Source organism: Engystomops pustulosus, chromosome 9, assembly GCF_040894005.1.
Source record: "Engystomops pustulosus chromosome 9, aEngPut4.maternal, whole genome shotgun sequence".
In the NCBI taxonomy this organism is placed as follows: Eukaryota; Metazoa; Chordata; class Amphibia; order Anura; family Leptodactylidae; genus Engystomops; species Engystomops pustulosus.
The window spans coordinates 32,612,867-32,757,045 of record NC_092419.1 but is presented as its reverse complement, the minus strand read 5'-3'; the positions used below and the strand labels follow the sequence as shown (position 1 = coordinate 32,757,045).

Below are 144,179 nucleotides of genomic sequence, written 5' to 3'. Positions count from 1 at the left end.
GGGTAGCATCAAACTTGGCAAGAAGATCGGGTGGCCATGGGCCCACTATGAGTCTGTGGCCTCAGGTAGCTACCCAAGCTGCCCATTTTCTAATCTGCTACTGGGATTGATTTGGATATAGAGGATATCCAGGAGACAGGTTTTGTTATCAATAAATCATAGTTGGGTCTTGGGGCAGATTATGTATTCAGGTCCTGCAGCTTTAAGTTTACACCTGTAAGTACTACAGTATAAACTCAATGGAAAATAAGACTCAATGCATCCAAAGTACGTTCCTCTTACAGCTCATGCTTAGTTACTTTAGGAAGCATTCTGATATTATTGTGGATCAAACTTTTTATATCATGTAATCAGGATGGATTTATGTGGGAATTTGCATTTGTTAATCTAAATGCTTTCTAATCTGAGACAAGAGAAAATGTAATTAATATATTACATATAATTTATGGAGCTCTCTACAGAATAAATTCACCTTAATCTCTGCCTCCTAGGAGATCTTATTTTGATTTTATTTTGTTAGTCTTTATTCACACCATGTAAAAAGAACCATTAGTAAAAGAACCAGGATTGAAGACACCGTAGCAGCTGTTATGGTGCTGATTTCCACATTTATCTTCTCTCTCTTTGTTGTGGCTAGCTTTTGCCTGTTTCTTTTCCGTCTTCTTCTTTAGTAATTTATCAACCTAACTTTTTCCTTGTGTTAAATTAGGTATTTTTTCCAGATCTCTCTTTGGGACATTTGTTACAAATGTCGCAAAAATGTCTCAAGTCATTTCTTTCCATTTTCTAAGTTTTCCTTAAGTATGGTTGGGTCTGGAGTTTTTTGCGCCAAAAAAACTAAATCTGGAAAATAAATCTGAGCTCTTATTGGTTGCGATGGGCAACTAGAACAGTTCTGCTCTAAGCGACTTATGATAAATCTCCCCAACTGTGTGTATTAACCCTGTACTGTGACATTACTGTGTGTATTATCCCTGTACTGTGACATTACTGTGTGTATTATCCCTGTACTGTGACATCACTGTGTGTATTATCCCTGTACTGTGACATCACTGTGTGTATTTCCCTGTACTGTGACATCACTGTGTGTATTATCCCTGTACTGTGACATCACTATGTGTATTATCCCTGCACTATGACATTGCTGTGTGTATTATCCCTGTACTGTGACATCACTGTGTGTATTATCCCTGTGCTGTGACATAACTGTGTGTATTAAACCTGTACTGTCACATCACTGTGTGTATTATCCCTGTACTGTAACATCACTGTGTATATTATCCCTGTACTGTGACATCACTGTGTGTATTATCCCTATACTGTGATATTACTGTGTGTATTATCCCTGTACTGTGATGTCACTGTGTGTATTATCCCTGTACTGTGACATCACTGTGTGTATTATCCCCGTACTGTGATATTACTGTGTGTAGTATCTCTGTACTGTGATATCACTGTGTGTATTATCCCTGTACTGTCACATCACTGTGTGTATTATCCCTGTACTGTGACATCACTGTGTTTATTATCCCTGTACTGTCACATCACTGTGTGTATTATCCCTGTACTGTCACATCACTGTGTATTATCCCTGTACTGTGACACCACTGTGTGTATTATCCCTGTACTGTGACACCACTGTGTGTATGATTCCTGTACTGTGACATCACTGTGTGTATTATCCCTGTATTGTGACATCAATGTGTGTATTATCCCTGTACTGTGACACCACTTTGTGTATTATCCCTGTACTGTGACACCACTGTGTGTATGATTCCTGTACTGTGACATCACTGTGTGTATTATCCCTGTACTGTGACACCACTTTGTGTATTATCCCTGTACTGTGACATCACTGTGTGTATTATCCCTGTACTGTGACATCACTGTGTGTATTATCCCTGTACTATGACATCACTGTGTGTATTATCCCTGTACTGTGACATCACTGTGTGTATTATCCCTGTACTATGACATCACTGTGTGTATTATCCCTGTACTATGACATCACTGTGTGTATTATCCCTGTACTGTGACATTACTGTGTGTAGTATCTCTGTACTGTGATATCACTGTGTGTAGTATCCCTGTACTGTGACATCACTGTGTGTATTATCCCTGTACTGTGACATTGCTGTGTGTATTATCCCTGTACTGTGACATCACTGTGTGTATTATCCCTGTGCTGTGACATAACTGTGTGTATTAAACCTGTACTGTCACATCACTGTGTGTATTATCCCTGTACTGTAACATCACTGTGTATATTATCCCTGTACTGTGACATCACTGTGTGTATTATCCCTATACTGTGATATTACTGTGTGTATTATCCCTGTACTGTGATGTCACTGTGTGTATTATCCCTGTACTGTGACATCACTGTGTGTATTATCCCTGTGCTGTGACATAACTGTGTGTATTAAACCTGTACTGTCACATCACTGTGTGTATTATCCCTGTACTGTAACATCACTGTGTATATTATCCCTGTACTGTGACATCACTGTGTGTATTATCCCTATACTGTGATATTACTGTGTGTATTATCCCTGTACTGTGATGTCACTGTGTGTATTATCCCTGTACTGTGACATCACTGTGTGTATTATCCCCGTACTGTGATATTACTGTGTGTAGTATCTCTGTACTGTGATATCACTGTGTGTATTATCCCTGTACTGTCACATCACTGTGTGTATTATCCCTGTACTGTGACATCACTGTGTTTATTATCCCTGTACTGTCACATCACTGTGTGTATTATCCCTGTACTGTCACATCACTGTGTATTATCCCTGTACTGTGACACCACTGTGTGTATTATCCCTGTACTGTGACACCACTGTGTGTATGATTCCTGTACTGTGACATCACTGTGTGTATTATCCCTGTATTGTGACATCAATGTGTGTATTATCCCTGTACTGTGACACCACTTTGTGTATTATCCCTGTACTGTGACACCACTGTGTGTATGATTCCTGTACTGTGACATCACTGTGTGTATTATCCCTGTACTGTGACACCACTTTGTGTATTATCCCTGTACTGTGACATCACTGTGTGTATTATCCCTGTACTGTGACATCACTGTGTGTATTATCCCTGTACTATGACATCACTGTGTGTATTATCCCTGTACTGTGACATCACTGTGTGTATTATCCCTGTACTATGACATCACTGTGTGTATTATCCCTGTACTATGACATCACTGTGTGTATTATCCCTGTACTGTGACATTACTGTGTGTAGTATCTCTGTACTGTGATATCACTGTGTGTAGTATCCCTGTACTGTGACATCACTGTGTGTATTATCCCTGTACTGTGACATCACTGTGTGTATTATCCCTGTACTGTGACATCACTGTGTGTATTATCCCTGTACTGTGATATCACTGTGTGTATTATCCCTGTACTGTGACATCACTGTGTGTATTATCTCTGTACTGTGACATCACTGTGTGTATTATCCCTGTACTGTGACATCACTGTGTGCATTATCTCTGTACTGCGACATCACTGTGTATTATCCCTGTACTGTGACATCACTGTGTATTATCCCTGTACTGTGACATCACTGTGTGTATTATCCCTGTACTGTGACATCACTGTGTGTATTATCCCTGTACTGTGACATCACTGTGTGCATTATCTCTGTACTGCGACATCACTGTGTATTATCCCTGTACTGTCACATCACTGTGTGTATTATCCCTGTACTGCAACATCACTGTGTGTATTATCCCTGTACTACGACATCACTGTGTGTATTATCCCTGTACTGTGACATCACTGTGTGTAATATCCCTTTACTATGACATCACTGTGTGTATTATCCCTGTACTGTGACATCACTGTGTGTATTATCTCTGTACTGTGACATCACTGTGTGTATTATCCCTGTACTTCGTAATGTACCATTAATGTATTGTGCAATAGATAGTCCACAATTTTTTTTTATAATCTTCCAGCGAAATGTGTTTGTAGGTATTAGTTCATCCCCTTTATTTGGACGTCCTTTCTTATAGAGCCTTGTGGGGGGTCAGAGTCTGCTCCTATAACATGTCCCTTCTTGCCTTTCAGCAATACTTATTCATTGAGGAATACAATTACCATATTTTACGGACTATAAGGACAATGAATGCCTGCTAACACGTCTAGGTTCATATATAAGGCGCACCGGATTATAAGGCGCACCTGATTATAAGGATGAATGACCAGCAGGTGGCAGAGTTCAAGGCAGCTGTCTGTAAGTACAGTTCATATATAAGGCGCACTGGACTATAAGTCCGAAGGAGACAGTATTTAATTAACCTTATGTGGCACTGCCAATGTACTTGCATACAACCTGACAATTACCATAGGAAACTCAACGTTTAATAATATGCTAGAATGGTAATTTAATTTAAAACTATTCATGAGTTAAAACTAAACGGAGAATCATAGTGTGCACTGATACCAACACTATTGTCTCAAACAGCGGCCACCAAAGCTCGCGTGCTGCCTAAAGCTTCCTATTAGTATAATCCCAATCCCCATGCTGGGATAATTACTGTACACAGTATACAGCTATGATCACTGCACACACTGATACCTATATACTGCAGCGTTACTATACAGACGCTATGCAGTGGTATACAGCTAACTCTGTTATATAGGATGAGGGGTGCTGTAGAAAGTCTAAATAAATGCCATGTACTTAGATAGTCTTACCATGGAATCACATATCAACATTATTACTTATACTATAATTCACTATGTCCAGAACTTTATTATAGAGCCAAGATGTTATTGCACATCATGCAGATTTGGGAGCTCAGCCATGAGCTCTTGACTGCTACCATCATGCTAACAAACTGTCCAGGACCAATATGGCATTAACCTTGGCCAATACGTTAGGTACATATTGGTCCTGAACTTTAGTCCCCGGCTGCAATGGTCACCTTTAAGGTGCCTCCAACGAAGTCCTATTGTTAATCCTTTGTTCCTATGTCAACCCCAAATTTTTAAAATCTAATTGTCACAGGGACCAGACAATAATTTGGCTCGAGTGACTAAATATATCTTTTTTAATTTACACACAACTTCAACTTAAAGGGGTATTTCCATCTGGGCACTCACATTCAGTTTCATTAATATTCCATAGGTAAACATTTCTTCAATTGGATGTTATTAAAAAATGTGTTCCTGTGTGAAGATAATTTCTCATAAATGTAGTCATATGGTCCCTTAGAAACAAAACTGTGTCCTTGGATACGACCACCTCTGCTGGAGTGATTGCACAAAGAAACAAAACGTTTTTTTTATGAAATGTCCGAGGAGTTACTGCAAGTCCCACAGCCGTCCTGTGGTAATGACAGCTGAATCCAGCAAGTCAGGCAGGACTCAATAGCGCATGTCTTGCCACCGCTGCCAAAATGTGAGGTGGTCGTATCTGAGGACGCTATCTCATTTCTAAGGTACAACATGACTACATTTATGAGAAATTATCTTCACACATTTTTTTTAATAACATCCAATTGATGAAATGTTTACATATGACAAATGATATTTAATTAAATGTGAATGCTTAGATGGGAAAACTCCTTTAAGAGCAAACCTACAGAACCAGAATCCTGTACATACCCTGTGGACTGGATCTAATGATAACCTCTGATAGGTATAATATTAGTTGTTTCATTTGGAGAATTCAGGAATGAGGTGAAGCAACAACGTACATGTAGAAGACCATGCCCCTAATGTTCTCATGAAAGCTAGCGCTGCCATCAGCATGGACAATTAGCTGAAGGTCACAATAACACATAAGCCTCAGGGATTAGGCAATAGTGGATATAAATAGGAATATAACGTAAATGATAGCCCATTGATTTCCATTGACCTGTGTTCTTCACAAAATGCTGCTCAGTCAGAAAAAATAATTGAAAATTGTTTGAGGTTGGACACATCCAAGATCGGCCCGGGAATAATAACCATACGTAATGTCTAACTTATACCTACAGTCCGGATAATACTGGAATACCAGCCATTGTAACGCCACACCGTGTTGATATAATATGCTATTTCGCGCCCACTAACAATGACCTTTCTTTCTCCTGTAATTCTGAATATTTCATAATCTGCCGTACAACATATTCAAGTCATCCAGGTTATAGAAGTAGTAGAGCAAGCAGAAAATATTTATTATGGCTCAGGATTATATTATCTATAATATATATTGCCTTGAATCATTAAACCCTGAAGTTTGAACCTAAAAAAAGGGAAATACCTGCATGAGGTTTTGTATGTTTTCCCCAGTTTGGAGAAACATCTGTCCATGGAATAAATGGATGGCTTAAAGGAAGGAGTGAACAGGTGCTGAGTGTGAGCTCAGCGGGGGACATGTAACGTAGTTGACCTCCGGTGAAGCTCTCTGGATGCTTTAGTATAGTCCCAGGCTGCAATGATCAGCTGTAAGGTGTCTGTAATGAAGCTTTATTGATAATCCTTGGTCCAATTACAGCAAAAAATTTTGAAACTCCAATTGTCACTGGGGCAAAATAATTTTTTTGTCTGGATCTACAATTATAAAATATACAGTTTCGAGTTACATACAAATTCAACTTAAGAATAAACCTTCAGAACCTATCTTGTATGTAACCCAGGGACTGCATGTATATATACACACACCATATTTTTCAGTCTATAAGGCACACCAGATTATAAGGCGCACCATCAATAAATGCCTGCTAAAACATCTAGGTTCATATATAAGGCGCACCAGATTATAAGGATGAATGACCAGCAGGTGGCAGACCTGTCCACAGTTCAAGGCAGCTGTTGTCGGTTCATATATAAGGCGCACTGGACTATAAGGCGCACCTTCGATTTCTGAGAAAATCTAAGGATTTTTTGTATATATATATACAGAAATATGTAAATAGATAGACAGATAAATTGATAGACAGATGATAGATCAAACTTATGCAGGTCAGACCAGATGTACATTGCCGAATTTTCAGCAATAAGATAATTCTATTTTTCTTTATAAATAAAAATAAAATAAAATCCCCCCCCCCATGCCTTGTACTTGACTGAATGCAAATACAAGAGACTTATTTTGTCTGGATATTTAAGAAATTCAAGAGTGCGGTGCTATTTATCTAAGGATTATGTGACAGCTTCGGCTTTTATATTTACTTTATGAGCTTGAGATAAATATCTTCACTTTGCCATTAACCAAGTGCAAAACCTTCACGCTCCATGCTTCAAAAACTCCCCAATGTACCAGTAATAAATACTTCATATTAGAAAAGTGATAGTCATCTCCAAGCAAAACAGGCAGAATAAGCTCTAAGTGCCTGAAAATACTATGCTGCCGGATGAGTCACTTATCAGTAACAGCGAGTTTAATATTCACGTAAAGTTCAAAGTGACTTGTTGCTACAGTTACCCTCTAAGAAGCGGAACGTTCTCCAAAGATAATTATGGACCTTATGAGATTTGAGATGTTGTGTTGTATAGTACATACTGTGTGGATATAGATGGTTACATTGATGGGGGTTGGGATGCACTATGTTTAGTTCTGATATTTTACGGAACAAATAGACTGAGAACCGAAAATCACTTTTACACTATATATATAAGGATAGATGTTCCCAGCGCCATAAAAAGATTGTAACGACAGAAGGGACTAAACAACATCCAAAATCATTCTTCACCAAACCTAAATTCAGAAGACACATTGGAGCTCATTTATTAAGGGTCCGAATATTTCCGTTTTGCAGCAAATTGCCCCGGGATTTTGGCGCATGCGATCGGATTTTGGCGCATCGGAGCCGGCTTGCATGCGACAGAAATGGGGGGGGCAGGCCGACAGACAACCCATAGGATTCGGACAAACCACAGAATTTAAAAAAGGATTTGTGTCGCAAAATCAAGCACTCACATACATCGGGAAGAAGAAGGTGAACTCCGACGGCACAGCAGCGGAACATGCAGGAACTCGGATGCACGTTCTTCGTGAATCGCGACGGACCCGAATCCTCGTTGGACAAAGCACCGCGGGATCACGACGGGATTGGGTAAGTAAATCTGCCCCATTATAAGATAAATGTTGGGTGACCACATGTCAAGAATTGCAGCATTGAAGACAACCTTCTACACAGGACCTTGCGTGTTGCTGGTTATGGTCCAGCACTTGGCGGTTTTTCAGTGCCATCCATACTTGGTTCTTGGCTTGTTACCTGTATTTGTCTCCTCTCTGTGATTTGGCTTTGTCTTTGCATTTCTTTCCCCTCCTCTAGAACTCGATTTGTGGTTGCAGAGATAGTATAATTGTTGCACATATCGGTGGACAGTTACTTACACGTCCACTGGAATTCACTGAAAATGCAATGTCTGACGATCATGCACTCTGCTGCGATTCACTAATATTGTGCTCCCGATATCCTGCATGTGTCACTTCCCCGCTAAGGTCCAACGGAGTTCACCTTCTTCTTCCTGGTGCATGTAAGTGCTTGGGCTTCCGACACAATTTCAAAGTTAAATCCCGCACCCAGTCCAAATCAGTCGTATTGTCAGACAACACGTCCCCCGTTTTGTGTGGCATGGAAGCCAAGGCAGGTGCCTTCCAAAAACGATCACGTGTGCCAAAATCCCAGAGCAGACACCTGTTAAATACCTCTGGAAGCTGTGCTGTCCCCGAAAAAGGCGAACAGTCCAGCAAAAGTGAGCAGCGTGACTCTTAGTAAATAAGCCCCATAGTCTGGTAAATTGACCCATAATGGTAATCTAGGTTCTTGGCAGCCAAGACCAATAACTATTTGGTAGATCTTTAGTAACCTCCTCATGTTCAGAGTCTGCTCTTATAACATGCCCCTTCCTACCTCTCTGCAATACAATTTATAAGGGGTAATAGTGTAAACCAGGGGCTTAACAAAGGCCTCACCGCACATATCAATGTTGGGTTATTCTGCTGGGGCTTTGTCCTTTTGATTTTCTGAAGACTTTGACAATCACTTACCAAGAATCCTATGAAGTGTTTGCTTATATTGTAATTCCACTTCACAACAGCTTTATTAACCTTGTATAACAATAACCAATGTTGCCCTTTAACCACCTTTAAGAAGCTGATAAGGAAATTTACCATGAACCAGGGACACTTACTCTTAGCTCCAGGCACTGTGACTGTGGTAATCTTCTTATATTTGTTATCCATTGCCTCCTTCCTTCTAAAATCAACTTTTATAATTATGCTACTGAGCCTTAAGGGCTCCGGGGGTGTGACTAGAGCTTCACAGACCTTAAGACTGTCTCATCCTCCCCCCTGTTCCCTCAGCACCCCCCCCCCTACACCAGCCTCGTGTAATCTTGTACAGTGATATGGGGGAAGTGCTCCTGCACATTGTAACAGCCTGTGATGTTACAGTCCAGTGGGGCTCTTGTGATGCCTCCTTCTCACTCATTAGCATAATTATAGAAGTTGATTTTAGCTGGAAGGAGGGCATGGATAACAAAAATAACAATATTACCACAGTCACGTTGCCTGAATCTATAAGTAAGTGCCCCTGGTTTATCATTCTTGATTTTGATTGTAGATTTCCTTTAAGTCCTTAAGTAAAACCCCATCCCCAGCATTTACATTATGAGCCTCCTCAGGTAGGGTATAAAATATAATTTTTACCATTTCCTCTTTTTTGTTAAAGCTAACCCTTTAACCTAAACAAAAATCTTCCCCAAAGTAATATGCAAATTAAGAGTCACTTTCAGAGTGGGCTTTATAGCAGCTAAAATCATGGTTCTGGTGTCATTTTAAAGATGAGAATCTAATCTACAGACAGTTAAGACATAGTTGGAAATGCGGTCAGCAGATAAAGATCCGATTCATAATAATGTTAATAATATATCTTTATTGATATAGCACCATCATATTCCACAGCGCTTAACAGATCATGAAGGACATATACAAATAAAATAGGATATTACAGACCAATAACAATGTCATATGAAACAACAGGAATGAGAGCCCTGCTCATAAGAGTTAACAGTATATAGAATATTTCTCTACCTATATATTTGGTTATATAGAACACAAACCACAATATAGAATTTATAAAAATTAGATTATCATATTAATAATGACACCAGAACTCTTGATTGTGGCTTCAATCACATAGAGCAGTGATGGCGAACCTTTTAGCAGCCGAGTGCCCAAACTGCAACCCAAACCCCCCCTATTTATTGCGAGGTGCCAAACAAAAATGAAAGCAGTAACTTACTGCTCCCTGTTCAACGACTTTCAATCAAATTGGCCTCCTGAGAACAGCAACACAATAGAAAGATGGAAAATTTTTATCATTTTAGCTTCTTTCCAGTGTCCCTCTGTACAGAGAAAATCTTGGGGCCAGCAGGAGGTCCTCCAAAGATAATTCGGCGCTGTCTACTCATTCTGCCTCTTCCTACAGTCCCAAGTAGCGAAGTAAGTATCAAAATATGACTGAAAGCAGCATCTTTTAAGTTGTTTGGAACTGCAGGAAGATTCTTTGAGTCCTGTCTGGTGTGCTGGGGCGATGGCCCGGGTGCCCACAGAAAGGGCTCTGAGTGCCGCCTCTGGCACCTGTGCCATAGGTTCGCCACCACTGACATAGGGCCTTTGAGATCAGGGGAGCAGACAGTAGTAAGTATTAAGGTTCTTCAAGACTGGTTGGTAAAAGCGAGATGCTTGTCTGTATTCTTTTAACTGTATCAGCATCCTTGGGATGCCAATGCAATTTATAGCCATGGCAAATCAAAGGAGCAATGGACTACCTAACTAGGACTACGGTATGTATATCTACCCATTTACATTGCCTACATTGAAATGTCAACTTTAAGAAAAAATTTTGAGATGTAGTGTGGCGTGAACATAGCTGAATTTAAAGGGTTACATTGTTATGGTTCCTTTTCAGTTGTATAAACACGTGTAAAATCTGGACTTTGTCTCCTCCCTTAAAGTAAAATTGTGCACATTGGGACAGATTTACTTAGCCGGTCCGGTGCATTGTCCGACGAGGATTCGGGTCTGCCGCGATTCACTAAGCTCGTGCTCCCGAGTTCCTGCATCCGTCGCTTCTGCACCGAGGTCCGCCGGAGTTCACCTGCTTTTTCCCGGTGCTTGTAAGTGCGTGTCTTGCGACACATTTCTAAATGTTAAATCCGGCGCGTTGTCCAAATCCGTTGGGTTGTCTGACAGCCCAAAATCCCGGGGCAATTCAGTGCAAAACGGAAATCGTTGGGAAACCCGACGAAAATGCATCCGACGGGCCCTTAGTTAATGAGCCCCATTATTCCTGATCTCAGACTTTATAGTGCAATGAAAACAACCATAGACTTTAGCAAAGACCTTTTGTTCTCACCGGTGGGAAGCAGCCGAGAGGAACAGAATGTAAAAGATGAAGAGTAAAATAGATTCTCTACACGTCACTATCCCTTAGGAGGACGGGAGGATAGCTAAGGTAATTGTACATAACTTGATATAATTCAAATAAAATATAAACTATTTTAACCGTTGCAATACCAAGGGTCATTGGTGAACACCCTGGTCATTTTTTGCAGTTTTGTTTCCCACCTTTTGAGCAGCTAAAATATATGCTAAAATATAGCATACCATAAAATAAACGGAAACCGATCAAAACACTTGTTGTATGTATATTGTTTTTTTAAACCTGATGAAGGCATTAGTCCAATGCCGAAACGCGTTGTTTTTATACACCTTTTATATGAGTTTTGTAACAAAAAAATAAAGAACGTTTTGACTTTGGGAAGATGCGCTTCTAGAGTGGGCTGTCCTTGCTTGCTGCACATTTGATTGTACCATAAAATATACACTTTTTTGTAATGTGTGCCAATAAAGTATGCAGAAAAAAAGGGGGGAAAACCCAAAATAGGTTAAAAGTATGTACAGTGGGTCCAACAGTTCCCCAGTTTCAGCTATAGATGCAGGGAGTGCATGTTCTCTGCAAACTGTCAGCTCTGCAGCTCCCTCCTCCTCCTTCTTTTTCGTGATGCCCTTAGCTGACAGGCAGGAGGGGGTCACATTTCAAACAGTTAAGTACAGTGGCAACTACAAACACAGTTCTGGTGTCACTTTAAAGAGGAGAATCTCCCTTATGTCTTTCTAGGTGCTATAGAGATATCAACAGTTAAAGTTATAGTCGGGAATGACAACTGTATATGAAAATAATTCTCCAGACTGTAACTTTAACAGTGGATGTCTCCGATTCTGTGACATATCAAAACACAATCCTTGTACAATATTAAAGTGGTAATTATCCTTTTTTTAAAACAGGACCTATATTTCTTGGTGCTGCAGTGGAGGATATCCATTCCATTATGCAAATATGATGTCCATATACTTGTATGATGAAAAGGTTAATATTCTGGATATGTGGGGCAGAAGTGGATAAAAATGGATCTATTATACAATATTCTTGCGTTATAAGGGTAAAGTTGTTTAGCAATGATACAAATCTAATGTTTTTTTCCAGGGTTCCTGTGCAGATTACACCTAATCATTGTGGGACTCAGCAGGGGGGCCACCTTGGATCAACTTAATTTATACTCTAACAAAATGTGATGGTCTACAGTGCACATCCCTTTAATAAGGCCTCTATGACTGTTTCCTATATTGGTATCACTGTAGTGTGACATAGATAAGCGCAGAGAACCCCCGGATATGGTGTATGGTGGTGTTATGTTTAGCTTTTATGAGTATAATTCCTTCTGTAATTTGAGTAGTCGATCCTATAATTAATTATTAGGACATCGGTTTGACTGGGGTCAGCATCCTTCCCAAGACCTCCAGTGTAGGATCTCACATTACGTCAATCTCCATTTTAATTAAGGATCAGATTAGGTCTTTTTGGACAGCCATGCCATGTAAATAGTGCGCGCTTAACAGCAGCACATGCCATGGCTTTTTTTAGTTGGCGAAGTGTCGACTACATTTTTGAGCCTATGCCAGAATACACAGGAGAAGAAGAAGCTGGATGAGCGCCAGGAGCCTCCGTTCCAGTTTAGAAGTGACACCATGCTTCGTATAATTGGAAGTTTTTCTATTTGACGTTATGGGTTTCTAATAAGATGGGACTTAAATTAGAGCTTCATAGATGGAGAGGGCATCTCCATGGCCATAAAAAGAACAGTCTTTGGCCCATGTTTACCTATAGCCATTTCTATAAGCGGCTATTTATGGTTGGTTCTAAAAACTTTACATATAGACATTCCCTTTCCTGCTCTGATTAAAGTGTTCTCATATTTTCCTTGTTGGAAAGTTCTTAGTAACAAACAGAGTGGGAGATTACTGTAGTGTAGGGGAAGGTATTCAGGGGAGTACCTAGGCATTTTGTTTGTATGAAGACATTATACAACATATCTTTGTGTGAAGACAGCCAATGGTTCTACATTGTGCTGTGCTTCCATCCAATAGTGTTGCATTTCCGGGGTCAAACCACCCTATAGTATTGCCCGCTTGTGTACTTACACGCCCTATGCAAAGTGCCTCATGATTTCCTATATAAGGAAGCTCCTGCTAAAAATAAACTAGAAGTGAGTTCAACCACGACTGTGGGGCTCATTTACAAAGGGTCCGAAAGCCACACTTTCGTCTGGTTTCCCGAATATTTCCGATTTGCGCCGAATTGCCCTGGGATTGTGTCGCACGAGATCGGATTGTGTCGGCGCCGGTTTTCACGCAATGGAAATGGGGGGCGTGGCCGCCAGACAACCCGACGGATTCAGAAAAAACGCAGAATTTAAAAAAGAATTTGTGTCGCAAGATCAGCACTTACATGTACTGGGACGAAGAAGGTGAACTCTGGCGGATCTCGGCGCAGCAGTGACACCTGCTGTATATCGGGCGCACGGACCTTAGTGAATGCCGGCAGACCCGAATCAGTGTCGGACAACGCGCTGCGGGATCGTGACTGGACCGGGTAAGTAAATGTGCCCCTGTGTCTCGTCTTACTGAATACTGGCTTCTCCCAGGGCTATTTAATTTGGAAATCACCTTACAACTGTGATGGAGACTGTTAAAGGGAACCTACCATCACATATCTAACTATAAAGGTAGATCTGGTGGTAGGTACATTAATAGGACGTGAGGATAGTCCTTTTAAGGGCTAATCCTCCCGTCCCCACAATATTTTGCTAACTTTTATTTGGCAAATATGTAAATTTTCTAAAGCGGCTTCTGGGGTGTAGAGTAGCCGGAGCTGAGGCTATAGGAGCGGCTACTCCACGCCCAGTAGCATCTTTGTTCCTCCTACGAAAAATCTCGTCGCTGCCTCCCTCGTCCGAGAATCCTGTTGTCTGCGCATGCTCAGTGGCTGCGGCTTTGGAGCAGTGACCGCGCAGCCACAAGCCTGTTGTTCTGTGCATGCGCAGACGGCAGGTTTCTTGATCGAGGGCGAGCAGCCACGAGGAGCTGCACACCGAAGATTTTTGGTAGGAGGAACAAAGAGGCTACTGGGGCGTGGAGTAGCCGCGCCTATAGCTTCAGCTCCGGCTACTCCATGCCCCAGTAGCTTCTTGGTTCCTCCTACCAAAAATGTACATATTTGCCAAATAAAAGTTAGCAGATTGTGGGGACGTGAGGATAACCCTTAAAAGGGCTACCCTCATGTCCTATAGATGTAGCTACCACCCAATCTACCTTTATAGGTAGATATGTGGTAGGTTTCCTTTAAAGCCACGTGTATCCAAAGACTCTTACAGTCATCTTTAACACCACCCTTGAAAGTGGTGGCAAAGTCTCCGTAAAGAGTAATCTTTCTTCCTGACCCTTGTCAAAAGTCTCTCACTCAGCTAAACCAGTTACCTATGCTGTACTGAAGAGATACAATCGCATAGAAACAGCGCTGTCTACAGTTGGGAGTCTGTTCCTACTGGAATATACAGTACTGTTTGACTTAAACCTCACATCATGTCATTAGGCTTCCTGAAAGTCATACTTGATGGTAGAGGTGCTGTCTTACAAGGTAGCAAAAGAGGCGTGGTTTTTATTTGCATATTTCCCTGAATCTCCTAGTGGAGCATTAATGGATATACCATAGGTCTCTACACGACCGCCAAAGCACTATTACTCCCTGCCGTATTATACACAAAGCACATTTACATGCTTGTGTGTGCCCTAAAACACAGTCCGTTCTTCCTTTATCTTCTAATGACCTAGTTTTAAAGAACAGGATCTTTTAAAATTATGCAAATGCTCTCCAGGGGCTCCTTACTAAGTCACAGAAGCCCCTTCTGGCTCCACTTGATTTGAGGGGTGGGAGGAGGAGGGCAGTAAAGCTGTATTGAGGTATGCATAATTAGCAGAAGAGGGAGCCCTTGAGGCTCATTTGCATAGTTTTAAAAGACGATTTTCTAACAAACTAGGCCTTTGGAAGATAATGGAAGAACGCATTCTGTTTCAGGGGACACACTCCAATGTGTAAATGTGCTTGGTGTAAAATACAGCATCCATCTGCGTCACCCATCTAAGGCTTTATTCACAGTAACGTGTGTCTGCCATACCTCCTGGGAGAGGAGGAGGGGGGTGAGCGCTGCTTCAGTACGGCGCCTGGGGGACGTATATACGCTGTTCATATGTCAGCCGTATATAGGCCCCCGATTCGGCAGTGTGAATGTAGCCTTAGACACAATTAAATCTTCGGGTTAATTCAACAACCCGTGAAAGACAGAATCCAGCAGTTGACTGTACAATTTGCTTAGCTCTTAGTTTCTTTGTGGTTGCTCAGAGAATTGTGTGAAATGCACTACACTTATGTAAGATTTACACCCTCGAAAAGTCCACCCTCAGAGCCTTTAACTCTTACTTCACTGCACCCTCAGAATGTTATATTTACGTTGGAATTCTGGAAGGAGATAAGAAAGTCTTGTGGACACTCCCCAAATGAAAAGTACTTGACATACCACACAACTAAATAAACAAGTCAAATGTTCATATGACATAAGAGGAGATTTACAGTATTGTATAAACCATCACACAAATGCTAACTTGGCTGGAAGCTGACATATGAAATCAACCCATAATGGTATTACACACATTTCAAACAGCTATATCTTCTGTACTGTGGCATCTAGTACACAGTTCTGGTGCAATTTTAAAGAGGAGAGCACCTGCCTTAAAATCACACAAGGATTGTACTTTTAGATGCCACATACACTGTAGATATCTATAGTTGACTTTACAATAGAGAGTGTGAGCTATAAAGGAAAATTGTTCTCCTGAATGGAATTTTTAAAAGTGCATATCTCCGGGAGGTCTCAAAAGACTACAGTAATGGAAGCTCACTGAGGTGACAGGTTACTCGGAAGCCTTATGCAGGGGAGGAAGCAGTGAGTCACAGCAGTAGGGCTTCTCCCACCAGCACTGGGAGAACAGCAAATTACAGATACACTTTAGAAAACCTTTCTGAAGGGAACCTGTTATCAGGCAGTCAGTAGCCTCTGCCATGCTGATTTAAAAAATTCCTTTGTTGGCATTCTGACTAGAGTCAATTCTTTGAAAAAGTATATTCACATAACCTGGCTCCCTGCCAGCAGTGTCAAGTGAGTCCCAGGGGTGGTGGGTAGGGGCTGCTCCAATGGCTTGATTATCCATCTCCTTGTTGTATCCTTTCCTCTTCCACGTTCATACCCCTCCCTCCGGCTCTCTCCTGTTCAATCCCCTCCCCCTTTCTTATGTCATCTTACCATTGCACGATAGAGCTGGAGAAAGGGTTATAAGTGTGGAGGAAGAGAGGATGCAGTGAGAGATGGGAACTCAAACTGTCAGAGCTGCCCCTCATCCTAGGGACTCACTTTACGCTGCTGGCAGGGATCCAGGTAATATGAATTAACTTTTTATAAGAATTGACTCTAATCAGAATACCGACAAATCAGGATGGATGAGACTACTGGAATCTGTCATCAGGTAAAAATGACCTTCCTGGGGACATTTTCCTTTTAAATGTACACAGAAGATGTAACTTTCTACCATTTCCTTTGTCCAAAACATGCACCTGACCCTTAAATGTAGTTGGCTTTTACTTTGCAAGCCGCTTTTCATCATCATATCATTGATACATCATACATTATACGTTATACACAGGAAACTGTGACATTCCAACTTGAATGAAGAAGCGATCTTTCCCGTGTCAGCTATTTAGCACAGAGGAAAGAGGAAGTTGGGAGAGATATGTTTGTTCTCCTGATCATAACCCAATCTTGTGATGTGCCCTCTATAACAGTTTACAATGGGTCAAAAGTTAGAACAGTCTTATTAATAGTTTGGGGAAGAAGTGCCCATGTTTCCTCGATGAGAATGTGAAACATGTACCTTGCGCAGAGGATATACAAGTATCTCACACATACCGGTTATTTTTAACTTTGTGAAAGTTTGACCCACCAATTGCCACTATTTGATATGGACCGGTGTTGATGCCAGCTTTTTAAAAATTCTCCCTGATGCTGTCCAAGCAGCTTAAAGGAAGATAAGGATTTGGAAGTATGTTCCTATCGTGACACTATATTAGGGATTTTTTTTAGTATGTCGATGTGCTTGGTTTACAATCCTGATCTGGTGATAGATTTCTTTTAAAGGTAATCTACCTGTAGCTACACTGATTCAGAAACTTCCTGTTGAATCCCTGAACTGAGTGTTTTTGTTGAAAAAGCAATTATAAAATTATGATAATGCTGCTCTGTTGCTCTTCTGGCTGGCTCGGGGCTTCTCCTCTAACCCTAATTATGCACTGCTCCAGAGAATGGCGTAATCACTGTTTTGTCCCTGACAGGCAGAAGCAATCAATCTCTGCACCATCCCAGCTGCTGTGTATGAGTCATCCAGCTCATGTTGATAAGTCCTGTCTGGTCAGTTCAGGAAGCTCTGTGTTTGTTTATGAACAGAAGTCTGATGCAACCCAGCTTTCCCAAGTTCCTTAATTTTATTATTGTTTTTTGAGCAACAGATCAGGGATTAAATAAGATATGTTTCTGCATCAGTGTTGCTACAGCATTCTTAGGGTACGCTCACAATTCATGAAAACAAATGGTTGATTTCCTTTAAGTACATTAGCGCAAAAGTACATAAGGCTGGTAACGTAAGTTCCCTACCACATCCACAAGGAAAGGTTAAAAAGGAGTACAAATGGCGGATGAACCAATTCTATAACAAAACTTTTAATCCAGTCAAATACAATAAAATGTATGGAAATTGTGTATTCAGTAAAAAAACCAACAAATGCATCACTAAAAACACACCAACAACTAGTCGCCAATAGTGCACACCATAAACATCATAGACCCGAACCAAATTATGTCACTGTTCACATAGAGGAAATCACCTACCTGGCCACATGAACAGTCCTTGGGGACCAGTTGGCTAAGTATTATACTGTCCTCTGGACAGGCTTTACTTGTGGGTGAGGGAAAAGTCAAAAAAGTGACAGGAGGGAGACTGGAACCTATCTCTGCTGTTGGCCCACTGACCCTGAAGTGAACATCAAAGGGGGGAGAAGGGGGAAAAATAGGACCACTAGCATGTAGTGTCCTATAGTCATTAAGACATACTGAGGAAGTCAAGGTCAAATCCCCACAGAATAAAGACAAGTGCAAAAGTATATGAAATAGTGCAACAGGTAAGAATCCCTAAATCAGATATATGCAGTAGTTGTCTAGGTCAAGGTGCCTACATGCCATGTTTCGACCCATATATATGGGCTCATCAGGGGAGAAATAAGACCATTAGGCCTCTTCCACACTAGCGTTGCGTTTCACGTCAGGGTGCAATGCGTGAAAAACTGACGTTTTTGCTGCGTTTTTGTTTCATTTTTGTTCGCTTTTTTTGCGTTTTCGTTGCGTTTTTCACACGCGTTTTTTTAAGTCAATGGGACTTTTTCAAAGGGACCATGGTTCGGGAATAAAATGTTTTATTTAATTGAAAAAGAATGTCTTCTGATAAGATAGCAGATGTATGCAAACATCTACAATCTATTCTTCACTGTTCCGCGCGCGTATATTATCTCCCGACAAGTTAGCAGATGTGAAGAACAGTGAAGAATAGAATAAAAACAGTGAACACAGTGAACACAGAATCATTTAAGGGAAAAACACAGTGAAGAATAGATTACAGATGTTTGGCACATCTGCTTACTTGTCGGGAGATACGCGCGGAGCGCTGCGAACAAAATAGCATGTGAAGAACAATATATATGTGTGAAGAAGACATTGCAGATGTATGGAAACATCTGCAATTTGTTCTTTACACACATATATATTGTTCTTCACATGCTATTTTGTGCGCAGCGCTCCGCGCGTATCTCCCGACAAGTAAGCAGATGTGCCGAACATCTGTAATCTATTCTGCACTGTGTTCTGCACTGTGTTTTTCACTTAAATGATCTTGTGGTCACTGTGTTCACTGTGTTCACTGTTTTTATTCTATTCTTCACTGTTCTTCATTGTGTTTTTTTAATTATTTGATCGTTCGCGAGCAGGGGAAATACTGTTATTCTGGTCACCTAGCAACCCTTACGTTTAAAACGCATTGCACTCGCATTGCACTTGCAATGTTTGCGAGTGCAATGCGTTTTTGATACGTCCCCATAGACTTGAATGGGGCGTGAAAAATGCGCGTGAATCGCAAAAATAGAGCATGCTGCGATTTTGACGCGCGTGCAAACGAACGCAAGCACGCGCGTGCAAAACAACGCAAATGATGAAAGACCCATTGAATACAATGGGACAGAGTGCAATGCAAGTTCTGCGCGTCAAATGCACGCGCAGAACTCGCGCGTGAAAAACGCCAGTGTAGAAGGGGCCTAAATGTCCTGCATCGGGAATTATGATGATAATTGCCTGCAGAAGCAGGAGTATGCACCAAGGGATGGTCCATATTAAATTCAAGGTTGTGACCAATAGATTAAAGACCAGAATCCATCCCAAATATGGCGCACGGCAATGTTAAACGCCAGGGCAGTATAATGATACCACAATGCTGGCACCGGGCTGAGACTGCCCAGTGTCTGCGTGTCAGTGGAGCATCTCAGGAAGCGTGTGTGCTTTTAAATATATTTTGTGAGATTGATGGCTTTGACCACCTGTTCTACAATTGTTCAAGCTTGTTCTTTTTGAAAATGTGTTAAATAGCAATAAACATGCAGCTTATAAAAAAGAGGTCTGGAAATGGGTGAACAAACACACAAGCGCTCATTTACTAAGGGTCGCGGATTGCACTTTCATTGGACTATCCGTCTTTCTCGGGGATTGCACAGCTTTGAAGGGTATTTAACAGGTATTGGCGTTGGGATTGTGTCGCACCCGATCGGTTTTTGCTGCAGCTGCTCTGGATTCCATGCAACACAAATCTGGAGCCGTGCCGTACAACTGATTCGGACAGAGCGCGGGATTTAACTTTCAAATTGAGTTGCAATCCAATGCACCACGAAGAAGAAGGTGAACTCTGTCGGACCTGAGCGGAGAAGCGACACATGCAGGATATCGGGCGCATGATATTAGTGAAGTGCAGCACTGTGCATTTTTGTCAGACAATGCACTTTCAAACTCCGACAGATGGGTAAGTAAGTGTGCCCCACAAAGTCACTCATCTTTGTAGAGACACCGGAAACATCATTGCTCAGGCACCTTAGATCCATTAGACATCATAGATACAGGGTCGGTCTGGCCCGCCGGGGGGGGGGCGGTGAATCCCCCGGTGGGCCCCAACTCCTGTCACTATGGCATGGGCCTTTAATGGAGGCTGCTCCTCTACTACTAACAATAGTACTTGCATCATTCAGATGCAAGTACTATTGCTTACAGCGCCGCGCAGGACGTCCTGTGCGGCGCTGCTGTGACACAAGAAGCCCTTGCTAGCGCTTCGTGTGTCACTACCACAGAAGCATCCTGGAGGAGGAGGTGCAGGAGCGCCACATTCAAACCAGTGGCTGCTCTCCCTGGAGGTACAGGCCCTGGCAGAGCTGACAGGAGAAGCCCCGCCCACAAGCCCGGGCCTGCTGCACAGAGGAGACAGCTCCATCCACTGCCTGATGTATCCCCTGCCTGACCTGCACCTGCTGCTGGATATCAGGTAAGTGTAATGTGTATATGTGTGTGTCTTCCCTGTGTATGTTTGTTTTGTCATATATATATCATACCTCCCAACATTTGTGAAAGGGAAAGAGGGACAATCCCCCTAAGCCACACCCCCAATCACTCCCTGGCCACGCCCCAAATTTTAGCCATATTATAATAATAAAAATCATCTTAATAAAAAAAAAAGTTATCCTCATTGGGATTTGAACCCAGAACCTGCAGTGTCCATGTACAATAATGACACAGTGCCCCAACCAACTGAGCTATAATCTCAGCAATTAACAAGGTGTAGAATTTTGGTAACTAAGAACTATGACTACTGTTACACTGTGACACAAATTTACTGCCTTGGTATATAGGGAGGGATCTTCTCAGAGGTTATTATTGTAATTATTGAGACTATTATTATTTTTATTATAAATTTTATTATTTTTATTATTATTGAGATGGTTATTATTATTTTTACTATTATTAATAATCATCTCCATAATAATAAAAAGAATAAAATTTATAATAATAGTCTCAATAATTACAATAATAATCTCTGAGAAGATCCCTCTCTATATATCAGTGCATTAGTCTGTGTCACAGTGTAAATGGCAGATAACACTTCTTAGTTACCAGAAATCCTCAGCTCTGTATCACTGGGCTTATAGCTCAGTTAGTTAAGCTTCTGTCTGCAGAGCACAGGGTCCCAGGTTTGAATCTCTGCCTGGCCAAAACTTTATGTAATTTAATTAAATAAAGAGCTTGTGTCTGGGGAAGCCCTGGAGACCATATATGGACAGATAAGGATCTGACCTGATGACGTGGTCCCTGCTCTCTCTGCTAAGCCGACACTTCTCTGAAAAGGATTCCCTCCCGATGTCTGCTCTGGGGAACCCTTGGAGATGCAGTGACCATATATGGACAGATAAGGATCTGACCTGATGACGTGGTCCCTGCTCTCTCCACTAAGCTGACACTTCTCTGAAAAGGATTCCCTCCCGATGTCTGCTCTGGGGAACCCTAGGAGATGCAGTGACCATATATGGACAGATGGTGATCTGACCTGATGACGTGGTCCCTGCTCTCTCCGCTAAGCCGACACTTCTCTGAAAAGGATTCCCTGCCCGATGTCTGCTCTGGGGAAGCCTAGGAGATGCAGTGACCATATATGGATAGAGATCTGAAGCTGATGACGTGGTCCCTGCTCTCCGCTAAGCCCGACACTTCTCTGAAAAGGATTCCCTCCCGATGTCTGTAGAAGCCATTCTGTACTGTGAGTTCAGGCTTTCAAAGTATTTACTATGGGGACACAGCAGCGGGACCTGGGGGGAAAATCTGTGACAATCTCATAGCTGCCCGTGATGCGGGGCAGAGGTAAGAAAAACGGGAAAGTCCTGTCAAAATCGGGACGGTTGGGAGCTATGATATATATATATATATATATATATATATACAACATGTCATGTGCTTGTATATAGACTGATAACATGTAATAGCTGTATATATAGGTGTAATGTGTTCTATATGTGTGTATATAATGGTATAACATGTATTAGGTGTGTATATGTATCTGTTTTGTACTACATGGCGGTACTTTATGAATTTTATACTACATGGTGGTACTCTGTATGTATTTATATAACATGGCGGTACGCTGTATGCATTTTGAATTGCTTTATTTTCACACCAAACCAATATGATGGATCTGGTCCTGACGCTCCCTTATATATTACATATATGGGGGGGGGGTCTCTCTATGGCTCGCCTCGGGCAACATAAAGGCTTAAATTCTTCACCCCTGCATGGGAGGCCCCTGCCAATGGCTGCAATAGTACTAGATGCGGCTGGAAGCGGCTGCTTGAGTACTATCACTGAGTGTGCGCACCGCACTCAAACATTAGATGCCGGAGGGAATGGCAGCATGTATGGGGCGGGGCCTTAATAAAATAAGGAGGGGATATAGCAGTTTGCATGGGGGGCATTAATAAAATATGGAGGGGGGGTGGCAGTGTGCACGGGGAGCCTTAATAAAATATGGAGGGGGGGGGGTGGCAGTGTGCACGGGGAGGAGCCTTAATAAAATATGGAGGGGGGGGCGGCAGGACACCAGGGGTAACTCTTATACTATCCCTAACCACAGCATAGCCACCAACAGAAAGACCAGGAAACCAGGGGTAACTCTTATACTATCCCTAACCACAGCATAGCCACCAACAGAAAGCCCAGGAAACCAGGGGTAACTCTTATACTATCCCTAACCACAGCATAGCCACCAACAGAAAGCCCAGGAAACCAGGGGTAACTCTTATACTATGCCTAGCATTAATGCCCTGAGGTGAAGTAACCCCTGCAGCCCCTGTACACAAACCAAGAGCCGAGCTCTAGCAGAGAGGGAGGGAAAAAGGGATTAGCTTATCCTCTGCTTCACTGCCCCCCCTAGTGCTTACAAATTCCCACATCCCATAATATTTATATGTAGTAGTAGGTGGGCCCCCAAAATCAATTTCACTGGTGGGCCCCAGGCTCCCCAGTTCGACCCTGCATAGATACGTATATTTTCCTATATAATGATACATTATACATCATTAAGCTTTATCTAAGCTATCTATCTACTTATGGACAACCTAGGTATTGTCTTGGCCATGATCTGACTGTTATCATTACATCCCACAGCTGCCCTGTAATGCCAGCAGATAGTGGATCCCCAGTCCCAAAGCAATATTAGCACAGCAACAATCAATATATATGATGTTCTGTGTAAAACTCTGCTACGGTGACACAAACTAACCTCTTTATTTTCTGACTTTACCATTAAATTTCTGTTAAAACTTCTGCTGTCAGAAACCGATTTTATTTTAGTAAAGAGAAGGGCACAATGTATTAAATCATGGAGCATTCGGCTGATGTTACAATGCCATCCTATTATCTTACTGGAGCTCATCTGCTCTCTTTTCAGATTTCTTATCGTCTGCAGAGAACAAAATATTTCTATTTGCCTCTTTAGCAGTATATGTCAATCCACCGAAAATAGAACAGAACATTTAAGGTGAACCTGCTGCCTCCAGGTACCATTAACTCAGGAAGATGCTGAGCACATTGATATAATGGTGTATAGAGGACTATGCAGGCGAACTATGTTCTTGTTGAATAAAATATCTTCCACGCTCCTGGCTTCTCAAGCCAAGGCTGACATTATCTGCCCTAACCTCGGCTTCTTCTCCCCTCTGGGAGGCACACTTTGGAGTCTCTTTTCCATTGCATGGTACCGAGTAACATTTATCCAGTTTTACTAATGTATCTTAAAGTCTTCCGGAACCGTGTCTAGTGCAACGCCATAGAAGTGAGTGGAGCAGCAGTGACATATTCACAACGGGTCTCCATTCTTAGGTTACATTCACACAAACATGAGAAAACGGCCGTATATACGGGTACCATATATCCCCATTCTTTTCAATGGGCAGTGCGGCCTTCCATCGAATGGCTGTATTTTTTACTGTATCGTCTTTGAGCCGTATAAAAATATAGAGCATGTCCTATTTTCTCATGTATTTACGTTCGTTCACCCCAAGTCAATGAGAATTTGTGAAATATGTCCTGCATACAGTTGTGTACAGTTTGCTTACGTAAATACGTGTAGTACCCAGAACCAGTGGGAGGGGCATTCTGTCAGGCAGCCAATAGTCAGCCATCCATCATCCACCATATTTTATATGGATACAGTATGGATACGGTGCCATACGTGTATATACGGATGAAAAACGTCATGTATATACGGACTAATATGGATTCATACAACACGGAAATACAGGACTGGAGAAATCAAATGTAGAGAGATTTTCATAATTGATAGGGGGCCGAGTGGTTAGACCCCCAGCGATCTTCCGGGTGATTACGGGATAAGTTACATCTTTGGGACAACCTCTTTTACCACTTTGATGGCTGATAATTGATCCACAGAGATTGTGAGGGATTGGTTCCCACTTTTTAAACTGAGTCGGTATCCCTGGATATTCATTAGGCAGCTGTTATATCTCTACAATAATCCGAAATCTAACCCACTAAAATATAGAAACATGTAGGGCAGCAAAATAATAGATATACAAAGCTCTTCAGTTATCTTCTATTCAAGTATCGGAGTGATTCTAGAATGGTTACAATTTTTCCTCTTATGTCTAACATTCTCAAGCAGTAGCATTAGTTTGGACACCCAATATGCTAATTAGACTCTTCATTGTCAGATGGGCGGTGCCAAGATTTCCATTCCAACCCAAGACTGCCCACTTGACAGTATGGAAAGGATAGATGCATCTATTATTAACAATTTTATTATTTTAGGATTTTCAGCAATGCTATAGGTTTCCAACTAGGGCATAATATACAGCTCTGCTCTACTTGCAGCAATATCTGCTTAAGCTTCGGTCAACAGGTCCGTTAGATTTACAGCACTATTTTCTTTCTGCGCATTGTATATAGATTTCTAGAAACATTTATATTGGAATCTTGCACTTTAGAAAACTTGTTTCCCCAGGAGACCCATACGGCAGCAGTTATTATAAATCACAATATACCGTCTAACAGCCTTTACTAGGATGCGGTTTTTATATTTTACAGAAAAGAGATGGAAAGGAAAGTTTATTGGAGATTTTAGGTCTAATGTCACGGGTGCTCCGGTGACCCATGTCCAGGGTTGCAGGTGCACCCGTGCCCCTCTCCGGTTGCCCAGATTGGTTGTCCCCCGCAGCTGGCTGTCTCACCTGGCCACATTCCAGCTATGGCTCCGGTGGCATGGCGCGCCCATCCCCATCTCCTAGGGCGCACACGCACTGGCTTCCGGAGATTTAAAGGACCAGCATGCCGCTAATGGGCGCTGGCCCTCTGGTATCCATTAAATAGCCAGCCTCTTTCCACATTCCCCGCCGGATCTTTGTGCCTCATGTCTGAGAGAAAGCTTTGTCCCTATGCCTTGTGATTGCTGATTTCCCATTGTGGCCCGGTTCCAGTCCTGACTTCACTCCTGTGCTGCCTGACCTGACCTTCCGCTACGTCCCCCCGGCACCCCACCTTGACTTCAGTGTTCAACTCTCCTCCTCCTTGACTTTCAACAACCAACAGCTAACTTCAAAGTTGATTTTCTAGATGATGCCACCGCAGTGGACCTTGAAAGAAACAATAACTAGAAGGTCTTACGCTGCTTGACAATATTTTGAATTTGGTTTATTAGGCTAAATGCTCATGACATTTTCCCTTTAAAATCTGAATTTAGATGTAGAAAGTTGAGTTGACCTCCATCAGCTTTTCGAGATATAATGATTATTATGAACAGCACTTGGTGCAGTGCCAGACCCTCTATTTTATGAAATGGGAATGAGCTGTAATGAGAGCTGCTATCTTAATCACACATGGCCATTTGTCAGATCACCTCATACTTAGACGTAGCATTTAATATGCAGACGGTAGAGGACCCTTTCCAATGTAAAAGTGTGACTCCTCCATAAACTGTGTCTGCTCTGTAGACTGTGGCATATGCTCTGGGCAAACTGTGTTCTGAGTTTACGGGAAATGTCTTATACGTCAGATAAATCCCAGAGACACAGCTTAGTGTGAGAGGCTGCATTACATATTTCACGCAGAGCCTTGTACAGATGTGCGCCATTAATCAAGTGTTTTAAGGCTTGTTCTGTACAAGTAAATAACAAATCCTTTTTTTTTACGGTGGAAAGTGACTAAATTACTGTTAAAAATTGTCAAGTCAACAGAGACACAGAGACCACACAACACTGACTGCAATATGGATAAGGGTTACTGCGAAACATTCAAGCACAAAAAGGTTAAGATTCTTTACATACCTTCTTAAAGGGACATTCTATTTTATTTATATTAAAGGATATCTACTGCATGAATGCAGTGCTTCTAAACAGCCAGGGTCCGTTCTTCATTTTGCTTATAATAGCTTAGATTTTGAGAAAAATATATCTTTTAATGTTATGCTAATGAACCTCAGGGGCTCCTTCTGGCTTAGTTGTCTGCTAATTATTCACACCTTGTTATTGGCTATATTTTAGGAGGCACCCCCATCATGTACGTGTGCTTGGGTGGAAGAACTGCACCCATGTAGTAGATTTCCTTTAAATACTGTAACAGTACACAGACATGGGACGAGAGTCTCTTTGGAAAGAGTCCGGAAGGAGGAGTCTATGGACCAGTGGACCCTCTGGACAACCGCGAGATGGTACTAGCCGACACCTGGGACCGGAGTCTAAGAGGCACCTAGTCTACACCAGAGCGAGCTGCAAAGCGGGATGGTCTTGCCCGCGGTGGCAGCCAAGGAAGCAGGGGGTGTAGGACACAGTCCGAGCCTGGGATGACAGCAGGAGTATGGCTCGGGAGGATGGGCTGGAACTCACTGCAGGGAAGCAGGTAGCTGGCACATGACCCAGGCAGACAGGAACGGACAGGTCCACAGAGGAGAGCTGGTGGCTTGGAGAAGTCTGGGAACACTGGGAACATGGGAGCCACCAGGAGCTTCTGGAAATGCTGGAGACACACAGGAAACACTAAGGAGTCTGGAAACGCTGGAGGACAGGAGCTTCTGGAAATGCTGGAGACACACAGGAAACATGGAGGCATCTGGAAATGCTGGAAACAGGAATGTGTCTGGGAAAGTTAATGGGCTTTCTCTTCCTTAGAAGCAGCTTTAGGAAGCTAGGTCTGGAAACCCTGGAAGATCCTATGAGAAGATCCAGCTAGGCAGGAAAGGGGGTGCCGGACTAGAAGGGTGAGACGGATTAGCCAGTGCCAATCAGGAGGACACTGGCCCTTTAAGGCTAGGAGAGCCGGCGCACGCGCGCCTTAGAGATCTGGGACGCGCGCGGCCTAGTTGGGAAGCAGGAGTGTTGGAGAGGTGAGTCCGGGCCAGGGGGGTTGCTGCACCACAAGGAAGGGCACGGGTGTACCTGCGATCCATACCGAGGATTGTTGGTGCGGCTGTGACAAAGACTTATTTATAGGTGACCAATATTGATTTTCAGTAAAATGAAAGGAAGCATACTAATCGCTGGTTGATAATGGTGCCAGAGCCTTTTACAAATAGATGATTAGTGGGGGTTCGGAGTGATTGATGCCCATCCGAGATCGATGACCTATCTTATGGATAGGTCATCAATATCAAAAAGGTGAGAAACGCCTTGTGTCCAGTGTTCATAAAACAGAATGCCACTGCCCCTTCGCCAGGAGTAAAATATGCCCCGTTGTCTGGGCCCATTTGCACTCTCTAGACCTTGATATGGATCCATTTTTTTTTTTTTTTTTTTACACAATGAGTACAGATGCTCAATCAATAGGTCAGGCCAATCCTTGGATGAAATGCTGAAGTTTTCATTTTAGTAGGACCCCTACTGAAAGTAGCGTTACCTTCAGTGGAATAAGCCACGCGTGGTCTCCTTTGAAGTTGGAAGCTGCTCTTTAACCTCTTCATTTTCCCTTATCCTTTTATGTCATAACAGGACTATGATCTTTCAGTTTGTTTTGCTACAATGTGAACATCTTCAGAGCAAGGGAATAGAAACTTCCACAATGTAAAGGTCAGCTTTCTTTTTTTTAATCAGTGCTAAATGATAGTTTGGAACAAATATAGTTGTGAGACATAACATTTCTTACATAGAAGAAATTCTGACCTCAACAACAAATATGAGATTTTGTGATAAGAGAGGATAGGAACTCCGGGGACCGGGTAAGTAAATGTGCCCCTTTATCTTTTTAAAATTGTGTTCCAACAAAAGTCAGCTGTAAAAAAAAAAATCACTATAAAAAATAAAATACTTTGCGCCCACACCCCCAGGTACTTACTGCTCAGAAATCTCATTGCTTCATTTCCATCACTGCCCGATTCCTGAATGCTTCCACTTTCTGGTCCAGCAGGGATGTACCAAAACAGGTCAATCAGTGTTTGGCTTCAGTGATCACAAGACCCAATTCTGGGAAGTTTCTACCGGACCAGAAAGTGCAAAAGGGAAAGGAGATTAAAGGGCATCTACCACCAGGATGAAGGACTGTATGCAAATAAGCCTGAGGGGCTCCATGCTTTATTATCACCTATGGAGCCCCTCAGGCTCATTTGCATACAGTTCTTCATCCTGGTGGTAGATGTCCTTTTTTTCTTTTATGATTTATACATCTCGCTGAACCATTTTATTTTTCTGAAACATCCCCTCTAGGGGGTCATGGACAAGCATAGTACATACAAAAAAATAACAAAAGAAGCACAGTGTAACAGTGGTAGAATCTAGTGACAGTGATATCGACCAATGTAGCTAAAGGAAGGCCTCTTACTGATAAACTACAAAATACCAAATAAATAAAAACAAGAGGAAAGGACAAGGCTTCAATGCAACAACATAAAAGGGAAAATCTTTATTTAGTAAACAACAATGGGAATGCATAAAATAGACTGAGAAGCATCTCAGAAAAGATACAAAAAAGCACGCCAGGTAATATGTCCTAAAATACATAAACAAATGTAAAATGTACAATATAAGGGACCCAAACATGTAATGAACAGTAATGAACGACAATGGGTGTAAAGTAATAATGAGGTAGAGCCCTTGACAAAGACCTGCTGCGATTGAAACGCGCGTCGGGGTGCACGCCAGGTAATATCATGTCCTCCTCTTGGTCATACTAGCTTCCACTCATTTTGCACTATTTGTATGTGTTTATCCATGTTTATCATTTGGTGTCTGTGACCTCTGTTATTATTACAGTATACCTGCTAGCTATATAAGGGCTCTACCTCATTATTACTTTACACCCATTGTCGTTCATTACTGTTCATTACATGTTTGGGTCCCTTATATTGTACATTTTACATTTGTTCATGTATTTTAGGACATATTACCTGGCGTGCTTTTTTGTATCTTTTCTGAGATGCTTCTCAGTCTATTTTATGCATTCCCATTGTTGTTTACTAAATAAAGATTTTCCCTTTTATGTTGTTGCATTGAAGCCTTGTCCTTTCCTCTTGTTTTTATTTATTTGGTATTTTGAAGCATAGTACATGTCTAGTGTGTACTGTTGCAGACCCAATATAGCTATATACAGGCAGTCCCCGGGTTACGTACAAGATAGGTTCTGGAGTTTTGTTCTTAAGTTGAATTTGTATGTAATTTGGAACTGTATATTTTATTATTGTAACCCCAGACAAAAATTTTTTGGTCTCTGAGACAATTGGATTATAAAAAAGTTGGATTCTCATAAGAACCAGGATTAACAATAAAGCTTCTTTGTAGACACCTGTGATACCTGTCATAGCTGTTTATTGTAGCCTAAGGCTAAAGTACAGTAATTTACCAACATCCAGAGGTCTGTTTGTAACTTGGGGTCGTAAGTAAATCAGGTGTTCTTAAGTAGGGGACCGCCTGTATTAAAAAAATAGCCATAGCCTCTGGGAAAAAGGTTGCTCCTGGTGCCACTCAGTCGAGTGGAAAGCTTCTGTCCGATGGAATACTACAGCAAAGGGAAGGAGTTCATTTGAGAGTGCTAAGAGCACAGCAGTGTGAGGACCAGACCTTAGTGCATTGGGAAAAGTTGCCTTTTTAACAGTCCTGCTGCTACACAAACAGTTCTCCCAGGCGCATATCTAGCACTGTGTTACCCTTTGTCAGGTCACCTTTAAGCCCTATGGGTGAAAATGCCTTTTACGTGTGCTTTATCTACAAATGGACATGTTGTAAATTGTTTTTGGTCCATAAACTAAAAGACAAATAATTACCCAAGACATGTTCTTCCTTTATGGCTTCTACCCATCAAGAATCTAATATATACAATTACATATACCATGACATATGGTATATGCACAGGATAAATACATTGTACCTGACACTTGTGCTTGTGGCGGTACGTGCTGCACTGCATGCTGGGAAACTGTCTCCGCTAAAATCAAATCCTGAGTGTAGTGATTTGTAACTGATCATGATACATCGCAGAAAGCAATGATAGCAATCTACCACGGTGGGGTGTCATAATTAGCTTACCGGGCGTTGCTGCTGGCAAAGGATACAAGTAATTAAGACCTCATTCTGCTGTGTATACGTCTCATTTGTCATCATTTGCATATATTTTCCGTTTTTACATACAGCTCTGTATGGATCCTTTGTATTGTACAGTATAAAAATAAAGTGTATATTAACAGTAATGAAGGAAATTACTATGTAAAAATTACAACGTCTCTCTTATACACAGTGAGGGAGCATCAGCACCCCTGCACAACTGTAAGGCTAAATTAACGTCTTCTTTTATTCCCTCTGTTTTAAAGATTGGGAGGATTCCCAATGTATCCTTAAAACGGGCTACAAATTATCCCACTGTATGCTCCTGCAGTGGGATACGTTATCTGGTTCAGCCCCTCCCACTGAAAACGGGAGGAGGGAACATCGGCAGCCCTCAAAGACTTGCTGCTTCCTACGCTCTGTCACCCGCTTGAAGTAACTGTCCTTATATAAACAGTTACATCCCAAAGGAAACACCCACAGTGCATGCTCAGCAGAAGCCGGGGGTGGATGCCATACAGTAGTGTCTGTCCCACATAGGCTCAAATGGCCTCCGCTGAATATATATTTTTAACAGGATGGAAAGCTTTCCTGGAGTACAAGCTAAATAGGGGCCATGTATTATCATATCTGCGCCTAAAAAATGCCGGGATCTTAATTTTTTTGGGCGCAGAAATGTTGTGGATCATTTATAATGAGTTTGTGCCAGAAAGAACGGATGTTTCCTACTATCACGACTTCTCCGGGTTTTTTTGGGGCACAATCTGACGTGGCCTAACTTTTCCACATTGTCCGTCACATTTATGTTTATTTTTAGGCGCAATTTTTGGCGCACAATAGACCAGGAAAAAAATGGTCAGAGAGCAAAATTAAGGCGCAGTCCATGTACGATTTTAGCGCACATCTCATTGATGTCGGCATTTTTATGGCACAAGACTGATTATTACGTCTACCCATTATTTAGTTACAGCTGTGCGCCACTTTAATACATCGGCCTGTGCTTTCCGGAAACTGATCTCCGATGCCGACAGTCGTGCTTGCGCCAGAATTAGTAAATCCCCCCCAATGTGTCCAAATGACGTGATGTGAATGTAACATGAAAGTATTGCAAGTTGTAAAGTAAGTGTTCACACTTACATGTGAAAACAGCCGTGTGCAGCACGGACATTGCAGTACAGGCTGAATACATCCCCATGCATTTCAATGGGCAATAAGTCCATTCATTTTTTAAAAAGATGGAGCTTGTCTTGCTGTATCTTCCTCCTTACCCCCCCCCCCCCCACCATGTCATACCGCTCAACTTTAAGGGGCCACACTAATAACTAGAACCCTAGATGCGGCAGACGTATAAAAGTGGAGACCCCCAGAGTAGACCTTTAACACCAAAGACCCCTGGAGCAGACCTATAACACTGGAGACCTTCACAGCAGATGTATAATAGTGGATACCCCAAAGCAGACACTAGTACTGGGGACCCCCAGAGCAGACATAAAATAGTGGAGACCCCAAGAGAAGACCGATAATATTCAAGAACCCCAGAGCAGACATATAACAATGGAGACCTCCAGGGCAGATAATAAATAGTGGAGAACCCCTTGAGCACCCAAAAAAAATAAAACAAACACTCACCTTCTCCTTCCTCAGGATCCTGACACTGGTTCTATGTTAGAACCAGGTCAGTGCAGCACCTGGAGCAGGAAAGAAGCTGAGAGGTGAGTACAGAACAGCTGATATATCCTTCCCACTCAGGTCCCCTCTTTCTCCAGCGCACTACTAGCATCCAAAGCTGATCTAAACGATGAGATTCTTATCTTTAATAAGACACCAAAAGCGTCTCTCTAGGTGCTATAGAAACGTAGATAGGGGCCTCTCCAGTATTGCTCCCTGTCCAGCCTATATAAATGACTCATCTCATGTAACATATGACTCTTCTCTGTTCATGTGCATGTGACTTTGGATGTGCTAGAAGTAGTTGAGCAACACTTCATTGTGGATTTAATGTTGGAGCAGGAGGATGTGGTGATAGATGCTCTTTAAGTCTAACATTTCTGTCCTAAAATTGTTGTCTTTATTCCGAGCCGCCCTTCTACTGGAGTTTGCACCACTTTCTGTCACATCTGGGATGTTATCTGGACTTTTCAGAAGTGGAGAAGACTAATGGTAAGTTCCAGCGTGCATTGTCCACTACTTGCTATACAGGGCAGGCAGGTTGCAGATGTGATGTAATAATTGGCTGCTTTCTGAGGGCGTCATGAGAAATCCACAAACTACTAAACAAAGAATGTGACTGTGATACATTCCTTTCCTAATGATTAATTAATGAAGCTAATTTCTACGTGTTACATAGTGCACCAGGCTCTTCCCAACACCGATCATCACAGATAATGACATATAAATCATCCATGTTTGTCAGCGACCAGATACCTGCAAGACAAGAACTGTCACCCGGCTGATAACAGGAATGAGGAAGAGGAAGATGTGGAACATTCATACTGTCACCTTGTAAATCCAGGACAGGTATAGAGATTATTACCAGCCATGTCTGAATATAATTCATGGGCTGTTCCCATCATAGACACTTATCACATATCCATAGGAAGTGCCACACACGTCTGAATGGTGAGGACCTATAACTAGGGGTCCTTCCACCTTGTTCTGCCTGGTGAAGAAGAGTCCAAAAGGAAATACCCAGTATGTGGCATATGAAGCATTGTGCCCGCTATGGAGAGAGGGGCATTTGTAGAGTTACACAGTAGATGCCATGAGGGCATTGTAGTTATTATGAGGGCACAGAGCCAATGCCAGCAGGTGCCATGGTGTATAGGTAGATATGGGGCTGCTAGGGATTACCTGTAAACTCCACTCATAAATGAAAGCCTTGGGAAATGTCCTCAGCTGAATAACTGCATGGGAGAGGGAATATTGAAAGGTTTTTTTGGGGGAGTTCTGTATTACCTCAGTGGGCCTCTTCCATGTTCTACTTTACTGAAGTCCAATAGTGAATTCTGAGTCTACTAGGAAGACCCAAACCACCCACCAAATTTAATACTAATAAGCACCTCCACCCATGAAATCCTAATACATTTGTTCCTGCTCTCCATACACATGTACACAAGTGCCATTTCAGGACCAATGAAGGTCCATCAAAGGTCCTTGAACCACAGATTGAAAGCAGGCAGAAGGGACAGATCCTCCATTCCCCAAGAATATTAATTCTAGTACCATATGTAGGAAGTGACTCCAGACTTGTAGGACCTATAATATTCATACAGCCCAGGGCCCATGGCAGTCTTAGGCCCCATGCACACCGACAGACTGAAAACGCATGCTTAAAAAGGGACCAACAACGGCCACGCGTGGCATCACCCTTAGTCATTCAGATCGGAAAAATTGTAGAACAGAGTTCTGAAAGCCTTGATATATGTGGCGGAAAACATTTTTTGGCGCAAATTACAAATTAGGCACAAATTACACCAGGAGTGAGCTCAGGAATGCCCCCTAATTTGTTTCGCACAATTTCTTAAATACCTGTACAAGCAGTCTGCTCTGAAAAGAACAGGCAAAGTCTGACAGAAAACTGGTGCAAGGACCTTAGTATTCGGGCCATGGCGCTCATTCAAAAACACATGCGTTTGGGCCTATCCCCTCCCACTTACATTTTCGATGCGTTTATAACGCATTGTGTGAACGTACCCTAAAACCTTCAATAAATGGCACAGGGCCTTTCAGATGCAAATTATTCGCATCTATCTACTCGTGTAGACAGATTGATACATCTCCCCCAACATGTGATCAGGGGTGGAGCCGGGTGTCAGCGCGGACGAGGCATCCGGGTGTCAGCGCGGACGAGGCATCCGGGTGTCAGCGCGGACGAGGCATCCGGGTGTCAGCGCGGACGAGGCATCCGGGTGTCAGCGCGGACGAGGCATCCGGGTGTCAGCGCGGACGGGGCATCCGGGTGTCAGCGCGGACGGGGCATCCGGGTGTCAGCGCGGACGGGGCATCCGGGTGTCAGCGCGGACGGGGCATCCGGGTGTCAGCGCGGACGGGGCATCCGGGTGTCAGCGCGGACGGGGCATCCGGGTGTCAGCGCGGACGAGGCATCCGGGTGTCAGTAGGGATGAGGTATCGGATGAGGCACCGGGGTGTCAGTAGGGATGAGGTACCGGGGTGTCAGTAGGGATGAGGCATTGGGGTGTCAGTGCGGATGAGGCACCGGGTGTCAGTGCGGATGAGGCATTTTGGTGTCAGTGCGGATGAGGTACCGGGGTGTCAGTGCGGATGAGGTACCGGGGTGTCAGTGCGGATGAGGTACCCGGGTGTCAGTAGGGATGAGGTACCGGGGTGTCAGTAAGGATGAGGCACCGGGTGTCAGCGCACATGTGACGCGCACATTCCCCTCATGCCGCCAGCAGTCCGCGGCTGCTAATTTTAGCTCCTTCCTTCATACTTCCTTTGCAGCATCAGCTGCTTCCAGCTTCAGCTCAAGCCAGTCAGCCAATCAACAAGCGAGCGTGTCTCGTAGCCCCGCCCCTTCTCCCTCTCTCCACCAATCACCTCTCTGCTCCCGGGCCCTGCTGGAGCATAAGCTCAGAGCCCGGCCCCGCCCCCTCCCGCTGTCCCCGGACACTGAACCTGTTCGTTATTGTTGTTATTGCTGGAGCGGGGTGCGGTGACGTCACCGGGTAAGGCCTGTGAGCTCGGCGGCGCGCAGACACCAGTGCGGGAGCGCGCAGCAGCGTCCCGCCCCGGCCGGACAGTTTCTACAGTGACGGCTCAATAAGTTTTCTGGGGCAGAGCGCACGGAGCCGCGACCGGGAGGAGGCGGGCAGCTGTCCGGTACGAAGTTTCCCATGGGTCGGTGAGGGAAGGGGGAGGCTTCTGGGCCTCGGGTCTGACTGTTGTGTTTCTCCTGACAGAGGCATCGTGCTGACGGAAGCCATGGACTACCCTGTGCCCCGGGGGGAGCTGCTGCCGGACAGGTGAGGAGCCGGGGGACTACAACTCCCAGCATGCTCCACCACTGCCTGCCTGTGCTGGGGAGCAGGACTGCTGAGGTCTTCATGTGCTTTGTCTCCATCCCGCCTGAGGACTTGTCATTGTACACTGCTAGGATGTAGTGTGATGTCATCATCTGGGGACAGCGTGATGTCAGACTATAGCAGTATGATGTGAGGTCATAGTCTGTGTAGCATTTGTGTTATGAGTGTCACTATATTGTGTCAGTCTTTGTTAGTGATGACACTGTGATTTCATCAGATATTGGAGTGTGACCTGTTTTGCTGTGATGTCATTGTCTGTAGGAGGGCAGGAGCCCAAGTGACATGACTGTTGGTGGGTAAGTGGGATCCTGCATGATCTGTAAGAGAGTAGGGACCTCTGAGAGGATGTTGTCTGTAGTAGAGCGGGAGAGAAGGACTGCTGGGTGGACGGCGCTCCTTGTCTTTTGGGGGAGCGAGACCCCTTGTTGGATGGCGCCCTGGTCTATTGGGGGGGAGCGAGACCCCTCAGTGGACGGCGCCCCGGTCTATTTGGGGGGGGGAGCGAGACTCCTGGGTGGACGGCGCCCCCCTCTATTGGGGGGAGCGTGACCCCTGGGTGGAAGGCACCCCCCCCCCCTCTATTGGGGGGAGCGTGACCCCTGGGTGGAAGGCACCCCCCCCCTCTATTGGGGGGAGCGTGACCCCTGGGTGGAAGGCACCCCCCCCTCTATTGGGGGGAGCGTGACCCCTGGGTGGACGGTGCCCCGCTCTGTGATAAGATGATCCTTTATTAGTCCCACAGCGCGGAAATTCACAGCGTTACAGCAGAAGAGAGAGAACAGAGGGCTGTACAAACCATGTCAGAATAATATTAGGGATAAATAAACAAAAAGAAAAAAGGGATAAAAAGACAAGAAATGATCGGCAATTTGATATTCGGCGTGTGAATGGGACCTGCAGGGACTGGTTAGGTGCGGAGCATAGGTTACTTCTGTTTGGGCTTTGATTGTTGAACAGCCTAAATGCAGCGGGGAGGAATGACCCCTTTCATGCTTGGGGGTGAAGCAGTCGGTCACTTTAAGTACTCCCTGCACTCCGAATGCCCCCAGCCTCCTCAGCAGGTGTAGCCGGCTCTGACCCTTCCTGTGAAGTGCTTTTGTCCTCTGCCCGCTCCAGTTTATTGTTGAGGAGGACACCCAAGTACTTATAGGACTTCACTGCCTCAATGTCTGTCCCCTTGATAACCACTGGTTAAGATGGACTGTGCTTACGGAAGTCCACCACCATCTCCTTGGTCTTCCCAGCATTAATCCTAAGGTGGTCTTGCTGGCACCAGTCCACAAATTTCCGGATCAGTTCTTTGTACTCTGTCGTTCTCACCTGTAATGAGGCCTACTATTGCAGAGTCATCAGAGAACTTCTGGAGGTAGCAGCTTGTTGCATTGTACCTGAAGTCTGCTGTGTACATTGTGAAGAGGAAGGGAGCCAGAACTGTACCTTGAGGTGCACCAGTACTACTCATCAGTGTCCGACACAGTCCCAGGCTCTCATACTGAGGTCGGTTTGTGAGGTCTAGGATCCAACTATAGAGATGGTGGTCCACTGCAGCCAGATCCAGTCTGTCCCTTAATAGCCCTGGCTGTATGGTATTGGGGAACCCAGTGAGATTTTACAGTGTATAGAGAGTAACTCAAGTAGGTGCTGTCCATTTTGATGACTGATGGCCTGGTCCATCGGTGCCTTGTGATCTGTTACTTTTAATGGCGGTGGAGAGGAACTGATTGTTGTGAGAGTCTTTATTTTACTTCCTAGTTTGAAGCCATTTAGATCATGCAAGTCTGGACTACTTTATTTGGTGATATTTTAAGGCTTTGGTCTGCAGGGCTTTTTTGCATTGAGCTGCATTTAGATTTCATACTTTGTGTCTGTGGGGTTTGTGGTTATACTGACTGTAGACACAACAATGTAAATCCTTGTTCATACTTGTACGTGACTTTGGATATGTATTGAATCTTTTTACGTACCGTGATGTGATCAGTATCTTTCTGTAGTCCATTTCCTCCCAGAAGCAAATAACCCGGGTTTCGATGTAAAATGCAAAGTGCGAAACTTCCTGTGTAAATTACTGCAGAGCGTGTAATAACATTTGTGCAGAATATCGGAAATGATAATGGCTTTGTCTGCTGTCTTAAGGCGCATCTAACTTGTTGAATTACTGTCTCTGCTGTTCTTGCCAAGGTATGAAGTATACCAGACATCTTTATATATGTTGAAGTGGACATTTTAGGCCTCATGCACACGACCGTAATGGGGGGGCCGTGTGCTGGCTGCACTATTTGTGGCAAGATCTCCATAGAGGTCTATGACACCCGGTCACAGTGCTCAGTGCATCTGATCTCCCCACACTGTGATCTGGCCACTCTGCTTTCTATGGAGAGGGGAGGTGTGAAGAGCACTCGCCCACCTCCTCCCTCCTCCTCTTGATTGTAGGCTACATCTGTGTTATGGCCCAGGTGAGCACTTTGCTAAAGAAGAGCGGACCCAATGTTTGGGCATCAGCCCACACAACCAGCCGATCTGGATTGCCGGATTTGCTGTTTGGCTGCCAAACTTTCAATATGTCTGGTTTGTGTGGGTGGAGCGCAAACATTGGGTCTGCTTATCTGTTCCCATGGCCGTGTACAAGTAGCCTAACTCTTAGGCCAGAGCCACACTATCCTGGTTGGTTTGTTGATCACGGGCTGGAATTCATAGACCAACCACAGTGCCAAAAATGCATCTTTGTGGATCATAGTGACATCACTATGATGTCCCCTCTGTCTGATACTCAGTCAGTGATTCACTGATGAGTGTCGCCTTGATAGCCCAGCAAGGCCTTAAACTTGTAGGACACTGTATCTGACCACTGACTGCAGGTCCTGCTCAGCTGCCCTATAAGTTACATTGAAGTCATTGCTGCACCTTGATTTCCATGAGACTTCCACTGTCAGCTTTTTGGGCGTTAGATATAGGAAATCCCCTTCTGTATAGGGCAGGGCAGTGAGATTTGTGGAATTCTGTTCTGCTGATTGCTAGGGGTCTGAGCAGTCACACCCCCTGTGATCAGACAATTCACAGGACCTTTAAATAGGACCATTCTTCTCTCCTGATGTCTGTTGTAGCGAATCCACTTTGTCCTATAACTCCGTGTTGTATCATTCTTGTAGATCCTTGAAATTTATAAATGGGCAATTGTTTGTTAACTTTCGATTGTCCTCATATAACATCTGATTTGTCAGTGCCGATTTGCTGTAAGTAAACATTGCAGGTCACATCCTCGGGCTGAACACCCATGTGGGGCCTAACCTCACCCTTGTCTCCATTTTTGTATAATGTCACATTGTTGCTACTTCTTCAGCATGATTTCCTTTACTGATACATTGTTGCAAACAATTTGATAGGAAGGACGTTGTCCTGTTGAAGGATTCTTGTAGGGGGATTTCCGAACATATCCATAGGATGGATAAGTACTGTCTGATCATGGGCTGGTGTCTCTCCCTTTGTATGAATGGAGCAGTAGTTGAGCATTTGTGCGGCTGTTGGATTCAGTATGATTGCAGGGTTTTCTGTTTCAATGATCATAGGACCGTTCCGTGTGTCTGATACTGAACAATTTCTTTCACCTGCAACATCTCTCCATACGACTCTGAATTCTCGACCTTGTGTTAGACTAATAGGTGCTGCATGGCCGGCCGGACGTGTTTCATAACCTCGGACTAGGGAGGACACGTCTCTAAATCCTTCTATTTATGCAGTGTAAGAGACTTGTGGAAATTGGTTTTTCTCTCCCCACAGAGGTGACAATTGTATTGTATGTGACTGCTATGTGAACTGTAGTTTCCCAGTTAGAGATTATTTTACATTTTAAGAACCACTGGAAAATAAAGCTCTTGGTGCTTTAGAATTGCAGTTATCAGAATGCTTTTCACTGCTCGTGTCTATGGTATACCCTGAATAATGACAAGTAGGGTCGTTCTGGTTTGACATGCTCTGTAATAGATACATTGACAGTGAATCTGAAGGCATAGGTTACAAAAGAGTCTATACCCCTCGCTAGTATGTAATGGAAGGCACAGCCATACCTCCTTATAGACCTATATGGATAGCAGGCTTGGAGGTGTTAAGGAACAGCAATACACACGTCTCCATGACCCTAGGGGTTTTCAACCCTACTAACACTTGGCTTTAACCCACATGATGGAGGATTTGTCTAATCAATGGGAGTCTGAGTGCTGGAGCTTCCAGAGGTAACGAGAACAGGGTCCCAAGGTCCTATGTGTGTCGACCAATCGCTCCTTTTCTGTCTCACTTATTGGTGGCTGTGCTTAGCCGTCTCACTCAAGGTAGCAAAAAGAGGAATTATTTTCCATTTAACACCTTGGGAAACATACTTGCATACTTCCCAGAATTCCCTAGTGGAGCATCTATGGCTTTGAGTCTCCACACGCCTTTTAGGTGGCCTTATTTGGCAATCTCTCCATAAGGAGAACACCTACTGTCTGACCCTAGTCAATTGCTTCTCGCGCATCCTATCCAGTTTCCTACACTGTACTGAGGAGACGCAACCAGGTCGAAACAGTGGCGTCCACAGTTGTGAGTCTGGAATAGATATTCTGGTTTGGCTTAATCCCACATCATGTTTTCAGACTTCATGTAGGTCATACTTGATGATAAGGGGGCTGCCTTTCAAGGTAGCAAAAGGAGGTATTGTTTTCCATTTAACACCTTATAAAACATATTTGCATACTTCCCTTGGACATGAATAGAGTTGTATTCACAGCAGTCAACCTTAAAGGGTTTGGCTGAAATTTGTAATTTCTGGATCCACAGACTTCATACCCCTGCCATACACGTGATTGGGGGTCCCATTTTGACTTTGCAGCAGGTCCTGCTTCTCCATTCAGTGTCTGTTTGCCTGGAGCAGCAGGACCTGCTATGACTCATTCTCATAGTTGAATGAGAGCGGACTTGATATCCACATTGATGTCCCAGTGCTCCACTGATCCCTTATTTTGATAAATGATAAATATCCTGACCCCCAACAACCAGAAACGTATTCGCTATCCTGTGTATAGTGTTGTTAATGCTGGGGGGTTCCCTTTAAGACATACAATGCTGGCTATTTTTAACGTTCCTTTAAAAGGCTAAATGCCAGAGTGCCTACCGGTGCTTCTGATATGAAATTACCTATAGATAGATTACAATTATGGTTTGTGTACTAACATATTTTGCTGTGTAAATGGGCCTCTGGCTTGTCGGATATTCAGTTTTGTTAAAGTTTTGAGTTTTTTTTTTTTTCTTGTGGTTCCAGCACTGCAGTGTCTGGCAATGCTTCCCTTTCATCGTATAGGTCTTGTGTTCATCTTGTGCTTCTGACTTAAAATCTACTTTCTCATGCAAATCTGGAAAAAAGAGAGGGTGCTGTCAGGGGCCGCATGGCCGTGTGATCCCAGTCTGATTGCCGGATGACTTCATCATCAGAAAATGTCATTAGTCGTGTTCCAGCTAGACCTCTGAAATATTATCAGCAGTTTCACATGATCCTCGGCAGACTGCAGTTTTCTTTAAGGTTATGTTCTACTTGGGATGTTCCATATATCCTGGAAGGTCGTGGAAGACCTGGAACTGCTCTCGGCTTTTTGATCCATGTAGCCGCTCTTCTTTACTGAGTTGTGGAGGTCTGAGCAGGTGGATTCTGTGAGCTGAGGGGTAAGTCTGGTATCTGATGGATTCAGTGCACTTGGCGTTTGGTGTTTTTTTTTTTTTTTGTTTTTTTTTTTTTTTACTTTTTGATCTGTTATCATGAGACTTAAAAGTTCCTGTAACTAGCCTCTCCTAAATTAACCAAATTTTCACTGACTTGGTAACAGTACACATTGCAGGCTCGGATTTTTGTTTATGTAGGTTTGGGTGATCACTTTGCACCTGGCATGGTACTGAATCTGGTTGTAGATTAATTTGGTTAATTTTACAGAAGTTCAAGTAGTACTTTGTGACACCACTATATTGTAGAGCTGAACTGACTGCTAAAGATGTTGACTAGTTACATTTGCTTGATGAAAAGGCGGTTGTACACATGACATCAGGAAGATAAAGGCCTAATGTTATGAGAACCGTAACTTCTGATCCACCTCTTGTGATGGAAAGTCTGAGACTTGTGACTGGAGGGTGCAGTTTTCATCACGACTGCTGCTTGTCTGCTAAGAGGTATCTTGTCTTCCTGAATTTTGTGGGTGTCCACTGATCATTTAATGTGTCCTGACCGGTGCCTGACCGTCCTTATTCTTCTGAGGCCGTGTTCAAATGCAGCGTTTGAATTGTGTTAACCAGGGCATCCTTAGTCCTAGATCCAGGCACTGTGACTGTGGTAGTCTTCTGTTTGTTTGTTATGCATGACCTCCTTCCTTCTAAAATCAACCTGTTACATTATGCTAATTAATCAGAAAGAGACTTGGAGTGTATTCGAAACCCCTCCTTGCAGATTCAAAGGCTGTTGCATTCTGAAGTAGCATTCTGCCTGCACAGAGGGCTCCTGTGACATGTCCATAGCCCTTGAGGTTTATTAGCATAACTGTGATTTTAGAAGGTAGGTGGCCATGGATAACACAGAAAATTACCATAGTCAGTGCCCGGAACTATTAGTAAGTGCACTTTGTTTATCCTCCATGACTTGGGTAGATCTCCTTAAATGTTGAATTTGCATAAAAGCAATATGAACACGACCCTGTTCTTCCTAGTGTAGCTGATCTGAACCAAGAATCCATGTGTATAAGTGGATTGGGAGGAATAGCTCTAGAGCTTAATCAGGGTTATATGAACTAGTTATTCTTTGGATTGTACCACCTTAAAGGACATTTACCACCAGGATCAAGCATTTTAAACCAAGCACCCTGACATGCAGGTGTGCTCCCTCTGGCAGGATCCACTCTTTAAGAACCTACAAAGCTACAAGAGCAGATCCTGCCAAAGGGGCACACACCAATTGTCTGTGTACTTTGTTTACAACCCTTCATCCTGGTGGTAGATGTCCTTTAAAGGGGGCAAAGTGAATGGATATAAACCACTTATCTGACCCACATAGTCTCCAGTAACTTATCCCCAAATTGGCTACTTTTTTTGATCTTTATATAATAAAATCATAAGCCTATAAGCATCATGTGGCACCAATGTTAATATCATAGCCCCTCTGAATTTTATTCACGTGGAAAGCTTTCACTACTTGTCCCCGCTTCCATTCATAATTGAGGAAAGTTCCCTCCATCCAGTCCTTCCACTTCACATACGTAATATAATCTCATATTGAAATAAAGTTTGAGTCAAACTTTTCCTGCTTCTACAATGCAGTGTTCAGTATAAATTGCATGCTTTTAATTGTGGTGTAGAAAGTGTTATTTAGGGTCCCAAGGGGCAGCACCATTAGGCGGTCAGCATAGTCGCGTGTGTCCTTGTCACTTTACTTTCTCTTCCTGTTCTTCACACCATTAATAAACTCTCGGTGAGTTCCAGATCTCTTCTTTCATCGCCGCAGCTGGCTCCGACCCCTCTCACTTCCTGAGCCAAGTTTATTCTTCTGTTTTGCTGTTCCTCATAAAACAGGAAAACTAAAACTACTTGATGTAGTTTTCGGGCCTTTTCTTGACTGTCAAATGAGAACAATAGATGCTGGAGTTTCCAAAGTATTTTCCTGTTGAGTGTTGATTTATTATACTCTGTGATGTTATATTGCCTGCTGTGCACTTCAGTGACCTGTGTAGTTTACATGGTTTTATCCAGTGTTTTGTTAATGAGTGAAAGCGACTACGAAGGGTAAAACCAACGACTATCTTCAGTATTGGAGGTGGAGCAATTCTTATCCAACAGGTCGTATTTGGGCGGATGATGAGTTGGGCATAATACATTTCAATATACCCGGTGTTGCTTGCTGTCCCATATTGTTCTTGGAGAAGATGGATCTACCCCACTCTTCTCCTTTTTATGCACTTGCATGCTCAACGCAGCTGGATGTACTTATATAATGGGATCAGGAAGGAATAGCTATCACCCTGCAGCTGTATATAGTGACTAGTTGGCTCTTCTGGCTGGGAGTGCATCATACAAAGTTAACAATGTCTTTTATGCAAGTTTATTCTCCATTCAATGCTATCAGTGCCTGAGGTACCCGAGTGTTGGCTCCCCACATGCACAGCGTCCATCCCATAGCAAGGATGCGGCAAGCACGAAAGGTGTTGATACATTACTCTTTGATCTTGCAGGTAAAGTCCTTTTCCACATTCTTGTAACAAATACAAAGGGTGAATCCATAATTTCAGTGTATTTGACCAAAGAGCGTTGAATCGATACCCTTTCGACGCAATTGGTGAGGGACTCCACACCCCCCTTTGAACAAGATAGGAGGCCACCTCTTTGGGTTATTCTTGGCTAGGTTTGTGGATGTCGGAGAGCATCTTCACACAGAATGAAGTAGAGCATCAATTATACAATTATCTGAATGGCAGATAAAATGTATGCTTTTACTTTTTGAAAATGTATTAAAATACAATAAAACCTGTATAAATTTGGTATCGCCCTGATCGTACCGGCCTAAAGAATAAAGTAGAAGTATCATTTGGAGCGTACAGTGAAAGTGGTAAAAACTGAGCCAACAATTTCATCACATTTTGGAATTTTTTTTTCTAGCTTCCCAGTACACGAAAAGGAATAAGCAAAAATAAACCCTCACACAGCTCTGTATGCGCAAAAATTAAAAAGATTTCTGGTGAAAAGAAAACAAAAGATACATGTGCCCAAAGGTCTATCGAATGAGTGTGGCTCCTCTCCCTAAAACACTGCTGTAGGGGAACCTGAACTCTGGCCTGAACTGGGAATAAGAAAGGTTCTATTTCTTTCCATTTTGGGACATTGCAGTTGATTTGCACTTATCTGTAGCAGGAATGAGAATAGTCCTCCATGTGGATGGCACAGATAAGGTGTTTTTGTGCACTAGCATTAGTTTGTATATCAGTTTCATCTGACACCAGCAAGCAAAGACAAAAAACATTCCTGACAATGTCAAGCCATTGAGTGACAATGCAGCCACCTGTTGTGTCTGTATACCCGGTGACATGGAGCCCGGCACGTAGGATTATCTGTGCTCTAATGTAAAGGTGACCTTATTACAACTGGGGCCTATATTAGGGCAAGACTCAACATTCATATCTGATGTCACTTGTTATAATATATTTCATTATTAGGGAGAAGGAACATGCGGGAATGCCAGAAATTTGCTGTTGTATTCAGACATTGTACACACTTCCCAAGCCTTTCATCAGGAGTAAACATGTATTTGTATAACACTTATATAGTAAGTATAGTATATAGTTTAGTATAGTATATGCAGTTATTGGTCTCAAAGAGCACTCATTTTTGGCCTCCCTTAGGTGAAACAGCCTTTCCGGCAAATGTGTATGGCATATCAGAGTCTGCAGGAGCCAAGATGCTGGAATGTTGTAATGCCAGAAAATCTAAAAATCCATGCAGTGACCAATTCTTAGTGTTTGGTGTGATGTTTTATCTTCTAAGATTTTGCAGTATAGATACCTACACTGTGTTCCAAATTATTATGCAAAAAGTGTTTAGGAGTGAGAAGGTAAGAATTTTTTGTTTGTTAGTTAAACTCCTTGATGGTGATGTGTGGGATCAGACAGTAGGTGTTCTCCTTAAGGAGACATTGCCAATTAAGGCCACCTTAAAGGCATGTGGAGACTTAAAGCCATAGATGCTCCACTAGGGAATTCTGGGAAGAATGCAAATAAGTTTTCCAAGGTGTTAAATGGAAAACAATACCTCCTTTTGCTACCTTGAAAAGCAGCCCCCTTAACACCAAGTATGACCTACATGAAGTCTAAAAACATGGTGTGGGATTAAGCCAAACCAGAATATCTATTCCATAAGGAACGTACTCACAACTGTAGACAGCGCTGTTTCGACCTTGTTGCGTCTCCTCAGTACAGCGTAGGGAACTGGATTGGCTGTGTGAGGCTATTGACTAGGGTCAGACAGTAGGTGTTCTCCTTAAGGATATAAATCAGTGATGGCTAACCTATGGCACTGGTGCCAGAGGTGGCACTCAGAGCCCTTTCTGTGGGCACTCAGGCCATCACCAAAGATGAGTCCAGGTATTTTCCTGCAGTCTTAGACAGCTCAGGACTTGCTGTGCACAGAGGTATTTTATATATATTAAAGTGACAGCTCTACCTGTGACTATTTTCTGCTTTATTGGTGTCCTCAGGTGCTGGTATCAATGAAAACTGTGACAGAGAAGGGAGTATAAATCACAAATTACATTTCTGTGTTGGTGCTTTGCGATAAATAAGCGGGTCTTTGTTGTAGTTTGGGCACTCGGCCTCTAAAAGGTTCGCCATCACTGATATAAATACTCAAAGAAAAAGAAGTGTGCTACTGAGGACCAAAACGTAAAGCAAAATAATTTTTATTGAAACACTTCATGAAATACACAACTCCACATAAATTAAAATCAATTAAAAATATCACAAAGAACACAGGGTAGAGGGAGTGCAGTGACCCCACTCTATCCACCTCCCCTAACCGCATGTATGCTGACCCGTCAGTCAGACCTAAATATCAAGGTGAAATACCCAGGTTGCAACCTGTGTGTGGCAAACATGCAATACAATAAACGTGCAATAGATCAACATCTGTATGATGTATTGTATTGCATGTTTGGGATACATTTATTACTTCAATTCGACACAATTCCAACAGCGTTTGGTTTATATGGTGCAAGTGCACAGAAGTGAGGACTGCACGAAGGCAGATGGTTTTCATATATTTGCCCATTTTGTACTTGTTAAGTTTTAGAAAACTGTAAGTGATGGAAGATATAGCTGATGGACTCTCTGGAATTCTGGCTAGGAGAGGAGATGTGCTTCATAAGGTAACCTTGCTGTCTTTCTATAGAAAGGTTCATTGTTTACTTCCCGAGGATTAACGCCAGTCCCTGGTCATGTGATGTCACACAGGTGCACAGCCCATTGTATCCCTGGTCATGTGATGCTGTGCACCTGTGTACTTCCTGTGAGTTAAAACTAGTCCTTAGTCATGTGATATCACACAGGTGCACGGCTTGTTGTATCCCTGGTCATGTGATGTCACACAGGTGCACGGCTCATTGTATCCCTGGCCTTGTGATATCACACGGTTGCACGGCTCGATGTGTCCCTGGTCATTGGATGGCGTACACCTGTGTGACATCAAATGACCAAGGACTAGTTTTAACTCGCAGGAAGTAAACAATGAAGCTTTCTATAGAAGGACAGCAAGCAGGGATCAGGAAAACGATGGGGAATTGATACAGAAAGTGTATTGGAAAATTAAATAACACTGCATTACACAAAGAATATCAATTATTTGTTGAAAGTTTCTAGATCTCTAGAAAAGCAAGCAGAGATCTAGGAATCTTTCATAGTCTATTATATGATAACTTTACATCATGTAAATACTATTCCTTTGCCAATCATTGGATTTTCCAAAATAACCCTATTACAGACGGCTTTCTGTGCTCCGTGAGGAACTATCATTTTTCACTGCATCTTATTCCCTCCTGGTTGGTGCAATGGGTTTGTGGTGTTATGCTTGTTTGTGTATTTTGTGTGCTTTGCTCTTGGTTGGTGTAGTTGCAGTTCTCCTGTGTCCTCCAGGTGGCGCCTCACACTGGATGAAATCCTATTCCTCTCCATCTCCTTGCTAGGCTTAGCTGTTTTATCGGAAGGGTCTCTAGGAAGACGTTGGAGCGTGTTATCTGCGCCGTGAGCATGATTAGCGGCATTACCCGACTTTACAGACTTCAGTTGCTTTTGCAGTAAAATTTTTATTGTTCTCATCCACCTGCTGCTGTGATGCACTGACAATAACTCCTGTATTTCTGTATGAGCGCGATTGGCCTTCAGGGGATGTGTGCGGTTTATTGGCCAACTTTCCGGTTTACCTGACAAACGCGCTTACTATGCCTTTTAGGGTTTACTTTTTTTCTTGCTAACTAAACACAGTCTGTATAGTCACTTACTGTTATATTCTATTTTTAAAACTTTCTTGGTTTGGCTTTGGTTATGAGGTATCACACTGTAGTTTGCATAAAAATGGTTAAAATTTTACATGGATTACAAATAAAAGGTTGTCTCAGCTGATTGTGCTGACTTTAGTTTTTCAATAATTCTACTGCAAAGTGATATGAAGGTTTTTTGACAAACACTCATAATAATCGTAGCAATACTGTAATTATTGCAAAAAATAGAACTTCCCCACTAAAGGTAAACATATGCCAAGCTTATCTTTGTTTAGATTACTAAAGTGTTTAAACGATTTAAAACCATTTAACATAACAAAGTAGTTTCACCACACGGTGGTATGCGCTCGGCCGTGTGTGCGCCTGTATAGGAAGCGGTCGCGCGCATGGTGCGGTGAAGCTACTTCGTATATGAAGATTACTAAAGCGTTTTAAACGCTTTAAAACCGTTTAATAACATAACGAAGATAAGTGCCGGCACCAGCTGCTTAGAAGCACTATTGGAAGTGGTGGGTTCCTTTAAGATTTGCATATAGACCTAGATCTTTAGATTTTCTGGGCTTTCCATGCAAGGGCTTGATTGGTCGAAGATGCTAGAAAAGTGGTTCTTGATCGTGTGTATTCTAAGATGTCTCTGATTTTCCTGTTATGGAGAGTCATAAGCTAGTTGTTGGCTAAACACTTACAGTATTCAATACAAGCGTCAATGTGGGGGACATTTATCAGGGCTCTATAAGCCATTTTTTTTTTAAATGGCTATGAAATAATTGGAATTACTAGTGAATCGCAAGGAATTGGGATTATTTTTTCTCTATGCCACGTCCTCGGCAAGTGGGCGCAGAGGGGCACGGACATTGTGGTGTGTGGACCAGGTGCCTCAGCTGCATGGTCGCTATAGCCTGCAACCACTCAAGCCTCAACGATCGCTGGCAACACTGCGATTCTATGTCGGGCAACACTTGTGTAGCCTGGAGTCTCCTAATGTATCCTATGTCTCGGTTGGTGGGGAGAGGTTTGTTCATCATAAGTTAATCAAAAACAAAATGGCTTTAGTAAGTTTGAAAACATCTGGTGTCTATGACCTGATACTGCAGGTTAGACCTTGGTTAGGGACAGGTTCTTTAGGCTACACCTGCCTATGATTTTTTAGCTCCTAATACACCACTATAGACTTCCCCACTTATAGAAGCGCATCTCATATTATCAAGTACCCTCTTTCTGGCCCGGTGCGGTGTCTGAGGGATTCTCTTCGGACTTCAATCTGTACCTGGCATGACCGTCCCAGACCCAACACCTTGGCATATTACAGTGGACACGTCTTGCCTTTTCTCTCTAAGACTTCCCACGCTGCTTTTGTTCCTCTGACCATGAGAACTTCTCTCCTCGCCTATCAGGTGCTGTTTTACTAGCCCTTTGCTATAAGTTTAGTGTGGGCCATTATTCCGGGGTGGTGCACATATGGCATTTACAGCCATCCCCTTACATTCCAGCTCATGGATCCTATTGACGTCTCTACAATGGCTTTTTGTCGTATGGACGGACCGTTCCGTCAGATTCTTATGGCAATGACTCGGTTTATTGTGTGAATCACTGATGCATCTGCAGTATTGTGTGTTACTGTAAGATGACTGTTACATTGTCTTATTTTATAGTATACAGATGTTACAATGTGTCATGTACCTGTGTAATGAGTTGCAGTGATATGAGCGGAGTAGCTTTGATACATTGTGTATTTTCAGAGATCCCTGATGAGAGGGGACTATATAGTGTGTATATACACGCAGTATACAGCCTCTTTGCAGGGCACACACTCAGTAGGGGGCTTTTGTAATGAATCCGGTGCTCTTTTGTTTGCCGATTAGCTGCCGCACGCCATCCCTTTCTGTGGACTTGCCTGAATTGCATGTTTATCTGCTGCCCCCATTTGAGAGCTCTCCGTCAGTCATCCAGCCATCCTCTGGAGGTCAGCAGACAGAGCCCGGAGCTGCAGCGTGGCCCCCAGATGGACACCTGCATGCCTGGCTTCCCTGTCACTACTTTAGGCAATTTGTGATCTGTACAGGGGTGGAGGAGGAGGTGGTGTTTGGGGGGGTGAGCATTGAATCAGATTGTTGATAACGTCCCTACAAGGACTGCTATTAAGAGCACGCTTCTCTACTGCAGAAGACAGAGATATCCCTGAACCTCCAGCATGTTAGCCGGCCAGGATCCTTCTCTTCCAGAATGTGGCCGGAGACTAGGGCAATGAGCGAGCCGTCACAGCCCTGCGCTATGCAGACATGTCTTTTGCAATTTTCCGTCCCATTGAAGGATTAAAAGGACTTTGATATATTTTGTTTTTTTTTTTGTTTTTTTTTTCTTCCCCCTCTCTTCACTATGGCAATCTTGCATTGTGTGACCAGAGCTTGCTCCAGAGGAAGACAGGCTGCTGAATTTAGCCACTGATCACTCACTAGCCCTGGCCTAAGGCTATGCTGAGATTTCTATCCCATTTGTATTGTTGCAGCTCAAAGGAAGAATGTTCAGAGGATGACAAGTGTATTCTGAGTAGGTATGTTTTGTTTTATGCAAATCCCCCCCCCCCTTTCTCTTTCCCACCCTCTGTATTGGATAGGAATCAAGCTTTAGAGCCGTGGGTGCTTGATGAAAGTGCCACTGCAGTGTCCTTAGCCGAATTCCCTTACAATCAGGGTTTTCTTTGCATTTGATATCATAGAGCTGCATTGTACTGCCGTGTGCAGTGCAGGGCTTACTTTTTTTTTTTTTTCTCCCTCCTTCCCTCTCTCCCATCATCTTACTATCCACTGCAGTCAACGCTTCCCTGGCGTGGTGGCACTATTGTTAAGGTAGAAGGATAGACTCATCAGATCGCTTTAGGGGACAGGAGGATTTAAAAGGCAATGCCTGGCAACCCCGTATCACAGATCGGAAGCATCGGGTTGAGGGCATTGGCAGAGTCATTTGCTTGTGTGCAGAGCGAGCGGCAGCATCCTCATCATCCTCCTCAGCAGCAGCAGCAGCAGCATCCATTGCCATGTCAGTAGCGTGTGGGATGGAAGTCCTGGTCGGTAGTCTGTTATGGAAACGCTGTTTACTGTTATTGTAGTACCGTGGTGACAACATGCCATTGAAATGGAAAACCAGCTCTCCTGCTATCTGGAAATTCCCTGTTCCCGTGCTTAAAACATCCAGGTCATCGCTGCTTTCTCCAGCATACATGTAAGTGAGAGACACGAGGAAACCTAAGGTGGGCTTTCATTCCTGAGAATACCCTCCGGGCACGAGGCCGCCCCGGCATTTTGCTTTCCAAAGTTAGAAATGTACACAATATTCTTTAAGAAGTTCTTTTGGACTTTCTAATCCTGTTATCTAAAATTCTAGATATGAAAAAAAAAAATCACAAAAATATACAGCTATTTTTGATTCGGTCACTGTTGGGTATTCTACATCGAAATAAGGTCCATCCTTAAGCTTTTAGTGGTCTTTGTAAGTTTCCCTTTAAACGACGACCCATTGGTGTTTCAGTTTGTGTAAAGGATGGACGGATCCTCCTCTGGCCCCCAGTTATGGTTTTTATCTTGGGCAAACCATAAAGTGCTGCTGTTTTTCTGACCACTGTGTCCAGTTTGTGTCCCGTGCCAAGAAACCTTCATAAATCATGCGTGACCCCATGATTTATAAGACGTGACCCGGTCCTTCTGCCTTGTATGTACAGCGGAGCATGTCGTGTGTCTCTATATCTATACTGTATATACTATGCAGTTTCTTCTTCCAGTGTTCCCAGTTTGTCTATTTTTGCTTGTTGTATATTAATATATATATATTTTTTAATTTTATTATGGATTGTAGGGCACATATGGGATAAGTTTCAAGAACTATAGTTTGTATCCTGTTGTATTTCAGTGACTGTTTTTTGGAGTTCTAATTTGATTCCTTTTTAATAAAATGTGATGGTTTATTTATAATATAAAGCGCTAACATATTCCATGGCGCTGTACAGTCATTGTCATTCACATTGATCTTTAATCCAGGTTTATATTGGAAAAAGGAGCTAAGTATGTTTTATGTCCTCCTCATGGGGATCTGCTGTCTCTACTTGGCATCTTTAACAAGGGCCCTTCTTCATTCCCCTATAGCTCTACAGAGATTCTGGGGGGTTCTGTAAATCCCTACATTAAACTTTTAGTGGAGGGTTTATTAGTTTGAACCCTACGTTTGAGTATTTGCATAGGAGAATCTCCCATCTATATCTATCCATCCATCCATCTCCGCTTCCTGAACCCCCTGTGGTCACACATGGGAGGGTGAAACATTGGGTTAACTAGAGTGATGCTTCATTTGAGTCGGACTTGTCTTACATCCCTGACCTTTTCCTGAGATCTTGTACTGTATTATATATTATACAATGTGCATTATGTCATTCATGTTATCAAGGTCTATTGAGTCTTTCTAACAACAAGAGAAGCTCAAGGCAGGCGCAGGCTGGAGTGTGGTACAATAGGGGTTAAGTGGATGGCACCAACAAAGGAGCCCTTTACCACTAGACATTGTACAGCGGGGGCTTTGTCACCCATCTCCTGCTTTTATTATGTTGGTTGAGGGGAGAAGTCACATTACAGCAGACTGGATTAATAACCCATTCCTGGACCTTGGATGTGTCATTTTGACAAATACTTTAAGTTTATGATGGGCATAAACTGGACTGCATTGTATAAGTTACTGTGATTTGGTGGACATCTTCAATGTTTTTTTCTTTGGAGCCATAGTTTACATCATCTGGACCCACAGACCTGACCTTTTATGTGATGTGTATTAGGGTGTCCTGACTCTCCTCCAGCAGCTAGTATTGTAGTGTAATAGCCTGAGAAGCAGCCACCACGGTTGTCTAGTAGAGATTTACTTCCCCCTACACAATCTGAACACATGCACGCTCGGCCAAATTGAGTATGTGTATAATGGGTGGTCAGAGGGAGTAGCCGTTGGCCTGTTGATGGTTAAGTCGACAGGCCTTTAAGGTGTAAAGCAGAGGTGGATTACTTTTTACCCTAATTTATGTGAATTATAAATATTATACATTCTTTTCATTTTTAATAGTTTTTTTTTTCATGATTTATTTATTTTTACTAATTTTAAAAGCACGAAATATCTACCCAATTTATTCTCCTACATGTTTCTTAAAATTTCTACATCCACATTCTGTTAAATCCAAAATGACTTTCCGCAATGCACAAGATTTACCTTTGAGTAGGATAGTGCTGGTGCTGTATCCTTGTGGTTTCTCCTGTTCTCTATTCTTTTATGTGGATAATGGCTTTTGTCTTTGAGCATGTTTTGGGTCAGACCTTTGCTCTCCTTATTTGAAGCACCTGATCCCTTTATTTGATTCGTACCTACTATAGTATTATTCTATGTATATCATGTATATATTTATAGAGCAGACCTGTGTGTGTCTGGTCTGGGTGACCTGATTCTTCATGATGTAAATGGCCCCAAGCTCATTGTCCTTTCTGTCCTTGTTATAACCCACTTTCCTTTGGCCTTGTGGGCACAGGGTGTTGTGGTATTAGGAATACTGGGGTGATACTATTGTAGATGGCATTATGTGATGTGACATGTCTGGTGCAGCATGTAGCTGCTGTTCTGATTGTACAGTTATATAAGGAGCCGGCTCATACTTCAATCCTCAGTCTCATTACCACTTTACAGCCGCCTCCTATTGCTTTTCCCTAGTCTAACCACTCATCTAAGTGTTGGGGTAACAAGGCATTTTTCAGTTCAGCATTTAATCATTGCTTAACAAGTAGAAACCTCTATCTATAAAGATACAGAAGAGTCTCCATGTTTAGCTTTTTTGGGGAGCTCCGCTCTTCATAAGAACCATTAGTGTGGAGTCTGATTACAGCCTCGACTAAAAAAAGGGCTTACATATTGGCTCCCATCCAAAAGGTAGAAAGTGTTGCTGGTGCCATCTACTGGATAATTACCATATGGGCCAATGTATGAACTCTTAACAACCCGTGACATAAGAGAATTAGTACAACTTTGGCTGAAAGTTAAAGGGAACACTCCCAACAGCGTTCTCGCCTATAATCGGGGCACAGGGCCGTACCGGTTGGTTGGGTATCAAGACTTCCACATAAGTCTTGCGGCTTCGGTTTTTGGTTGGCATTAAGAGTCATGTAAATGTCATCCACCTGAATAAAATCTGATGTACATATGCACCAGGTTATCCTACAAGAGAGTAGGGGTCAGGGTGTCGCTGAAGGCAAAGGGGAAAGGGTGTCGCTGAAGGTCATATCCAGGAATAAAACTCTAGCACATGAATACCTCTGGTTACATCTTTGAAATGTCTCAGTTCTCATGAGGCCAGGGTTATGTAAGGGGTACACCATGCCACTAGAGCAGTGTTTTACAAAATTGTCAACATAAACCCATATTTAAAGAACCATACTTAGCACATATGTGGGCACAAGACAACACTAGTCTCACACTGCTCTGGTGGAAATTTGATCCACTCTTCCAGTATCTTCCACAGTCCAATTATTTCATGAAACCGCTATACCCATTTAGCTGTGTGACGAGGACATTGCCCTGAGTGAAAATTGGTGACCTGAATGTAGAACGCAAGGAAGGAATCACTTGTTGAAGAAAGCTCAGAAACACACTTGCATTCACTCGGCCGTGTAGAGGTCCAGCTCCTGCTTCTAAAAACATTCCCCAAAACATGACACTTCACTGACTACTTTATACACTTTGAGATCAGTCTTTCCCTAGTTTGTGAACAAACATTGTTTTCCATCAAATCCCAATAAATTCAACTAGTTTTCATCACGAAAATGAACAGTGAACAGTGGACCACTCCTTCCTCCATACAACATGCTCCTCAGCAAAGGGGATTACTTCTGCTAATTAAAGGGATGATCACTGCTGGTTGGGCTTGAATTCCAGATGATCTTAAATGTGAAGACACTGGAGGAGATTTATTATCTGTCCATGACCTGTCTGCACCACATTTATCAATGGTTTTTAACAGTTTTCAGACACTCCTACAATTAGTTTAAAAAAGGTGTGTGGCCTATGAAAAGGGGGCAAGGCCTCAAAGTCAGTGCGCCAAAAATGATGCTTACTAGACAGAATTTTGTCCTAGTTTTCTGGTGTAAAAAGAGTTGCACAGTTTTAAAGTATGATAAATTTATCATCCGCTTGTATGAAGCTTGTGAAGCATGAGATGGTTTAGTCCAGTGGTGGCTAACCTATGGCACTGGTGCCAGAGGTGGCACTTAGAGCCCTTACTGTGGGCACTCAGGCCATCACCAGAGAGGACTGCGGGTATCTTCCTGCAGTCCCAGACAGCCCAGGACTTGCTGTGCACAGAGGTATGTTAAAGTGACAGCTCTACCTGGGACTATTTTCTGCTTTATTGGTGTCCTCAAAGTGCTGGTATCGATGAAAACTGTGACCGAGAAGTGAGTATAAATCACTAATTACATTTCTGTGTTGGCACTTCGCGATAAATAAGCGGTTCTTTGTTGTAGTTTGGGCACTCGGTCTCTAAAAGGTTCGCCATCACTGTTCTAGTCTAACTCTGCAGTGTCTTGCCTTACCACACTCTTCATGAATCTGCCCCACTGTATGATGAGACGGACCCTTACCTGGTTCAGTGCTGAACTAGCGAGCAATTCCTGCTGCATTGTTGAAACAATTATCCATGTAGATTCTCCGCATTGTCCCGTCCTCTCTTGCATTTGTTTTTTGGGGGCAGCCAGCCTTCTTTCAGAACTTGAATGCATTTGTGATGTTGTGAAGATGCAATATTCTAGAAATCCTAGTCTTGGAACAACCAACTTTCCTTGCTATGGCGGACACCGTCACCTTTGGAAAGGCGCAACATTTTTTCAAAGTCAAAGAAAGCAGGAGAGGTTACTAGTTATAAAAGGGTTGTCACTTAATTAAGGACATTGGTGCAGAAAAGTGTTCTCTAGCTCAGATCACTGTTCTTTTACAATGATCTTTGTTATATTTTTGGATATATACAATTTTTGAAAATACTGTTATTTTACCTAGGATAGTCACATGACTACACAATGACTGTGCAATTAATGAAACTGTTTTCTATTTTTTGATATCTAGTGTGTGCAGCCATGTTTTACTGTTGGTTGCGTTGGCACTGGCGTGTGTGCAGGGAAGCCACATTTTTTTCCTATGGATTGACTGCGGAGGAGCTGAAGGCCGCATTCCCATGTGACATATCACAAACGCGCCTTCTGCGATCACCTGCTGAAGCGCTGAGTTTATTGTCGACTTGAACAGGTGATAACTGGAGCAGCCTTTTGCGTTGCAGCAAAGTAGTAGATAAAGGCTGTGTAGTCCCTCTGCAACTGTTCCGCAATTGATCCTCAGTCAGAATCCACATTGGGTTAGTACATAAGGGTATCTGCACATGTTGCGGATTTGCACTGCTGAATCGAGAGCTGCAGTACGGTAGCATTGTATGGGAATGATGGCGATCCCATATACACAACACAGAACGACTTTCTCCTGCAGATTTTCCACCATAGCGAGCCAGTGACATGGTGGCTATTGCTGCGGATCATTGTGCACTTATAGGCCTATGAGATGCAAAGGTTATGCAGCGGTGCAGGCTGATAGCGGACGGTTATCTGATGCTTACAGAACAGCTGCTGGATTACCGCTGCCACAAGTCCCACAGACAATTCACTCAAGTGTGCAGGTACACGAATACATGGTGATCCTGGACTATATTTTGATGCAGATTCACTGATTTCTCCTCTCCATAGGAGTTGGGAATACAGAACAGTAAATCACTGTCAATCTTCATCTACATATTTTAAGGTCTTCAGCACATGACAGTCTTTGTGAGGAAACTTTGTGTCCCAGTGAGCACAGTGCATTGAAGCGAATACGTACAGAAAACCCACTGAACTTCTGCTACGCCAATCTTCAATTTTGTCACTCTACCGGGTGCATCCTGAACGCTGTAGCCGTCTCTGAAGCCTGTGAGGGGATGTACTAGGGGAGGGTACCTAATAGTCTTCCATATCACAGGGCATCCTTCCTGGTGTAACCACAATTAGTAGCACCCAAAAACTAGGTGTATCTGGGACCTTCCTTGTTACGGTGTCTGTGTTGTCTTCTTGCATGCATCATTTTTTTTTTTTAAATAAAATTTTTAAAGAAATGTCACATTTGCCCAGGCATCTGAGAATGTGCCCAGGGTCTATACACCCCCCTGGCAGTGATGGAAATCCACCTAGAGAATGTCCACCTAAATTTCTAGACAGGTGGGATTTACTTCATCATCAAGCTGTACCTGATAGTACTGTCACATGCTATGTAGTGTATGCAGTGTTTCAGACCTTCAGATAGGACTGTAGAATTTGATATAAGATGTCCTCAGGCAACATAAGGTGTCACTTGTATCATACTCACTGGTTACATGGGACATTCAATGCAGACGCAAAGATCAAAGCAATGGCCTGTTGTGGAATTACCCATTTAACAACCCAAGTAAATGCTTGGAGCCCCAGAGATCATGCGGGTCCACACTGAACACTTCTAGGTGCCAATACAGTTTTATCTTAAGTTTTCCTCTTTAACTTCTTTGCCATTGCTTTACTCAACCACTTAGATTTGAGCAGATGTTAGGAAGACAAATCCTTGCTTGGGGCTTCTGAAATTTGGCCAAGTTGGTCTAAATGGATCCTTCTTATAAACATTTGCTGTCAGAGACTTGAACCTTCTTACAAATTAAGAGGTCTGACATAATTGGCCTAACTACTTGTGCTTAAGCCTGCTACATTACACAAATATAACATAAGGTGAATGGTATAACAACTAACCTTATATTGTATAAGATCACAAATCACCGCCTATAAGATGCACTGCCATAGAGGTCGCATTAACGCCTCACCAAGCGTCATAGACGCATGATGAGGCGCCATTACCCCCCAAAATAATTGCCATGCGTCAAAGTACGCATGGCAATTATTTCCTATAGCGCGCAGGCTGAGGGGTTCAGCGCGCGCCGCAAAGGAGAGAAATATCAGTGGCGCAGTCGCAGCGCAGGGCCGCTCCGCTGGACATGTGACGCCGTGATCCGTGTCAGCGGCGCGTTGGAGAGACCCCCAGCGAGAGCGCAGGCCCCGGGGGAGACATGCGGCTTCGGGGCTGCTGCTCCAGCTCTCCCTGCAGGCCTGTGTATCAGCGATTACGTGATTCTGGCAGGGCAAGGTGAGTGCAAACCCACACTGTACTCTCTGCACACTGTGTGTAGTGTGCTGCGTGTAGTGTGTGTATGCTGTGTAAAGTGTGTGTGTGTGCTGTGTGTAGTGTGTGTGGCGAGTGTGCCGTGTGTAGTGTGTGGTGAGTGTGTCAGGTGCCGTGTGTGTGTGCCAGTTGCCGTGTGTGGCGTGAGTGTGCCAGTTGCCGTGTGTGGCGTGAGTGTGCCAGTTGCCGTGTGTGGCTTGAGTGTGCCAGTTGCCGTGTGTGGCTTGAGTGTGCCAGGTGCCATGTGTGTGCCAGGTGCCATGTGTGTGCCAGGTGCCATGTGTGTGCCAGGTGCCGTGTGTGTGCCAGGTGCCGTGTGTGTGCCAGGTGCCGTGTGTGTGCCAGGGGCCGTGTGTGTGCCAGGGGCCGTGTGTGTGCCAGGGGCCGTGTGTGTGCCAGGGGCCGTGTGTGTGCCAGGGGCCGTGTGTGGCGTGTGTGCCAGGGGCCGTGTGTGTGCCAGGGGCCGTGTGTGGCGTGTGTGCCAGGGGCCGTGTGTGGCGTGTGTGCCAGGGGCCGTGTGTGGCGTGTGTGCCAGGGGCCGTGTGTGGCGTGTGTGCCAGGGGCCGTGTGTGCCAGGGGCCGTGTGTGGCGTGTGTGCCAGGGGCCGTGTGTGCCAGGGGCCGTGTGTGCCAGGGGCCGTGTGTGCCAGGGGCCGTGTGTGCCAGGGGCCGTGTGTGCCAGGGGCCGTGTGTGCCAGGGGCCGTGTGTGGCGTGTGTGTGCGGCGTGTGTGTGCCAGGGGCCGTGTGCGGCGTGTGTGTGCCAGGGGCCGTGTGGGGCGTGTGTGTGCCAGGGGCCGTGTGGCGCGTGTGTGCCAGGGGCCGTGTGTGGCGTGTGTGCCAGGGGCCGTGTGTGCCAGGGGCCGTGTGTGGCGTGTGTGCCAGGGGCCGTGTGTGCCAGGGGCCGTGTGTGGCGTGTTTCAGGCTTTAATGATTTTCTTGTATTAATAGACGTTTATTAGATCGTTAGTAGACATTAATAGATAAATATATACACAACTAGGAGTTATATATTTGTATTCCTAAAAATTTCATACTCCTCATCGGCTAAAAATACTCCTCAAAAATGGTAAAAGGAGTATTATTACCCTTCCAGAAAAATGTTAGTGCGACCTCTGCACTGCCAGATATATTCGGTTCTACACCCTCCTCCAGTAGTCTCACTGAAGCCTTCACCACCGTACAATGGATCTTTTAGAAATGTAGTTTGCCTGTTCTTACATTGATATCCATCATTGATGTGAAGGTCTTGGGCCTTGCCGTATCTTTTGCTGATATTTTTGGTATATTATAACTACTCACTACCAGTAAATCAACTGGGGTTACAACTTAGTATCTCAGCAACCTGGCTGTCCTTTAAAAATCCCTAAACTTTTTTTTTTTTTTCTTTCAAAGCTTCATCACTTTCGATAACCAAACTGAAGGTAGTCCTCACAGATAATGGTCAATGATACGGAGGGAAATTGGGAAAACTATGGCTTATGAGTTGGGATGAAATTTGTTATTGCAATCAATAATATTTGTTCTCACTTTTCTTAGATTCTCAAACATGTATTGGGCTGAATTAGTAGTAACTATCGGTAGTAGACTTGCTAAAATTTCGTGGAAATTTATTCGCCGTTTTTGTAAATTTTTTTTATTTTTTGTTTCCTAATATAACAGTTTTGAATCTCTTTTCTCTGTGATATTTGCCATAACTGTGTATAATCATCAGGTTTACCGACAGTTTTTCTTTCAACTTTGGTGTAAATTTTTTTTATAAATTTGGAAATGTTTTAGTTATGGAGGAAAATAAATATTAGAATCCCAGAGATGAGATGAAATAGTACAAGAAAGTTTATTAGAATGAAAATAGAATTAATTCATCATCTTAAAAGCTCCTCGGTTTCTAGAAATTTTTCTGAGCATAAAAACTTTGTGTCTTACGAATAAAATGTACTAAAGGAGAAAGTGGCGTTTATGCCGAGCACTTCAATAGCCGGTGTTACTAGGTGGCAGTAATTTGTAAGTAACGTTCTAAGTGTTTGCTCATTGTCATAACATTTAGCAATATTGTCCCTCTTTGATCGTATTCCCCTCCAGCTGGTGATTTCTGTGACTGCGAGAAACGTTCCCCTACATGGAGCATCGCTTCCTGCCCCTCCATTACCCCGCAGAGAGATTTAGATCCAGGTTGTGACCTAACAGTCCCAGAACCTTGTATATTGTGGTCATTGGTGGGTTCGCTGTATGTACAGGGTCGCTGTCCTGTTGTGAGGTTACCCATTGGCTAGAGAGTTGCTATGCCTCCAGATATTCCCAGGCGCACGCATGCTTGGCTTTTCTGGATTTGGATAAGAGAAAAAGCTGCACCTTTTGAGACGCTTTTGATGGCCGACAGCCTCTCCAATCAGATCGGACATGTTTAAATCCATCAGCCCTATCCTTATTTTCCCTGATACAGGCGGTCCCCTACTTAAGAACACTCGACTTACATACGACCCCTAGTTACAAACGGACCTCTGGATATTGGTAATTTATTGTACCGAAGTCCTAGGCTACAATAATCAGCTGTAACAGTTATCAAATGTGTCTGTAATGAAGCTTTATTACTAATCCTGGTTCTTATGACAATCCAACATTTTTAAAATCCAATTGACGCAGAGACCAAAAAAGTTCTGTCTGGGATTACAATGATAAAATATACAGTTCCGACTTACATACAAATTCAACTTAAGAACAAATCTACAGACCCAATCTTGTATGTAACCCGGGGACTGCCTGTATCTGGAAGATCACACACAATGAGGTAGATTGCTTTTCCCCATAAAATTGGGGGCAATATGAAGCAGGGTTAAGTTACAACTCGTGCTTTTCTAGGGACATCGGGACCTTCCTGTAGAATTGTGTCCACTGATTAACCATTTCTATTTGTAATGTATAAGGAGCCATATGGTAATGTACGGCGAGTGTTACTAATTTTTTTGCATTTATTTCCACCAATTTTCATATACGGTTGTGTTATATCCCCCTGATTCCTCATGTTTATTCATATTGTGGTTGGTTATCTATAACTGTAAACCCCGCCCTTTCCCTAAATGCTTCCTAGAGATTATACATGTGCCTGTTTTTTGTATATTTTAGCGTGAATTTTCTAAAAAGTAATTTTTATTTTTGCTAAACGATTTAGTCTGGTTACAATTTTCTTTCAGATCTTTGGTGGAGGAGGAGGACCCTCACTTGAAAGTCTCTCTGGGGAGCACCGATATGGGTGTGTCTGCTCACCTCCAGTCTTCAAAGACGGGCACCACGCGCTTCTTTACCAGCAATACTCACAGTTCAGTGGTATTACAGGTACGCAGAGGGGACAGTCCTTGGATAATGTAGCAGGTGGCTAGTTTTATGGCTACATGTGGGCACCGTAAGAAGGCTTATGATTTGATAACGGCTTTCACATAATTTATCTATGCAGGGATCGTAGTGATGGGATGTTTTGACCATGCAAAGCTACAGACTGTTATGTATTGACCTTCAAGATATGCCTAACGGGGGGGGGGGGGGCGGGGGTATTAGTAGCAGCAGGATTGTGAAAATGCATTTATATTTCAGGATTGTAGCTGGTGCATTGATTTGAGATCTCCTGAGTAAAGGGTACCTGCACATGACGTGGAAATGTGCTAGCTGTAGATATTACAGAAAGTGGGATATGCTGGCGAGCGGTGTGATGCAAAGATCTGAGAACACAACAGTCAGGAGACTCAACCACTGCTCAAAGTACAGCTGCAATCCTGGAATAGAAAGCTATTTTTCGACGTTATGGTTACACAGATCTACAGGAACAGTTCCCAATACTGTATGCTGCATAGTATGCTCAAAACTGGTCATAATGACAGCGATACATTAAATTTTTAGTTTAAATACCTATGTAGCTATATAGACTAGTAATTCCATAGACTTGTTCTCCATAAGGGGGACAGAAATTAAATAACTGCTTTATTGTACAGCTCAAGGTGTAGGTAAGGTTGGATAGCAACACCGCACACTTGGGTAAGGCCGCGTATGCATCTCCACTATGACTATCTGGTCTCTAAGGATGGTGCTGTCCCCAGTGACTGTAGCATCTGTCCATGCACATGCTCTGCAGTTTGCAGATAGAATACCACATTTTATGTTTGTTCTAGATGATTCGGGTCATGCAGACAGAAAATACTCCAGTGGAAATGTATCCATCTTCACTAAAACTGGATACTTAATTTAGAAATGCATGTGATTGAGAAAAGCTCTTCCCTGTACAGTTGAATTGAGTTTCAAAACGCAATCCAACCGGAACATGAATCAAATCCCGGTCCAAGGGTCTGATTATTCTATTCTCTCCATTTGCTGTTGGCAGATTCTGGAGAAGCCTAAGAAATTATATTGCATGTGGACTATACCCTAAATACACATAGGGGAGATTTATCACTGCTTCCATTCTAGTTTACTGGCATAGAAGCAGTGAAAGAATTGCAAATTCTTGGGCAATTCTCACTGCAACTACACCAACCCCAACTCACGTGGGCATGGAGGGGGTGTACAGGGGTTCGGCAGACGGGTCTGCATAGTTTCGAAGAAAATATGCAAAAGCTGGCCAGGTCGCATCTGACATAATTTTGCACACAGGGATACAGACCCACAAGGTATTCACACCCGGACCCCTATCTGTACTCCATGAGACACATGCATATAGAAGGCCCTTTAGAAACGGCTTGTAGAGGGTTTCTTCTAGCAGGATTAGGATTTATTACACTCAAAATCCGTTACAAAGCATATATTTCTTTTTTATGATCAATCAGTGTCTAAGGAAGATACTTTTCCTGTTTTTGGTGACGTTTCTTATTAGCAGGATGAGCACTTTGATCTTCTATAGAGATGAGCGAACCAGAACTTTAGGTTTGGCAGCTCCAAAAAACCCTGGACATGCTTGATGGGCTGCAGAGCAGCCAATTGGGCAGCTTTACGCACTTAGGAACTAAGCCTGGCTGCGATTGGCCAGGTGTTTCCCCCAGGTGTCCGGAACTGTCGAATAAAGGATGCCGAACCTATAGTTCAGGTCCGCTCATCTCCAATCTATGAATATTGATATCGCTTTATATTCACAACCTCTTCATTCTCCTTCTCCATTTCTTTCATTTAAAGGGATTTGACCAGTTACGAATAGAAGGCCTACTCTGTGATGTTACACTGGTACCGGGTGACGGGGATGAAATCTTTCCAGTCCACCGAGCTATGATGGCGTCCTCAAGTGATTACTTCAAAGCCATGTTTACAGGTAATATGATGTGGTGTATCCAAAAGTACTTGCCGTTCCTAGGGCCCTAGAAGAGGTTATTAGCAATCAGTTTGCACACACCCAAAACGTATAAAATAGTTGGCTTGTTTGAATAATTGGCTAGTTTGTATGGTCATGTTCAGTTTGAAGCTTTTATTTAAACTTCTAAATACTAAGAGTGGAAACATCTGTTTTTTTTTTAAGTGTTTTTATACGTTTGCTATTAGACACATGGCATTGATCAGTGTGACGCAAAATTTATATAAAGGGACTTGCCAAATGTGCACCTGTTGTGCCTAATGTAATATTGTATGCTGTGTTGTCATGTCCATTGTCTGTGTAAGTCTTACTTCACCTGTGATGGGTAAATGAAATTTCAGTGGTAGAACTTTCCATGTAACATTTTAATCCCCGAATAATTAAAAGTGGAATTAAGTTTTACACCTTCCGCACACTGAAGTGTCTGCTGCCAACAAGGGCTTTTAGTGTAACCAGGTTTTATTTAACTCGTGTACATCTTCAGGATAATTAAAACGATTTTTTTTTTTTCTCGTTTAGGTGGAATGAAGGAACAAGATTTAATGTGCATTAAATTACACGGCGTGAACAAAATTGGATTAAAGAAAATTATTGATTTCATTTACACTGCAAAACTTTCTCTGAATATGGATAATCTGCAAGACACACTGGAAGCCGCAAGCTTTTTACAGATACTGCCTGTGCTGGACTTCTGTAAAGTATTTCTTATATCTGGGGTAAGGCTCTTTACATCTGTTGAAAATCTATTAATTTTGACAGCTATTCCAAAGTAACTCTTTGCACACACGCACACTTGGCTTAGTCAACTGTACATGAGTTTTTACTATGTATAAGGATACAAGCCTCCACTATACGATTCTGATGGCACCTTTATGCATGAGCTTTTAACAATGTACAGGCGGTCCCCTACTGAAGAACACTCGACTTGCATAAGACCCATAGTTACAAACAGACCTCTGGATATTGGTAATTTATTGTACTTTAGTCCCAGGCTACAATAAACAGCTGAAACAGTTAATCAAGCTTTAGTGTTAATATTGATTCTTATGACAACCCAACATTTTTAAAATCCAATTGTCACAGAGAGCAAAAAAAGTTCTGGCTGGGATTACAATGATAAAATATACAGTTCCGACTTGCATACAAACTCAACTTAAGAACAAACCTACAGACCCTATACTGCCTGTATAAGGATACAAGCCTCTGCTATACGGTTCTGGTTGAAGCTTTATACATGAGTTTTTAAAAGGTATAAGGGTTCAATCAACTATATAGTTCTGGCTGCACTTTGTCTGAATTTTGCATGAAATGCAGTATAGCCATAAGATTTTTTTTTTCCCCCAAAGAATAAAATGAGGTTGGTCATGCAAGTCAGTTGTGCACGTCTGATGTGTGTGGCTTCCTTTGGAGAATACAACCTAACAAGATCGAACTGCAGGGCACCAGAGTGTGTAGTTTGGGCAGCCAGTTCCTGGATCCTGCACTTGTTTTGATATCCTAATGACCCCTTTCCTTTATACCGTATACAGGCAGTCCCCAGGTTACATACAAGATAGGGTCTGTAGGTTTGTTCTTAAGTTGAGTTTGTTTGTAAGTCGAACCGTATATTTTATCATAATCCCAGCCAGAACTTTTTTGGTCTCTGTGACAATTGGATTTTAAAAATGTTGGGTTGTCATAAGAATCAATATTAACACTAAAGCTTCATTACAGACACCTGTGATAACTGTTATAGCTGATTATTGTAACCTAGGACTAAAGTACAATAAATTACCAATATCCAGAGGTCCGTTTGTAACTAGGGGTCGTATGTAAGTCTAGTGTTCTTAAGTAGGGGACCGCCTGTATCCTCTTTCTTACCGAAAATGACAAAATCCCCTCCACTTTAATCTTTGCTTCTTGGGGCCTCCATATTGAAAATCTTGTACCCCAAACAATCTGTGTGCTTGACAGACTGAAACCATACGGATCAATAGAATGATACATCAAGGTTTATGCGTTGTATGTTACTATTCCTGGTAGTAAGGGGGGGGGGGGCCATGCTGCATTACCAGGCCGCACCACTCTGGTCTGACACTGTGACTCAATAAAAACAAGTGTCATTCTCCCGATTTCCTGATGTGCCACCACATAGATCATACATCGATGACTTACTCTGATAGGTCATCCCTGTGCACTATGCACTCAAAAATAAAAATTAATTATTGGTCAAAGAATTATTGTGGAATTTTTTTGAATGAAGGTTTTTCCTGATTTATATGTATATAATGATCAGATCAGTGTATGTTTTACTTCTCTTCCTCCTGCCGCTGTAATGATGACTTTCTACATTGGAGCTGCCTAAGTCTCTCTGTACACCCAATATAGCCCATGGCTTTCTCCAGGGGGCAACCTGTAAATGGTTAAATACAAATTACATGCAACTTGGCAACAGGACATGGGATAATTAAGCCTGAATAATGTGAAATGTTTTTCCCTCATTAATTATCTTAACTTTATAATCTTGTTAATCTTTTTCTATTCACGAAAGGTTGAGATGTATTTTTTTTTTTTTCCTCTAGTTGATTACCCAGTCGCTCATCTTTGCACAACTGGTCATGAATGCTTATGCTTAAAGGGGGCATTCCAGGATTTATATTTTATTGATGACCTATCCTGACTCTAGTTGATCAATATCAGATCAGTGCACTGCAAACTGACGGATGGAAGTGATGTCACTTGTCTGGCATGTAGAATCTGTGCTCCAACTGAGCTTCACGGTGCATCTTGTCAGATCCTCACTAATCTGGTATTAATCACGGCCTTAAGAATAGGTGGTCAATAAAGAGGGAAACAAAATATCAGAATACTGCTCAAGCCCTGAAATCAACATGAAATGTTTAAAGGGAATGTACCACATCTCCTTGGCTGCATGACACATAGAAATGCTCTGTGATTTCCAAAATACCTTTATTTCTGTTCAGTATGCAATTTGAGAATTCCCCATTTCAATCCAAATGCAAATGAGGCAGTTGGTGTACCTGACTCGTCCTCCGCATCTGGAGCACTGTTATTTGGGAGTGGTATGAATCAGCCAAGAATAAGCTGCAGATTTTTCTTGCCAGATACATGGAAGTTAAACTAGAAGGAAGAGGAAGTGATTTGGGCAAGAATAACAGTGCTCCAGGTGCTGAGGACACTCCAAAGTGCTTCATTAGAATCTGGATTGAACCAAGGGTTTTCCGGTCAATGGTAGAATGGCCAGAAATAATAATCTTATGTTGGAAGTCACAGTAAATTTCTCTACAATATGTGGCCATCAGATTACATGCTTTCAATACTCATTAAAAACTGCATCTTAACCGTTTTTCATGAAGACTTTTTTTTTTGTGAAACCTGCACAAAAATTAAGTGCGATTCCGGCCTCAATGTATTTTATATCTTCTTTTCCAATTTGGAATCTGCCATTATTTAATAGCAATACTTATTAGCATTAAAGTCACAATGATTTGCAATACAATGTACAGGACTGGCCGATGTGACCGGTGTATCACTGGGGGACACAAGCGCCTCTCTCAACATGGCTATAGGCCAAAAACTGCTGGTGTGTCCGGTAATACACAGAGGACAAAAAGCAGATGTAGTGGTGACCAGATCTAAAAAGTTTTATGTTTTTCTTATTGTCTAACCCTGTCTCTGGTGTCTCTGTAGGTAACTCTGGAGAACTGCGTTGAGGTTGGCCGCATTGCGAACACTTACAATCTCAGCGAAGTCGATAAATATGTCAATAACTTTATCCTGAAAAATTTCCCCCCCTTATTAACCACGGGGGAGTTTGTGAAGCTCCCGTTTGATCGTCTCGCCTTTGTACTCTCTAGTAATAGCCTTAAGCAGTGCTCCGAACTTGAACTGTTCAAGGCCGCGTGTCGCTGGCTACGTTACGAAGACTCCCGCATGGAATATGCTGCAAAACTGATGAAGAACATTCGATTCCCTCTTATGACACCGCAAGACCTTATAAACCACGTCCAGACAGTGGACTTCATGAGAACTGACAACACGTGCGTAAATTTACTTTTGGAAGCTAGCAATTACCAAATGATGCCGTATATGCAGCCGGTTATGCAGTCGGAAAGAACTGCCATTCGCTCGGACAACACTCATTTGGTGACATTGGGGGGAGTTTTAAGACAACAGCTGGTGGTCAGCAAAGAACTTCGGATGTACGACGAAAAGGCCCATGAGTGGAAATCTCTGGCTCCAATGGATGCTCCCCGATACCAACATGGAATTGCCGTCATTGGAAATTTTCTCTACGTTGTCGGTGGCCAAAGCAACTACGACACCAAGGGGAAAACCGCTGTGGACACTGTTTTCAGATACGACCCCCGATACAATAAGTGGATGCAAGTGGCATCTCTAAATGAAAAGCGGACCTTTTTCCACCTAAGTGCCCTCAAAGGTCATCTATATGCAGTCGGAGGTCGAAACGCAGCCGGTGAACTTGGTGAGATTATGTTTGTTTTCTTTTTTCTGTCTTTAATTTATTTCCTTTCTCTACGGCTCCGTTGACATCTGCACATTTGTGATGGAAGCCGGAGCACTGTGTCCTGTCAGTCATATGATGGATCAATACTGACCGTGATGGGGCCTATTAGCTCCTGACAGTCTCCTGAGGAATTCTTAATGCTGTGTTATTCCTCTGCCCCACTCAAAGGAAAAATACAGTCTAATAGCAGAGACTTGTAACGTATGCAATGTTTTCATCTACTATATGACATGACCTGACCCCAGGTCTCACGTTGTTTAGATGCACAACTGCTAGGCCAGGTTCCCATAATGTATAGATTCTATTCTTATATATACAGCCAGGGCACTCTACTGCTCCAGTGTTCTTCTGTAGATATGACATGGCTTCGATATTAGCTGTTCTTTACACATTGATCATTCATACGACCTTCTTGTACTTCGGTCATGTATGTACATCATCGAGGTTCCTACATAAATCTAGTATAGATTGTGTAGAAACATTTTTTACCATCGCTTCCAAAGTAGTGGCATAGTCTCCTGTAGATTTTTAGGCTTTGTATAAGCTGATGAAGTCACTGATTTTTTTTTTTTTTTAATTTATTTTTTTTATTTTTTTGGATCTGCTTTGTGGTAGTGTATGGTAAGACGTTGCAGGAACAACCTGCCATAAAGAATATGAAAAGCACAAAGTAGCTACAACTGCATTGAGTATTTTTCGCTGCTCTTGGTGCAGTTTATTTTATAGGTGACATATGCTTCATAAACTGGTCACCTAACTGAATGCAGTTTTTTTTATTTTAGAGTTTTTACCTGGAGTATCTCCCTAGAATTACAACCTGTCTCTATCAGTCCTGGTGTATACAATTTCGTTTGCGGGATACAACCATAAATCTTGTGACTATGGTCAGGCACTCTGTGTGTGTTATAGTTGAGATGAAGCAGAGCTGGCAGTGTGTTATTGTGTGTCTTTATATCCATCTCATGCATCTCTGATCTGTCTCCTCTCTTTTTCTATGTCTGATACTAGTGAATGTTAAGAAGCTAAATAAGTGTAGATAAACCTGTACCCTGATAATCTAAGCACATTGTCAGCACACAGCATCTCGTAACACAATGGGATCATGGAGCGTCTGCTTAGAGTCCTTGCCCAGACTCTGGAACATTGCACTGACCATCACTTATTGACCATCAACTTTCATGGGGAAACCTTTTACTTGTTTGTTGTCCTTGAAATAATATAGTGATGAGCTGATTAACCTGTTACTGTGTTATGTATTGTCGCCATAATATAGGGCCATAGGGGGCACTGACAGCACTATATCACATTCTATGTGGCTCTGGGTATACGGCAGTAACATGTACATAAGGGGTAGTTCAGATTGTGTAATAAGAACATATTTTACTGTATGTGTTACAGCTCTGCTCAAAAGTTTACATACCCCTGCAGAATTTTGGCTTTTCTTTTACAGAAAACGTTTTTCCACTCATGGTTATTGGTTGGGTGAAGCCATTTGTCAGACTACTGTGTTTTTTCTTCTCTTTTTTTAAATCCTAATGACAACTAAAACTTCCAACTACACCCATGTGGCATACATATGTCTTGCTCCCTTAAGCTACTACGAGCCGCAACCAGCGGGAGCAAAAGACCCTGCTGGGTGTTTTGTTTTTGTTTTTTTGACTTTTAGCAAAAAGAGTTATAAATATGGACAGCATTATTCAATCACCCTTTACCAGGTTCAGCTACAGTTGCTGAGGGTGCACGTACTTCTGCAAAGTGAAAGTCTTCCCTGCAGCTGCTTCTTTATTCTGCTTTCAGCTGACAGGCAGGAGGAGACGCACTTCAAACGCCTATATCTCCTGAACCCTGGCACTTAGGTGTCATAACAGGAGATTCTCCCCTCAAAGAGGATTGTGTATGGATGCTTAAAGGAAACCTACCATTTAGAATGGCAGGGGTAAGCTGTAAATACCGAGCACCAGCTCAGGGTGAGCTGGTGCCGGTACTTACTTTCGTTAGTGTTATAAACCGCGGTATCGCGGTTTTAACACTTTTTAAACTCTAGACCAGAACAGGCTTCGGCGCTGCGTGCGCACGGTCGCGCGCAGCGCCGGAGCCTCTCCTGCTCTAAAGTTTAAAAAGTGTTAAAACCGCGATACTGCGGTTTATAACACTAACGAAACTAAGCTCGGTACTTACAGCTTACCCCTACCATTCTAAATGGTAGGTTTCCTTTAACAGAATCGGAGATATCCACTCTTAGTTACAATCTGAAATAGAATGTTGTACATAAAAATCAAATATTTTTTTAGGACAACTTTAAGGTGGGGGTATCTCTGGTTCTTTTTGCATCTGTACACAATATACCTTATATTGAAGAGGAGATTCTCCTGTTTAATGACACCAGAATTGTTTCTAGGTGCCAGGGTTTTGAAGTTGCACAGTGAAAAATGTGGCCATGTATATGGGTCCATTGAAATGAATGTATCTGTGAAGAAAACAGAAAGCACCCAGTTGGAAACCGTCAAGTGCTTGTAGCTTCAGGCCCCTATTTCTATGGAAGTGCGGTGTGGAAAAATATTACAGCGATCAATCCTGACCCAACTTCTGATGCAATAGCCCAGGCTAACCACGCCATAGAGATTCATGATAGTTGTGGTTGACATTTCTTGGTCATCTACCCTTCATATTCAGCATGCTCCAGCAGCACAGAGGTCGGATTTGCAGGTTATCCGATGGATCGATGCATAAAATGAAATTTTACAGCTAGAAATTGTATATTGGCCTTTTATCCCAAATGATGTAACATAAAGTAAAATTGTCCTTCTGATGACTTGTCTCCAGCTTTGTGCATTTGGCAGGCACCTGAGCGGTCAGCAGTATCTGGCGAAGGGTGTACTGCATTGTGTGCACCTGCCGATTGATTTATGGGCCTTAGTGTTGCGATGTGCACATTGCTTCGTTCTCTATTCCCCTCCAGCCATCCCTTCCAAAGCCGTTTTCTTTATTCCAGCAAAGCAGCGTCCTGTACTGAATTGATTTAAGGAACAATTTCTTGGCAAATGTATTATAGTTTGTCGTTTTTTGCGCACCCAAGGGTTCCTTTTACTATTCATAGGTACATGGAGTTCTCCTAAAATATTTAATATTGTTGACCATCGGAGATGACCAGGATGGCTGCTGGTGAAATGTTAGATCCTTGGGTCCCATAAACCACTCCTGACTTGTTCCTGATGTGCTGGTGAGGTCCAATCTATGACTAGAGATGGGGATTGTGCTTGCTTTCCACATTTTTCATTAATTATAGAGGATATGCGGCCTTTTGCTTGGTTCAAGGTTGCAGAGACTATGGGTTGGGTGAGATGAAACAAGTCTAGCCCTACTGATGGTTAAGTAGAAGCATGTAATGGTGATTTTCTCATCTCAGACAATTTATTGAAACAAAAGGCTGACAATGACATCTCGTGCTTTTCACAAGTTGCCAAGGCAATATCCTACTCTTCTTGAAGGGGCGGCCCTCAGGTCATTGAGGTTCTGGTGTACAGAGCCTCAATGACCTGATGTCCACTTCTCTCTGCCTTTCTGTGACCTCAGCGGCCACTTTCAGGTGATGAATTGTTAGGTGTCACTTTGGTCTTGCAATATGTGGACAGCATGATGAGGAGGACTGTTTTAAATATCAATTCTGATTGAATAAGGAAATTTATTGGGATTGATGGCTCTAATTTTGGTAATAAGCTCTTTTTTTAGGGCTCAAGCACGCAAACTCGTGTAGCCTGTGTAAACTGGATGAATGGCGGCACCACCCCACGGACTGCGCATGGTGCAATGGATGGGAGTTTCTGCATTGTATAGAAATCTAATGCAAGAACATCAGTCTGCCGGCCTAACAGCAGAATCTGAACTAATGGGGGGTGGGGCCACCATACGGTCCATTTTAACTGCCTGTTTTTAAGTTGTTTAAAAAATATATATAAATATTGTGGTTTTGTACATAAGCATTCAAAAGATTAGAAAAGGGCACTCTAGGTTCACATGTTAGGGGGCATTTTAGGTGTTTTCACTCACTAAATACAACCAAAACAAACCTTTTTTGTGAGTAGCATGTGCAGTCATGAGATGACCTACATGTATTGTGTGTAACCAGTAATGTGTGCCGCTGGTACATGGCATGGTCATTGGCTGTATGTTCGGACCTAAACTCCCAGAAGTCACAACTCTAGCAATACAGATCTATTTGGGGCTTGGGCTCACTTGCTGTCATCTACGCTAGGGGTCTGTCTAGTTCAGTATTTGTCCCCTATCTGCCCTTCTTTGTCGTCAAGACTGGCTAAATTCTACCCAGACTAGAAAGATTTCAACATAGTTCTGTATTTAGCCTAAATATGGAAGTTCTCTACCGAATGAGAAAGACCCTGGATTGCTTTAGTTGACCCTTTATGAAAACCATACAAGGGACCAGCATCTTGTATTCTTTATTGTCACAGGTTTCCCCTCTGATCCTACCGCCAGTTACAATGTATATTGAGTGTCCATTAGGTTACACGTAGGAAAATCTTACGACTACTTTTGACTAGTTCTCTTTTTACGTGGAATATTTTCTTCGGGACTCTTAGACTCTCCAGAGCCTCGCACGCAGGATAATAAAACTAAGGGACACAGGTCAGTATAGAGAACAGACAGATTTGTTTGCAGTCTCCTAAATCAAGCTCATAAAATGAGGAGCTTCTTTATAGCACGTGAAGTCTCTTTCTTTCTGGGGGATTTCTTTATTGCGTTGTCACTTGAGATGTCACACGCTTACCCAGACACTGCGGAGAAGGCCTCGTCCTCGTTTTTGTTCACGAGTTGGTGTCTAAGTAAAAGAAAGAAGATAATCTCTTGTGATATAAGATTCTGCCTGAGTAAAGGATTCATATACGATTTGCTGGACTTGGATTTGTTGTAAAAATATATAAGCTGGGAAAAATCTTTGGTTACGAGATCTGTGCAGCCACATGGCCGAAGGAACCTTGGTGAGATCATGAGCTGCTGACGTCTATGGGGGAGAGTAGGAGAGTAGGAGACCCTTTCCTTGTGCCTGTTGTCAATGGAGTGTGATCCTGTGTTACCTTTTTCAATGTATAATATAGTTGTTACCCATCATTGGGATCTGAGGATGACTCCTGGAAGGTGGTCATAGGGGTAGACATTGCCGCTAACCTTTTAGTATAGAGCCCCCTTTAATCCCTTATATCCCATATATACTCAAGTATAAGCCGAGGTCCCTTGAAAACCCCTGTCCCCAGTATATAGCCTGCCTGCCCAGCACATAAAATATAATAAACTCTGTACTAACCTTTTTGTGGACTCTAACGTCATCACTGCGTGTGTCGTGTGTGTATTGTTTCCTGCACTGTGATGTCATTGCATCGTGTGTGTATTGTTTATTGGACTGTCATGTCATTGCTGTGTGTGTGTGTGTGTTGTTTCCTGGACTGTGATGTCACTACATTTACCTGGCATCGCTTTCTGTCTTCTACTAATATGGCGACATCATTGTGATCCCTTTGCTGTTACCTCACAACGGATCTAGGGAGATCAAATGGTAAAATCTTTTTTTTACATTATGGGCGCATATTTACTTGTTACTTACTCTGGAACTGATCTCTATAGAACCGGAAGTGTCGGACATAAAAAAGAAACTGCTTTTAGGATTTTTGGGTTTGGGATTTTGTTTCCTTTTCTTCCAATAACTCCTTTCTCATAGGGTTGTCGGTCATTACAGGCGGTCCCCTACTTAAGAACACCTGACTTACAGACAACCCCTAGTTACAAACAGACCTCTGGATGTTGGTAATTTACTCTACTTTAGCATTGGGCTACAATAAACAGCTGTGACAGTTATTAAAGGCGTCTGTAATGAAGCTTTAATGTTATCCTGGACATTTTTAAAATCCAATTGTCACAGAGACCAAAAAGATTCTGTCTGGTGTTACAATTATAAAATATACAGTTCCAACTTGCATACAAATTCAACCGAATAAACCTCCAGAACCTATCTTGTATGTAACCCGGGGGCTGCCTGTACAAAAGTTGGTGCTGGGGAGAATAAAAAGGAAGCGTACAGCTGCATCGGCAGCCCCAGCCCCCTGACTGTACACTATATGTGATCGAGCTGAATTTGTCTAGGTTCTGACTACATATCACTGTGTAATAAATATGTACTGATGTCCCTCATGTCCTTTCCTCTTTCAGCTACCGTGGAATGTTATAATCCCAGAACAAATGAATGGAGCTACGTCGCCAAAATGAGCGAGCCGCACTATGGCCATGCTGGGACTGTGTTCGGTGGGCTCATGTACATTTCAGGTAATTCAGAAGTGTGTGGTTCTGTGGCAGGGATTGATGGAGCGGCACCTACTGAAGGATGCTCAGTTTGTGGTGGTGAAAGCACCTCTAGGACAGCAGAGCATCTTGTGGATGAAGTAGCTGACTTCCCCTGATGCATTGCAGAATTTACTCTGGGTTCATGGTTCCACCCATCCCACCTCCTCCCAGCGTATCACCCACCTGATCCACAAAGTGGTCCCGGCCTCTTATTAGATCCAGAGGGGCGGTCAATTGCTCCCTCCTTTCCGGTCTGGCCCATAAAGACCAAGTAAAGCCTGCGATAAAACCGATAAATACCCACGGGATGTAAATGCATAATAAAAATGTATAAAAAAAATGGAAATACCAGACAAGAAGAAACTACTACTGCCCAGACAGTGCCAAAATCACTGATATGTAGTCACAAGTAATAACAAGTGTTGAGTTGCTACAAGAAGTGATGACCCCTACATGTATAGTCGCCCCCAAGACTTCACACTAGTTCACAAACTGTAACGTATAAATGTAAAAGGGCAATGGCTACCTCAATAATGAGCCACTCTGTCTGGTGTCCACGCGTGTTCCAATGCAATGATCTTTTTCAAGGGCGCCATATTCATGTCCAGCATTACAGAAGTACCATTTGTTATATTGTAAGTCAAACCTAGTCTAAAAATCAGAAATTGCATCCAGAACATGTAGATAGTTTTATTCTGGAAGATGGGAGCATTGGGGGAGTTGCTATGGGCAACTAGAACAGTTTTGTGTCACATGCTTAGAATACACTGTAACCAGCAGCAAACGCACGTCCTGCTGGAAGTTAAGGTATCTGGCCCATTTTACTGCCAACTTGATTCCCGATTTTTATTTATCCACTCCATCAGATTACCTTCATTCTGGAAAAATTCTTTCTTCATGGGGATTGACTCCTGGCCTGCATGTAGGTGTTACCATGAAGGGGGGGGGGGATTGATATTAATTACAATTGGCTTTTTGACCGCAAGTAAATCACTTTTTTGATTTCCTTGAAATCAGACAGAATTATCCTGTCAAACCAAATTTCTCCCCTTTCCAAACGTCAGTGTTTGTTTTCCGGAAAGCATTGGTCTACGTCGAGGGAATGAATACACAGGAGGGAATAGATTAAAGAAACATTGGAGGAGTTGCTCTCTGGAAAGTTAATCTCGCCCCCTGACTGCTTTCTGCCTGTATCATTTTTTTTCTCCTAAGGATATGGAGAACCAAGCGCTCGGTGAAAGCCACCAGGAGGTTTGTTATTAATAGCCCAATTTTTCCTTTTCCCAATCGAAGAATGCAAAAAGTGCGGCATTGTGCGGAAATTCATCAGGATATGTTGTTACGGCAGCCGTGGCGTTAAGATGAATCTGGAAATCCAACCAGGAACAATGCCTATTATTCTGACTGAGGTCTATTATTCACGCACAACCTCTGGGTAAAGCCCTTCAGCGACAAGTAATAAATTTAGATTAAATACGTTTTTCTACGAAACAATCCGCTGCGGCGCTTTACGTCCTGCGATGGATGTTCTCCTACGCCCGTGCCAGTGCTCCTTGGTGGCTCATCCCAGGAAGAATATTCACTTGACAATGAAGGAGTCAGTAGACCGCAGCTGCAGCCTCATCGCGGAGAGATGGCTGCCCTTCCTGTGATCAGCGCTCCCTTCCTGGAGGCGCGTGAACAGGATTTCTCTTTTGGCATTTGGTGCGCGCCACATATTCTCATGTTAATTTTTCAGTCCCCGGAGAACAGACACAGTGAATGACTTCCTTTATACTGCGAGACACTTGCTGAAAGCAGGATAACTTTGCCTTTGTATGAGTCTCAGCTCTTCGCTTTTTTTTTCGTTGCATGCATTTCATTAATAATTTGCCCCTTCTCATTTTTTTTCTGAGTATCTCACCCCCCCCCCCATTCTAATTCTGAGCATTATAAGCTATCTGCACATTTGTGACATGAAAGCTTTAATTATCTGTAATAAAATAAGTGTAAACTGGGTAGAATCGAGCCCGGAGTAGACTCCTCACAATGAGAGATTGTTACTGTTACGCTGCAGTCACACACTCGATTGAGCTTCACTGGAGGATGGAAGGAATGCGTTGCTAAGTGCACATTAAATACTGGTGCATGTAATTATGTGGAGAGCAATTGTTCCACGTAACAAGGTTGTTGTGTTTTTTTTTTTTTTTTTTTAAGTTTTATGCATGTATTCTATGTGTATTTCTATCCATTCTGCCTTTTCGGAGAAATTCCTGTTTAAATCCGTATGTTAATGAGACGGTTGATGCACTTGGTACTCCTGGGACCTCACCGATCACAAGAACAGGATGCCCTTTCTCACAAATTGTGTCGGCGTAAGATTCTGGCAAATCCATTCAATGATATGGCAGAGTCGGATATCGTTGAGCACAGCACTTGGCCATCTCCAGTGAATGAGTATCCAAAAGCTGTGATCAACAACTTCCAAAATGCATGCTCCATGTTGTAAGAATGTGACCCCCTTTCCATGACCAGCACTAATACTGTATGATTTATTTTTAATATTTTTGGCAGGTGGAATTACACATGACACCTTCCAGAAAGAACTGATGTGTTTTGATCCAGACACGGACAAATGGACCCAGAAGGCTCCCATGACTACAGTACGAGGTCTTCACTGCATGTGCACGGTCGGAGACAAACTTTACGTCATTGGCGGGAACCATTTCAGAGGAACGAGCGACTACGACGACGTCCTGAGTTGTGAATTTTACTCTCCGTCTTTGGACCTGTGGACTCCAATTGCCGCAATGCTCCGGGGACAGAGTGACGTTGGGGTAGCGGTTTTCGAAAATAAAATTTATGTGGTTGGTGGATACTCTTGGAACAATAGGTGTATGGTAGAAATCGTCCAAAAATATGACCCTGAAAAAGACGAATGGCACAAAGTGTTTGATCTACCGGAATCCCTTGGAGGGATCAGAGCTTGTACTCTTACAGTGTTTCCACCAGAGGACAACAGTTGTTCACCATCTCGGGAATCTCCTCTCTCCGCACCTTGAAGACGGACGTTGTACTATCTTTGCACTGCGTTAAGATGGATTTTTTTTTCTCTCCATTTCCTTGAGATAGTATCAAATAAGTTTTGGCCAACCGGATTTGGCAAATCCTCTTCTGTAGAGAATTTTGTACTATTAATTTGGCATAGGTTATTTAACGAAAATATCAAACCGTTTATTTAATATGGCCAAATATGTTAAAAAAACCAACGGGTTGATATAGGTACGTATACACCGCTCGCTATAGGATCCGGAGGTTTGGTAACGGTGGAGCTGGGCTATAGTGGTCCTGTCCATTGATATCTACCTGATCTTGATATAGCGCCCCCTCTATTTAATACTGAATATAAAATGTCATAAAATGTAAACTTTCTGAATATTTATTTAAGCTACTTTTAAAGTGTTCTTTAAAGGGCCAGTAGTGTCTTTATGGATGAGATTACAGTATAACTGATTTGCGGATCTCCATGTCTGTGCTGGCGCCATCCAGGGAGTGTTTTGGTCAGATTCGCAATTTCCACAAAATAATTATATTAAGTAATTTTGGTCACCAACATGTTCTGCAGATTAGACTAAAAGTATAGGGCTGTTTCCAGATAGACTTGACGGAGGAGGCTCCGTATAGCCTCTATAAAATGTCAACATCTACAGCTTCATTCCATCATGAATGGTTCCTGTTGGAGATGTGTGCTATAGCTTTAGGTCCCATCGGGCTTTCGGCAATCATGTGAATATACCCTTGGCTAAATGGTAAAATATCTAAGGTGTTTACCAAGGTAGAACCTACAATAGGGAGTAAAGTAAAACCTATATTCAGTCCTTCAAAATCCCCACATGCATGCCTTATTAGTGAGGACGATCACAACATCGGAGGGTGGGGAATCGCCTGGAATGGGCCTATATAGGTTAAATGGCTTCTCGTCCATGACCTTCAGAGTCCAGTATTCTCCGCAAGGTTAAGGAGCAGAAACAATGGCAACTTCAGAAGCATTTTGCCATTGTGATTCCTTAATATCTTATTGCCACAGCACTTATTGAAACACAATATATAGCTATCCCCGTCAGTCCCCTATAGAGGGGCACGATAGTGCAGATTTGCACTTTATTTCTAAATGGTGACCAAAATCTATTTATCTGGCATGTGTTCCTAATGCAGACTGTATATGATGGACCAGAGGATATTTTGCATTTGTCTAGCCGTGTTTTTATAACTAATATTTAGTGATTTGCGGTTTTCTTTGTTGCCAAATGCTAAAGACGCGTTGCCTCATTCCCTGGAACTTCTGGCCCTTTAAACGGTACCCCCACTTTTGATGTGCTACATGGACTAGAGAAGAGTGGAGATTGTCATTCCTTTGAATAGCATTGATTGTTTCGGTGACTTCCTATCCTCTTCTACATCAGAACATATTCATATTTGATGGAACTTAGATGAGGGATCAGAATTTGAAAGGGTTGTCCCAGGTCATTTAACTTGTGTAAAAGAACTTACACTTGCCTCTCCTCCTCACTGATCACTGCCAGTCTAATGGTGGTGGTTAGAGGTGAGTGGACCCCAACTTTAGGTTCGGCAACTCTTTGTAACCAAGACACGTTGCTTGAAGGGCTGGACCCAGTTGGCCTGCTTTATGCCCCTAGCAACTAGACATGGCTGTGATTGCCCAGTTGTCCACCTGTCCAATCACAGCGTAGAGCTGCCAGATTGGCTACTCTGTAGCACATCAAGCAATGTGTCTGGGTTAGGGGCAGCTGCTTGATGGAGCACACTGAACCTCAAGTTGCAGCACAATGTCTTCTGCATGTGACCTCTTTAGCCAATCACTGGCCTCAGCTGTATTAAGCTCAGGACAAGTAATAGGCTACATACACATTAAAGCAAAGACACTGTTGGTGCCATTTTGGACCGGGATTGAGGAATGTATACCCTTTAAAAAAAAAAGAGTAAAATTTCCTGCCTTTCCTACCTTAACAGCCCCCTATAAAGAACATCTACCATCAGGATGAAAGACTTTAAAAGTTGTATCCATGTATTATGTTGTCATCTCCAATCAACTAAATGAGGCTAAGCTGCAATACTATGCGTGTTCTGTGGTCAAAAGTGGCGCTGTAAAAATACTTGACGCCCCCTTTATTGCTATATAAAGAAATGCTCAGTGTGTATCAAGGGTTGTGTATCAACCAGCCGAAACTTGAAGCTCCCCTCTTTTCTAGTCTGAATTCACTGCATTGGAAACCGCTATCATTTTCTCGTATTTTCTCGAAATTGGTTTTCTAGACGAATTGGAGGCAACTTTTCCAAGGTACGGATGCAGAGCTGGACGGAAATGCATGCATTATCCGCTATCCAAGAACAATAATAAATTCCTACTATTCTGGGGGGCTCAGGGTGGGGCCCGGCAGCTAATGGCTTGATATACGGTAAGGTACAAATGATTAATTTATGTGACCAAGAGATTGTGCCTGGCTGCCCCGGCGTCTAAAGACGAGTCATTTCTCCAATGTATGAGGTTATCTAGCACAAGGTGCAGCCGAGACACAGCTGCATTTCTTTATCCAATTGACTCTCATGTTTTATCTTTATTTGTTCAATAAAAAAAAAAAAAAAACTTTTCTCTGCAATAATTAAGCGTGTGATACTTTGTTAATACGGCGTTCTCTTGTGCCCGCGCCTCGGCGTTGCCTGGATACATCCTCCCTGATGTTTGTGGGTTAGCGAGCTCCATTTGCTAGGAAACCAAAGCACAAATGGGTACAGTGACCTACATTCCAGGGTTTTTTTTCCCTGTGTGCTGTATTAAGCTTGCGGATCACTGCAGACTGCAGTAGAAAAGCGTGAAGATCGTTAGAGCAGCAGCCGGCTTCTTGCTTTTCTTCTTTCTCGAACAATATTGGATTTTTTTTTTCCACGTTTTTAGTATTTGAGCAAAAAGATGAAGTAGGAAATCAGTCATTAAAGCTCAGTTCTCACATCTGAGGGGGGAATAAAGAATATACTGCAGAGATGGCACAATTCTTTGAGTTGATTAAAAAAAAAAAAATTGGAGGTCCTCCAATGTATCCCATCTTTTTTCCCTCCCCTGCTTTGATCCAACTTCTGTATTCGAAATCGCTGAATATCGGGGCTTTCCATTTTTCTGTAGGAGCCTGAAGATAATGAGCTGTTCACTACAGCAACGTTAGGAAAGCAAAGACATTTTGGAATCTTTCACTTCAATTGTGGGATATACTGTGAATCACAGGGGTCACCAGATGGGGCACCGAGCTCCATTAATGATGTAATTTTATAGACTGTACCTCTTATACAGTTACATCTGATTAGAAAGGCTTCTGTCACTTAGTTGCATTGCAGATGATTGTAAACTTGTGGGTTGACCACTTATCAAAAACTAACTGGGCAAGTATAAGACCCTAATAGGGTCACCCTTATTATAATACAGTTTCTGTACGCCACCGTGAGCTGGGGGTCCCATGACTTCCGGGCAGCAGGAGTCAGGAGTTCCTGTGATATCCTGTGTCCTGCCAATTTCTGGTGGATAGTAGATTCTAACAGTAAATATGTCTTGCCCCCAACCACTAATATTGGAGGGGTTATTAGAGGCAGCGTTTGGACAGTAAAGGGACATGAGGTATTGAATCCTGATGCCGGTGATTCTTCCGACCGTAGCGAACTGGAAATGTTATGATAAAAACATAATATAGGTGACCCTATAATTGGCCGACCACTTTAAGATTGCTACAAGTTTGGAAAAATTATTATAGTGTCATTCCAGTAGACGGATGATACAGTTTTTAGCTGCCTATGTGATGCTTTGCTGAGATGTCATGGGATTGATGGGAATCAATGTCTGGTAGTGATATGCATAGCGTTGGGTAAGGGGGTGAACACAAACATTTCTAGAGTGCATGTCAATTTCTGCCTGGAAATCTGTAATGGGTAATTCACTTTGCTGGTCCTATATAACCCATTTACTCTGGTGCAGCAGAACCTATAGGACAATGCACAGAATGTGATGAATATCCAAGAAGCAGATCATAAACTCCCCTGCTTTCAAGTCCATTTTCACTTCCAGGCTGTTCTATAGAGTTCAGTCTAAAGCTTTTATAGGTCCTTACTCTCAAAGTCTCTTTCATGTTCTTTGAAATATTACGAAGCCTAAAGGAAACCCCAAGCTTTTCAATGCTAGAGGGTCCTACACCCTAGAGGTGGTAATCTGGATTCTGCAGCAGCCGTATCTTGCTTTATTTATGTGTGTCTGTTTCACAAGAAATGTGTATTAATAAAACTACCTAAATAGGGAGTGAGATGTTTGTCAGAAGTCGCCATTTCCTGGATTTACCACCGCAGTGAAGTGTACGTGGTCTTTAGATCAGTTGTTGTGTAGCCCTTAGAGCACAAGTCAGTCAACCTTAAAGCAACGTAAATCTGTAACAGAATTGGTAGTATGAGTGGTGGTGACTACTGGGAAGAAAACCTATAGCTGTTACTAATCCAGTATAGGTTCTGCATCATGCATTGGGGAATTGAGTTTTCTCACTTCGTTTTTGGAAGTTTTGTATTTTAAGCAATTTTAAAAGTTCTCAATATTGGCATACAGCACCTGAAATTACTTCATATTGAAATGGGGCTGCCATGGGGAGGGGGCTGTATATAATGAATCTATGGGGGGGGGCTGTATATAATGAATCTATGGGGGGGAAGGGTGAAGGGAACTGTATATAATGAATCTATGGGGGGTGAAGGACTGTATATAATGAATACAATGGGGGGGGGGGGGTAAAAGGAACTAAAATGAATCTATAGAGGAAGAAAGGGGTTTTATATAATGAATCTATAGGGGAAGAAAAGGGCTGTATATAATGAATGCATTAGGGGGTGAAGAGGAGGCTGTATATAATAAATTTGATAGGGGGGGGGCTGTATATAATGCATCCATGTGAAGATAACTGTATATAATGAAAAAAAAAAACACTCTTAACACCTAAGGGCTGCACCAATCAACTATAGATGGAAAACCTTTTAAAGGAAACCTATTGGTTACACTAACTAAACAAATATTTGAAAATTGCTATTATACAGCAATACAACTATCCCTATGTTGTTCCTCCGCATGCATGTAAAATTCCACAGTCCATTGGTAAAGTTGATTCACCATCTATGCATATTCATGTTCTTCTAGCTCAGCTATGTACCTGCTTCTGGACTGACAAGGGGTGTGCTTTTTGGAAAATTGGGTCTGGCCGCTCAAAATACCCACTGTTAAAAAAAAAAACAAAACGGATTTTAACATTAGACATAGATTTTCTGTTGAAAGAGCCCTTATAAAGTTTTGCATATCCTTTTCCCCCTCCAATATTTCAGGCTTTTGAAGATCTTTCATACTTCCAAAACTTTGAATTTTATATTTTTTTGTTTTTACTTCTGAAACCAAGGATAACAAACTGTGATATAATTGGATTGTTGCCAAGAGTTGAAATAACACTCCAGACAAATCTGCTGATACACTGTGTGCCTGAGGGGATGCGGGTGGATATGTTTCATGTTCTCAGAATCCCTACCACCTACACAGGTCCACTACTAGGACTAACTCTACTACATCTGTACAATCAAACTTTGTTAATACCTTGATTGATGTAGCTTCTTCTATGTTTCCTTCTAACTTTCAATCAGTCAAAAACTACATCTATATCATATTTTAGATTACAGACAGACTTGGATATTTAATGGATATATAATGAAAAACGAAACCTCGAAATCTGTGATTTGGAAATAAATCTCAACGCATTAAAGGAAACCTACCATTTGGGATATACTATCAGAAGATGATGTGATGGTAGATTCCTCCTGCTGCCTCTGCCCTAATCTGTAATTTAATAATCCTGGAACCTAACTTGTTAAAAACCTTTGTTTTAGTAATATGTAAATTAACTGCAGAGGCTACTGGGGCGTGTACTAGCCTGGCCAGGGATCGGGAGCTAAGGATACTGCAGTTAAAAACTTTTTTGTAGTAATTTATAAATTAACGATTTAGGTTCCTGGATTATTGAATTATAGATTAGGGCAGAGGCAGCAGGAGGAATCTACCATCAGATCTACTTCTCATGGTAGATTCCTCATGGCAAGTTTCCTTTTAATGTCTGTGCCATATCCAGTAGTAGGAGCCACTTCATGCTTTGCCTAGTGTAAGGTAATATGGGAAGGGGGACATCTCAGGGACTGTATGGCACAATCTGCTCTGTTTTTGGGGGATTAAAGGAAATCTACGATCAGGATCACAGATTTTAAACCGAGTGCACTTACATGCTGGTGCGCGCCTTCTCCGGCAGCATCCGCTTATCTTTTAGCTACTTAACCAAGAGTAGTCTGTATTTAGTTTTTTCTTAAGTTAAGGGACTGTCTGTGGATAGGTACATTTTGTCTGTGGGTTATGTTCCTGCTTCTTCTTTTACACATTTTGGAGCCACCTAATCTCCATTATCAGTATCTTAAAAGTATTAATCAGGGGTGTTCTTTTACTATGTGCACCACATGACATATCTTCTTTTTTTTCTCTGGGCCCAGGGGCGTAACAACCAGACCCTGGGAAGAGAAGGGCCCGAACCACAACACACACTTCCGGCCCGGGCCCTCCTGTGGCCGCTGGTGATAGCTGTAGAGAGGGGGGGGGGGCAATACATGGGGGGTGCCAGATGGCCCGGCGATACCAACGGCTGTCACAGATTAAAATCTGTGCAGCCGCAGGGTTCTCTGCTCTGAGCAGTATCGGAGCTGTCCTGACCTGAGACAGAGCAGGAAGTGATTCACATTGGGACTTCCTTCTCTGGAGCGGGTGGGACGGCGGCCATGTGACTCCCTGTACTGAAGACCTCAGCTGGCGTCAACTGAGAAGATGAGGTGAGTATATTTTATATTTATGTATGTGTGTATATATAAGTTGATGGTGGGGGAAGGGAGATAATGGCTCCTATATATAATAAGGGGATGGATAATGGCTCCTATATATAATAAGGGGATGGGGAGGTATAATGTTTCCTATATATAATAAGGCTGTGTTGGGGTGGATAATGTCTCCTGTATATAATAAAGGGTTGGGGGGAATAAGGGCTCCTGTATATAAGAGGGAGAGCTGCAGAACAGTGTATTAACTAAATTAACTAGTAGGATTAGCTGCTGTGTTATACATATTGATTACTGGGGCATTGCTGACTACATATAGATTGGTGGGGCGGGGGGCTCTGCTACTTTAATATTTAGCAAAGCAATAACCCATTAATTTAAATGTAACCCTGCACACCATCATTGATTAACCCCTTACTGACACATGCCTGGTTACGGGTGCATGGAGAGGGCTCACGGTCTGAGCACTCTCCATAGCCGGTAAATCTTTGCTGCATATTGCAAGGGCGCTGCCATCTTTCCGAGGATCGTCGCTCCCCGAGGACCCGAGGCTACTTCGCGTTAACCTATTCATTACAATGTGCTGATAGCACATTGTAATGAATGAGGAGGAAAATCCACATATACTGCCATTCTGTAGTATGGCAGTATGTGATAGGATCGTACAGACAACCTAGGGTTAAAGTACCCTAGGGAGTCTGAAAAATAGTATAAATAAAAAAAGTTAAAAAAAAATATAATTAAAAAAACCCCTAAAAACTCAAATCACCCCCCTTTCCCTAGAATTGATATAAATATAAATAAACAGTAAAAATCATGAACACATTAGGTATCGCTGGTGCAAAAATGCCAGATCCTTAAAAATATGATAACGGTTTTTCACTGCGTTTAACTCCGTAACGGAAAATCTCGCCCAAAGTCGAAAATGCCACTTTTTTGCCATTTAAAAAAAAATTTAAAATTCTATAAAAAGCGATCAAAAGGTGGCACAGTCCTAAAACTGATAACATTGTTAATGTCATCGAAATCCGCAAAAAACGACACCTCCCAAAGCTCCGTACACCAAAGTATAAAAAAGTTATTAGTGCCAAAAGACTGCAAAATTAAAAAAAAAAAAAAAAAATTGTACAGGAGTTTTTTATTTTTTTAATTGTATGAAAACATTATAAAACCTATACAAATTTGGTATTCCCGTAATCGTACCGACCCAAAGAATAAATTAGACATGTCGTTCGGGTCACACAGTGAAATCCGTAAAATCCAAGCCCACAAGAATACGCCACAAATGCATTTTTTTTTACCAATTTCACTGCATTTGGATTTTTTTCCCGCTTCCCAGTACATGGCATGGAATATTAAATACCACCATTTTGAAGTGTAATTTGTTTGTTACGCAGAAAATAAGCCATCACACAGCTCTCTACATGGAAAAATAAAAAAGTTAGATTTTTGAAGGTGGGGAGTGAAAAATTAAAACGCAAAAACGAAAAAGGGCTGCGGCGATAAGAGGTTTACGATTGGGGGTAAAATTAATAAGAGGCGGCATTCCATATGTAAATTAGGAGATTTTATCAGTGTAACATTACTGTGCTGCCTGGAGCTGAAGGTCTTGTGGTGACGTCATCTGAAGACCAGGACATATCAGAAGTAGAAGGTTGAAGCTATGACTGAATTATACAATAAGTGATCTCTGCATCTGAGTGACAGGTTCGCACAGCGAGGATTTCCAAAAAGGACCGTCAAAAAGGCTTTTCAACATGCCCTCTTCTCAAGAAGAGAAGATCTTCTTTAGAGTCCTAAAACTAGGGAGACTGATAACACCATACGACTGATTGGAACCTTCGACTCGAACGCTGATGCCATCAAACAGATCCTTTACAAATACTGGCGGATCCTAAGACAAGACCAAGACCTGACTGAATTTTTATCACCTCAACCTTCAATTACCTATCGGAGGGGGAAAAATCTCAGAGACGGGCTCGTCCACAGTCATCTCGAGCCTTCTCGGTCCCCACCAACATGGCTTCCAACCGGTCCAGGTACCTTTAGGTGTGGTAACTGTAACGTCTGCTCACTGGTTCTACTAGGGAACAGTTTTCAGGGCACCAGCACTGGCGCTGTATACTCCATAAGGGAATATACTAACTGTAGAACAGCAGGAGCAGTGTACTTATTATCCTGCCCCTGTCCTATGAACTATGTGGGCAAAACGTATCGTCAGGTCAAGACAAGAATTCAGGAGCATGTTGGTGACATCAGGAACATGAGGGATACCACAGTGGCAAGACATTTTGCCAGATTCCATAATGGTGACCCCAAACTATTACGTTTTCAGGTGATAGAGAAAATCAGACCCCCCAAACGGGGAGGTAACTGGGATAAGCTGATACAACAAAAGGAGACCAGATGGATCTTCACTTTGAATACGATGGAACCCAATGGCCTCAATGAGAAGTTGTCATTCACCAGCTTTCTGTAACCATCACTGGAAGAAGGGTCTGCTAATATATGCCCCAACAAATGCCCTGTTAGTAGTTCCCCCAATGTACATGCTTCTATTCTCTGTCTTACACATGTGCCCTTTTAGGGTACCTCCCTGTAGGCTACTCTGTCTGTCACTTCCCTTTTTTATAGTTATAGTTTTACTTACCTCATTGCTTCCTAAATTGTCCTACCGTTCTTGATGGATTTAGGCAACTGCACAGGTCCGACCGAGGTTGCTAGGTGACGAGCATCCTTTTTACTCTCCTTTGATATCCTGTCATGACGTCCCCCTCATCCGTGTTTCGTCATAAGGAGGAGTGGCTCTCTATCGCCGTTCCGTGGTTGGTGCCATCCCGTAGTTTAACCTTTGCCATACACAGGGGCGCGGTCTGGGCAGTACCTCGGTACGCTCGGACCTGGCGATCATGTGATCCGGAGTCAGGGGGCGTGTCCCGCCCTCATACTCACGTGACTCGCATCGCAATCATGTGACTGTGGGTGGTTCTTTGCCTCCGGCTCCGTCTAAGGCCGGTAAATCTGTGTTTTCTGGGGGTGGTTCCCTCTGTGTGGGCTGGGTCCGGTCCCCGCTATTGGTGCAGAACCACTCCACTAATCACGAAGGGGCAGGACTCAGGCTTTAAAGACTGAGCGTCTCCTCTCGCGCGCTGCCGCTGCCATCAATTTGGGGACACGCTATGTGAATGTGTAATAACATCCAAGACGTGTACATTACATAATACTACATCTGATCCCTGATGAATGTTAGTTAGTCAGGAAACGCGTTGGGTCTAATCATCTTAGGAGTGCTAGCTCAGGATAGTGTGCATCTGACAGCTTTTATGGCCAAGTATTTAGGAGTTATTATCTTAAACTCCATCTAGGCTTATGAGCAGTCGCCTATCCACTAATGATATGAGCAGATAGCCTCCAATTCATCTTCAGGTTGATCCCAGGTTAGGCTGACGACACGGCTGCAATACTGGCGTCGATCTTTAGTTGTTTGTCTCATTTGTTATCAAACCATCTGTGAGAGGGGTGGCTTTGCTACATATGCCCGATATTTGCTATATGCTGGGCCTATGATATGATTTAGTAGCCTATACCCCCGCTGCTTTTTTGGTTCTGGTCCCAGTCTAGGTCAGCCTAGATATGTGCTTGAGCTGGGGTCAGACCTTTTGAACCTTTTATACACTTATTCTAGTGGTGGAGGACCATTTACCTCAACACATTCGTTTATTCCTTTTAGTATATATCTAACAAAAGTTATATTTTATATATTTATGATACTCTCTTTCTCCCAATCTCAGTGAATGATCTCTGCATCTCCCTAATGGCAGCTTTGTAGTGCATATAGTGTATATTCCCAGCTGATATATATTTATGTATGTGGTGTATTCATTACTTCAATATTATTAGAATTGTGCAGGTAAATGGGTATTGGTGGGGGGGATATATATTTATGTGCATCTGTATTTCAGTGTTTATTTTTGCATCTGTTTTTGTGTAGATACAGAGTGTAATGTTCATTACCGCTTCTCCACTCCTCACATCATGACGCTAAAGAACTGCGATGCAAGAAGGAGCAGAGCCGACGCCGTTGTAGGCTCTGTTGACTAAGGGGTTATGTTATGTGTCTAATTAGACCCAGTCCAGCTCTGATCAGAATCCACAGCCACAGGTGTTCGTTTCCCCTGTAACTGAGGCTCTTATAGATGCAATTACAGGGGAAAACTTTTATGACCTTATGGGGGACATATAAAGTAAAAACAAACACAAAATATGGAATAAATATTCATAAAAAAACATAGCATTTTCCCATACTAAAAAAAGTCAGTCCCCCATTTGCCTGAGACTGTACATATTATATATCAAAATGACCAAAACAAAATAGCCTTTTTCCAATTTTAACTCCAAATAAAACTAAAAATAAAAAAGTAAACTTTTATTATGTTTTAACTAGCTCTATGTGTCCCGAAAAAAACACCACAAAAAATTTCACGGAAGCACACACAAAAAAAAAAGTTATGGACCTTAAACCACCGCGTATGAAAATTTGCTAAAATATTCCAGTTACTAGAGCCTTTTCAGGCCGCGTCATTAAGGGGTTAAGGACAGAGCTCTTTGTCATTTTTGTGTTACCGTTTTTCACTCTCCACTTTCAAAAATCCATATTTTTTTTATTTTTCCATATAGCGATCTGTATGAGGGCTTGTTTTCTGCATAACAAATTGTACTTCCTAGCGATTATATTTAAAATTCCATGCCATGTACTGGGAAGCTGGAAAAATAATTCTAAATTTGGTGAAATTGACAAAAAAAAAACATTTTCTTTTGGGCTGTGTTTTTACAGCTTTTACTGTGCGCTCCAAATGATATGTCCCCTTCATTTTTCAGGTCGATAAGATCACTGGAATAACAAAGTTATAAAGGTTTAATTATGCTTTAAAAGATTTAAATAACGTAAATCTTTTGTACAAAAAAAAAAAATCTTCATTTTGCCATGTGCTGAGGCTAATAACTTTTTCTCACTCCAGTGTTTGGAGCTGTAAGATGTAATTCTTTGCCGACCACTTTCATTGCTACCATTTTGGGAACTATACAACATTTTGAACACTTTTCCTTAAATTTTTATTTGTTGCCTTTTGGGACGTGGCGATAACCAACATGTTTGTGATTTTATTTATTTTTGTATCAGTTCTATGGAATGAACTGATGATTTTAGGTGATTTTAGGTTTTAAGTAAAATGTTACATTTTATTTTGACTTTTTAAATAATTTTAAATTACTTAATTTAAATTTTTCTTACTGTATTTTTAGATGCGCTAGGGTACTTGAACCCTTGGGGGTCTGATCGATTGTTACATATACTGATATACTACAGCATTGAAGTATATGGGGTTTTTCTTACTGATCTATAACAGTGTAACCTCATTGAATGACAGGCCCTGGAGTCCCGGCAACAGATCATCACCCCTACCCGGATGACATCATGGGGCAGGGCAACAATCCTGCCCAAAAACGGCGGTGCCCACGGTCTATCGCTATTTAGATCCCCCCAGAAGTTTGCTTCATGCACCCGCTGTCACACCAAGACGTACAAGTACATCCGGATGTGGTAGGGGCTTAAAGGACATCTACCACCTGGATGAAGGATTGTAAACAAAGCACCCTGACCTACTGGTGTGTGCCCCCTCTGACAGGATCCGCTCTCCTTTAGGCTTCCTATGCTCTTGTTTTTTTTAAGAAAAAAGGATTTAAAAATTATGCAAATGAGCCTGAAAGGCTCCAGGCACCATCAACAGCTATGGAGCCCTTCGGGCACATTTGCATGATTCTATAAAAACAAGGCATAAAATGCTAAAAAGGAGAAGATCCTGCTAGAGTGGGCACACATCAGTATGTCAGTGTACTTGGTTTACAATCCTTCATCCTGGTGGTAGATGTCCTTTAAAGGAAGTATCGAAAAAATATATACTGCCACACCTGTCTATAGGTCTGTTATTGAAATCCAATGGAAGCTAATGGAGCTGATCTGCAAGACCACACACAATTTAGAAAGACAGAATAGAACTCTTTTTAATCCTGTACAACCCCCTGAAACTGCTCATGGATCATCCACCATTCAGCCCACAATTGGCTTTCACCAAAAGAAGAAGGACAATCTAAATTCTAGGTTTATATTTTTGATGAATATTTCCTTTACTGAAATACTTTTTTCTATACTGTATAGAATTTGTCTTTTGTCACGAAGAACAAAAATGTTTTCATGTAGTGAAATCTGAAGAGTTACAATTATTCTGTCGTCCATATAAGAACTACAAAAATAACAAGGAAAAAATACTAAAATAAAAAAAGCTATTAGTGTCTGCATCTTGTCCACATAGAAATAAATATTTCTGATGCATCCGCTAGAAATGAAGTTGTTAGCGGAACAATTATTCATCTACCTGTGCTAATTTTTTACCATGGCAACTTGCTCATAGGCTGAAAATAAACTGATTTTAAGCTAGATATAAAGCATGTAATTTAGAAAGAAATTCAATGCAATTAATTACTGGCAAGAACACGGAGCGCTCCACATAGAGGATAAACTTAGTTGATGAATCAGTCTAAGACCTTAAATAAATCCTAATGGATGGAATTGTCACGTCTTAAGTTTTTTGTTATTCCCCTAAGGGCTTATTTAGATAAACAATTCTCTTTTCCATGTTATGTCCAAGTTTGCACGGATAAGATTTGAACAGCACACGGATCCATTTAACCCTCATTTAGTCCCTATTTAGTTTAGTTATTGTATAATGGTAGATGAGGTGGGATAAAGTTCTAGCGCTGTCAACTTAACCTATAAATCTACAGTGTTGATCCAGAAGAAGACCTAAAAATCCCACAGAGCTGATGTTGATTGTCCTTCAGCACGGAAAAAAAAATCCTTCCCAACTCCAAATATGGCAGAACAAATCCCTGGATTAGTGCCCCATCCCATGAATCTAGCTCAATGGATATTTTTGACTTCAAGAATCAAACATTGAGGATCCTATTGAACTTGTCCAGTGTATAAACCATCAGATTTCATTATTTGTTACCATGCAGATCTATAGTTACAAGATTTGCAGTATTTCCAGTGGATGAAACTTGATCCAATGCATTTGCTGTGGTGATCATCATGATCTGGGGGATTGAGGTTCCAACGTCCCCCCAGATCTGAAGATGATAAAGGTTGACCATTTATCCATAAGGTACTTGTTTGTCTCCTAAACACAAGTTTCAATAATCTCTATTATTTGTGAACCATCGTCTAAGAAATATCCCATTTTGTTAAGGGATTACTCCAGATCAATACAAATGGATTTATCTTCTTGTGGACCTTAGTGGTCCATAATTATGTATCCAAGGCTGGGACTATCGGACGATGCTTTTGTCCTCTGGTGGGCTAGTTTAACATTGCAGCCATCACATGGCCTTAAAAAGGGAATCATGACTATAATTGACGCTGCCAGTTATTTGGTACAAGATGCCACTAAGGCCGGGGGAGGAGGAGACTGAGTGGCTGCTCCATAATCCCTATGTTTTGTGACACGGTCGCCCAGCTCAGACGTGGTGCGGTGAAACAAAATTGTGTTCACTGCACCGTGCCCGCATGCAATGTGGACATGTGCATGGGACCTAAGGGTGAGGGGGAAAATATCACGCACCCCAATCGACGGCTTACCTTAAGTCAGAGTCATTTAGCAGTTAGACGGTAAAGCCTGGAACATGATCCAAGGAGAACAAGCTGAGAAATTGCATACATACATTTCATCCACCTCCATCTTTTGGATTGTATCCACCCTCCTGACCCAGTGGGCAGGGATGCAAGCCCGAGCAGCATTGGCCAGGTGCTGTAGAATGATTTTGCAGTAGGTATTGCACGGGTGCTCCTGCGACCCATGTGCTGTGTGCCCCAGCGGCTTAACCGCAGGCTCGGTTACCTTCACTTGCTTGGATCTTTTTGCCTTCAGAAAGCTGTACCCTGTGTTTATAGTGATTTCCCGTTGTGACCTTGATTTCTGTTCCTGCCCTCAATTCTCTGCCGCCTGTCTTGCCTTCTGCCTGACCACAACTCCAACTGTGTCTGCCAATTTTGTACATTACACTGGCCACCACTGCGTGTCTGTGGAATGACCTGGGGGTATCCTGCCGCAGCAAGTCCAGCCCGCTTTGCGGTGGGCTCTGGTGAATACCGGGTGCCACTTAGACTCCTCTCCCAGGTGTCTGCTTATGTCATCGCTCGCGGTGGTTCAGTGGGTCCACTACCACTGACCCTGACAAGGTCATTATGGTGATGTCCGAACAGTGCAGAAGGAAAAACTGGGGTGTAAATGGGATGGTGGATTGCAATACCGAGGTATTTTGCATCTGCACCCATTTCCATAAACCCTGTAAGCATCCATAGCAGTTCTTCACCTAACCAAAATAGGGACAAAGCAGAGGAAAAGATCTTATGAAGCCTTCATAGGATATAATACCATTGGGATGCATCGCCACTGTTTTTCATATTAATATTCTATCCTATGGATGTTAATATTTTGCCCCAGAAAATCCCTTTACTTGGATTTTCCTGTTGATATTTATATACAATCATGTGCAGTACTCACTCCAACGATATCAGTCACTTGATGTATTGGCCCTTTTATTCATACCCTTCTGATGTACTACACTGGCCATATAATTGCTTATCTTTGTCCCTTTCATCCCTTTACCCTTTGAAATGGACCTGGCCATTCTATGAAGTTTCCATATATCCCAGCAGAGCGACTAAATCCTATTGAATAAAAATAATCTCCTCTGCTGCTCTTCCCTGCAAATTATTTAATACACTATGAGAATTAGGTGTCCATCAGAGCGTGACCCACCGCTTGTCAACTCGTGAACTACATCAGCTGGAAGAAGTCTTTTCTATGACAATACAGAGTGCTCCTATTTTCATAAATTGAACCAATATGGTGTCTGGTTTAGAAGATTTCAATCAAAGGGAAATATCGTGGAATGGTAGTGTTTCCACGCGGCACATGGGACGGTGATGAATGCAGAGCTTCTGTCTTAATCTGAAAGTAATGGAATGTAAAGGGTATTCATCAGAATAAAATCAGCCAACCCAATGCTTTACAGTGTGGCAAAAATTATAAATCAAGCTGCGGGGAAGGTTAGCCTTGATAGAATTCCTGCCGGTTATCCATCATTTTCAGTGGGAGTGGCATCTCCCCGACTCCACTGATGAATTGGCCAAAGAATAGGTTGGAAAAGAATTTCTTTTCAATTTTTTTTCTAAGCATTTTAATGTAATGTTCTATTGTATTTTCTCATAGAAAGCGTAGAAGTATTCAAGGAGAGTTCACTGCAGGGACATCTAGAATGACACATGATTCATATCCTATATAAAAATGATAATTCTCTTGGTTTTATAATACATAAGCAAGAAAAAGGAACATGAGGAATAAATATGTATGTAGAACGATCAGCCGTAAAATAAAAACCTGACGCCAAGACATAAGATTTTTCTGCATCCTCCGGTATGCCTCTTACTATAGTACATTGTGGTGCCATATTCCTCCCCAGGTAACTACATAACCGAAAAGAAATTGTGTTTCATTAGAGCAGGACATCTTCTTCCAACTCCAGTTCTGATGGAGGAATATAAAAATAAGTTTTCCAAGGTGGAAAATGGAAAACCATACCTCCAGTGCTACAATAAATAAGACTGCTACCTCTACATCAATGTTTCACTCTTGAGAAGCCTAGTGACATGAGGTGGAATAATAATCAAACCAGTAAGGAATATACTTCCATCTGCAGGCAGAGCTTTTTCAATGTCCATGCATCTCATCAGTACAGTATAGGGCTAGGTGAGAGGCCATACATGTAGGTCTGCACTTGGTTGATTTTCCTTCTGGAGATTGCCTTTGCAGGCCACCTTCAGGCATGTGGATTCTTGAAGGCTATTCATGCTCTATTGGGGATTATGGGTAAGGAATGTGCAATTTTGTTTTCCCCGTTCAAAAAAATGGATAGCATACCTCCAGTGCTACCTTAAATAAGGCGTCTTCTAATAAATCAATGCCTGTGTTTCAAAAAGTCTAGTGAAATGATGCGGCATAATAGTCAAACTTGTCAGTCTTGTCAAAAGGGGCACTGTTTCATTGTCAATGCATCTGGTCAGTACAGTATAGGGAACTGGTTGGCTGGATGAGATAGATGTAGATCAGGAAGGGATTTCCTTTTGGCTTTGCAGTCCAGCTTTTCAATTTGTAGGGATATTGAAAGGCCATTCATGCTCGGCTTTGGATTCTAGATTAAAGTTTTCATGGTATGAGCTTTGGCAACAGATAGACACTCTGACCGGACTAAAGCTATGTTACCCAAATATAGCAAGATATGACACCCTGATCATTCGGAAACCACTCAATCATAAAGGAAATCTACCATCATAATCCATTGTGATAAACCAGGACACTTACTCATAGATCCAGGCACTGTGACTTTGGTAATCTTCTTATATTTGTTACCCATGGCCTCCTTCCTTCTAAAACCAACTTTTATTACAATGCTAATGAGTCTGAAGGGCCCCTCAGTGCTGTAGCTTCACAGGCTGTTACAATGAGCATATTAGGTCTCCTCCTCCTGCACTTCATGCTACTGCTAGATTACACAGGCAGGGAGTTGGGTGAAATGCCCACAGGGCACAGGGAGGCCATGGATAACAAATATAAGACGATTACCACAGTCACGGTGCCTGGATCTATGATTTAGTGCCCCTGGTATAACATGCTTGATTTTTATGGTAGATTCCCCAGTGGACCCTTGTTTTTGATCTCCACTTTTGTAAATGATGTATTAACTTATATTGGGAGCAATAATCAAAGCATTTATAGATATACTCCTAAGACATGCTAGAATAAATAAAAATGTTTGTATCACAACAAATTATAACACAATTGATGATGTCATGAGGCTGTTGTAAAGCTTATTACTAAATGCTGTTAACAAAACAGAGGCAATATCACGGCTCTCATAATTATGCAGGGAATAAAGAAGAAGAAGAAAAAATAATCTAATAAAAACAGATGCTAAGAAATATTGGCGATACATTCCCTGACAAACTGCAATACATTCACTAATGATGATTTTCATAAAAGGAAAAAAAAAAACGGAACCAAACCCTTATCCTGACACACAAAGTAAAAAGTACAACGACCCATAGCAGTCATATGTCTTCTAATACAAATTAGAATCTGAAGGCCTGTGACAGCTGCTACATTCTCCACCAGTTTTATTTTATGTGTGCTACTTTTCCCAAAATGTTCCCAATCGATTCATACATTATAAATACACAATTTTTTGGGTTATGAAGCTAATGTTATCGTCCTTTTTCTGCCGATTCCAGTGGTGCTCTGGCAAACATGGTATTAGCAGCCATAATTGATTTTTATAGTGCCGAGCCAGTCATGTGACTGTGTCATGGGTGCTCCTGCGACCCATGTTTTGGGTCACAGGTGTACCTGTGTGCCTTCAAGTGCCCCCTCTCGCCAGCAGCGTCACTTACCCAGCCGTGCATGTCCCTGCCTCCTAGGGTGCGCGCTGGCCGTCAGAAATGTAAAGGCCCAGTGCACCGCTAATTCGCGCTGGCCATCTGACAACCTATAGATGTTCAACCTCTTCCTGTGACCCCTGCCGAATCTTTATGCTTCCATGCCTGAGAGAAAGCTGTATTCCAAGCCCTTTGTGATTATCCTGATTTCCTATTGTGACCTTGATTCCATTCCAGACTCTGATCCCATGCTGCCTGTCCTGACCTACTCCTACGTCCTCGACTCTGATCCTGTGCTGCCTGTCTTGACCTCCTAGCGGTCCCTGACCATTCGGTTGCCTTATAATTCTGCACTACGCTTTGGCCGCCACCGCGGACAAAGTCACGCCTGTGGAATGACCTGGTGGTACCATGCCGCAGCAAGTCCAACCTGCCTTGTGGCGGGGTCTGGTGAAAACCGGGTACCACTTAGACTCCGGTCCCAGGTGACTGCATACATCATCATCCGCGGTGGTACAGAGGATCCACTACCACTGATCCTGACACCCAAATGATCGATTGTTCTATATGGACATATTCTTTTATAATTTTTCTTTTGAAATAATGCATTTTATGATGGAGCTAACTTCCTATGGAAAAATTTAACTATTTGGAATTGTTTAATATGGTTTTTCTCTTAAGTTCCATAAGAGAACTGGTCAGCATATGACATCCATTGTCTCTTGTATAGTTTGTGCATCTGTTAGATAAATTAGTTTCTAAGCTCCTCTACAATCCGGAACAATGTAACAGACTGCAATGTCTTGCTCTGAACTGTGTGATATGTTGTTTCTATGCAAATACAGAGTGATAGCAATAAAATGAAGGAGGAAATGGATAACATAATGTTTATTCCTTCCCAATCAATTCCACAGCATAGTTTGTTATCACTAACCTCAGAACGACTTTTATAGGCAGATGAGCCGAGGCAGAAGACGTCTACGGTGGCAGGAAGACATTGGAACCCGGGTCAATAATGCTTCCCCTCGTCAAGGTCTCCTGAAGGACACTCATAAGGAGTGGAAGGTCTGAATGCCAGACAAATGTGGATCAATAGTGAATACATAGGAAACCAGAGAACGTATTGGGGATCATTTACTAAGGGCTCCGCTGCCGCACTTTCGCCGGGTTTCCCAAATGTTTCCGTTTTGCGACGAATTCTGCCGGGATTTTTGCGCACACGATCGGATTTTGGTGCAATCTCGCCGGCTTTCACGGAACAGAAATGGGGGGGTGGGGGGCCATGGCCTTTGGACAATCTGATGGCTTCAGAAAAACCGCAGAATTTAAAAAAAAAAGCACTTACATGCACCGGGAAGAAGCAGGTGAACTTCGGCGGACCTTGGTGCAGCAGCGACACCTACTAGATATCGGGCGCACGACCTTAGTGAATCCCGCAGAACCCGAATCCACGTTGGAGAACACACCGCTGGATCGTGACAGGACCGGGTAAGTAAATTAGCCCCTTAGTGTCCTATTCATTGCAGACATAATAAAGATGAACAAAGAAATGTACATGAGAACTGTAGTGCGCAGCATACGAATTGTAATGTACAAAATCACATGGTCCAAAGCTCTGCATCTATGCAGTAGACTACAGGTTCCAGCCTACGCATTTCGAGCGTGTATAACTGTGACTAAGAGCGTGTCACATGCTCAACAATGACTAAGAGAGTGTGAACACGCTCGAAACGCATAGGCTGGAACCTGTAGTTTACTGCATGGATGCGGAGCTTTGGACCATGTGATTTTGTACATTACAATTCGGAGACAATAAAAACTGTAGGATTCCTCACCATATGCGCTGGATCGTTGTTTCTTATGGATTGAATCATACAAAGCACGCTGGTCACGTGGAGATCCGAGTTGCCTGTCTAGGAGTCCCCCAAAGATATTCCTTATGGGGTGAGCGTTGCACACTTTCCATATTTTTTCCATATTTTGTCTGGATCTACTATTATAAAATATACAGTTTCAACTTACATGCAAATTCAATTTAAGAACAAAGCTTCGGACCTATCTTGTACGTAACCTGGGGACTGCCTGTACTTGGACACCCCATGACTCAATGCAATTAGGTGGTAGAGAGTCAAGTATTTTTCATATAGTTTTACAGAGAACCTGTCACTCAAACTACCCCATACTTACTAAACATATCTTTGAAAACTGATATTATACATTAGTACAGCTTCCCCTACATTGTTATTCCCCATGCCTGAAAAGTTCCCCAGTCTGTTTGTCAAGCTGACTCACAGCTCATTCATCTCACTGAAGAGAATTCTAGAGGGAAGCATAAGCTGATAATAGCTGATAATAATAGCTGATAATAAAAGCTGATAATAATAGCTGATAATAATTCACTCCTACCTCAGGAATTCTCTTTAGTGAGTCACAAAACCAGGCCATGAATTATGTAACAGAGCCAAATAGCAGAAGAGAACCTTGTCAAATAGGAATCTGGAGGCATGGCTAAGCTAGAAGAACATGAATAAGCATAGAACTTATAAGGCATGGGGTATAACAATATAGGGATAGTTATGAAAAGAAGTAGGAAATTCCAGAGCAAAATAGAATCTTCTAAAACAATTGGGGGGCATTTATTGTCTCTTCCCCCAGTTTTCTGGCTTTTTTTAACCTTTTTTCCACTTTGGGAATATCATGGCATAGAGTGGGTGGGTAGCAGGGAAGTCAGGGGTCATTTAGGGGCATGAATGCCTGGCCAGTCTGATCCAGTGAAAAACCAACAGAGACTATAGAAAATAACTACTATGGCCTAGTACATGTGGACTTTGCAGCATCGACAGGGGGAATTTTGAGACTGTAGTCAAAAGAAAAAAGTCTATGGGAACCTGTAATTCGGTGAAAATGTGAAATCCTGATGAAATGTTTTCTTTAATGTGATAAGTACCCCCAACTGTCTGTTGTGTTTTTGTTTTCATTTGATAACACAGAACCAAGTGGGAATTATAATTGTTAAATATCTATATACCTACACATCTATAGATAAGAAAATGCCAAGGGCACTACCTGTCTCAGGAATTCGCTGGGGAGAGTTTATTTCGGACACAGTCAATCGAACAACCCTGAGATCTTCGGTGCGCAGCTACTCGTAGCTGTAACTCCTCGTCTGAGAAGCTGGAGTTCTGCGCATGCACAGTAGCTCCGCGCTTGGAGCTGTGGCCGCACAGTCGTGGGCCTGCGTTCTGCGCATGCGCGATGAAGGTCTCAGGGTAGGAGGAGTAAAGAGGCCACTGGGGCGTGGAGTAGCCGCGACGTGTAGCCTCATGTCCGGCTACTCCACACCCCAGTAGCCGCTTTACAAAATGTACAAATTAGGGCAATAAAGTTTTCTAAAAGATAGCGGAGACATGAGGATTAGCTCTAAAAAGGGCTATATGTGCTCATACATGCACCTTACACCCATTCTACTTTTATAGGTGGTAGGTTCCCTTTAAATTGAATTTGTATGTAAGTCGGAACTATATATTTTATAATTGTAGATTCAGCCCAAAAAATTTTTTTTGCCCCAGTGACAGTTTCAAAATTTTTTGCTGTAATTGGACCAAGGATTATCAATAAAGCTTCATTACAGACACCGTACAGCTGATCATTGCAGCCTGGGACTATACTAAGCAACCAGAGAACTGCACCAAAGGTCACAGGGGTCAGTGGGGTCATCTGTAACTAGGGGTTGTCTGTAAATCGGGTGTCTTTAAGTAGGGGACAGCCTGCAGTAAAAAAAATTAAAAAACAGATGCACTTTTTTGGATCTATTCATTCAGTATAAAGTTATCCATGTAATACTAGTTACACAGACATATACTTTTCATCGTGGGTATCAAGGTGAGCTCTACAATAGTTAATTTTGATGAAAACGTCTGCTGTTTCACCTTGGAAAGGTCGGTCCACTGATTCCATAAGCAGATAACGTGTCTCTATGATAATGTAAAAAAAGTGTGAGAACAGACTTCGAATGCAGTGAACTTGTTCAAGCAAATTTGCTGGTAGTTCAATTTCATCATATATCCGTGTCTTTTGGCACTTTTTTCCCTTATCCTGAAACTGGTATCAAGGACCTTCAATTGTCTTTTTACCAGGATGATTAAACGCAGCCTAACTCTTAATTATCTCTGATGCCTGTCACATAAGGACTATATTCGGGATAGGATATAAATCATGTTTCATCCTTTACTTCATCTAAAAATAAAATAAAACCCTAAAGTTAGAGACAAAAGGACACTTTGCATAGAATATAAACTCTGTTCCGGCTCGTGCTGAACATCTATGTTGGGTCTTTCGAGGTTCCTTCAGTTTTTGAAAGTTATTAAAAGTTTTAACTCAAAATTCTTTTAGTTTTATAGGTAACTATCCTCCTGGATTATACTTCCATTGGGGATGATATTAGTGCACAGTTTTTATCACTTCTATTTCAGAGATTACATGCAATATTGACTGTTACTATGCCATTCCATTCTAACTGATGGCCAATAGAATGAAGATATGCAGTAGAATCCCTGCTCTCTATTGTTGCTTGGTAAATTTCAATGATCAATGCCTCACATGCAGAAGTCCAGTGCCTTGGGCGGCGCCTTATGGAGGGGGTGGCCAGTTTTTGCTGCTGCAATTAAGAAAATATTTTTTTTTTAGCTACACTCTTCCCTCTACACTCTTTGAATTAATATACAGTATTTTAACTATTGGAGACCCACAGCAGAATCCAACTACAGATCTCAATGGTCGATTTTGGGCAACTTTGGTAGCTGTCTATGGCTTGAGTTTTCTAATGGTTCCATGCTCTTCTACAGCCAGATGCTGATGACTGGACAATCATTATGGTATCAAACACAAGAAGATGGTGAAGTCTATAGACATGGAGTTGGTAGGGTAACATTGGGAGAATGGGGGGGGGGATTTATTGAGTTGCCCAGGACCTTGAATCTACTGAATTTGCTAAGTTTGAAAAGTTATTGGAGCCATGGATAAACACCCCTGTCTGGGTGTCTAGTATAGTGTTACATTACTGGATTGACCTCATTTAGTTCTTTAGTCATGCACTTCACCTATGGTTGTTGTGGTTACCATAGGTGCCGGATCACAGGATTCTCTTACGCATTAATTCTCTCATGTGCCTCAGTGGTTGATTATGGGAAATTTGGGTAAACAAATTCTTCTGTGGGGTTCCATTGAGCCAGATATTGTTGCTATCTGACAACTTTCATGAAGAGAACAGTCCTGCTCAAGTTCATATAGTATGTACAACTTTGATTCCTGTATTGTTCATGTACTAATAATCCAAGAAATGAAAAAAAGTTTGTCCAGCTCAACTGTCTCATGTAGCAATACAGCCGGTGTGAAACTCTCCCCCAGACTCCAAGGGGCAGAAGTTACAGACCAAAAAGAAAATAGATCCAGCACTCGGAAGTTCGATATCTTCTCCAAAATGGATTCTTTAGAAAACACACTCACAATGTAATGCAACAAAAGATCAATGCGTTTCGGCAATGTGCCTCATTCTTGATCTCATCTGGAGAAGATATCGAACTTTCGAGTGCTTGATCTATTTTCTTTTTGGTCTGTAACATATAGTGGATTTTTTACTAAGGGTCCCACGGCCGTATTTCCATTGGGTTTTCCGATGTTTTCGGGAATCACGCCGCTGGGACAGGAATTTAGAAGGGGATTGTGTCGCATGCGATTGGATTTTGGCCTATCGGTGCCGGCTTTGATGCAACAGAAATCAGGGGGCGTGCCGTCGGACGATCCGACTGATTCGGACAGACTGCAGGACTTAACTTTAAAATTGTGTCGCAACCAAAGCACTTACATGCACCAGGAAGAAGAAGGTGAACTCTGGCAGACCTGAGCGGGGAGGGACACATGCAGGATATCGGGCACACGATGTACGTGAATCCCAGCACAGTGCATTCTCGTCGGACACTCCGGATCCGGGGAACGCACAAGAGCGGGTAAGTAAATGTGCCCCATAGTCTATGGTGGCAGATAGGGGGAAAAAAAGTAGTTGGAAACAAACTCAAGAACGTTAGTAGGACAAAGTGAGCAGGTTTTTTCTTGACTAATAATCAGGCAGGGCAGCATCATCCCTACATAGAGGGTACCTACAATTAATACCAATTACATAAGGTCCTTTATTTGTTGGGGGTATTTTCCCTGAACACAAACGTTTCTCTAGTGTCATCCGTGTGATCATTGTCATTGCATTCGCTTATATGTGAAACCACAGAATAAAGTGCTTCTGAATATATACCCTATTTGAGGATAATTACTGTTCTGAGGGTTTACTAGATAAAATTAAGTGTTCTGCAAGGAAAGTAAATAGATGGGAGCTGGAAATTTGAGATCTATTGCTAAACCCACGCAATATCTGTTAAGTGAAGCTATTAATGTATTCACAGTGAAAGCAGCCTAGGCATTATTTTCCCAAACAATAGCTATCCATTGGAAGGCATCGTGTAATGTCTATAAAGGATTGATGTGGCAAGGATAATTATTAAATTTCCCAAGCGAAGCACAATGAATGAAGGCAGAAATAGCTGAAAATGTAGCCCTGAAATGACACACACAAAAAAAATTATAATTTAAGCAAGATTGCACTAATCGTGGACAAGTCAGTGCTTTGTGCATTCTGAGAAAATAATTCACTTATTTTAAGATGTTAGAAACTTTTCTTGGGAAAATTCTTTAACTTTTAATGTAGACATCCTTTTATTTTATTCAAAGCTATATTCCAGCAGACATAGGAAACCATTCCAGCAACCATAGGCCCATTTTATTAAGATTGCTTTCTACCCCCCATCCACTATACTGCCAAACCCAACTTGCACTGCCCCACTGAGTTGTGTTGTGTCCTCCTGTCTCCTCGTTTGGGGACATTTATTATACGCTAAAGCCCGGCGTATGATAAAGTCGCTGACCTTCTGGTGATGCCGGATACATCAGCTCCGAGCTCCTGATGTATTTGGCAGCTGGCTGTGCAGCATACAATTCTACGCCAGGTCCTGCCTAACCTAGCTAATTTAGCTATTAACCAGCAACTATTCAGCTTAAACAGTTGATGACTGTAATAAGTGCACCAGTCCACTCCACCACCAACCACGTCCACTTGGTTTCAATATTATTTCAGGGATTGTACCCATAAAACTGGTTTACAAGTCCTGCTAAATCTCCTCCACTGTCTCTTTCTGTTTTGATTTCCACACTATTGTCTGGTTCTTCCTTGCCATATATTCTCCTAGTCCTGTTGATCGTACCACTGTATCACATCTCTTGTTGTTATCTGGGCCATCAAGGTGAGAAAGCAATGGCCGTGGTCATAAAGAGAGATAATGGATCTAGTGTTGTCATGGCTGAGGCTTCACCACGATGGAAAACCACACTTCATGATGTTGATTACCTGACCTGGAGATGTACTGTAATCTAGAAGAGGGGAGGCCGAGGACCAATGACTGTGGGATGGGCCATAACAGAAAGTATGGAGGTGAGAACAACATGTGTGGAGAGGTCAATTCGGAGAAATTAAATAATAGGGTGGTTGACAATAGCCCTGTGCCCCATTTAAAGAAATCACCCAAAAATTTGTGTAGGGAAAAAAAATAGATGAAATAACTGAAATGACCTTTAGACTGTATAATAGCACATCAATGACCTATAGCAGATTAGTATGCTGTGACCAAAATTCACGTATCTGACCATAACAAGGTCATATTTGTAAGAATTTAAGTAGTTGTCGATGCTTTAAGTGTCTTACAGTTCCTAACCAAAAAGTCAAAACATTTCATGGGGTAAGATGAACTAATTATACAAGTACACGGGGGGCGTCTCGGTCAGCAGATGCGGCTGTATATTTTTATGACAATTTCTGCATTGTTGCAAGGATAGACATGTGGTTTATGGCTGGAAACTTGCACATTGCAAATGAAATGACCTGGACCAGCGCAACACACAGTTCTGTCCAGCCAAATTTTTACAAAAATGAACATTGTCTGTGTTCTCTTCCTGGAAATGAGCACATTATAAGCACCATTATTATGTGTATTCTGTGTCACTCCCCACACCAGGGTTATATAAATATATGTAAGTGCCACCCAAAACGACCTTGTATATTTTTCTTTATTCTGTGTAATTGTCTCCGCAAATCTCTTTGCCAATGACATTACACTCCCAAATGTGCTCTGTCTGTTGCCGTAAATGGATTTTATCTGTAATCAATGGCTGTAAAAGATTTCTTTACAAAGTCCATGAATAATTTCTGCAGTATAGAGCACCCAAGCACTTGCTTGTATTACGTTTAAGCTACCATATTGCAGTGTCCATAGACAGGGCTGCCACTAGGAATTTTAATGATGAAGCCCCCCCCCCCCCCACCACCACTTAGACACTTCAGCTGAAATGATTTTATGTTTATGTTTTAAGCCATGCCCCATTGCTCTACCTCATATCCCACCCCTTATTATTCTCACAACTTATAATACCCACCTTCAACCCCCCCCCCCCTTAGTGGCTCCCACACAGTATAATAACCCAGGGTGCACCCAAAAATTAAAATGCCACCTTGAATCCTTTATTTTATTCCCTATGCCAGCCCTTATAATGCCCTAATCTTTTTGTAATCCCAACACCCAAAATGCTGCCCCTCCCCCTATGTCTTTCATTGTGGACCTCTTTTCCTTTTACTCACGTACAGTGTGACCCCTCCTCTTAGTGGCCCTCACTTCCTACTTACATCGTAGTCCCTTCCTGTTCTTCACATTGTGGCCCCCACCTACTCCCCTTATGTTGTGGCCCCTTCCTGTTCTTCACATTGTGGAACCCTTCTTCTCCTTACATTGTGACTCCCTAGACCACCCCTAACACTGTGGCACACTTCTCTTCCTCACATTGTAGCCCCTTCCTACACCCCCCTTACATTGTTACCCCTTCCTCCTCTCTACAATGTGACATCCTCGTCATCCTTACATTATGACCTCTCCTCTTATTTACATTGTAGCCCACTCCTCTCACATTACATTTCCCCCTCCTTCTCCATACATCTTGGTCTCCCTCCTCCTCACATTGTGGGCCCCTTTTCCTCATTAAATATTTATCGCCCTCCTCCTACTAACATTGTGGGCCCATGCTCCTCCTTACACCTTGGCCCCAACCTCCTTACATTGTGACCCCCTCCTCCTTACATTGTAGACCCCAGCTCCTACAAACATTGTGGCCCCACTGCTCCTACATACATTGTGACCCTCTCCATCTCTGTCGCCGCTTTGCTCAGCACTGAAGTCGACAGGCACATGGGATATGCAAGGAAGGGGGAAGATTTGTGGAGAAGGGTGAACACCCAAAATAATTTTATATGGTGGGTCCAAGCAACCCCAGTCTGACAATAAAGAGATATCTAGCACAAATTTGGTTAATTTTCTAGGTTGATGATATATCTCCTCTTGTTTTCCCCTTATACATCTGGTTTCCATTGAAGACTTATGAATGACTATTTTGTTATCATATGTAATATGATAATAACAATATTATAGCAGATTTATGAAAGAGCAAAGAGATTTTCAGGAAACTCAGGCCAAAATTCTCACATTGAATTGGAGGTCTTTTTGACTCAAGTGGAAAGAAGAAGCAGCAAGCTATATATTCCTAGAGGTTGGATTTCAACAAAAATATTGGGCATGTCAATCAAAATCTTTTGAGCCACTTCTGTGGGCCCGGTGTAAATGTATTAATTGGTGTGCCTTGAGTCCAGATAACGAAATACCAATAATCTTTAAATTTTTCTTAATTTTCCAAACCGATTGTGATGACCAATCCCCAGGATCAGATTGGAGGGGGGTCTGACACTAAGGACTGCTCTAAGTTTATTAGTTGGCCACTATTCAAAAATAGAACAAACTGTGGATAGCTCAAAGCCACATAACCTTCTATTAGGAACTTTGGGAAAATATGCAAATAAATTTTCCATGTTCTTTTACCTACTTTATAAGGCAGCTCCCTTCACATCAAGCATGACTTTCAGGAAGCCTTATGACAAGATGTGGTATTAAAACCAAACCAGTATACAGGCAGCCGCCGGTTACATCAAGATAGGTTCCATAGGTTTGTTCTTAAGTTGTATGTAAGTCGAAACTGTATATTTTATATTTATAGCTCCAGACAAAAAATGTTTTTGCCCCAGTGACAAATTTTTTCCTGTAATGAGACCAAGGATTATCAATAAAACTTAATTACAGACACCATACAGCTGTTGATTGCAGCCTGGGACTGTAGTAGAGCATTTAGAGAGCTTCCCCAATGGTTACAGTGGGCCGAGGGGGTCTGTCTGTAACTAGGGGTCATCTGTAAGTTGGGTGTCCTTAAGTAGGGGACCACCTGTATCTATTTCAGAAGGAACAGACTCCCAACTGTAGACAGCACTGTTTTGACCTTGTTGGGTCTCCTTAGTACAGCATAGGGAACTGGTTTGGCTGAGTGAGAGGCTTGTGACTAGGGTCGGAAAGTAAGAGCTCTCCAATTGAGGCCACCATGTAGACGTGTGGAGGCTTATAGCCATTGATGCTCCACTAGGGGATTCTGGGAAAATATTAGGAACTTTCAGTGGTGACTGGCTCAAATTATGGAGTAGATCCTATCCCTGCCTGCGTTGGGGTGTAGCTGGTCTCTTTCAATTGACATGGGTGGGATGAACACTGACCTTGTTAACTGGGACTGCAGACAATGGCGCATGACCCATTGTTTGCAGGCCGCAGTGCGCACAGTGGTGTGCATGAAGCCTGACAACAAGACGTATTGTTGTGTGAGTTAGCATGGATGAAGGCTTGATTCAGCGAGGCATCATATCCTGCCATGTGCTACGGCTGTTTGTTCACCTTGATCATCAATGTCACTTGTTAGCTATGTCTGAAATACAAGCAGTTGGTTTCGGCGGTAATGACATTGTCTCTGTTTGCATGCTGCTTTACATGGCGTGAGCTGGATTGTTTAATGAAATGGATGTGTGTTTCTGGTGATATGGAGCTGTGATGCGCTTCTGAGGATTCGTTCCAGCCAAATACATAAACAATGTAATCTAATAGGCGATAGCACATCGCCCGGATAATTCAATCATGTCCAGGACTCTAATATTGGAGACTTTGTTGACTCAAACCTCTTCGGCCCCCGGCATCTGTTTGAAGGCTGCCGATATGTCCAGAGAAGTCACCGGGAATATCAATGTGTATTCAAGACCTTTAATACGTTTTATTACTTTATGAAAAATATTAATCTAGACAATGAATATGTAAACTATCCTCAACTTTGACAATGACTGTTTCCAAGATCTGTAAAGTCCTAATTTTTATTTTGCATACAAAAAAAATATAGATGGCTTATCCTAAGCATTTAGATGTTATTAGCAGCCGATAAACAGAGAATGGAACAGGAAGCAGACAGTGCCATTCTCTGTGTAGTGGCCAAACTGAGTCACTGCATGTTAGCTTCCATTCAAATAAATAGGAGTTGATCTGCAGTAACCTGGTCTGGCCACTACATAGAGAATGGAGCTGTCTACTTCCTATTCTGTTTTCTGTTTATTAGCTACTGATTTACTCCTGATCTGTAGGTGTTTTAGGCGATGGACCCCAACCAATCTGATATTGAGGGTCTATTCTATGTTTTCAATTCTTTCAGTCAAGAAAAACGCTTTTATTTCTGCATATTGAAAAGCTTGAGGACATAATAATAATTCTTTATTTATATAGCGCACACAGATTACGCAGCGCTGCACAAAGCATGTCAAATTGGTCCCTGTCCCCAATGGGGCTCACAATCTAAACAATCTAACAGTATATTTTGGAGTGTGGGAGGAAACCAGAGTACCTGGAGGAAACCCACGCAAACACGGAGAGAACATACAAACTCTTTGCAGATGTTGACCTGGGTGGAATTCGAACCCAGGACCCCAGTGCTGCAAGGCAGAAGTGCTACTCACTCCGTGCCACCGTGCCACCCTTTAGGGCTTCCTGTCCATAAGTGGTTGAGAAAGCTAAGAATAAGAAATCTTCAATACTTTCTTTGTTGTCAACAGCCAAATTTTTATCAAAGGGAACCTGTCATGAGCAATTGGTCTAAACCACTACCAGTATATTGTCAAACAACATAACACCTTCTAGTTTTTGTTTCTTTCATGGTCCAGTGTGATGGCATCATCTAGAAAATCAACTTTGAAGTGGATGTGGATTGGTTGTATAAAGTCAAGGAGGCGGAGATTTTAACACTGATGTAAGGATGGGGAGCTCTGAACGCCTCCTCCTCTGTGATTGACATTGTGCATCGGACATCAGAAGATCCGTTTAGTGATGTCTCTAGATGCAGGACCATCAATATGTTCTCTCCGTGTTTGTGTGGGTTTCCCCCGGGTTCTCCGGTTTCCTCCCACACTTTAAAACATATAGGTAGGTTGATTAGATTGTGAGCCCCATGGGGACAGGGACTGATATGGCTGCACTGCGTAATCTGTGTGTGCTATATAAATAGAGGAATTCTTATAATTACCTGGTCTTATTCACAGCATATGTCTGTACATTTAGTGTGTAGCTGTCCTCTTGCAGGTTTTACTATACAACTACTTGTGCCAAGCTAATAAGTGCATCTTCTCTCTCATTTTGTGGATTTACAGGTTGGCCAGATCTCTCCGGGGAAGCTGTTACCTTTGTATTTAAGGGCAATAAAATGTGAAAAAAGGGGAAAAAAAAAGTGGTAAAGCTTCCAGCCGCAAACAATGCAGTATCTATAGTATAGTATAGTATAGTATGCACGCGCCTCCGCTTCTGTATCTCAGGGAGACGCCATCTTTATTTATCTAGGGACAATTCTTGTAAAGATGGAATTAAAGCAGCGATTTCATTCACAAGATCTGATGACTCTCCTGGGTTGTTCTGGTTTGTAGAAAGATTGGTAAATTGGAGCTACTCTGACTGCTGAGCATTGGGATTACGACTTTGGATAATATTACACAGAAGCTTTTTCATAGAGGCTTTAAAAAACAGTTAACTTCTACAGGAAACCACTTTTTTCTTGATTTTTTGGATGATAACATTTTAGGGAGCCTGTAACCCATTGACTTGGGGAGACCGTAGAAAAGCAGTTTACCATACTGCACTAATAATAATAATCTTATATAGCGCCATCAAATTCTCATATACAGATATATATATATACAGATATAGTATTACATAAAGAGTACAAACAGTCATATATGTAGAGACTAAACTATGTGATCCTCTGTGATAACCTTGAGTACATTATCCCTGTATTGTAACAATACTGAGGGTATTATCCTTCTACTGTGACATCACTGTGTGTATTATCCCTGTACTGTGACATCATTGTGTGTATTATCTCTGTACTGTGACATCACTGTGTGTATTATCCTTGTACTATGACATCACTGTGTGTATTATCCCTGGACTGTGACATCACTGTGTGTATTATCCCTGGACTGTAACATCGCTGTGTATTATCCCTGTACTGTGACATCACTGTGTGTATTATCCCTGTACTGTGACATCACTGTGTGTATTATCCCTGGACTGTGACATCATTACTGTGTGTATTATCCCTGGACTGTGACATTGCTGTGTATTTTATCTCTGTACTGTGACATCACTGTGTGTATTATCGCTGTACTATGACATCACTGTGTGTATTATCCTTGTACTGTGACATCTCTGTATGTATTATCCTTGTACTGTGACATCTCTGTGTGTATTATCCCTGTACTGTGACATCACTGTGTGTATTATCCCTGGACTGTGACTTTGCTGTGTATTTTATCTCTGTACTGTGACATCACTGTGTGTATTATCGCTGTACTGTGACATCACTGTGTGTATTATCCTTGTACTGTGACATCTGCAACACCCTCGCCGATGCAATGGCGAGGTAGTGCTTGCGAATAAGCCCCATAACATGTCACCACATCACAAAGGGGAAATTGCAGTGGTTAATCCTGCCTGGCAAGGCAGAAGTTAATTTGTGATGTAATTATGTCAACCAATGTCTGTGTTACATCCTGTCTCTGTGAACTGAGAGGTAATTGGAGGAGCAGCCACCACCTGACCAAAGGGAGGTAATAAAACCCCCTGGCCAGGAATGTTCTAGAGAACACTCCGAGAGAAGCCTCTCTCAGGAGAGAGAGGAGAGCAGTCTCTCCCAGAAGGGAGAAGAGACCGGTCCTAGTCAGGCCCTCTGGGTCTGCAGGACGCAAGCAGAGAGTAGTTAGCTGAGCAGTAGCTCAGAGTCTCTAGCACACCAGACCAGTGCAGGAAGAGCCTAGCCCCTGCCTGAAGTGGAAGATAAGACTAGAGCTAGTGTAGTGAGGAAAGGGGTATCATCCTACCTTCAAGGGTGATACCTGAAGAGATCCAGGACCGAGCTGAAGCCTCCTCTAAGGACCCAGCTGCCTCCCAGCCTGCCCTATACATCCAGGCTGGTGAACTACATCCTGTGGCTCCCTCCAAATACCTCTCCAGTACTCCACCATCTTGTTAAAGGCACGTTGCTGATGTTCCTGTCGGTTCCAATAAAGAACTGTAAGTGTTTCTGTTCAACCTCTGCCTCCGTCTGGTCCCTGCTACTACCCCTGCCTACATCACCGGCACCCTGTCCATCACCCAGAGACTCACACTCGGGACATTAAGGGGTTGCCCCAGGGAGATCCGCTATAGCAGCCTCTCCCTCATCATTTCTTGCCAACACCACCCTGCTGGAGACCTGCCAGGCTGTAGGACAGCCCTCCGGTTCCCCCGTACCAAGCACCGTGACAATAGCGTGCTTAGGCCGCAACCGCCAGCCACTCCGGTACAGCGGGCCCCGGCTGTCTCCAGGCCTCACCTCAAGGGCTAGGCCCCGGTGGGGGATGTTGCAAGTGGCGTCACGAACAGGATATAGACTTCTGTGCCTTATTACGGCATTAAAGACTTTCCTTTATTGAAAAGACTGTGCTGCCTAACCCTGCTGCCATCCGGGTTTAGGCCCAAGGACTTGTGTGTTTCTGGAATGAACTGTGTTATACCGCTGCCACGTGCTGTAGAGCGCCGCTCCCGCACTCCAGAGGTTAATCCTGGCAAGAACTGTACCAGCTCTGCTACATCCGGCGCTGCCGTGCCTGAAGATTTTTACCTCAGAAACTGTGGCGCAGCAAATAATTCAAGCCCGCCAAAACCTTCACTGGCGGGAAACCCAGATGACGCATCAAGCTCCACCCACGCGCGAATGGCGCGAACTCCGCCTCCTGTGGCGCAGGAAAAATTAGAGCCCGCCACAGCTCTTGGCGGGAAGGACTTGGACTCCTCCCACTGGCTCGAGGCGGACTTCCTGCCCTGCCTCAGAGAAGCGCCAGAACTTGAGTGGATTTTGGACAGTGATCACAACATCATGTGGGGTCCTCCGCCTTTCCCTCCTGTGGAGCGTCCTGAATTCTATGAGGTACTAGAGACTATGGTGGTGGTCTCCGCGCAGCCGGTCCGGAGACCCTCCGCTGGACATCGGCTGCACCGAGGATTGACTCGGGCCTTCGTCACCAGGACGTGTTATCAAACGGTGACGCAGTACCAGGTCCCACCCGGGCGGTTTCTCATACCTGTCCCGGTTACCATTCCGGTACCGCAGGCCCACGTGGAGGCGCCACGTGGGGAGGCCCCGACTCCTGCCGAGCCAACGCCTGGGCCTAGTGCTGCCGCTCCACCTGCTCCGAGGCCTACCATCCCTGCTGTCCGGCCTACCAGCCCTGCTGTGACGGTTCCTGATCTGCCGGCTGCTCCCGCTCCTGTTCTGGCACCTGCCCGACCAACACGGAGATCCGAGCCTGCACCGGAGCCACGAGCCCCAGCACCGACACCTCCGCAGCCACGTGGCCGAGGTGAGGCCGCCCGCCAGCGACTCCGGGATGCTGTCTCGGAGCAGCGACGCCGCGAGAAGGAGGCCCAACGTTACATGGCCGGCCGGTCTACAGCTGGAGCCTGGGTGGAGAAGAACCGCACCACCGGCATGGTCCGGTTCTTTGATAAGCAGCGGGGCTATGGCTTCGCCACCCAGGACTACACCGGACGGGAAGTATTTATACCCCGCCGGTCCGTCAAGAGGCCTGCTCTGCCGGAGAGCCAGCACAACCTGAAGCCAGGCGAGTGCATTGAGTTCTCCCTGCAAGAGGGGCCCCGAGGACCTTGGGCGGCTGGTGTGATCCGGATCCCCGACTCCGATGAGGACCGCTACTACCCGCACGATGACTGGTATGAGGACGACGAGTGGCCGGAATCTCCGAACACCTCTTCTTCCTCGGCTGCGAGTCCCCGGGCGGTGACCCACGTGAATGCCCCATCCACGGTAATCGTGAGTACGGGTCCCATTGCCATCCATGGGCCGGGCATGATACAGGGCGCCACCCCCACCGTCTCCCCTGCCGGGAGCATTGCCAGGTCCCGCGGATCTTCTGTGGGAGAAGACATTCCGGCTAGCGAACCTTGCCCGGAGGTTCCATCTAGGCCCACATCTCCCCTTGCCGGTTACCAATGGGGTGATGACCCGGCCCCGGAAGAACTGGAGCTGGAAGGAGCTGCGGCGCGGCCGCCGGGCTCTGTCTATTTCTTCCTGGACCCCTCCATGGTCCCTGGCTCAGTTGAGCCCCCGGCTGGAACAGCCGACATCCCGGGCGACAGCGCTCCTCCCCCTGAAGGTCCGGAGGATGTTGCTGCACCTGCAGTACCCACTACTGCCACCGGGTGTCCCCAGCCAGCACCTACTCCCGCTGAGGATGCACAGGATTCCCTGCTGACTTTGGATCCTGTCCCTGCTGAACCCAGCGAAGGTGCATCAGACTAACCCCTGAAGGGCTGTAGCCCTCTCCAGGTACTTTGTACATATTGTGTATATTTATCTCCATTTGCCCCAAAGAGCCAGAGACCTTCCTGAGACTCTTACCCTTATTTATCTCAGTCAAGAGATTATACATTGTCATGTGCTATGATAGCACCCTTCCTCTGCCACAGCAGAGATTTCTTCAAAGGACTCTGTCCCTCTACACATAGAGGAGACCCTTTGCTTCTCAGTGCATTTTTTCCCACATCAAGGGCTGTACCCAGAAGATGGACTTTGTCATTAGAGACCTTCTGTGAGACTTTTGCCAGATACTCCAGTGAAAAGTTGCTATGTCTATTGACTATTATATTGCACTTGATGCCTTCCTTTTTAGGTACGGACATTATGTTTGCACTTCCATGCCTTTTCTTTGCAGGAAAAGAGACATTTACTACCGTGCTACCCTGAGTAGCCTATCCACCTCTGTAACGTTTGCAATGTTATAAGATGTGTACCCATTGGGCTCCTAAGCCAATGTGATTTTGCCAAATATTTGCACACTGTCATATCTGCCAGTAGTCTGCATTAACCCTTTCATAGGCTTTTCAGGTTGTAGTGTGGCTGTGTCGGACCGTCTTTCTGTGTAAAACACTGACCGCTACCTGATCCCTCAAACTGAGGTTTGCACATGGGGGTAGTCCGTAAACTGCGGGTCTTTAGGGGACCGGGGGTGTTACACAGTTAGCACCTGGATGCCACCCATACATGGGTAAGGATGCCAGTCAGGAGGTACTCGTGTCGCATATGCTAACGCAATGCAGATAGACACCTTATATAATTGCCGCCAGGGAAGAAGCGTTGATAAAACAAATATACAGGCCTTGGTGCAAGGAGTGGATTACAGGACATGACACCACACCTTTCCTACTGTACAGTTCGGTTTAATGGCGTCAGCGACCAACTGTCATACAGCTACATGTTTTGTCTCAGTCCGACACCAACCCAGGTGCCTGTCTCCAGGACCATGGGCGGTTTGTCCCTACACCTCACACAGCCTGCACTTCCCAGAAGTGCCCTTAGCCCCCTCTGTGCCCCAAACCATCTGTAGTCGAGCCGAGGGCGGCTCTTTCAATTGCCCCCGGGGTATGCAACACCCTCGCCGATGCAATGGCGAGGTAGTGCTTGCGAATAAGCCCCATAACATGTCACCACATCACAAAGGGGAAATTGCAGTGGTTAATCCTGCCTGGCAAGGCAGAAGTTAATTTGTGATGTAATTATGTCAACCAATGTCTGTGTTACATCCTGTCTCTGTGAACTGAGAGGTAATTGGAGGAGCAGCCACCACCTGACCAAAGGGAGGTAATAAAACCCCCTGGCCAGGAATGTTCTAGAGAACACTCCGAGAGAAGCCTCTCTCAGGAGAGAGAGGAGAGCAGTCTCTCCCAGAAGGGAGAAGAGACCGGTCCTAGTCAGGCCCTCTGGGTCTGCAGGACGCAAGCAGAGAGTAGTTAGCTGAGCAGTAGCTCAGAGTCTCTAGCACACCAGACCAGTGCAGGAAGAGCCTAGCCCCTGCCTGAAGTGGAAGATAAGACTAGAGCTAGTGTAGTGAGGAAAGGGGTATCATCCTACCTTCAAGGGTGATACCTGAAGAGATCCAGGACCGAGCTGAAGCCTCCTCTAAGGACCCAGCTGCCTCCCAGCCTGCCCTATACATCCAGGCTGGTGAACTACATCCTGTGGCTCCCTCCAAATACCTCTCCAGTACTCCACCATCTTGTTAAAGGCACGTTGCTGATGTTCCTGTCGGTTCCAATAAAGAACTGTAAGTGTTTCTGTTCAACCTCTGCCTCCGTCTGGTCCCTGCTACTACCCCTGCCTACATCACCGGCACCCTGTCCATCACCCAGAGACTCACACTCGGGACATTAAGGGGTTGCCCCAGGGAGATCCGCTATAGCAGCCTCTCCCTCATCATTTCTTGCCAACACCACCCTGCTGGAGACCTGCCAGGCTGTAGGACAGCCCTCCGGTTCCCCCGTACCAAGCACCGTGACAATAGCGTGCTTAGGCCGCAACCGCCAGCCACTCCGGTACAGCGGGCCCCGGCTGTCTCCAGGCCTCACCTCAAGGGCTAGGCCCCGGTGGGGGATGTTGCACATCTCTGTATGTATTATCCTTGTACTGTGACATCTCTGTATGTATTATCCCTGTACTGTGATATCACTGTGTGTATTATCTCTGTACTATGACATCACTGTGTGTATTATTCCTGTACTGTGACATCACTGTGTGTATAATCCCTGTACTGTGACATCACTATGTGTATTATCCCTGTACTGTGACATCACTGTGTGTATTATCCCTGTACTGTGACATCACTGTGTGTATTATCCCTGTACTGTAACATCACTGTGTGTATTATCCCTGTACTGTGACATCACTGTTTGTATTATCCCTGTACTGTGACATCACTGTGCGTATTATCCTTGTACTGTGACACCACTGTGTGTATGATTCCTGTACTGTGACATCACTGCGTGTTTTATCCCTGTACTGTGACATCACTGCGTGTATTATCTCTGTACTGTGACATCGCTGTGTTTATTATCCCTGTACTGTGACATCACTGTGTGTATTATCCCTGTACTGTGACATCACTGTGTGTATGATTCCTGTACTGTGACATCACTGTGTGTTTTATCCCTGTACTGTGACATCCCTGTACTGTGCACATTACTTAGTGGGGGGCTGTGTGAGGCACATTATTTAGTGGGGGGCTGTGTGTGAGGCACATTACTTACTGGGGGCTGCGTGTGAGGCACATTACTTACTGGGGGGCTGTGTGTGAGGCACATTACTTAGTGGGGGGACTGTGTGAGGCACATTACTTACTGGGGGGCTGTGTGAGGCATATTACTTAGTGGGGGGCTGTGTGTAAGGCACATTACTTAGTGGGGGGCTGTGTGGGCACATTACTTACTGAGGGGCTGTGTGAGGCACATTACTTACTGGGGGGCTGTGTGGGGACATTGCTGGGGGGCTGTGTGGGCACATTACTTACTGGGGGGCTGTGTGAGGACATTACTTACTGTTGGGGCATGATGGGTAACACGCACCTGGTTTTGTTTAAATGCAAGACAAATTGTGAGCGCAGCCTTACAGTATTTGGGGGAGATTGTTAGGGACAGCAGCAGGATAACACTGCCAGGGAACCAAGATGTAGGGACAATGAGGAACATAAGATGTGGTGATGCCTAATGGAGAAGATGGAGGAGACGTCACCTGCAGTCACTGGAGGGAAGAAGTAGGGATTTCTCTGGTGTTTCTGTATACAGTAAAGTTGTTATGTGAGGGGTTATGTACAGGAGGGGGCATTACTAAAAGAGCGCTACATATGTATTGAGGCCCGTGCCCCGGATCTTTTACAACCCTAGCAACGCCCCTGGTATTATCCCTGTACTGTGACATCACTGTGTGTATTTTCATTTGCTGTGACATCACTGTGTGTATTATCCCTGTACTGTGACATCACTGTGTGTATTATCCCTGTGCTGTGACATCACTGTGTGTATTATCCCTGTACTGTGACATCACTGTGTGTATTATCCCTCTACTGTGACATCACTGTGTGTATTATCCCTGTACTGTGACATCACTGTGTGTATTATCCCTGTACTGTGATATCACTGTGTGTATTATCCCTGTACTTTGACATCACTGCGTGTATTATCCCTGTACTGTGACATCACTGTGTGTATTATCCCTGTACTGTGATATCACTGTGTGTATTATCCCTGTACTTTGACATCACTGCGTGTATTATCTCTGTGCTGTGACATCACTGTGTGTATTACCCCTGTACTGTGACATCACTGTATGTATTATCCCTGTACTGTGACATCACTGTGTGTATTATCCCTGTACTGTGACATCACTGTGTGTATTATCCCTGGACTGTGACATCACTGTGTGTATTATCTCTGTACTGTGACATCACTATGTTATCCCTGTAGTGTGATTAAATGTTGGTAAACTTAATCATAGTGGTTGGGAGACCATGTTTCGATATGGGGTGTTTAAGTTTTAATTCACCTTTTAGTTTCATTTATTTCTTTCTAACATATAAGAAGATGTGCACACACACATTTACTGTTCTATATGATCACATGAAGCGTCTACTTACTGTATCACATTAATCCCTTTTACCCACATCTGAGACCCCCAGCACCAGAGAAGCCTATTACAGATGGATACTCCACCTCAGTGCCCCCTCACTTTTACATAAAATCATGAAGAATGGCTATTTTTTTTATGGATTTCGCTAGAATCGATACTAAAGTTCTTTCATATCATTGACCATCCCCAGTGTCGACATCTGTGTCATTTTCTTGACCCCTAATCATTTACGACATACTTGTAACTGAACACAACATGTAACATTCAGAAGGAGAGATGTTCCTCATCTGCTGCATTTACCTCACATAACCTTTGCGTTCTCGCTCTTGCCACAGAAGAGACGTCTACTCCTTTCACTGCAAACTACTGAACCCCTCACATAAAGGAAGTGGCAATATCTGAAAGGATATGTTATTTACACCGCGTCTATGTCGTATGCAAGCAAGTTTGGAGATGAATTCCAAAAAATTAGTTGCTTTGGATTTTGTGCAGAATAAATCTGGGCTGGCGGCATTGCTGTGAGGTGCTCGGATTCTCGTACATTTCGCAGAATTTTGGTTGCCAGCCAATTTTCCGTAGACATCTATTGCTGTACAGAATAAAACAACTATAATAATGAATTCATGTAAATGAAGAGGAGACTTACTGAGAGTTGATTTTTACGACAGTTCTCAATAACTTAGATTTCAGGCCTTTTGCGTTCAAGGACATAGTCAAAGGGATTGACCTTTACCAGGTCATGGATCACTGGCCATAGGACTAGATTTCTTTTGCCGTTTATTGGTTCTATTGCCGTTTATTGGTTCTTAGGGTTGAGCAAACTCTTTTAGTTTTGGGTTTGCCTGAACCCGAACAGTAATGTTTGGTTTGGCTTTTGGGGACCTGAATCTGGATGCTCATCCCCACCGGTAACACCTGTGATCGATTCTTGGATAGCTTTTCGGCTATTACCTTCAACTGTTATAGACATTTATTTTCTGGTGGTATGTGCTCTCCCTGACGTCAGCGGGGAGCAACAATTCTAGGGGAAAAACAGGTGATACCAGCATTTAATTACCGGCCATGTAGTGCCATTGAAAGTGTTAACACCCATGATTGGTGCCACAATTGGTGTTACTGGTGGACGGGAGAGCCGAAACACCAAAACTGAACTTCTGTCTGAAGTCTGGATTTGAGTACCTTACTGTACCTTGCAGGTTTGTGTCCACTCAACACTAGTTGTCATGTAAACTTCTAGTGCACTGAAGGTGTGGTTAAAGTGCCTGGACATTGCACTTCCATCAGATCTTCAGTTAGTGGCTATTATTGCCTCATCCTCTACCTGTGGTGCCTCAGGTAATGCTAAGATCCGATTCTCATCTGCATTACTGCCAGCACCAATCAACCCCTCCCCCACTGCCACCCCCAACATCTCCCATTCCCTGTAAAAATTGTAAGTGCTATAAAAAAGGTTGAGGACCACTACATACAATACATTGGGAACATCAACAATTAGCTATTAGGAACACATACCTTCTGCTCCTGAGATATTGGGGAGCATTTACTTTACTAGCAAATTTGGACAGTTCACTAAAAGTGCATTGTCAGTGTATAATGCTGCGTGTGACGATTTACTAAGATTGTGCAACAGAAATGATTAATCTGGCGTGTCCCCTCACTGGCACGCCTCCTAATTTGTGTAGCATGGAGGGAAGCGTAGCTGCACCACAAAAGGGTTGCGTGCAACATAATCTCAGCGCAGACACTTCTTAAACACCTGTGAAAGCCGTTTTGGCTATGAAGAACGTACACGGTCCAACAAAAGTGCAGTACGTAACCCTTAGTAAATGTGCCCCATTGTGATCAACAAATCTCAGGCAGTGACTATTGGTAAAAGAAGGTTTGAATAGTCAATTACATCAGAAGGATCCAATGAAAGAGCATAATGTTACAATATAACCTGGGACATGATTAATAATATGTTATTAATTATAAGAATAGGTACACATACTCTAGCTCCTGAGATAATGGGGCAGATTTACTTACCTGGTCGCGATCCTGCGGCGGGTTCTCCGACGCTGATTCGGGTCCGGCCTGGATTCACTAAGGTACGTGTGCCGATATCCACTAGGTGTCGCTGCTGCGCCGAGGTCCGCTGGAGTACACCGGAGTTCAACCTTTTATTTCTTGGTGCAGGTAAGTGCGTGTTAAGCGACAATATTTTTTTTTCATTTTTCCGAATCCGTTGTGTTTTCCGACGGCCACACCCCTGATTTCCGTTGCATGCATGCCGTCGCGATTGCGCCAAAATCCGATCATGTGCACCAAAAACCCTGGGAAATTTGGCGCAAATCGGAAACATTCGGGAAACCCAACAAAAAAAAGCGTTTCGGGTCCTTAGTAAATGACCCCCATTGTGATCAACAAATTTCAGGCAGTGACTGTTGGCACAAATAGGGTTTGTATAGTAGATATTTTTCAGAAGGAGCCAATGGAAAACTATAATGTAACCCAGGAAAAAATTAATGATATGGGTAAGCAGAGCTTAAAAAAGTAGATCTTAATGGAAACCTACCACTACGGATCTACCTATTAAGGTAGATCCGGTGGTAGGTGCATCTAACGAATGTAAGGATAGCTCTTTTTAGAGCTAATGCTTTAGCTCCCACAATCTTTTAGAAACCTTTCCTTTGTTCCACCAGGAACAAATAGCTTCATGTCAGCAGTTAGTAGGTGGCTTTCTTCTAGGTATCCTGGCCCACATTGCCAGTTTTCTGATTTTCCTTAGAGGTCATGCACCAACTTGCATATACGAGTGGCACAACATGGCATCATTTAAGCATTAAATTGTACTATGTGATGCTATCAAAATTATTTTGGGTGTAAAATAGCAAATGCAATATGATGTAGTGTATGTGGGTGATGTATCTGAGTTACTGGCAGAAGGAATAAAATCTTCTGGGCATCATTTTGGCATGGATGGTAGAAGAGACCAAATTTTTTTTCTGCCAGCTCCTTTACACATTGATTTTAATCAATACAAATTTAGCATTTGAGTTTTCTGCAAATTTCCAGCAAGGCAGGATTTCTGTTTGTACTTGATATTGATATTTGCATTATGTACCCAGCCTGCTTAGTGGATCCTAGTATAGGTCTGGGCATCATCAATAGTCTAATCGTGTTAAGGGGAGCCGCATGTTATGCAAGTAGATGAGCTCGGAGGCAGGACTGGAATTGCACAGTGGAATAGAGTTTACGGGGTTAGAGGGAGCGCGGCTCTGCATTACTGAGCGACTTGTAGTCAGACACACTGGGTGAGGAATATCAATCTCTTATAAGCCACATTTCTGGGACTGATACATGAAAATGACATTGTGATTATCATTGATAGATACAGAGCCTAAGCGAAGATGACTCAGGCCCAAACATGGCAGAATTCATCTGAACGCTCGGCTATAAAATATTGCTAGTTAATACCAAGAGACGGCACAACGTCCGACTTCGGAAGAGAACCTCACATCCGATAGCTTTTATTAGACATATAATTGCTTGTGTAGTTGACTTAATAGGAAAATGCATAATGCAATACTTTCAACTAGCTGGATTTAAATAATGAGAAGATGCGATCTGCTGTCTGCTAGGAAGTATCTGATGAAGAATCTCATAGATTTGTAGAATTTATATGTATAAAAGGTTTATTTGGTTTTTACTGATTTTGTATGTTTTCACATATATAATATGCAACAGAACAGGACTATAATAAAATACTGAACTCTAGAAACAAAAGAGTAGCTACAGAAGGTAGATTGTATAGATATCCGTCAGGATGATTATTGAGAGTACTGGCTGTTTGGTTTCTTAAATCACCATATATGAGCACTGTGGTTAGAAAAGGTGGATGAATATATATATATATATGTAAAAAGTCCTTTTGAGGAGAAGCACAATATCTATATAGGTGTATATAGACCCATTTCAAACAACCACCACTCCGGTGGTTTAATGGTATATTGTGTTTGCTAACTGTGTAAGAAGGCTATTGGATGTTTGAAAAAAAAAACCTTGTTCGAGTATGCTAGCACAACTGAAAAAGGGTTGGCTGATCAGAGAAGCTATACAACTAACCTTTCTTTGAGCTGGTTGAGAATCTGGAGCATCACATTTGTTTGTTCTATGAAGCACTCAAAATTGCTAGAAAAAAAGAACTTGATTCTATTCTTTGTTCTTAGAAATTAAGGCCCTTCCATGCAACCAATTGCCAAGAAAATGAAGATTTCCCATAACTGTGTGTACTACTCCCTTCAGAGAACAGCACAAACAGGCTCTAACCAGAGTAGAAAGAGAAGTGGGAGGCCCCGCTGCACAACTGATCATCAAGACAAGTACATTACAGTCTCTAGTTTGCGAAACTGACTTTTGTTTTACACAGCATAAGATCAGAATGTAGTTATGTAAAGATGCAGATTCAATGTGTCAGTATGGTGGAGATTGATGAGTGATATGGGAGATACCACCACTAGATTCGTCATTGGTCGTGTACTGGTATGCTATGCTAATCGGAGTATAGAGGTATGGAGGTATTATACAGATAACTTGTGTCTAAGCTGCCACTATAATGGCACCTAACAAAAACAGAACTTAATCACCATACAGGTGGTCCTGACTTACAGACATCCCCAATTACAGACGGACCTCTCTGCCCGCTTTGACCTCTGATAATCCTTGTTCCCAGCACAGCACAAAGTTTTGATAATCCAATTGTCACAGGGGCAATAAAAAAATATACAAGTTCCGAATACAAATTCAACTTAAGAACAAACCTAAATAATCTATCCTGTACGTAACTCGAGGACTGTCTGTATCTTAGATGCCATGTCAAAAACATTGGGGGTCATTTACTAAGGGCCCGATTCGCGTTTTTGCAACGTGACACCCTAATTTTTCCGTTTTGCGACGATTTTCCCTGTATTGCCCTGGGATTTCGTCGCACGTGATCGGATTGTGGCGCATCGGCGCCGGCATGCACGCGACGGAAATCGGGGGCGTGGCCGTAAAAAACCCGTCGCTCGGCACGCGCTTACCTTCATCCAGGATGCCTCGGTGAACTCCAGTGCGTTCCGATGCTCTTCAGCGCAGCAGCGTCACCTGGTGGATGTCGGAGGAACTGCCTTAGTGAATCCCGGCCGGACCCGAATCCACCGCAGAGAATGTGCCGCTGGATCGTGAATGGACCGGGTAAATAAATCTGCCCCATTGTCTTATAGGATGTATGCCTATACACATAAAAATGTATATATTTTAAAGACAACATATCTATAAAATAACTGGAGACATGGGATCCATATTTTTTCAAGACCCAAGCATTGAGGATTCCACTGGATGGAACACAAACATGGGACGCCCAAGCTAAACCTTTGTAGTGGGCTCTTTGAGTACATACGCCCTTGTTCGTGTTACATGAAGAATGACCACTGGTCTACCATCTGCCATTTATCTTGTGTCTATTGGGCCACCAGTATCTGGACATGACATATATGCTTTCCAGAAACTCATTTTGTTACGAACTCAGAGCTCGACTCTGGTTGCAAATATTGTAACTTCCAATCTATTTTCCAAGTACATTGACATTAAAAAGCCTTTCCACAATATTGTGTTCCGCCTCATCCTCTCCTCAATAGATCTGTAAGAGACAACAATAGTTTCCATCTAATCTGTATTCATGCAATAAGAAAGCAAAAGACTCTGTTTGTTCTTGTGCATTAACCCAAGACGCCGTATACAAATCCTACCTTTCTAACGCCCATCACTTTTTCATTATTTACAATTTTTTCAGTTCTCCTTTGGGAAATGTCATGGGAGATGAACCTATGTCTGAGAGGGCAATTCCATTCTGTGCCATTGACCACTAGGGGCCTTACATCTGATGTATAATTGCTGTAAATACCCAACATTTTAAGGTTTTTTTTTTGTCTGGTTCTTAAAATTTGTAGGTGACAAAGTTTTCAGGATGCTGAGTTCTTAAGAGTCAACCAAGTGTGAAATTATCACTGAAAGATAAAAAAGGGCAATGTACCGGAGCTGTGCGGAGACAGACTAAAGTGTATACTTCACTTGATTTTATGTATCGAAATGCCACTTTTGAGGCAAAGAGCTTTTATTTCCGTCTCTTCCAGGACATTTAGTATCTGTCTGGTTGTCTCTCTAACATAGACCCTTTCAGCAGCTCACAGGGTGTACAAAATGATAGACCACCTGCATGTTACCCACTTAATAGAACACAACGGGGCTCATTTACTAAGGGCCCCGTGGACCGCACTTTAGTCGGACATCCTGGAGATTTCCGTTTTTTGCCGCTGGGACAGGGATTTAAAAGGGGTTTTTGGCGCACGCGCAATTGCACCCGCATTCATGCAACACAAATCTGGGGGCGGGCGGTCGGACAACCCGACAGATTCAGACAAGCCGCTGGATTTAACTTAAAAATTGTGTCGCAAGCCAAGCACTCACATGCATTGGGAAGAAGAAGGTGAACTCTGGCGGACCTGATCGGGGAAGCGACACATGCAGGTTATCAGGCGCACGATCTTCATGAATCGCGGCAGAGTTCATCCTCGTCAGACAGTCTGGATCGTGGATTGCGCAGGGATCGGGTAAGTAAATGTGCCCCTATATATAAAAGATACATGAAACACTTCTTGAAACTCCTCCCTCTGAAGATTTGCCACAGAATTTGAACAATGACAAACAGTGGCACCTGTTTCCGCAGGATGTGTTTAAAGGAAATCTACCACGGGGAATCTACTTTCTGAGTGATTCCTCATCCGGGCAGCAGCTAAGTAGAAATAAAGTTTAATTAATCAATATGCAAATTAATTTCTAAGGCTACTGGGGTTGTGGAGGAACCTGAGACACTACTGACCCGCCTCTAACCGTCTGGCCCTTCTCCAGCATTATTTGAGATGTGCGCAGTAGATCTCATTTGCCAGCAACCATCAATGTTTTTTTAGATGTAAAGAGGCATCTAGACTGTTTTTGAAGCTCTCTGCTGTCCCTGCTGTAACCAACGCCTGAGGCAGGCTATTCCACAGAATGACAGTTTTTATAGAAAAAAAGCCCTGTCTCCTCTGGAGATTAATTATGTGAATCCTGTAATTGTATCACTGTATATTGGGATATCTATAATTATTTGGAAATCATATGTTTAGTTTCAAGAAGCATCCAAAAACTGTGGGGGAATACAGATTTGGTACTGGGACCGGTATTAATAAAGGCAGTAAGTATTGTATTTAAAACTGGTTACACTGTTTGTTAGGCGACACGTTTCAGCTTTGTACTCCGGCTTCCTACAGGCCTGAAATATATTATATATAATCAAAGTCATCATAAAACTCTTATTCAGTGTGTAATACAAAAGTTGTGAGCGTGTCAAGCTAAATTTACTTATGCTACATGATATGGAGTGGGATAAACTTAATTATACGTTTTAGGAGTGTATAAATAAGCAGGGTAGAGGCTCCAGATTTCTGGGGCCACCAAGCACTTTAATGTTTAGGGCCCAATGTTAATGGCAGAGCAAGGAGTCCATTGCTTCTGATCTGCCGATACAGCATTGGCCTCTCTGATCCCTGGGACCCATTGGTTTGGGTTATTCTGTGGGGCTAATATTGGTTATTTCTCCCTGTGTCTGGTATTAGAGTCTAGGGGCTTGTAATAATCAGAATGGCTCAGCTGTATGATGGGCGCCAACCATAACCTGATAGACCATGTTATAGTCAATGGGGCCCATCAGGATCAATGGTGTCTTATATGACAGATCTACTCAGTGGCGTAACTAGGAGAAGCGGGGCCCCACAGCAGGCTTCTCCATGAGGCCCCCGTCTCACTTAAAAAATATACATATTTGGATACTAACACCTGCAATTACACTTTATACACTCAAGCACACACATATAGAGAATATACACACAAGTACAGTGCCATATACAAACATACAGCAATTATACACACACATACAGTATATCCAGACACCATACACTGTATACACATACAGCAAATACACATGACAGATACAGCATCTATACATCACATATATGTTATATACATATTATGCTGTACAGGGTGCAGCATAATATGTATATAATCGTGCACATCCTCCACTCTTTAGCATGTCAAGTCAGATGATGGGGCCCCTTGACACTGTAGGCCCCATAGCGGCTGCTATGGCTTCTACCACTGTAGTTACGCCCCTGGATCTACTCTTCATCCAGCTTTTGTTTTTCTGGTTCTATAACTGAACACAAAACTGAAAAGCTGATGGAGATGTGCACTTATATCTGCTATACTCTCCTTTATAAGATACCAGCCCTTTGCTAAACAGGACAGATCACACATGAACATATTACTTTGAAGCACATGTATATTGAAGCTGTAAATATTACAGAAAATAACACAATGTATCTGGCGGGACGTGGGCGCTCACCGTGCACCTTCTGTTGTGTATAGCGATCAGAATAAACGCTGCAGCTCACTTCATCTCACTCCTCTCAGACACGACTGACAGAGCGGCGGTAAGTGATCACATACACACATGAAAGACCCCACACTACAGTCCCAGACACAGACACTACTGTGCATATCTTCCAGCGCGGCTCGTAGAGGTCAGATATCGCCTTGAGCCTCTCATGTCTCATCCATAGAGCGGAAAATGTTTGTATTGCTCACAAATAAAAAGTGGAATATGCGGCAGTGAGTTTTAGGATATTGGCTTTTGTAATTCAAAGTCTCCACTTTGTAGAAACTATAGATGTAATGTAACAGGGAGCTGTGTAGTGGGAAAGCCAAGTATTACGTTGTATTTACAGGCAGTCCCCAGGTTACGTACAAGGTAGGTTCTGTAGGTTTGTTCTTAAGTTGAATTTGTGTGGAAGTCAGAACTATATACTTTCGAATTTAGAACTCCAGACAAACATCCAGAGGTCTGTTTGTATCTAGGGTTCGTCTGTAAGTCAGGTGTTCTTAAGTAGGGGACCGACTGACAGGTAAAGGCAGTGGCGTAACTAGAAGCTGATGGGCCCCAGTGCAAAGTCTGTGCCTGGCCCCGACTATAATGTAGGGTTTATAGTAATAGTCTTCTCATATGGGAAAGTGACACCATAAGGGCCCCCTAAACCTCTTGGGCCCTGGTGCGACCGCAACCTCTGCACCCCCTCAAGTTACGCCCCTGGGTAAAGGACTCATCTTTCTGTATACTTATAATTGTTACATTGAGTTCTGTAGTGAGGGCAGGCATAGCCAGGAAGAATATCCTCACTATGTGGTTTAGCGGCAAGTCGAGTATGTGTCCTGCAATCCAGGGGTGAACCTAAACTTTCTTCTTCCTGAAAAGAGCAGGAGAATGGAACTCCTTTTACCCCATCCATCCGTAATATATAGGATAATTTTTTTAGTATTAATCTTTACTTTGTAGCAGGTGACTGCACCCCTCGTGCTTCCCCCATCCTGCTGCAGGGGGTGCTGCCTTCGGCAAGTGGCTTAACTCACCTTATCACTGGTGCACCCCTTCTGCTACCCCATTCATCACTATGGGTATGCCAGCCCCCTGTATTATGTTTAATCAGTTTTATTGAACATATATAAACACAAAACACATTACAATAAAAGCTTATAAACTTATAAAAATAAGCTTAACAAATTACATACGGTATGTGTCAGTCCAAATCAGTCCTCTATCACACAGCGAAAGCCCCTTTGGGGTAGAGAAGCCTCTTGTATAGAGAGAAATGGGAGGGCTGGAACTGATCCTAGAGGGGCCATTACTATATGGTAACATAACCAGACCCTCGCTCTTCTTAGCGAGATCTATCACTGCTCGTGTTGGGTCATCATATAATGGTAAAGACTAATAATGGACTAAACACCCGAAATGAACAAGCGAATAACATGAATGTACATGAAAACAGAAAGGAAAATCAAACAATACACAAGACGATACACAGGAACACATGGGGGATATCACCCGGGAAGAGGGGGGGGGCCATAATGGGGTCCTCACTTGGGTTGGGATGGGGGATAAAGAGATAGCCATAGGAGTTGAGAATTCCCATCCTCCTATGCAGGACAGCTCTTATCACCAGAGGGGGGGCCAGAGGGACCTCAGGTGGCCTGAGCCTCAAAGAGAACCTTAAAATCCTGTGATTCTCTGAAGCTCAGCCATGGAGACCATATATGCAAGAATCTCTCGTGAGCCTCCGGGGTAATTACAGCCAGTTCCTCCATGCGAAAGAGATGAGACATTTCCAGGGCCCATTCAGCCATTGAGGGACATGTGGTGGATCGCCAGTGGCGAGGTATGACCGCCCTGGCTGCAATTAGACAAAAGCGCAGTATATCTTTCTTTTGAGCTCCAATTTGGCCTGGAAGTACTGAAAGGAGCGCTACATCTGGGCAGGCGGTTACCTGTTTGCCCGAGATTCGTCGGTACATGTCAAACACCTGGTTCCAGAAAGGCTTAAGGGTCTCGCAACTCCACCACACATGTAACATATCGCCTCTGCTTGATCCACAGCGCCAACAGGTATCAGAGACAGAGGGGAAGGCTAAGTGCAGCACTGTCGGAACCCGGTACCATCGTGACACAATCTTGTAACCTTTTTCCTGCGCAGCGCAGGCGGAGGACATCTTATGAGTGAATAGGAAGGACTTATCCCAATCTTCCTGCGTCAGGGGGGCCCCGAGCTCGCGTTCCCAGCTTCGTACGAATGGGAGGTCAGAAGTCTTGGAGTCGTCTGTTAACATGGAGTATATTTGGGAGATGGCATGGGGGGGGAGCAGAGTCCAGTCGAAATAATCCCTCAAAGGCTGTAAGGGAACTAGCAAAGGCCGCTCCGTCACCGGCTCTTACTATGAAAGATCGCAGTTGGGAGAACTCGAACCAAGAGCTACCTGTGCGACCCTGACGTGGAGTGAAGTCCCCATGAGATGGCAGAGGGGAGCCCTGTAACAAATCGTACATTCGTGGGTCTTCAAGAACCTCCCAGCCCAAGAAAGACAACTTAGCCATTCCCGGTCGGAAACCTGGGTTTTGAAAAATCAGGGTGAGAGGACTAAGTTCTCGGGACAGGGATTTCCTTGCGACCAAAGACCTCCAGAGGCGCAGAGCGTCCTTAAGAAGGATCGCCTGGGGGGCTGGGGCAGGGAAAGTTCCCGTTGGAACCCACGGCAGTAATTTGAGAAGAGCCGAGGAGCAGGACTGCTCCAACGCCACCTATTGTTTGGATACTACATTGTACGTCCAGTCTAGGAGTCTGAGGAGTATGGAAGCCTGATGATATAATCGAAGATCGGGAAGGCCCGCCCCCCCCCCATCATCTTTGGTCTGATCAATGTCTTCCAGGCTACCCTAGGGCACTTGGTACCCCATATAAATCTTAACATGGCGGATCTTAGGGTCCGAAAAAAACTCAGGGGGGGTAGAACCGGCACGCCCTGGAAGATATATAAAAAGTGAGGGAGCACGTCCATTTTCAAGACATTTATCCTACCAAACCAGGAGAGTTTCCTGCGATCGTATGTCTGGAGATCTTTTAGTGTCCGTTCCAGTAATGGTGTGTAATTGAGAGCGAAAAGTTTAGACAGATCAGTTGGGATCACTACTCCCAGGTATCCAAGAGAGGTCTGCCGCCAGTGAAAGGGAAAGTTATCCTTGATATGCTGAACCTCGGAATTAGGTAGAGATATATTAAGGGCTTCAGTTTTAGTGAAATTGATTTTAAAGTCACTGACCGCACTATATTTCCTAAACTCCTGGATAAGGGAGGGAAAGGAAATCCTCGGCTGTGAAACATACATTAGCAGATCATCCGCATACAATGCCGCCTTACAATGTCTGGAACCCATCGAAATCCCATGAATGTTAGGATTATTCCGGATAGCTGTAGCTAAGTGTTCCATCACTATGACATACAGAAGGGGCGAGAGCGGGCACCCCTGTCTAGTGCCATTTTTAATTGGAAATGACGAGGAAAGGTTTCCATTAACCCTTACCCTTGCTGCAGGACCCGTGTACAACGCCAGGACCTTTCCCAGGAATCCAGGCCCCAACCCTATCTGTCTAAGGGCAGCCTCCATAAAACCCCAATGGACCCGGTCGAAGGCCTTTTCCGCGTCTATGGACAGAAGACATGATGGGATAGATCGCGCTTGCGCGTGAGACATCAGGAGAATGGTTTTATTCAGGTTATCACGAGCCTCACGACCTGGGACAAAACCGACTTGATCCGTGTGTATCACAGACAGGATATGGGGGGCCAACCTTTCCACCAATATCTTAGAGAATAACTTAACATCGACGTTTATGAGGGAGATGGGTCTATAGCTGGCTGGCAATGAAGGGTCTTTGCCCTGTTTGGGCAGCACACTGATGTGTGCTTCTAGACCACTGGTAGGGAAACCGGATTCCACGGATATAGCACTATAGACCTTGGCCAGCAATGGGGACAGGAGTTCTCTGAATTGTTTAAAGAAGGCCGGGGTGAACCCGTCAGGCCCGGGACTTTTGCCGGCCGGCGTATCTTTAATCACTGCAGAGACCTCCGTGGCCTCTATCTCAAGTTCCAGAGAGTCCGTGACCTCCGGAGGTAGGGCCGCAAGACTTGTTTCAGACACATATGCGTCAATTTGAGCAATCTGGGATGAAGTTAAAGCTGGCTCTGTGGCGCCCCTGATATCATACAGGGAAGTATAAAAAGATGCGAAACTCTCACAGATCTCATCTGGGTGGAAAACTTCATTACCCTTAGGGCCCTTGATTTTAGGTATATAGGAAGTCTGGGCTCTGGGATGTAATAATCTAGCCAGTGGTCTACCACATTTGTCTGCATGTTCGTACAGGTAGCTCTGGAATCGAGATCTATGCTGCAAGTATTTTTGGTCTAAAAGAGACCGCAAGGATTCCCTGGCCCCAGACAACTCAGCTAAGTCAGCTGGCATTAAAGAGGATTTGTGGCGCGATTCCAGCGTCTGGATCTGCTCAGTGAGGGCAATGATCCGTGCGCTGTTCTCTGACTTAAGGCGAGTGCCATGGCGGACAAAGATATCCCGCAGGTCGCCCTTGAGTTGCTCCCATAGCGTTGGAAAATGAGCCGATCCCTCCCACTCCAGGCCGCTAGTGACGGAGGCTAGGCGTTCCCTGATCTCCCCTGCGCAAACGGAGTCCCTTAGGAGATTGTCATTCAATCTCCACCTCCAAGGGCGAAGGTGGGGACGCCGTAGGGACAGGGTCAGAAAAATGGGAGCGTGGTCAGAAAAAAGAATATTTCCGATCGAAGCCGTGGGTTCCCACTTGAGAGCATTGTGACTCATGAGGAAAAAATCAATCCTACTATATGATCCATGTGCTGGGGAAAAATAGGAATAGTCCCGGTCGTGTGGGTGTAGAATCCGCCAGATGTCTACCAGCTGTAGAGAATGGAGATCTTTCCTAAAACTACGGATATGGTTAAGTGATACACTGCTCCTTCCCCCCGATGTGTCAATTGATGGGTCTAAAGGGAAATTAAAGTCGCCCCCCACTATAAGATGTCCTTCCATAAAGTCAGAGAGAACGCCCAACATCTCCCTGCAAGCAGGAATTGGGCCAGTGTTAGGGAGGTACCAGGTGGCGAGGGTAAGCACCTGCCCGGAGACCCTTACCTTTGCAAAAATATACCTGCCTTCCTTGTCTATACTGGTAGAAAGAATCTCGATCGGTAGTGATTTGTGGAAGGCGATCGACACCCCCTTCGACTTGGCCTCGGGGTTGGCGCTGTGGATCCATTGAGTATAATAACGGTCCCGTATGTTCGGTACATTGGTGGATCTGAAATGAGTCTCTTGTTAAAAAAATAATGTTAATTCTTCGTTTATGCATATCGTACAAAATTTGTGGCCTTTTCTGTGGGACATTCAATCCCCTAGCGTTTAGGGATGCCAGATGTAAAGTATCCATCCTGGCACCAGGGCCCTCTGGGCACCCTGTTAATCCAATCAACAGACAACGGGCTAGACCTGCCCAATCAGATACTACAATGGGAGGGTTGGGTCAAAACACAAGGACTAGACGTAACAAGACAAAACTAGTAACAGTACAAACAAACCACAGAAAAAGTGACAATCACACAAACACAGAACGGTGGGGAGTCAACAATTACTATACCGCGGACAGACCAGCCGGCTGCGGATTCCCCGGTGGGTAGTGAACTGACTACAGATAACTCCCCCTCCCCCCACCCGTAAATGTTGCAGTAAGATTATAACAAAGCATATGACCTAATCCAGTAGTTAGAGAAAGGAACCAAGAAATAATGCAGCATAATGCAGTTAGACAACGTAAAACCTTTTGAATCGAAAAGAAAAACAGGAGTTTGACTTTGAACTGGTGATGAGCCCCAAGAGCCCTATCGCTGACATGGACCGCTGGTGACTTTCAACAGCCTTCGGGCTGGCCCAACCGGGGCCTCATCTGTGCACCAAGTCCCTCTCCGAAAAGGCTCGCCCCCTAGCATAAAGACAAACCCGGAGGGGACCCCACTTCACGTGTCCTGGAGGCAGACAGCTATCCCTGGGGTGGCAATTCCTGGTCATGGCCCACCCGAGGGCCTCCCCTACCCGGGCCTCTCCGGGCGCGACGCCTGGGGGGCCCACTCGGAGGGGGAGCAGCCCCTCGTTGTGAAGGCACCGGGAGGCTCGGCCAATCTAAGATAGCAGGAGCTGGAATGTTCAAAGCTGCGGCCACAGCCGGGACCTCTCCCGGATGCCTTATGACAAAACGGTGCTCAGCCTGTCTTATCTGGAGGCGAAATGGGAATCCCCAAGAGTAGAGTATGTTTCGATGCCGTAGTTCCTCCAGCAATGGCTTCAAGGCCCTACGTTTCATCAGAGTAAGCCTTGAGAGATCGGGTAAGAGTTGTATACGTGACCTTTGGAACGTGATGTCCCCTGCTGATCTCGCCTTGGACATGATTGCCTCTTTAAGTTGATATCGGTGTACCCTGCAGATTACATCTCTCGGTTGTTCTGATGCTGAGGGTTTAGGTTGAAGTGAGCGATGGGCCCTATCAAGTTCCACAGGCGTATCTGCCGGTACCTCCAAAACTGAATTGAACAGCTGGCATAGGGTGTCATGAAGTGCAGGGGGTTCTACCGTTTCGGGCAATCCGCGGACTCTGATGTTATTGCGTCTCCCCCTATTCTCTGCATCATCCATTTGGTCAGCTAGGAATTGTAGTTGGAAGGAGTGGGAGGCAATGGTGTACGCTTGAGCGGCTAGGCGGGCACTAAGATCATTCTGGGTAACTTCAGTAGATGTTACTCGGGTCTCTAGTTGTTGAACTTCCTCCCGCACCACACGCAGCTCAGCGGTATAAGACTGCTCCAGCCTAGCAACATAGCTTTCCATATCATCCCTCGTGGGAATAGTGCGAAGGTGGGAACTGAGGGCACGTAGTTCAGCTAAGGCACCAAATTCTTGTGACATCAAGACTCGTTGGGATTCAAATGCTCCCTCCTGAGAAAAGACAGCATTGGGTGTATTACATACAGTATGGGTTTTAACGCATCCGTGTCCATCTGGAGAACATTGCTGGGCAGACGACATGAAGGAAGGGCTTGGGGTGCGCGCCACAGGCGTTGAAGGCCATTCTTCCCCTGTATCAGGCCACAGCGCTGGGGAGTGGGGTGCAGATGTCAGTGCCCCCCCCCTCTCTCTCCATCCATAGTGGGCTCCCCTGGGCCCCCTCGCTCTCCTGCTGCCTCTCAACCTCCTCACCCCAAGAAATTCCAGCCATGGAAGGGTGGGACCGGGACGGTGACCCTCCTTGTGGTAATACAGCAGGGTTATGGGTCGTTATCGGGGCCGCTGTTAGCCGTGGGGACAGCCCCAAGGGGGAGGAACTGGGGGCCTCCCTGTGCCCGTATGCAGCGCCCACAGCAAGTGGCTCAGCAGGGGGTGATGGTGGGGCCGGGTGCACCTGGACCTCCACTAATCTGGTATTAGCTGCCACCGTACCTTTAAGTGGGAGCCCGGCGGCGATCCCAGCCTCCCGCTGCAACTCCCGTCTGCTGGTGCTGGCAATGAAGTCCTCCTGTGCAGAGCCCTCTTCACAGGCCGCTGTCAGGTGCCTGATAGGCGCTTTGCCGGTTGATGCTCCTTCAGCAGTTTCGGCGCCTTCCTCCTGAAGTATCGAGCTGTCGGCCCGCACTGTGTCGCTCGCTGTGTCGCGGCCATCCGGCATCTTGGCCGCATGGAGCTGCAAATGCCCGGGATTCTCCAGCGCTCCGAGCTCGGGCCCGCCGACTTGAGGTAGCGGGGCCAGGTCCGCTCCCGCGGAGGAATCCGTTTTCGCCCCTGCAATGTGATCCTGTGGCTCTGTCCGCACGCCCGGTGGAGCGCAGGCTACGGCCGCAGGCCGGGAGGCAGAGGCCGCCGCCATGTCGGTAAGGTACTTGCCGATTCCGCGAGCCGAGGCACGGCTTAGGGGTACTGCCGGTGTCCGGGCACCCCCCTTTCTCTTAGCACCCATGTACGGGGTACTGGGGTGATGGATTAGGGTGAAAAAACGGGGCTTTAGTGGGGTTCGGGCAGGAGAAGCACTAGTGTGCGACCGTCTCCATCTGCAGTCAGGCCACACCCCCCAGCCCCCTGTATTATAATGCCAGCAAGCGCCCTGTAGCATATAGCCTGCCAGCCCCTGTAGCATATAACCTGCCAGCCCCTCTGGTATATAGCCTGCCAGTCCCTCTAGTATATAGCCTGCCAGCCCCTATGGTATATAGCCTGCCAGCCTCTCTGGTATATAACCTGCCAGCCTCTCTGGTATATAGCCTGCCAGCCACCTAGTATATCGCCTGTCAGCCTCTCTGGTATATAGCCTGGCAGCCTCTCTGGTATATAGCCTGCCAGCCCCCTGTAGTATATAGCCTGCCAGCCCCTGTAGTATATATCCTGCCAGCCCCCTGTAGTATATAGCCAGCCAGCCCCCTGTAGTATATAGCCACCCAACCCCCTGTAGTATATAGACAATCAGCCCCCTGTAATATATATCCTGCCAGCACCTGTAGTATATAGCCTGCCAGCCCCTGTAGTATATGGCCTGCCAGCCCCCAGTAGTATATAGCCAGCCAAACCCCTGTAGTTTATAGCCTGCCAGCCCTCTGGAGTATATAGTCAGCCAGCCCCCTGTAGTATATAGCCAGCCAACCCCCTGTAGTATATAGCCAATCGCCCCCTGTAGTATATAACCTGCCAGCCCCCTTTAGTATATAGCCTGTCAGCCCCTCTGTTATATAGCCTGCCACCCCCTCTAGTATATAATCACCTTCCAGCCCCCGGCAGGTCCTCTTCTATCCATTGCGGGCCTGGCATCAGCTCTGTGTCCCCGCGCGGTCCGTTACAGGCATCATGACGTCAGCTGCATGCTGACATCATAGTGTGTGCACCAGTACGGGCACCCACTATGATGTCTGCGATCGGCTGGCATCATGGTGCCTGCGACTTGAGTATAGGCAGAGTAAGGGTTTTTCAGCATATTTTTTGTGCTGAAAAACTCAGCTTATACTTGAGTATATACAGTAATTGCAGGCAGCTGTGTCTCTTAGAATTTGTAAAAACGCAGTGATCTTCTTCCTGCTGTTTTGTGCAAGTAATTACATGCGTTTCAAAACGCAGACTACAAAAACATGCGTTTCAAAAACCCAACTGCTTTAAAAGCACAATGAAGACGCTCAGACAAAATAAAACGCAGGGGAGAAAACGCTAAGTTAAGACACTTTAATCTAAAACCCATTGAAAAAGCCAAAATGCAAATATGATGCGTCTTTCAAGGATGCAAAAACTCAATGAAAAAAACGCAACAAAAACGTCACGTGTGTCGCCGGCCTAAGGACAGTGTGACAGTCTGCTACGGTCTCTCTGCACAACCTGATTGTCCGGTGTGTGGGCAGTCAGAGCCTGGAAAGGATTGGTTACAGGTGGCATCATGGCGGATAGCATAGAGCCATTATGATTAAGGTTGCGCTTGAAATGTGTGGGTGATATGATGTAACCTGTAAACTTTTTAATCAGCTGGAGCGTTTTGGAGCTGGATCAATCTGATATTTTGCCTATTCCGGTCCGAGGAGGCATCTACAGCACATACAATGACAGTAACTGCCCCTGAAATACTGTGAGCTGGACCTTTCCTTTTGCAATATATCTTCAGAAATTGACTCTTTTGTACTCATTTGCATCTCAGAAAATCATCTGTAATGAAGGTACAATGCCTCAGAGGCGGATAATTTTAGGCGATATGGGGACGACTTTTAACCCTTTACCAGCAGCTATTACTGGTGTCAGAGGTAGAATTCTGGTGACATATATAAAAACAAGGTGGTTTAACCCTTACAAACCTATGCGTGGCAGGTGTAACATTGATTTGTGGTGCTCATTGTAGACTGTATTCATCAAATGATCCCAATTTTCTAAAAACAGAAATCACTGAGTGAGAATCTAGGTCACATTGTTCTCTATAAGGGCAGAGTTTTGGAACTTTATGTAGCTCAAATTTGATAAATCATATGAATCCATGCACACAGAGGAGGGAGCTAATGAGAAATAATCTGAGATCTTTCATTTTATTTTTGGGGGCGATCCATCACAGATTGATGCAGCAGAGCTTGTTATCTCCATAAACTTGCAATGATTGTGTGCAGCGATAATACAGCAGATAAAATCCACTACACATTGGGGCACATTTACTTACCCGTTCCTGTTGCGATACCCACTTTGCGTTGTCCGATGAGGATTCGGATCTTCCGTTGTTCACATAGATCGTGCACCCAATTTCCTGCATGTGTCGCTCCACCTGCTGAGGTCTGCCAGAGTTCACCTTCTTCTTCCCGGTGTATGTGAGTGCTGATTTTGCGACACAATCTCGTTTTTAAATTCCACGGTTTGCCTGAATCAGTTTGCCCAGTTGTCCACGCTCCACGATTTATGCCGCATGCAAGCCGACGCCGATGCGCCACAATCTGATAGCATGCGCTAAAAACCTGGGGCAATTCAGGGCAAAACTGTAAAAAGTTGGGAAACCCGACGAAAATGTGGTGTTCGGACCCTTAGTAAATGTGCCCCATTGTAGTGACAATTTCAGTCCTGCTACATCTGATATGATAGAAGGTTCTAATGTGTAACCAGGGCTGGATTATCATTGGCGCTGTTGGAGCACCGGCGCCAGTCCCCGCAATCTGGTGGAGGCTCCAACAATAATAATCCGTATTTATCACTACCTTAGCTAAGGAAATTGCTTCCTCCGCTCAGGATCGAGGACCCATCCACCTGTCCCGGGCCTCTGTGTACCAGGAGAGTGCTCCCCCAGCACATAAACAAGCAATACCCTGCAGTACTGAAGCAGGATCTCACAGGCCCTGACTACGAACATCCCTTGGGTCCTAATTGGACCTTAGGGCTGCCACAGCAATGATAGGCACCCCCGACCTTGGCCAGGAGGCTGATTGTGGGGGAAGAATTCCCCAGGAGGCATTAGAATGGAGCAGTTACACTGACCGCTGCATTTAACAGGTTAAAAAAAATTAGAGCTCACTCTGACCGTGGGTGTTACACTGGGGTGTCAGCTGTTGGTTGCAGCACCTTGGCTTCCTGATACTGACCCAGCTCTGTCAACAGATATATCCTTTGTTGAGCCTAAATATGTTAATCAAATGTTTTCATATTCTTTGTTGTTATGGAAACTACTTTTACTGTTTATCACAGTTTGGCAACCAATCACAGGGCTGCTTAATTTTAAGAGAGAACTTTCAGGAATGAAAGCTGTGCTGTGATTGGTGGCTATGGGTAAACAGGACAGTAATGACATACACTCACCGGCCACATTATTAGGTACACCATGCTAGTAACGGGTTGGACCCCCTTTTGCCTTCAGAACTGCCTCAATTCTTAGTGGCATAGATTCAACAAGGTGCTGGAAGCTCCTCAGAGATTTTGGTCCATATTGACATGATGGCATCACACAGTTGCCGCAGATTTGTCGGGTGCACATCCATGATGCGAATCTCCCGTTCCACCACATCCCAAAGATGCTCTATTGGATTGAGATCTGGTGACTGTGGAGGCCATTTGAGTACAGTGAACTCATCGTCATGTTCAAGAAACCAGTCTGAGATGATTCCAGCTTTATGACATGGCGCATTATCCTGCTGAAAGTAGCCATCAGATGTTGGGTACATTGTGGTCATAAAGGGATGGACATGGTCAGCAACAATACTCAGGTAGGCTGTGGCGTTGCAACGATGCTCAATTGGTACCAAGGGCCCAAAAATATTCCCCACACCATGACACCACCACCACCAGCCTAAACCGTTGATACAAGGCAGGATGGATCCATGCTTTCATGTTGTTGACGCCAAATTCTGACCCTACCATCTGAATGTCGCAGCAGAAATCGAGACTCATCAGACCAGGCAACGTTTTTCCAATCTTCTACTGTCCAATTTCAATGAGCTTGTGCAAATTGTAGCCTCAGTTTCCTGTTCTTAGCTGAAAGGAGTGGCACCCGGTGTGGTCTTCTGCTGCTGTAGCCCATCTGCCTCAAAGTTCGACGTACTGTGCGTTCAGAGATGCTCTTCTGCCTACCTTGGTTGTAACGGGTGGTGATTTGAGTCACTGTTGCCTTCTGTCAGCTTGAACCAGTCTGCCCATTCTCCTCTGACCTCTGGTATCAACAAGGTATTTCCGCCCACAGAACTGCCGCTCACTGGATGTTTTTTCTTTTTCGGACCATTCTCTGTAAACCCTAGAGATGGTTGTGCGTGAAAATCCCAGTAGATCAGCAGTTTCTGAAATACTCAGACCAGCCCTTCTGGCACCAACAACCATGCCACGTTCAAAGGCACTCAAATCACCTTTCTTCCCCATACTGATGCTCGGTTTGAACTGCAGGAGATTGTCTTGACCATGTCTACATGCCTAAATGCACTGAGTTGCCGCCATGTGATTGGCTGATTAGAAATTAAGTGTTAACGAGCAGTTGGACAGGTGTACCTAATAAAGTGGCCGGTGAGTGTATGTTATGCCTTGTTACCCTGGGGATGTGTCTATACCCCTTCTTTGGCATAGTCTGTTGGGGAAGCAGCATCTCAGCTAGGGAGAGGAGCAGACTGGACAAACTGATTAGGAAAGCCAGTTCTGTCCTGGGGGGTCCTCCTGACACAGTGCAGGTGGTAGCTGAGAGGAGGACACTGTGTAAGTTGAAGTCTATTCTGGAGAATAGCTCCCATCCCTTGCATGAGACTGTGGTGGCATTGGGGAGCACCTTCAGTGACCGACTGCTTCACCCCAAGTGTGAGAGGGAGCGTTATCGTAAGTCATTCCTCCCCGCTGCCATCAGGATGTTCAACAAACAAGGCCCAAACAGAAGTAACCTGTGCCCCCCACCTAACCAGTCCCTGCAGGTCCCATCCACAGACTAAACATCAAACTGACGATCATTGCTTGTCTCTTTTTTGTATTTTTATCCCCCTTATCTTTTTGTTCATTTATCCCTAATATTCTCTGTACCCTCTCTGCTGCTGTAACGCTGTGAATTTCCCCACTGTGGGACTAATAAAGGATTATCTTATCTTATCTTATCTTATCCATGATTACTGTGCAGTACATGAGGGGCAACCACGAGAGCAGATGCTTCCGTAGGGCAATTACTGGACTACTTTACCTTATGACCCTGTGAGATGTGATGTGTACAGACTAGAGATGAGCGAACATGCTCGTCCGAGCTTGATGCTCGGTCGAGCATTAGGGTACTCGAAACTGCTCGTTACTCGGACGAATACTTCGCCCGCTCGAGAAAATGGCAGCTCCCGCCGTTTTGCTTTTTGGCGGCCAGAAACAGAGCCAATCACAAGCCAGGAGACTCTGCACTCCACCCAGCATGACGTGGTACCCTTACACGTCGATAGCAGTGGTTGGCTGGCCAGATCAGGTGACCCTGGGATAGACTAGCCGCTGGCCGCGCTGCTCGGATCATTCTGTCTCTGGATGCCGCTAGGGAGAGAGCTGCTGCTGCTCAGGGAAAGCGTTAGGGTGTTCTATTAGCTTACTGTTAGGCAGGAGTGATTCTCAAAGAACCCAACAGCCCTTCTTAGGGCTACAATAACGTTCTACTTTTTTTATTTTAATTTGCATCTTTTACCATTTTGTGAGGAATTAGCAGGGGGACTTGCTACCGTTGTGTTTAGCTCTTAGTGGCACACATATCCATAGCAAAGACCGAAGTGGGAAAATTCAGTAGGGGTTGGATTTCTATTAGGCAATAACTCAGTGTCATCTCATCTGGCATAGTACTGTGCTTCCTTTGATACTTGGCTAGAAAATAGCCATAGGAGAATACAAACAGCTTCTTGAAGCCTACAGTAGCGTTCTATATATTTGATTTCTGGTTGATCTGCTGGTGACTGTAGTTTCTGCAGTGCATGTACTTGCCAATTCTGAGCAATTTGTAGTGGGACTTGCGACCGCTGTGTTCTGCGCTTAGTGGCGCACATATCCATAGCAAAGGCTGAAGTGGCAAAATTCAGTAGGGGTTGGATTTCTATTAGGCAATAACTCAGTGTCATCTCATCTGGCATAGTACTGTGCTTCCTTTGATACTTGGCTAGAAAATAGCCATAGGAGAATACAAACAGCTTCTTGAAGCCTACAGTAGCGTTCTATATATTTGATTTCTGGTTGATCTGCTGGTGACTGTAGTTTCTGCAGTGCATGTACTTGCCAATTCTGAGCAAATTGTAGTGAGACTTGCGACCGCTGTGTTCTGCGCTTAGTGGCGCACATATCCATAGCAAAGGCTGAAGTGGCAAAATTCAGTAGGGGTTGGATTTCTATTAGGCAATAACTCAGTGTCATCTCATCTGGCATAGTACTGTGCTTCCTTTGATACTTGGCTAGAAAATAGCCATAGGAGAATACAAACAGCTTCTTGAAGCCTACAGTAGCGTTCTATATATTTGATTTCTGGTTGATCTGCTGGTGACTGTAGTTTCTGCAGTGCATGTACTTGCCAATTCTGAGCAATTTGTAGTGGGACTTGCGACCGCTGTGTTCTGCGCTTAGTGGCGCACATATCCATAGCAAAGGCTGAAGTGGCAAAATTCAGTAGGGGTTGGATTTCTATTAGGCAATAACTCAGTGTCATCTCATCTGGCATAGTACTGTGCTTCCTTTGATACTTGGCTAGAAAATAGCCATAGGAGAATACAAACAGCTTCTTGAAGCCTACAGTAGCGTTCTATATATTTGATTTCTGGTTGATCTGCTGGTGACTGTAGTTTCTGCAGTGCATGTACTTGCCAATTCTGAGCAATTTGTAGTGGGACTTGCGACCGCTGTGTTCTGCGCTTAGTGGCGCACATATCCATAGCAAAGGCTGAAGTGGCAAAATTCAGTAGGGGTTGGATTTCTATTAGGCAATAACTCAGTGTCATCTCATCTGGCATAGTACTGTGCTTCCTTTGATACTTGGCTAGAAAATAGCCATAGGAGAATACAAACAGCTTCTTGAAGCCTACAGTAGCGTTCTATATATTTGATTTCTGGTTGATCTGCTGGTGGCTGTAGTTTCTGCAGTGCATGTACTTGCCAATTCTGAGCAATTTGTAGTGGGACTTGCGACCGCTGTGTTCTGCGCTTAGTGGCGCACATATCCATAGCAAAGGCTGAAGTGGCAAAATTCAGTAGGGGTTGGATTTCTATTAGGCAATAACTCAGTGTCATCTCATCTGGCATAGTACTGTGCTTCCTTTGATACTTGGCTAGAAAATAGCCATAGGAGAATACAAACAGCTTCTTGAAGCCTACAGTAGCGTTCTATATATTTGATTTCTGGTTGATCTGCTGGTGACTGTAGTTTCTGCAGTGCATGTACTTGCCAATTCTGAGCAATTTGTAGTGGGACTTGCGACCGCTGTGTTCTGCGCTTAGTGGCGCACATATCCATAGCAAAGGCCGAAGTGGCAAAATTCAGTAGGGGTTGGATTTCTATTAGGCAATAACTCAGTGTCATCTCATCTGGCATAGTACTGTGCTTCCTTTGATACTTGGCTAGAAAATAGCCATAGGAGAATACAAACAGCTTCTTGAAGCCTACAGTAGCGTTCTATATATTTGATTTCTGGTTGATCTGCTGGTGACTGTAGTTTCTGCAGTGCATGTACTTGCCAATTCTGAGCAATTTGTAGTGGGACTTGCGACCGCTGTGTTCTGCGCTTAGTGGCGCACATATCCATAGCAAAGGCTGAAGTGGCAAAATTCAGTAGGGGTTGGATTTCTATTAGGCAATAACTCAGTGTCATCTCATCTGGCATAGTACTGTGCTTCCTTTGATACTTGGCTAGAAAATAGCCATAGCAATAGGATAGCATTGTTTGGTTTTAAAAACTCAAAAAAAAACAAAAAACACAAAAAAAAAAAAAAAAACACAAAAAAAAACAAAAAAAAGTAAAAAAAAAAATAAAGTTATAACTCTCATTTTAAAAATGTTTAACCCGAGGGCTAGGGGTAGAGGACGAGGGCGGGGACGTGGGCGTCCAACTACTGCAGGGGTCAGAGGCCGTGGTCCTGGGCGGGGTGAGACACCACCTGCTGATGAGGGAGCAGGGGAACGCCGCAGAGCTACACTCCCTAGGTTCATGTCTGAAGTTACTGGGACTCGTGGTAGAGCACTGTTGAGGCCAGAACAGTGCGAACAGGTGATGTCGTGGATTGCTGACAATGCTTCGAGCAATTTGTCCACCACCAGTCAGTCTTCCACGCAGTCCACCCATGTCACCGAAATCGCCACTCCTCCAGCTCCTGCACCTCAGCCTCCTCCCCCCCAGTCTGCCCCCTCCCAGGAAAATTTGGCATTTGAACCGGCATACTCTGAGGAACTGTTTTCTGGACCCTTCCCACAGTCACAAACCACTTGTCCGGTTGCTGCTGAGCAATTTTCCGATGCCCAGGTTTTCCACCAGTCACAGTCTGTGGGTGATGATGACCTTCTTGACGTAGTGGAAGTGTGTAAAGAGGTGTCCGACGATGAGGAGACACGGTTGTCAGACAGTGGGGAAGTTGTTGTCAGGGCAGGAAGTCCGAGGGGGGAGCAGACTGAGGGATCGGAGGATGATGAGGTGACAGACCCAAGCTGGGTTGAGAGGCCGGGTGAACACAGTGCTTCTGAGACGGAGGAGAGTCCTCGACCTGAACAGGTTGGAAGAGGCAGTGGTGGGGCCAGACGGAGAGGCAGGGCCAGAGCTGGTGCATCAGCGCCACTGTCAACTAGTGAAGCTCCCGTGGTGAGGGCTCTTGCGGCGAGGGCTAGATCTTCAGAAGTGTGGAGGTTCTTTAAGGAAACACCGGATGACCGACGGACTGTGGTGTGCAACATTTGCCAAACCAGGCTCAGCAGGGGTTCCACCACTACTAGCTTAACTACCACCAGTATGCGCAGGCATATGAATGCTAAGCACCCCACTCAGTGGCAACAAGCCCGTTCACCTCCGGCCGTGCACACCACTGCTCCTTCCCCTGTGTCAGCTGCTAGTCAGCCCCCTGCCCAGGACCCTGCCACAAAAACCCCATCGTCGCCTCCACGATCCTCCACAGCATCCACCAGCGTTCAGCTCTCCATACCCCAGACGCTGGAGCGGAAACGCAAATATAGTGCAACCCACCCGCACGCCCAAGCCCTTAATGTGCACATCTCCAGATTGCTTAGCCTGGAGATGCTGCCCTATAGGCTAGTAGAGACCGAGGCCTTTCGCAACCTCATGGCGGCGGCCGCCCCTCGGTATTCGGTCCCCAGCCGCCACTACTTTTCCCGATGTGCCGTCCCAGCCCTGCACCAGCACGTGTCAGACAACATCATCCGTGCCCTGACCAACGCCGTTTCTGACAAGGTCCACCTGACCACGGACACGTGGACGAGTGCTGCCGGGCAGGGCCACTATATATCGCTGACGGCACATTGGGTTAACTTGGTGGAGGCTGGGACCGAGTCTGACCCTGGGGCTGCTCATATACTGCCGACGCCGAGGATTGCGGGGCCTACCTCGGTCCAGGTGTTTCAGGCCTACTATGCCTCCTCCTCCTCCCACCCCTCCTCCACCTCCTCCTCCGAACTACCATCCGTGGGCACGGCGCCATCAGTCGGTAGCTCTAGGCACAGCAGCAGTGCCGTCGCTAAGCGACAGCAGGCGGTGCTCAAACTGCTGAGCCTAGGCGACAAAAGGCACACCGCCCAAGAGCTATTACAGGGCATCACGGCGCAGACTGATCTGTGGCTGGCACCGCTGAACCTCAAGCCGGGAATGGTTGTGTGTGACAACGGCCGTAACCTGGTGGCGGCTCTGCAACTCGGCAGACTGACACATGTGCCATGCCTGGCCCATGTGTTAAATCTGATAGTGCAGCGTTTCCTCAAGACATACCCCAATCTGTCTGATTTGCTCACGAAGGTGCGCCGCATCTGTGCGCATTTCAGGAAGTCCAGCCCAGATGCTGCCACTCTCAGGGCAGCGCAGCGCCGCCTCCAACTGCCCGCTCACCGACTGTTGTGCGACGTGCCCACGAGGTGGAATTCAACACTGACCATGTTATCCAGAGTTTACCAGCAGCGCAGAGCGATTGTAGACTGCCAGATGTCAACTTCCACCAGAACTGGTAGTCAGGTCAGTCAGCTTCCTCAAGTCTACAATGAGGAGTGGACGTGGATGTCTGATATCTGTCAGGTGCTGAGTAACTTTGAGGAGTCAACACAGATGGTCAGTGGCGATGCCGCCATCATCAGCCTCACCATCCCGCTGCTTGGCCTGTTGAAAAACTCTCTGGTCAGCATGAAGTCGGAAGCTTTGCGCTCGTCACAAGAGACGGGGGAAGAATATTCCCTTGTTGATAGCCAAA

General features: G+C 43.8%; 1 protein-coding gene across 4 annotated transcripts; it reads left to right on the top strand.

The window, feature by feature from the left end:
- Positions 1 to 35,734: 35,734 nt before the first annotated feature.
- KLHL13 (kelch like family member 13) lies at positions 35,735 to 78,100 on the top strand. 4 transcript variants are annotated; one of them, XM_072125118.1, is made up of 8 exons: positions 35,735 to 35,971; positions 36,052 to 36,114; positions 61,690 to 61,831; positions 63,653 to 63,785; positions 64,344 to 64,540; positions 67,515 to 68,310; positions 74,569 to 74,682; positions 77,254 to 78,100. In XM_072125118.1, the coding sequence occupies exons 2-8, from the start codon at positions 36,074 to 36,076 to the stop codon at positions 77,739 to 77,741; spliced, it is 1,911 nt and encodes a 636-aa protein (XP_071981219.1). In that variant the 5' UTR covers positions 35,735 to 35,971; positions 36,052 to 36,073; the 3' UTR covers positions 77,742 to 78,100. The 4 variants fall into 4 exon arrangements, with proteins under 4 accessions (XP_071981219.1, XP_071981218.1, XP_071981216.1 ...); XM_072125115.1 differs by lacking the exons at positions 35,735 to 35,971; positions 36,052 to 36,114 and adding exons at positions 50,615 to 50,765; positions 51,321 to 51,433; XM_072125116.1 differs by lacking the exons at positions 35,735 to 35,971; positions 36,052 to 36,114 and adding exons at positions 50,633 to 50,761; positions 51,321 to 51,433.
- Positions 78,101 to 144,179: the final 66,079 nt, after the last annotated feature.

Coding starts and splice junctions, on each gene's coding strand:
- KLHL13 (XM_072125115.1), top strand. CDS start 51,336: ATGCCATTGAAATGGAAAACCAGCTCTCCTGCTATCTGGAAATTCCCT. Junction 51,434..61,689: donor CTGCTTTCTCCAGCATACAT/GTAAGTGAGAGA, acceptor ATTTTCTTTCAG/ATCTTTGGTGGAGGAGGAGG. Junction 74,683..77,253: donor TGGGCTCATGTACATTTCAG/GTAATTCAGAAG, acceptor TATTTTTGGCAG/GTGGAATTACACATGACACC.